The 122289-nt window shown below is 46.2% G+C and overlaps 3 protein-coding genes across 5 annotated transcripts; 1 reads left to right on the top strand and 2 right to left on the bottom strand.

The window, feature by feature from the left end:
• Positions 1–8867: 8867 nt before the first annotated feature.
• Positions 8868–23013, bottom strand: RRP8 (ribosomal RNA processing 8). Of its 2 annotated transcripts, none has more exons than XM_089671625.1 (8): positions 22911–23013; positions 19496–19610; positions 18613–18763; positions 16041–16848; positions 13672–13801; positions 13237–13343; positions 11494–11590; positions 8868–10446 (listed from the first exon to the last, which is right to left on the bottom strand). In XM_089671625.1, exons 2-8 carry the CDS (start codon positions 19598–19600, stop codon positions 10333–10335), a joined length of 1512 nt encoding a protein of 503 aa, XP_089527751.1. In that variant the 5' UTR covers positions 19601–19610; positions 22911–23013; the 3' UTR covers positions 8868–10332. The 2 variants fall into 2 exon arrangements, with proteins under 2 accessions (XP_089527751.1, XP_089527752.1); XM_089671626.1 differs by lacking the exon at positions 22911–23013 and adding an exon at positions 22759–22889.
• An 8332-nt stretch (positions 23014–31345) lies between these two features.
• Positions 31346–53863, top strand: ILK (integrin linked kinase). 2 transcript variants are annotated; one of them, XM_089671628.1, is made up of 14 exons: positions 31367–31431; positions 34704–34769; positions 35749–35873; positions 37429–37594; positions 39914–40009; positions 41563–41659; positions 41736–41819; positions 42677–42762; positions 42842–42951; positions 46292–46419; positions 46666–46787; positions 47055–47154; positions 52380–52510; positions 52594–53863. In XM_089671628.1, the coding sequence occupies exons 3-14, from the start codon at positions 35785–35787 to the stop codon at positions 52741–52743; spliced, it is 1359 nt and encodes a 452-aa protein (XP_089527754.1). In that variant the 5' UTR covers positions 31367–31431; positions 34704–34769; positions 35749–35784; the 3' UTR covers positions 52744–53863. The 2 variants fall into 2 exon arrangements, with proteins under 2 accessions (XP_089527753.1, XP_089527754.1); XM_089671627.1 differs by lacking the exon at positions 34704–34769 and having other exon boundaries at positions 31346–31431.
• Positions 53864–59974: 6111 nt separating this feature from the next.
• Positions 59975–117071, bottom strand: TPP1 (tripeptidyl peptidase 1). Its single transcript, XM_089671624.1, has 13 exons — positions 116919–117071; positions 114108–114188; positions 100259–100398; positions 97058–97208; positions 91945–92066; positions 90816–90994; positions 84670–84868; positions 83467–83655; positions 79687–79759; positions 75996–76116; positions 75749–75907; positions 63136–63270; positions 59975–61640 (listed from the first exon to the last, which is right to left on the bottom strand). Exons 1-13 carry the CDS (start codon positions 116927–116929, stop codon positions 61503–61505), a joined length of 1698 nt encoding a protein of 565 aa, XP_089527750.1. The 5' UTR covers positions 116930–117071; the 3' UTR covers positions 59975–61502.
• Between the last annotated feature and the right edge of the window lie 5218 nt (positions 117072–122289).

Raw genomic sequence — 122289 nt, 5'->3', positions numbered from 1 at the left:
CCTACGTTCCAGGTTCTTCTGGCATCTCGAGTGGCCAGCTTGGGGTGACATAACCGCTTGCATGTGCAGGAGTCAGTCATCCTGCCACACTGGAACGGGGGTGGTCCTGCAAGCTGAGATGCGCATACATAGCTCAGTTTACACGCTGTACATGACTGCAAGCAGACAGGTAGGCAGTTTTTTTTTTTGTCACAGAAGAGACATTGCATATCTCTTGTGTCACAATAGCCTGTCTGCTCACAGTTCATCAAATGAACATTTCAGATCTGTTTTAAATTAGTGGCTCTAGACTCCCAATTTGAACAGGATCCCCAACAGCCATTTTCAACCAAATTAACATTACCATTGAATACTGTATGTTCCCAGAAAGAGATTGTTGGTCCTAATGTGTATTTGTTAAGTCCGGAGTATTCCAGCAATACAACAGTTCACTTTCATCCACACTAGACTCACTTGCTCCCCTAACTACACGAATTATCAGGCCCCGACCATTACAACCGTGGCAGACTGACGACACCAGAAATCTTAAAGGACATAGTTGTGCACTGGAGCGATTGTGTCGTAAAACCAAATCTCAACAAGCATTCACCCTATATAAATGTCCTTTCTTAACATACAATTCCTCCCTCCATGCTGCCAAACAAGCCTACTTTGTCACTCTTATTCAGGAGCGGACTGGCAACACGTGGGGCCCCCGGGCAATAGGGGATCATGGGGCCTATGTGTCCTTGCCCACACTCAAAGCACACCCAAAAAAGCCTATAAAAGGTACCCAGGGGCATTTCATGGGGTCCCCGGACAGTGCCCGACTGCTCAAATGGTCAGTCTGCCCCTGCTCTTATTAATACCTTGTCATCCAGTCCTTGTCTCTTCTCTACTTTTAACTCTCTACTTTCTCCACCTCCACCCAGTACCTCACTCACTGCTTACAAGATTGCAAATAATTTCAAAAACAAGATTGATGCAATTTGTAGTGGCATCTCCACTGCACAGACATCCATCCCACTTAGCATACCTTATACTAATCCTCCCTCAACACTTTCCTCTTTTGACCTTGCTACTACAGAAGAGGTCACTAAAGTTCTCAGAAACCCATCTCACTACCTGCCCCCTGTCCCCTCACAATTACTACGGTCACCCTTTTCTTCCATCCTATGCTCCCTCACTCACATCTTCAATCTCTCCCTCTCTAACGGTGCCTTCTGCACCCCTCTAAAGCATGCGCACATCACTCCCATACATAAAAAGCCCTCCCTGGACCCCACCAACCTGAACAATACAAGACCCATCTCCCTGCTCCCCTATCCCTCTAAACTCTTAGAATGCTTAGTCTACAATCACCTGAGCTCCTACCCCACTGACAACGACCTTCTTGACCATCTACAGTCTGGCTTTTGCTCACTACATTCCACTAAAACTGCCCTATTAAAACTAATGATTTACTAACTGCTAAAACCAATGGCCACTACTCCGTACTCTTACTGCTTTACCTCTCTGTGGCTTTTGATACTGTTGACCATCCCCTCCTCCTCAAAAAACTCCACTCTCTTGGCCTCCGAGACTCTGCTCTCTCCTGGTTCTCTTCCAACCCAGCACAGCGCTCCTTCAGCGTTACCTGTAACTTTGTCTCCTCCTTTCCACTTCCTCTTTCTGTAGGGGTCCCTCAATGTTCTGTCCTTGAACCCCTTCTCTTCTCCATCTACACCTCCTCCCTTGCTCACTTGATAAACTCCCATGGATTCAAGTACTATTTCTATGCTGATGACAGACAAATCTACCTTTCTACCCCTCACCTCACCCCTTCAGTCTTCTCTCGCATTACTAACCTACTAAGTGACATATCGGCATGGATGTCACTCCACTTCCTCAAACTCAATCTTTCCAAAACTGAGCTCATACTATTCCCCCCTCCCCTGACTTTTCTATCAAGATCAATAACACAATCATCAGTCCCTCCCCTCATGCCAGGGTACTCTGTGTAATCCTAGACTCCCATCTGTCCTTTCAGTCCCAAATCCAATCACTGTCCAAATCTTGTAGACTTCACCTCCACAACATCTTCAAGATACGCCCGTTCCTAACCTCGGAAACCACTAAGCAACTTATTCACTCACTTGTTACATCTCGCCTTGACTATTGTAACTCCCTCATCACAGGCTATGGCCAATCACAGCTAACCACATTAGTAAACACTAAATGAATCAATTTCAGTAAAAATTATTGCTTATAACAGTGAAATTCCCTGGTATAAGGAATCATAATGTGTAAAAAAAACCCTGATCACTTCCCCAGAGTAGTACAATGTTCCCATGGTAATATTATATTGTTCTGGTCACAGTGTGCTAAAAGAAAAAAATATTGAAAAAAAAAGGATTAACCGCTTGCCGCCCTGCCACTGTGTATATACGTGTGCAGGGCGGCAGTGGAGCGCAAAACCACGTTTTAAAACGGGTTCCGCGCTCCCGACACTTTCGCCGGCAGGGGGCGCGCGCGCTCCCGCCGACCCGCGGGTGACACGATTTGATCCAGGAGGGATCAATCATTAGATTTCAGCTAGTGAGTTCTGGCTGAAATCACATGATCGGTCCCTGTCCTATCCTGTCCTGTGTTGACATATACACAGGGCAGGATATGATGTCATTCTTCTCTGCCTGGACACATTCCATTCCAGACAGAGAAGAAGACATCCAAAAAGTGAGTACAAAGCACTACACTACAGTTAGAACACTCTAGGACACATTTAACCTCCTGATCCCCCCCGTTAACCCCCTCACTGCCCTGTCACCAGTGTCACTGATCAGTGAAGCGACTTTTACTGATCAGTGTCGCTGGCAACTTCCGATAGAGTTAGCGCCCCTCCCAGATAGCGCCAGATTGCCCGCCAGTACACCAGTAATCCCGTTTAACCCCTTGATCCCCCCCCAGTTAACTCCTTCACTGCCCTGTCACCAGTGTCACTGATCGGTGAACCAATTTTTACTGATCACTGTATCAGTGTCGCTGGCGACTTCCGATAGAGTTAACGCCCCTCCCAGATATCGCCAGTTTGCCCGCCAGTACACCAGTAATCCCGTTTAACCCCTTGATCGCCCCCCCAGTTAACCCCTTCACTGCCCTGTCACCAGTGTCACTGATCAGTGAACCAATTTTTACTGATCACTGTATCAGTGTCGCTGGCGACTTCCGATAGTGTTAGCGCCCCTCCCAGATAGCGCCAGTTTGCCCGCCAGTACACCAGTAATCCCGTTTAACCCCTTGATCGCCCCCCCCCAGTTAACCCCTTCACTGCCCTGTCACTAGTGTCACTGATCAGTGTACCAATTTTTACTGATCACTGTATCAGTGTCCCTGGCGACTTCCGATAGTGTTAGCGCCCCTCCCAGATAGCTCCAGATTGCCCGCTAGTGCACCAGTAATCCCATTTAACCCCTTAATCCCCCCCCCCCAGTTAACCCCTTCACTGCCCTGTCACCAGTGTCACTGATCAGTGAACCGATTTTTACTGATCACTGTATCAGTGTCGCTGGCGACTTTCGATAGTGTTAGCTCCCCTCCCAGATAGCGCCAGATTGCCCGCTAATACACCAGTAATCCTGTCTAACCCCTTGATCGCCCCCCCGAGTTGACCCCTTCACTGCCCTGTCACCAGTGTCATTGATCAGTGAACAGATTTTTACTGATCACTGTATCAGTGTCGCTGGCGACTTCCGATAGTGTTAGCGCCCCTCCCAGATAGCGCCAGTTTGCCCGCTAGTGCACCAGAAATCCCATTTAACCCCTTGATCGCCCCCCCCAGTTAACCCCTTCACTGCCCTGTCACCAGTGATCGTAGTGTTAGCGCCCCTCCTAGATAGCGCCAGTTTGCCCGCTAATGCATGGGATTTTTTTTACCAAAAACATGTAGCAGAATACATTTTGGCTTAAATTTATGACTAACTTTGAGTTTACGATATATTTTTTATAGCTGAAAGTAGAAAATATTGTTTTTTTTCAAAATTTTCGTGGTTTTTTTGTTTATAGCGCAAAAAATAAAAAGCGCACAGGTGATAAAATACCACCAAAAGAAAGCTCTATTTGTGTGAAAAAAAGGACGTAAATTTTGTTTGGGTACAGCATTGCATGACCGCGCAATTATCATTTGAATTAGTGCAGCGCCAAACAGCAAAAAAAGGCCTGGTCATTAAGGGGGGTAAATCCTCTGGGGCTCAAGTGGTTAACTAGTTGCCGACCGCAGATAGCCGAATGACGGCTTCACTGCGGCCGGCCAGTTCTGGGTGGACGTCATATGACGTCCCCCCAGAACGCGCTCTCCTGCGCGCCCCAGGGGGCGCGCACCCGGCGATCTCCGTGATCGCTGTGTCCTACGGAGACAGCTGATCACGAGATGTGGTAAAAGGCCGATCATACCGGCCTTTTACCACGTGATCAGCGGTGTCCAATAATTCTGAAGGGCCCTCTGCACACTGGTATATACCCTTTCAAGCAAACTATGCAATAAATAGGGATATTTGGTTCACACATATTGCAATACATGCTTAAGCTGGCCAACTGCGTCAAAGTAATCCCTCTATGGCCAGTCCTACTCTGCTCTGCCTACGCAAATGCTACTGAGGACACAATGCTAACATAGGGGAAAAGACACAATGGGGAGAGCTACAAGGTTCAGGTCTGGCTACTGACCCAACAATACAACAAACAAGAGATCCCTGTGCTCAAATCCATACAGCTAGTGCATGCATTTATCCATCAGGTGCTAAAGGGGTGTAACCACATTAACTCTAGAAATTCTGAAGCACCTGATGGATAAATGCATGCACTAGCTGTATGGATTTGAGCACAGGGATCTCTTGTTTGTAGCGGTGTCCAATGACACGCTGATCAGAGGGAAATGCAAGTGCCGATTCTCGGCTGCACTTTCCTCACGCTGTCAGATCGTGAGGAAAGTACTGCCGAGAACCGGCAGTTGTCAGAGCGAGGATCGGCACCGATCATCAGGGCCACTGATGATCAGTGCCCTGATGATCGGTGCCCAGCAGTGCCACCCACAAGTTCCGCCCACCTGTGCCCAGCAGTGCGCCCACTAGCTCCGCCCACCTGTGCCCAGCAGTGCACCCACCTGTGCCACTCTGCAGTGTCACACACCTGTGCCCAGAAGTTCCACCCACCTGTGCCCAGAAGTGCCACCCACCTGTGCCCAGAAGTGCCACCCACCTGTGCCCACCCACCAGTGCAGCCCAGCAGTGCCACCAGTCAGTGCCCAGCGGTTGTGCCAGTCAGTGCCGCCAGTCAGTGCCCAGCAGTGATGCCAGTCAGTGCCATCTATCAGTACCCATCATCAGTGTCACCTATCAGTGCTGCATATTAGTGCCGCATATCCGTGACACCTCATTAGTGCTGCCTATCAGTGCCGCATATCCGTGACACCTCATTAGTGCTGCCTATCAGTGCCGCCTATCCGTGCCACCTCGTTAGTACTGCCTATCAGTGCCCTTTAGTGCTCCCTATCAGTGCCCATCAGTGCCGCCTCATCAACGCACATCAGTGAAGGAGAAAAAATACCTGTTTGAAAAATTTTATAATAGAAACAAAGAAACTTTTTTTTTCAAATTTTTTGCAATTTTAATTTATAGCGCAAAAAGTAAAGCGCCCAGTGGCAATTAAATACCACCAAAAGAAAGCTCTATTTGTGAGAAAAAAATGATCAAAATTTCATATGGGTACAATGTTGCATGACCGCGCAATTGTCAATCAAAGTGCGGCAGCGCTGAAAGCTGAAAATTGGCCTGGTAAATAAGGGGGTATAAGTGCCTGGTAGGCAAGTGGTTAAACCTTTTTTGTTTTGTTTACATACTGTCACCAGTCAGTCTCTGATTACTGCCACACCTGTTATATGATAATGGCTGATGCTGCACTGCACTGGTGACTGTACGTAAAAAAAAAAAAAAAAGTAAAACCTTAAAATTTCTTAATTTCTGTAAACATTGTCATTAAAAAAAATGTACAACTACATAAAACTTACCGTACCTCTTACTAATTACCTTGCACTGTCTGCTTTCCAAAACAGCCTCATTTGGGGGGTACTTATACTGTCCTGGCATTTTCAGGCCCCAAGAAATTAGATTGTCAGTAAATCAGGATTTATCGATTTTCATACATACAGTCATGGCCGAAATTGTTGGCACCCTTGATATTTTTCCTGAAAATCAAGTATTTCACACAAAAAAGGTATTGCATTAACACATGTTTTGCTATACACATGTTTATTCCCTTTGTATGTATTGGAACAAATATAAAACAGAGGCAGAAAAGCAAATATGACATAATGTCACACAAAACCCCAAAAATGGGCTGGACAAAAGTATTGGCACCCTTAACTTAATATTTGGTTGCACACCCTTTGGAAAACATAACTGAAATCAGTCGCTTCCTATAACCATCAATAAGCTTCTGACACCTCTCACCCGGAATTTTGGACCACTCTTCCTTTGCAAACAGCTCCAGGTCTCTCTTATTGGAAGGACACCTTTTCCCAACAGCAATTTTAAGATCTCTCCACAGGTGTTCAATGGGATTTAGATCTGGGCTCATTGCTGGCCACTTCAGAACTCTCCAGCGCTTCTTTGCCATCCATTTCTGAGTGCTTTTTGACGTATGTTTGGGGTCATTGTCCTGCTGGAAGACCCAGGATCTTGGACGCAAACCCAGCTTTCTGACACTGGGCCCTACAGTGCGACCCAAAATCCTTTGGTAATCCTCAGATTTCATGATGCCTTGCACACAGTCAAGGCACCCAGTGCCAGAGGCAGCAAAACAACCCCAAAACATCATTGAACCTCCACCATATTTTACCGTAGGTACTGTGTTTTGTTCTTTGTAGGCCTCATTCCGTTTTCGGTAAACAGTAGAATGATGTGCTTTACCGAAAAGCTCTATCTTGGTCTCATCTGTCCACAAGACGTTTTCCCAGAAGGCTTTTGGCTTACTCAAGTACATTTTGGCAAACTGTAGTCTTGCTTTTTTATGTCTCTGTGTCAGCAGTGGGGTCCTCCTGGGTCTCCTGCCATAGCGTTTCATTTCATTTAAATGTCGACGGATAGTTCGCGCTGACACTGATGCTCCCTGAGCCTGCAGGACAGCTTGAATGTCTTTGGAACATGTTTGGGGCTGCTTATCCACCATCCGGACTATTCTGCGTTGCAATCTTTCATCAATTTTCCTCATCCGTCCACGACCAGGGAGATTAGCTACAGTGCCATGGGTTGCAAACTTCTTGATAATGTTGCGCACTGTGGACAAAGGCAAATCTAGTTCTCTGGAGATGGACTTGTAACCTTGAGATTGTTGATATTTTGCCACAATTTTGGTTCTCAGGTCCTCAGACAGTTCTCGTCTCCTCTTTCTGTTGTCCATGCTTAGTGTGGCACAGACAGACACACAATGCAAAGGTTAAGTGAACGTCTCTCCTTTTTATCTGCTTTCAGGTGTGATTTCTATATTGCCCACACCTGTTACTTGCCCCAGGTGAGTTTACAGGAGCATCACATGCTTGTAACATTCTTATTTATCCGCAGTTGTGAAAGGGTGCCAATACTTTTGTCCAGCCCATTTTTGGAGGTTTGTGTGACATTATGTCGAATTTGCTTTCTTTCCTCCCTTTTTTTGTTTTGTCCCAATACACACAAAGGGAATAAACATGTGTATAGCAAAACATGTGTTAATGCAATACGTTTCGTGAGAAATACATGATTTCCTGGAGAAATATCAAGGGTGCCAACAATTTCGGCCATGACTGTATATATATATCCCATAGTTTAGTCTGTTGAGAAGTTATAGACTCTACAAACGCTGATTTGGGTTACTTTCACCAAAGAAATGTAGCAGAATACAGTTTGGCCTAAATTTATGAAGAATGTTTGTTTGAAAAATTTGAAAAAGAACGTGTTTTTATTTGCAAAATTTTATGTCTTTTTTTGTTTATTTAGAAAAAAAAAAAAAATTCCAGCGGTGATTAAACACCACCAAAAGAAAACTCTATTTGTATGAAAAATGTAATATGGGTCCAGGGTTGCAGGACAGTGCAATTGTCAATGTGTGAGATGGCTGAAAATTGCTCGGGCAGGAAGGGGTTGAAAGTGTCCGGTATTTAAGTTGTTAAAAGTGCACTATAAAAGCCTTTTTCTTGTCCCGCATGGTGAGATCAGAGAAGGACTCTGCAGGAAAATGTGCAGGAGTGCACTTGGAGCCTCTGTGGTCAGCACTAATGAGGAAATGGTTGGATTCAGCCACAAAGTCCTGTGTGACTGCAGTAGAGGCCTCGGGCACAGAGGCAAGGGACTGTGCCTCCAACAGGTGAGGCAAAGGAGGTCTCCATTGAGGTAGACCCTATAGCCATAGGGAAACAAGATTCCAGATCACAGAAGGTACAGGAGTAAATGTCTCCCAGAACTATTAGGAGAGTGTGAGCTGGGGCTCTCTGGCTAACTGCCCCCTACATGTCTAGATGCATAATGCGACCGCATGATGTAACTAAGCTCAGGGTATGAGGCAAGGCCTATGGTATCCACAAAACACAGACAGCTGGTAGCCAATGAGGGTCCAAAGCTAGCAAGGTGGCTGTAGGCATGCAGTGAGACTGGACCGGAGATCAGAGCTCCATGTGACTCTTTGCAAAGCAGCAGCAGATGATGCCCCCGCAACACTGAATTATGGCAGACAGCGTGGAGCTCACAACACTCTACCCAATGGAACCTGTCTGCTCGTACTTTGTGACAGCCAAACTTGTAAAAATCAACTATTTTTTGCTTGAAAACTAGTTAAAAAACCCCAAACATTTTTTTTTTTTAAAGTAGAGGCCTTAGAGAATAAAATGGTGGGTTTTGCAATTTTTTTTATGTGTCACACAGTATTTGCGCAATTGTTTTTCAAATGCAATTTTTTTGGGAAAAAAATACACTTTAAGTTTAATACAAAAAAACAACAACCAACTTTTTATAAAATGTAAAAGATGATGCTATGCCAAGTAAATAGATACCAAACATGTTCAGCTTTAAAGCCACTCCAATTTCTGTCCAGTGAAATATGGGTACGTTACTGGTTCGCAAGCGGTTAAAGTCCCCATAGTTTTTGTGGGTGTTATTTGATGGGGTTTTTCTTTTTTTTTTACATAATTTTTGAGATGACACCTGTACAAAAATGAAACAAGTTACCATCTGGTTTCAACCTTTTCTCTGTATAAATATTCCAAAATGTATCATAGATCTGAAAGTTCTAGGAAGAAATGTGTATGCTGAAGTGTTATACCAGGAGTCTCCAAACAAAGGGCCATTATATTGTCCTTCAGACTTCAGGAGGGCTGGATTAGGGCTAGCGAGGATAGAAAATGTCTTGGCCCCAGCATCAGTGAGAATAAACATGGCCTCCGGGTTGATGGTCAGTTGGAGAAGTAGTGCCCCATCATTGGTATTAGTGGGAAGAATAATGCACCATCAATGGTTTCAATGGAAGAAGTGTTGCCCCATGGTTGGTCGCAGTGGGAGGAATAGTGCCCCAAGGGCCGGATAAATGGAAGCAAAGGGCCATGTCCAGCCCTTGGGGCACAGTTTGGAGACTCCTGCGTTAGACAATATCTATGTGAAGGATTCCAGATTTACAGCTGGGGTAAATCAAACACAGGAGGCTTGATTAATCTGCAAATCCCTCCCCTCATCTGACTTCTCCAGTCTGTGTGATTGAAGGAAATCTCGGGCATCTGAAGGATCTACCTTGGAAATGTTAGCGGCCTCTGGCTTCAATACCTTGGACAAGTAGGCACATAAGGACTCAAAGTATTGGAGCCAGATGGTCTGGTCAAGAGATAAGCAACTGGAATTTTCATATGCGGGTCAGCTCTGTCATTGTCCATTCACCATATGGGGAGATGTTAGCAGGCGTACACAGCTTGGGGGGAGGTTGGTGATGGCTGGTAAACAAGCACTTTATGTAGGCAAGTTTAAAATGGAGCTGTGGATTCTATGGTATGGTTGGATCTCCAAAGGAGTGCTGTCTGTCCCTCCGCAACACAATCTCCAGTTACCCCTCAGCTCAATTTACATAATCCATGTGAAACAATAAGATTTGTACAAAATAAAATGTATTTATATAGTTAGTTTCCTGCGGGTCCTAGGCAATTTCTTCCAGTCTCATGATGGTACAGGCAGTTGTCCATGGGGGCCCAACCAATCACCTCCAGTGTTGCAGGAGTCCCAGGTAATCAAGTCAGGTGCCTTGGAAGTCTGTCAGTCACCTCCAGAGTTCCGGCCAATCACTACCATTGTCCGAGGGGTCCCGGCCAAATCACCTCTTCTTGTACAGACACGGTTTGAGCTGCAGTCCCGGATGTCTGGAAGCATCACGTGCCAAACGGACTTTACTGAATTCAAAGAGATAGAAGTGACTGTTGTCTGTATTCTGGGGAAAGAAATACAAGTGTTGCATCATAAGCATACCATAGCTTTGGATTTTTCATTTATAATTAAAGCGGAGCTCCACCCAAAAGGAGAAGTTGCGCTTTAAGCCTTTGTCCCAAGCTCCCCATTAAGGATTGGCACCTTTGGGGAGCGGGTACCCAAATTTGACAGCTACCCGTTCCCACTTTCGCGAAATCAGAAGTTGTCCTCCCCATAGTCTTCTGTGAAACGTGACAAGTACCCGAAGACTATGGGCCCATTCACAAAGCTTCTCGCGCATGCGCAGTGGGCACCTGGCTGTGAAGCCGCAAGCTGTCACAGCCGGGTGCCCACACTGAAGATGCTGGCGCCAGGGAGAGAAGACGGCTGGTGAAACCAGCCATAGTGAGGACACCGCTGGACCGAGGGACAGGTAAGTATCTGTATTTTAAAAGTCAGCAGCTGCAGTTTTTGTAGCTGCTGACTTTTATTTTTTTTTTCAGGTGGAACTCTGCTTTAACCCTTCATATGAATGGTCCAACCTTCCCTCAGGACCTGCAATCATGTGATGAAGTAGTAGAGAAGAGCTGTAAGCACCAAGCTGCCCACTACTGGAACTCAAAGCAAAATCACAAATATTGATTCCATAAGATACGTCTTTGCTGTGTGCATGCTTGGAGCTTTCAGGTATCTCCCCAACCATTCTGATATTTCAGCTTGCTCACCATTGCAGCATGCAGGGAAGGGGTTTGGGGGTAAAATGTCCCAGAGAAAACCAATTTATCACAAGAAACCAATTGGTAAATGCAGTAAATGACCGTGACTCTGTTTATGCTCACCACCCCATAAAGTAGGATTATTTTACACTTCTGACTTTCCAGCATTTTGTCCTGCGGATGAACAAGTCCACAGCGCAAAGAATGTACGTCAACTAAACCCCTTCACTGCAGTGATCTGCCGGCACCGGGTGCAGCGGCCTGCAATACAGACAGGCAGTGAGCTCTCCCAGCCCTCTAGAGTTCCATCTACCAAAATCTCCCATCCGTGAGAATTCAGTGACCCAGCTTACCTTATTTACGGACTTGAATCCCAACTGTGCAATGGCGGTAAGAAACTGCCTGACGTCATCAAACCGACTGCTGACCTCAGCAACCAGCAACACCCCCCTATGAGAGAAAGAAAGAGATACAAGAATGGTTCTGTCTTATAAGAGACTGCTAACCTTTGGGACCAGTAACACCCTTCTAGGAGAGATAAGAGACCCTCACTGATTTTCTCATAAGAGACTGCTAACCTCAGCGATGAGTAACACCCTTCTGAGTGAGATACAAGACCTTCATTTGACTGCCTCATAAGAGAGCCTGCTGACCTCATTGACCAGTAATACCCTCTAGGAGAAAGAGAGAAGAGGTCTTCACTGACTGTCTAATAAGGGACTACTGACCTCATTGACCAGTAATACCCTCTAGGAGAAAGAGAGAAGTGGTCTTCATTGACTGTCTAATAAGAGACTGCTGACTGCAATGTGATCAGTAGCTCCCCCTTGAGATAAAGAGAGAGATAAGAGACTGTTATTGACAATCTTATAGGTGACTGCTGACTTCAATGACAAGTAATACCCTCTGCAAAAGATAAGAAATCTTTACGGTCTCAAAAAGGGACTGCTGACCTTAACAACCCCCCCCCCCCCCCCCCCCAAGAGAAAGAGAGCTAAGAACCTGTAAGAGAAAGAGACCTAAGAACCTGTTACTGACGGTCTCATAAAAGACTGCTGAGCTCAGTGACAGTGACAGTAGGAGAGAGAAATAAGAGACCTTTACTGACTCTCTCATGGGAGACTGCTAACCTCAGCGGCTAGTAAAACCCCCTCGAGGAAATCTATGACTGTCTAAGAGTTGGCTGACCTTAGGGACCAGTAACCAGTTTTCATTTTGCATTGACAATTGCTTGACAAGAGAAATCACATTATATTCCGAGTTCAGTGCGATTTCAGCCCCACAGATTTCTATGTTATCTCACAGATGTCATATCAGCATGGATAAAAAACAAACAATCTTATGCGACTTTGATGGATCAGTGTTTTTTTAACCCTCACCTCTCCTCCCTCATCCTTGCTGCCTAAAACCTAGGTTTACACCTAAGCAGTACTGATCCTTCTCTTCGATCAATCGATCCTTCCTTCCATCAAAGGACGGGCCGGCCGCTGATCAAAGGAAGGGCCAGTCGATCAAAGGAAGGGACAGTCGATCAAAGGAATCCATAGATAAAGGATGAGCAGGAAGGAGAGGAGATGGTAAAAAAAAACCACTGAATCCATCAAAGTCTATAGGAATGCTTCTTATCCATGCTGATGTGACTTCTGTAAGATAACATAGAAGTTTATGGGGCTGAAATTGAGGGAACCTTTTCCACAATCGCTCTGTGCCGAGTTGATTAGAAGAGCACCATTGAACATAATGTGATTTCCCTTGTCATGCGATTCTGTTAACCAGGACTTACTTCCACAGGCGTGTTGCATTTTTGATGCAGTTTCCATTCATTTCAATGAAGGGATGCCTTATTGGTGTGTTTCTTTGTTTGGTTTTTTTACTGGACCAAACATGCACCAAAAATGCAGCAACCTAGATTTTTTTTTTTTGTTAACCACAACTGAAGTGCAATGGACCAGTGTGAAGAGCTACATAGGATTTAAAGGGATGTTGTTTTCTTACGCTTTTTGAAGAGCGCACCAAAAGAGGATCAGTGTGAAAGCAGCCTAATAGTAAGAAGTTGCTAAGCCTAAACAATGAGACGGCGGGAGAGAAGTACTTACTCCATCTTCAAAACCCGATTTGCTTCTTTTAGAAAATCATTGAGATTCTTCCCCATCAGTGACAGGCAGAAGACGGCGATATCGACAATCCCATCCAACAGCGGTACCTAGAGACAGACGAAAGTGCAGAGACACTGAAGGGGATTGGTGGAGGCAGAAGACGATTCCATAGACAGGCGACAGGACTGCAGACAGAGGCTGACAGAGGACTCTCCGCTACCAGCAGTAACAGTCACATATTGGGGGGGGGGGGGGGACTTTGTTATCAGGCCACAGAGGACATTCGGAGAGAAAATGCTAATGGAACCCAACTGAAGCTCTTCTGATCCCCTGCGCCCCCCCCCCCCATTTGGACCACCATCTCTGTTATCTGTGCATCTAGTGATACATTCGACAAGGTCTGCAATCAATGCTGTGGTAATTTCGACTCCTTACCTGCGCCATGTCACACACAGTCACAAGATCATTCAAAGCCACCAGATCAAAGGAGTGAACTTTATTTCGAACGCTACGTGCCAGCTGAGCATCACCACAGCCGAAATCTGCCACCACCAGTGAGGAAGGCCTAGAACATAAAGAGTGACCACCATTAACGATGTGTGTGAATTCAACAAAAGCTGTAGAGTGACCCCCCCAAATATCTCATATCCTCCCTAGTATATTCTCAAAACGTATGAGGACCGCCTTCAAACAATTGGGTTCAGGTGTTTCCAATGAAGGGTCCTGCTGATACTATGGCGTACAAAGACATTTTAGACAACTGTACTCTTCTAACCTTGTGACAACAGCTTGGTGAAGGCCCTTTTCTGTTCCACCATGACTGTGTACAAAGCCAGCTCCATAAAGACATGGCTTAACCACTTTGGTGTGGAGGAACTCGAAGCGTCTGCAGAGAACCCTGACCTCAACCCTTTGGAATGAATTGGAACTCCAACTGTGAACCATGTCTCCTCATTCAACATCAGTACTTGACCTCAACAGTGCTCTTTTGGCTTAATGGGCCCAAATTCCCACAGACACCCTCCAAAATCTTGCGGAACGCCTTCCAAGAAAAGTGGAGACCAAGGTAGCTGCAAAGCATGGGGGGGGGGGGGGGGGCTTGAACGCTATATGATTTTGTGATCCAACAAGCGCATTTTAAACCTTTGAACATACAATATATACTGGGGGTCAGCAGCCAGTAGATTGCGATCTACCAGTAGATGTGGCCAGGTGACAGGTAGATCATGGACTACGCTTGCTGACCCGCCATCCCACAGCACCAAACAGAATGCAATGCTGGCGCTGTAGTACAGAGCAAGAGCCAATGTAGTGCCAGCTCCTGTCCCATGTGGAGTGGTACCACCTGCAATCCACCTCTTATCCTGGCTAGAGTTCTCCTGAGTGGTGACAGCATCAGGAAAGAAGAGATCTTCAGGTCAGCGTGAAACAATACACTGGGGCATAATAGCATAAGCCTGCTTTCACACTGGTGTGCTGCGGTTTACCCACACCGCTGGTGCAGTGTATCTGCAGGTTTGCTGCGCTTAGTCATAGACTTCTATTATATCCTGCTGGTGTGGTGCACTTTCTGAAAGTGAATCAAAACTCTTGAATGCAGGAGTTTTGGTGTGCTTTCAGAAAGTGCACCACACCTGCAGGATATCATAGCAGCCTATGGCAAAGCGCAGCTGACCCAGGAAAGTCGAAGATGCACTGCGCTGCACCCGCGGTGCTGGCGAACCGCAACACATCAGCTTGAAAGCAGCCTTATAGGGGGCTCAGAACAGTAAGGGTTAATTTACATTTACAGTTTGGGGGGGTGGTAAAACCTAATAGTTAAGATGTGTTTTTATCACCTCCACCTGCTTTAGCTACAGTGGCCAGGGCAGTACACATGTCGCAGAAGCTATACGCCCTGTGGTTGGTGGGTGTAGCACCTGCCAAGCATGACCCACTCAAGTGAATGAGGCCGCTCTGCCTCAACCCTGTGCAGTATAGCAAACAAGGGGTTAAAGCAGGCAGCATTGTGTTGCTTTCTCACCACATACTTTAACCCCTTGGACCCCACAGAAGCATGTGGGGCAGTTGCAGAGTTGCCCCATGTACTTGAATAGGTCGCGATTGGCAGATGGTAACACCCACCAAAAGCAACATGACATTTAATTTCTGCTAGGGCCTGTATACACCTCTGGCTGCTGCCTCAGCAGCTAAAGGGAGTAGGGATTGGGGGAGAGGTAAAACCACGATTAAACCACATGGTTTTACCACTCCTCAACTTTACCGGTGTATGAGCCCTAACGGTACAGCTGCCGAATGCAACTAAAGGCTCATTCACAAGTGAAGCGGGCACTGCTGCTCCTCTGAAAAGCGATCCGAGTGTGTTTGGCAGGTGGTGTGGAGGTGATATGCTTCCTTCTCACCACCTGATTTAAACCCATGATTGCCATCGAATGCATGCGACTGCGACACGGTAGTACAGCAACGAAGATTTAAATCAGGTGTGAGGAGGCGACACTGTGCCCGGTGATCTCTGACTTCTCCCATGTTGTTCAGGTAGATCACCATCTCTTTATGGTTGCCTACCCCTGCAATCTACAGTATTCCCCCACTGTTACCGGAACACTTTCCGCTTCCTCCTCTACAATTCTCCTGCTGAACACTCCCCAAAAGACTATCCAAACCATCCAACCCTATCCACTCTTCCCCAGAAACTTCCTGCACCTTTCTCTGTACATTCCCCACACCCTCTGCTATGCATTCCCTGCATCCTCCTCCATATATCCCCTTGCACCCCACCTCCCCTGAATATTCCCAGCACTCACCTGTTTTTGATATATTTGATGATCTCGGTGATGGGGTTGACGGGCCAGCGTTGGACCTGTTGAGAGAATCCCGTGTGATAGATGGTGAAGGCCTCAGGGTCACTCTGGAAGAGGTGCACAGCTTCCCGACTGTCTGATGTGTACAGCTGTTCATTAATGTATCGAAAGCGAGCAGAATGCAGCCTCTGCTCCATACGGGTGCGCAGAGTGACTGAGCGGTCAGGACCCTCTCCTTCTGGTGAAATTGGGTCATCAGCACCAGTGGAGTCTTCAGGATTCTCATCAGCGGTCATGTCTTTATTCCCCTTAGCTTTCTCTTTTTCCAGCAGCTTCTTCAGCTTCTCCAATCTGGCCTTGTCCACTGCCGTCATTCTAGGCGAAGCTAAGTCACATTTACTGTCTCCTGGTATCTTCTTCTCCTTCCTGCAGACCTTCTTCTGCCCTTCATCTTTGTCTGTAGGACTACCCCGATGGAGGTCAGTCTCTTCCTCTGCTTCATTTCTGCTTCTCTTTACACTTCCTGCCTGGACAATTATATGAGATCCAGTTTCTGGTCCTCCTCTGTCTTTCTTCAATCTCTTTCCTTTCCCACCAAGGTCCCTGCTTGGGTCCCTTAGGGGATGACATTCAGACTTCTCCCCACCTCTCCTAGATTCTCCTTTCTCTTCACTGTCACATGGCTTAAACTTGTTTCTATTCTTCTTCTTGTTTTTAATTTTATTCTTCCATTGCTTGCGGCTCAGTCGTGTTCCTGTGTCGGGGGGAGGAGCCTCGGAGTTGTGGGTGGAAGACTTTGTAGGACTGATACCTACAGATGGAAGGAACAGAGTGAACACTGTTAGAACAGGAACTGTACCAAGACGTTTTCTACATTTTTATTCATCTCCCCATTGACTTCTACAGTGCCCTCTCTCCTTTATTGTTTCACCATCTCCCTGGACTGTTCCACTGTGTCTTCTCCTTTACTGTCCCTCCGTCTCCCTGGACTGTTCCACTGTGTCTTCTCCTTTACTGTCCCTCCGTCTCCCTGGACTGTTCCACTGTGTCTTCTCCTTTACTGTCCCTCCGTCTCCCTGGACTGTTCCACTGTGTCTTCTCCTTTATTGTCCCTCCGTCTCCCTGGACTGTTCCACTGTGTCTTCTCCTTTACTGTCCCTCTGTCTCCCTGGACTGTTCCACTGTATCTTCTCCTTTACTGTCCCTCCATCTCCCTGGACTGTTCCACTGTGTCTTCTCCTTTACTGTCCCTCCGTCTCCCTGGACTGTTCCACTGTGTCTTCTCCTTTACTGTCCCTCCGTCTCCCTGGACTGTTCCACTGTCCTCTTCTTTATTGTCCCTCCATGTCCCTGGACTATTCCACTGTGTCTTCTCCTTTACTGTCCCTCCATCTCCCTGGACTGTTCCACTGTGTCTTCTCCTTTATTGTCCCTCCATCTCCCTGGACTGTTTCACTGTGTCTTCTCCTTTATTGTCCCTCCGTCTCCCTGGACTGTTCCACTGTGTATTCTCCTTTACTGTCCCTCCGTCTCCCTGGACTGTTCCACTGTGTCTTCTCCTTTATTGTCCCTCCATGTCCCTAGGCTGTTCCACTGTGTCTTCTCCTTTACTGTCCCTCCGTCTCCCTGGACTGTTCCACTGTGTCTTCTCCTTTACTGTCCCTCCATGTCCTTGGACTGTTCCACTGTGTTCTCTCCATTACTGTCCCTCCATCTCCCTGGACTGTTCTACTGTGTTTTCTCCTTTATTGTCCCTCCGTCTCCCTGGACTGCTCCACTGTGTTCTCTTCTTTATTGTCCCTCCATCTCCCTGGACTGTTCCAATGTCCTCTTCTTTATTGTCCTTCCATCTCCCTGGACTGTTCCACTGTGTCTTCTCCTTTACTGTCCCTCCGTCTCCCTGGACTGTTCCACTGTGTCTTCTCCTTTACTGTCACTCCGTCTCCCTGGACTGTTCCACTGTGTCTTCCCCTTTATTGTCCCTCCATCTCCCTGGACTGTTCCACTGTGTCTTCCCCTTTATTGTCCCTCCATCTCCCTGGATGGTTCCAATGTGTCTTCTCCTTTATTGTCTCTCCATGTCCCTGGACTGTTCCAATGAGTCCTCTCCTTTTGTTCCTCCATCTCCCTGGATGGTTCCAATGTGTCCTCTCCTTCAATCCCCCCCCTCCCGTGACCTCTTATGGAGTGTTCCAATGTGTCCTTTTCATATTATCTACCTTACACTGTGTCCTCTCCTTCATTATCCCCATGGACTGTTCCAATGTGTCCTCTCCTTCATTATCCCTCATGGACTGGCTAATTGTCTCCTCTCCTATCACCCCTCCTACTTGGACTGTTCCACTGTGTCCTCTCCTTGATTATTAACCACCACCCCCGAGAATCTTCCCTGCATTGTATAGCGAGGACAAGGAAATCATGAGTTACAGGTGTAGTCTTGACAGACTGATGAAATCTTTATAGTAAATTAGACTTTTCAAAGAATTTAAGGTGGAACTCTGAGGAAACTGGTGAACAAACTGCCCAGAGCACAACCGAGAGACCAAGGGACATTCTGGAGAGGACATCATCCCACCTGGTGTCACCTTCTTCTTCTTCCCTGGAGGATGGATGCCTTCTAGTGGTGGCAGGAGGTCAGGGTTCTGGGCGCTCGGGGATTTCAGGGTTTGCAGAAGCTCCAGGAGCTGTCGATTTCTCTTCAGTCTCTTCCGCCTGCTGATGGCTCCCTGGGGAGTGACAGGAGGATGATGGGTAACATTGGGCTCATTTATACAAAGAGGCATGGAAAGTACCTGCCTCACCAGTAACAGCCAGCCGCATGCCAGCACAGGAGGCACAATGATTCTGAATGGCTATTCACGATACAGCCGGCTCTCCTCTCCCACATAGAACAAAAATATTCCATAAATTAAAAAGACATTCATAAGAAATACTTAATGATTGCTAAGTTGGTGACACCTGTAATGTATTCAGTGTCTGTCCATAATGTGTATTAGAAGCTGTGGAAAGTCAGATACAGACCGCCTCATTTCCTGGCTGTGTAACTTCCAGCATCATCTAGCACTTTCTACCCCAGCCTGTCCCTGGCCCGCCCCTTTCATTCATTTGATTTCAGTTTTTTCAATCATGGAGGCTCAGCACCCTTCGTGGGCGTTACCCTGGACAGTCTGCATGCAAATACACAACTCCTCCCACCACCGGCCATACATATGGTACAGCAAAGAAGGAAAATGTGAAAGTCACTTCAAAATGTGAATCGTAATAAAAACTCGTCTCTCCTCCATCATTCCCTTCACTGACCTAGACAGGGCTAAACTCCCACCCTGAGGAAAGGTCTGGGTAGGCATCTCAAAGTGCTGTGTGTTAGTCCGTTCAGGCCAGACAGAAATTCTCCAGCATACTGGTCCTTTTCATTCAGCTGTTCTCATTTAGAATTTCCTGCCGCTGAGTGTACCCACCTTCTCCTGCTGGGTGTCGGGAACTCTCCTCTTCTGGGTGCTCACCAGACTCTCCGTCAGAGACTGTGCCTCCAGGTTATCGTTCCACTCCCCCGTATCAAACATGGTGATGTCCCTGCACAGGAGATAAGTGGACATGAATGACGGCATACATGATCAACGTAATACAGGCGTGACCGCACTGCAGTCTACAGAGAGGATATACACAACTGGGAATACTGAACTTTTACAGATCCGGGTATAAACCACCTGCCATATACAGGATATACAGAACCAGGTATATACCCCCTGCCATATACAGGATATAGAGAACCAGGTATATACCACCTGCCATATACAGAACCAGGTATATACCACCTGCCATATACAGAACCGGGTATATACCCCCTGCCATATACAGGATATACAGAACCGAGTATATACTACCTGCCATATACAGGATATACAGAACCGGGTACATACCCCCTGCCATATACAGGATATACAGAACCGGGTATATACCCCCTGCCATATACAGAACCGGGTATATACCCCCTGCCATATACAGGATATACAGAACCGGGTACATACCCCCTGCCATATACAGGATATACAGAACCGGGTATATACCCCCTGCCATATACAGAACCGGGTATATACCCCCTGCCATATACAGGATATACAGAACCGGGTATATACCCCCTGCCATATACAGAACCAGGTATATACCCCCTGCCATATACTGGATATACAGAACCAGGTACAGTTGTGTCCAAAATTATTCAACCCCCAATGCTGTAAAGGGGTTTAGGGACTATAGTGTACATTTGGAATTGTATTCAGAATCAAATCCTACAAGGACGTTGTAACTACCCAAATGCAACTAAAATGACATCAATTGTTTATGTAATACAGTAGTAAATGGTTCTTATGTGGTTTCTTCATTGCCACAATTATTCAACCCCTTAAAGACTACCACTCTGAAGAACAGAGGTTCATACAGGTGCTTTCCATCAGGTATTGAAAACACCTGTGGATGTCACCGAGCAGCAATCAAGCATAATAAGCACCAATTAGGCAGCTTTAAAATGACTGTGATACTCAGCTCCTTCTAGACATTTACTGGTGTGGTTACAAACATGGTGAAGGCAAGAGAATGGTCCAGGAAGACAAGAGAAGAGGTGATTTCTCTTCACAGGAAGGGCAATGGCTATAAGAAGATTGCAAAGATGTTAAACATACCAAGAGACACCTTAGGAAGCATCATTCGCAAATTCAAGGCAAAGGGCACTGTTGAAACGCTACCTGGTCGTGGCAGAAAGAAGATGCTGACTTCGACTGCTGTGCGCTACCTGAAGCGTAGAGTGGAGAGAAGTCCCCGTGTGACTGCTGAGGAACTGAGAAAAGATTTGTCAGATGTGGGTACAGAAGTTTCAGCCCAGACAATAAGACGCACACTGCGTAATGAAGGCCTCCGTGCCAGAACTCCCAGGCGTACCCCCTTGCTGTCTCCAAAGAATAAGAAGAGTCGACTGCAGTATGCCAAAAGCCATGTGGACAAACCACAAAAGTTGTGGGATAGTGTTCTGTGGACTGATGAAACAAAATTAGAACTGTTTGGGCCCATGGATCAACGCTATGTTTGGAGGAGGAAGAACAAGGCCTATGATGAAAAGAACACCTTGCCTACTGTGAAGCATGGTGGAGGGTCAATCATGCTTTGGGGCTGTTTTGCTTCTGCAGGTACAGGGAAGCTTCAGCGTGTGCAAGGTACCATGAATTCTCTTCAGTACCAGGAGATATTGGATGGAAACGTGATGCAGTCCGTCACACACCTGAGGCTTGGGAGACGTTGGACCTTTCAACAGGACAATGATCCCAAGCATACCTCCAAGTCCACTAGAGCATGGTTGCAGAGGAAAGGCTGGAACATTTTGGAGTGGCCATCGCAGTCACCAGACTTAAATCCGATTGAGAACCTCTGGTGGAACTTAAAGAAAGCAGTTGCAGTGCGCAAGCCTAAGAATGTGACTGAACTGGAGGCCTTTGCCCATGAAGAATGGGCGAAGATACCCGTAGATCGCTGCAAGACACTTGTGTCAAGCTATGCTTCACGTTTAAAAGCTGTTATAACTGTAAAAGGATGCTGTACTAAGTACTAAGATTGAATGTCACTTGGGGGTTGAATAAAACTGATAATGCTGTGAGCACAGAAAAGACATTTGTGGTTATTTCATTATAACTGTTATGTTATATTTGTCTGACCTACAAGTGCCTCTTTAATGTAAATGTAAGCAAGATGACTGAATGATCAAAAGCAATGTCAAACTGGCCAAAACACTCAATTTCAGTGGGGGTTGAATAATTTTGGACACAACTGTATATACCCCCTGCCATATACAGAACCAGGTATATACCCCCTGCCATATACAGAATCAGGTATATACCCCCTGCCATATACAGAATCAGGTATATACCCCCTGCCATATACAGAATCAGGTATATACCCCCTGCCATATACAGAACTAGGTATGTACCATCTGCTGTATAAAGGATATATAGAACCAAGTATATTGTGCAGCTACATGGAGGAATGGGGTGGTGTAATTTGTGCTAGGGGAGGCTGGTGCAATGTTAAGAGGGGGAATTTGACCCCCTGTACCCTGTCCTGCTGACCCCCTGGTTCTCCATCCTGCTGACCCCCTGTACCCTGTCCTGCTGACCCCCTATACCCTGTCCTGCTGACCCCCTGGTTCTCCATCCTGCTGACCCCCTGTACCCTGCCCTGCTGACTGTGTCCGCCGTCCTGCTCGCCCTTGTACACTTCTCTACTGACCCCGTCCTCCGTCCAGCAGACCCCCATACACTGCCCCACTGACCTTGAATCCTCTGCCCCCCTGACATTTTTTACTACACCCCCACACCAGACAGGCTAGATCCGGCCCTGAAGCTCAGTAATCCCTGACATGACTCCGTATTACTAGCAGCGTAGGCAGGGAATGACAAAAGTGAGGCGTCCCACCTGTTAGCTAGGTGTCTCATCACACAGCAGAAGCAAAAGAATGTCACATCACTTCCGCTTTCACATGTCGTCTCTTTCACACCTACAAATGATGGAGTTTTTCCATTTTTGTTTAACCCCTGTATATACCATCTGCCATATACAGAACCAGGTACCCCATCCTCCACATCAGAGTTCCCACTTTTACATCAGCAGCCCCCCCCATCATTAAGGGCCTCTTTCTCATCAATAATCCCCTTTCTCATCAGCAGCCCCCCCTCACACCCGGGTGTTCCAGGGACATGAATCGAATAGACATGGACTGGATTGTACTGATGGGCGGTCCTAAGCTTTGGATGCAGATTGCTGGGCCATACAGCTCGGCACCGGAATCCAGGCAGACAACATATACGAAGTGACCAGAGAAATACTCACTGATGAGCTCAGTCTGTACTCCATGTGCTTTTACCATAGAGAGGAATGTGAGACAGCGCTGCTGTGGATATGCTGAGCTCCCTCTGCCGGCGGAGGACTGTAACTGCACCATTACAATCATACCAGAACTGGACAGGCGGCTTTGTGTGTGATGATCGCCCCCTACCGGCAGACCTCTGTCACTGCGCCACTTCTATCTCCAGAAAAGAATTGAGAAGCTGAGACAAGTGGAGCTGCCCATCCCCCAATACATATCTAAAGAAAACTTGTAGCACCATATACACTATATTACCCAAAGTATTGGTCGGTCGGCCGGCCTTTCCCCACACATGAACTGTAATGGCCCCCCAGGCTTAGTCCATAGGGTTCAATATTGAGTTGGCCCCGCCCTTTGCAGCTATAACAGCTTCAACTCTTCTGGGAAGGCCGTCCACAAGGTTTAGGAGGGTGTCTATGGGAAGGTTGGACCGTTCTTCCAGAAGCACATTTGTCAGGTCAGGCACTGATGTCGGGGGAGGAGGCCTGGCTCACAGTCTCCGCTCTAATTCATCCCAAAGGTGTTCTATGGGGTTGAGGTCAGGACTCTGTGCAGGACAGTCAAGTTCCTCCACCCCAAACTGGCTCCTCCATGTCTTTATGGACCTTGCTTTGTGCACTGGTGTGCAGTCATGTTGGAACAGGAAGGGGCCATCCCCAAACTCCTCCCACAAAGTTGGGAGCATGAAATTGTCCAAAATGTCTTGGTATGTTGATGCTTTAAAAGTTCCCTTCACTGGAACTAGGGGGCCAAGTCCAACCCCTGAAAAAAAAACCCACACCATAATCCCCCTTCCACCGAACTTTACACTTGGCACAATGCAGTCAGGCAAGTACCGTTCTCCTGGCAACCACCAAACCCAGACACGTCCATCAGAATGCCAGACAGAGAAGCGTGATTGGTCACTCCAGAGAACACGTCTCCATTGCTCTAGAGTCCAGTGGTGGCGTGCTTTACACCACTGCATCCGACGCTTTGCAATGCACTTGGTGATGGAAGACTTGGATGCAGCTGCTCGGCTATGGAAACCCATTCCATGAAGCTCTCTACACACTGTTGTTGTGCTAATCTGAAAGCCACACCAAGTTTGGAGGTCTTTAGCTATTGACTCTGCAGACAGTTGGTGACTTCTGCGCACTGTGCGCTTCAGCATGCGCTGACCTTGTCCTGTCATGTGACGTGGCCTACCACTTGGTGGCTGAGTTGCTGTTGTTCCCAGTTGCTTCCACTTTGTTATAATCCCACTAACAGTTGAGCGTGGAATATTTAGTAGCCAGGAAATGTCACGGATGGACTTATTGCACAGGTGGCAATCTATCACGGGACCACGCTTGGAGTCACTGAGCTCCTGAGAGTGACCCATTCTTTCACCAATGTTTGTAGAAGCAGTCTGCATGCCTAGGGGCTTGATTTATACACCTGTGTCCATGGAGGGGATTGGAGCACCTGAATCACATGATTGGGAGGGCGGGACTAATACTTTTGGCAACATAGAGTATATATGTTTCTGTGTATTTATGTATAAACAGATCACTATAAAAAATAAATAATTGCTTGGCTGTCATGCTAATCCACTGGCTTCATCACATGTATATGGATCAGAACATCTGATGTTTCTAATCTGCATGTTTGTTCCCAAAAAGGGAATGTGTTGAAGCCGGAGGATCAGAATAACCAGCAATTCACACGCTCAGCTATGTCAGCCTCTTTTTTTTTTTTCTTACAAGAGCAGTAAGTGTGTAAATGGGTCACCAGGGGGCACCATGGAGGGGTGAGGAGCGATCTGAAGTGATTGTCGCATCAATCCCAGCTAATTGGGGAGCTGTAGGCCTTTCCAGCAGGGTCACCTCCACCCTAAACTGGGTGTCATTAGTTCTTGTTTGAAGAGGAGCTTCTCTATTTTTTTTTTAAGATTTTTTGACATGCTGAATTTTTACACAACACACATGTATGGTGTGAACGGGGCACATGTCCTGAGACGTGTATTTATAAAAAAAAAATGTGCATAGCAATTCGCCCAATAAATGCGCATGTAGGCTATTTCCTGTGCTGGCAGAAGGTTTTTCATTGATTTAAAATGGAAATCGCTGTATTTGGCCACTAGATGGCGTATGAAGTATGCGGTGGCCAAATGTGTAAGTATCCTAGGAATTTCCTATGGTATTTAGGGCCATCTAGTGGGCAAATTTGGTATTTGCTGTTTGAACTCAAAACTTTCAAGGGTCACAATGTAGCCTAATAACACCCATATGTGCAGAATGTACATGCACTTCCACTGGGTGTGGGGGAGGGGAGAGGGGCTGCACCGTATTCCCTGTCCCCTATAGAACCCTTTTCAGTTCTGGAAAAGAATTAGCATCTTTCAGGATGATGATTTGCACATGGCTGAACAATTCCCTGGCCAGTCCCTCATATCATCTGTCTGAATCCCCCCCCCTTCCCCAGCTACCTCTTTATTTCTTTCCTGTCCCAACCCCCCAACCACCTTTCCACCCATGCCAGTCAGTCCCTTTTCTCTATCATTTACCTAAATTCCTACCATGGACGGTCCCAGTTGTCTATCATTGGCTCAAATCCAATCTGGCTGGTCCCAGTTCTCTGTAAACTGCCCAATTGTCCCATAGCCAGTCCCCGTTCTTTCTCATTTCTTTTCTACCTGAATCCCCCCCCCCCCAATTCTTTCTTGTCTGCCCTATTCTCAAGCCTCCACCCACCAGTCCTCATACTCTGTCATTTACCCAATCCAGTCCCTGTCATTAGCACATATTTCACCCAGCTGGTCCCTCTTCTCCATCTCCTACCCAATTTTACTATAAATGGTCCCCATTCTCTGTCATGTGCCCCAATCCCCGCTAGTCACTCCCTATTCTTTCTTATTTGCCCCAATAATATCCCTCCCCCCATTCATTGGTCCCTATTCTCTACCCAAATTCCCCAAGGAACGCCCCTGTTCTCTATATGCAAATCCTCCATGGAAGTTCCCCCTCTATCATCTACCTAAATCCCCCAACCGGTCCCTTTCAGGTCATCTGCCCAACCTCCACCACTCACTCTCTATTCTTTCTTATCTGCCCTAATACCCACTGGTCCCCGTTATCTACCTAAGTTCCCCATGGAAGGTCCCCTTTCTCAATCATCTACTTCAATCCCAGATGGAAAGTCACTGTTCTCTACCCAAATCCTTCATGAATTATTATTATACAATATTTATAAAGCGCCAATAGTTCGCTCAGCTCTGTACATTACAAAGGGGGACAGAACATGTGACAGAACAATACCAATACAATGCAAAACATGAGGGGATCGAGGGCCCTGCTCTTTGGAGCTTACAATCTAGGAGGGAGGGGATGATGGCACAGGAGGAGATAGCTGTGGGGGATGGAGTGGTAGGAAGAGTGAAGGAGGTCGGCAGGTTAGCAGGGGGTGGGGTAGGCTTTCCTGAAGAGATGGGTTTTCAGGGTGCACCTAAAGGAGAGGAGAGTAGGTGATAATCTGATGGGTTGGGGCAGGGAGTTCCAGAGGATGGGTGACACCCTGGAGAAGTCCTGGAGGCGGGCATGGGAGGAGGAGACCAGGGAACTAGAGAGAAGGAGGTCTTGTGAGGAGCGGAGTGTGTGTGCTGGGCGGTACTTGGATATTAGGTCAGTGATGTAGTTCGGGGCAGTATGGTGGACAGCTTTGTGCATCAATGTTAGGATTTTGAATTTGATCCGTTGCGCAATCGGAAGCCAGTGGAGGGATTGGCAGAGGGGGGTGGTGGAAACGGAGCGGTTGGAAAGGTGAATGAGTCTGGCAGCCGTATTCAGGATGGACTGAAGCGGGGATAGCCAGCGGCGAGGCAGGCCAGTGAGGAGGGAGTTGCAGTAGTCCAGACGTGATATGATGAGGGAGTGGATGAGCTGTTTAGTGGTTTCTGGGGTTAGGAACGTGCGGATTTTGGCGATGTTGCGGAGGTGGAGTCTGCACGAGTTTGTTAAAGATTGGACTTGGGGCTGGAAGGATAGGTTGGAGTCCAGAATGACACCAAGTACTCTGGCCTGCGGGGTGGGTTTGATGGTGGCATTGTTGGATATGACGGAGAAATCAATGGGGGGTGGTGTCCGGGCTGGGGGGAAGACAAGAAACTCGGTCTTGGAGAGGTTCAGTTTAAGGAAGTGGAGCGACATCCAGTCTGATATGTCGCTCAACAGGTGTGTGATTCGGGCGGAGACCGAGGGGGTGAGGTGGGGGGTTGAGAGATAGATTTGTGTGTCGTCGGCATACAGGTGGTAGTTGAAGCCGTGAGAGTGTATGAGTTGGCCAAGGGAGGAGGTGTAGATGGAGAAGAGAAGGGGCCCAAGGACAGAGCCTTGAGGGACCCCAACAGAATGGGGGAGTGAGGGGGAGGTGGTAGCATTATAGGTAACGCTGAAGGAGCGTTGTGACAGGTAGGATGAGAGCCAGGAGAGAGCAGAATCTCTGAGGCCGAGGGAGTGTAGTTTTTTGAGGAGGAGGGGGTGGTCGACTGTCTCGAAGGCCGCAGAGAGGTCAAGGAGTAGGAGCACTGAATAGTGGCCATTAGCTTTGGCGGTTAGCAGGTCGTTGGAGAGTTTGAGTAAGGCAGTTTTGGTGGAGTGTAGGGGACGGAAGCCGGACTGTAGGGGATCGAGAAGGTTGTTGTCATTGAGGTGAGAGCTTAGGTGGGTATGTCACGAACGCACAATCGCCACCCTCAACATGCGACAATCGCACGACCGCGACCAACAATACGTCACGCCCGTAGCGTCAGACCCCAGACCTTCTCACCAAACATGTGACATGCATAACAATGCCACACTCAGCTGCACCCTGTACAACGATTGTCCAGCTATTGGAACGCAATCGACGCAGCGGCAGCCTGAATGCGCTTGTTACTGGGTCGGGTTAATTGCGCAACTAACCCTTCACTGCCACCACCTCTTGGTCCACATTCCCTTCCCGAATCCCCCATGGAAGGTCCCTGTTTTTGATCAAGTACCTGAATCTCCCAGGGAAGGTCTTCGTTCTTGATTATGTACCTGATTCCCCCAAGGTCCATACTCTTGATTATCTACCTGGATCCCCCATGGAAGGTCCGTACTCTTGATTATCTACCTGGATCCCCCATGGAAGGTCCGTACTCTTTATTATCTACCTGGATCCCCCATGGAAGGTCCGTACTCTTGATTATCTACCTGGATCCCCCATGGAAGGTCCGTACTCTTGATTATCTACCTGGATCCCCCATGGAAGGTCCGTACTCTTGATTATCTACCTGGATCCCCCATGGAAGGTCCGTACTCTTGATTATCTACCTGGATCCCCCATTGAAGGCCCCTGTTTATGATCATGTTCCCATGGAAGGACCCCGTTCTGTTTGCTCAGCGCTGTACAATAGGGGGGGGACAATACATGGCACAGTACAACAAAGACAGACAGCGTCTACCTATATCTCCAATGGAAGGCCCCTGTTCTTGATTATCTACATTAATCCCCCCACCAAAGCTCCTCGCTCTTGATCATGTACCTGTATCCCCCATGGAGGTCCCTGTTCTTGATTATTTACCTGAATCCCCCATGGACAGCCCCTGTTCTTGATTATCTACCTTAATCCCCCATGAAAGGTCCTCTTTCTTGATCATGTACCTGCATCCCCCATGGAAGGTCCCTGTTCTTTATTATCTACCATAGAAGGTCCCTGTTCTCTACCCAAATCCTCCATGAATGGCCCCCATTCCCTTCCTGAATCTCGCATGGAAAGTTCCTGTTCTTGATCATCTATGTTAATCCCCCATGGAAGGTCTCTACTCTTGATTATATACCTGATCTCCCCATGAAAGGTCCCTGTTGTTGATTATTTGCCTGTATCCCCCATGGAAGATCCCTGCTCTTGATTACCTACCTGAATCCCCCAATGGAAGGCCCCTGCTCTTGATTTCCTACCTGAACCCTCCAAGGAAGATTCCGGTTCTTGAATATTTACCTGAATCTCACATAGAAGGTCCTCATTCTCTACCCAAATTCCCCAAAGAAGGTCCCTGTTCTCTACCCAAATCCTCCATGAATGGTCCCCATTCCCTTCTCGAATCTCCCACTGAAGGTTCCTGTTTTTGATTATCTACCGGAATCCCTCATGGGAGGTCCTTGTTCTTGATTATCTGCCTGAATCCCTAATAGAAGGTCCTCATTTTCTACCCAAATTCCACAAGGAAGATCCCTGTTCTGTACCCAAAATCTTCAACAATGGTCCCCATTCCCTTTCCGAATCATCTATGGAAGGTCCCCATTCATGATTATCCACCAGAATTCTCCATGGAAGGTCCCTATTCTTGATCAAGAATGGGGACCTTTCATGTGGAATCCAGGTAGATGATCAAAAACAGGGACCTTTCATGTAGGTAGATTGCCTACCTGAATCCCCCATGAAAGGACCCCATGTTTGATCATGTACCTGAATCCCCCATGGAAGGACCCTGTTCTTGATAATCTACCTGAATCTCCATTCTCTACCTGAATCCCCCCAAGGACGGTCCCTATTCTCTACCCAAATCCTCCATGAATGGTCCCCATTCCCTTCTCGAATCTCCCACTGACGTCTCCTGTTCTTGATTATCTACCTGAATCCCTAATAGAAGGTCCTCATTTTCTACCCAAATTCCACAAGGAAGGTCCCTGTTCTGTACCCAAATCCTTCAAGAATTGTCCCCATTCCCTTCCCGAATCATCTATGGAAGGACCCCACGTTTGATCATGTACCTGAATCCCCGATGGAAGGTCCCTGTTCTTGAAAATGTACCTGAATCTCTCATACAAGGTCCCCATTCTCTACCCGAATCCCCCAAGGACAGTCCCTATTCTCTACCCAAATCCTCCATGAATGGTCCCCATTCCCTTCTCGAATCTCCCACTGAAGTTTCCTGTTTTTGATTATCTATCTGAATCCCTCATGGGAGGTCCTTGTTCTTGATTATCTACCTGAATCTCTATTAGAAGGTCCTCATTTTTTACCCAAGGTACAAGGTCCCTGTTCTGTACCCAAATCTTTCAAGAATGGTCCCCATTCCCTTCCCAAATCATCTATGGAAGGTCCCCATTCTTTATTATCCACCTGAATTCTTCATGGAAGGTCCCTGTTCTTGATCAAGAACGTGGACATTTCATGGGGGATCCAGGTAGATGATCAAGAACAGGGACCTTTCATGTGGGTAGATTGCCTACCTGAATCCTCCATGGTAGGACCCCATGTTTGATCATGTACCTGAATCCCCCATGGAAGGTCCCTGTTCTTGATAATCTTCCTGAATCTCCCATAGAAGGTCTCCATTCTCTACCCAAATCCCCCAAGGACTTTCCCTCTTCTCTACCCAAATCCTCCACGAATGGTCCCCATTCCTTTGCTGAATCTCCCATGGAAAGTCCCCGTTCTTGATCATCTACCTGGATCCCCCATGGAAGGCCCCTACTCCTATGTTTCTGAATCCCCAGGGATGGTCCCTTCTGTCATCTGCCCCAATCCCCTCTAGTTACCCCCTATTTGTACCCCCCCAGTCCCTGTTCTCTTCCTGAATCCCTGCTCCTTGTCATCTACCCCTGAATCCCCCCCCCCTGCCCAATCCCATTTTCTGTTCTTTTCCCCAGTCTCTGATCTCTGTAATCCCCCCCGTCAGTCCCTATTCTCCATTTCAGTCCTTGTTTTTTGTCATCTACCTGAATCCCCCACTGGCCAGTCCCCATTCTCTGTTATCTGTGGCAATCCAGTATTCTGACTGACAGTCCTGAAAGCTATTTCACTGTCAATAACATTCTTATAGCAGGGAATGGCTGTAACTTGGCCTCAGGTTCTGAGCTGAGTAAATCACCCCAGCAGGGGGATGGGATATATGGGACTGGGCCTCTCCAGTCCCTTTCCACCATGGTGATCAGCAGTCAGAGGATGAGGACAGGCTGACATCCACAAAGGCAGCCATAAGCTGGTCCTGCAAGGAGTCTACTCTTCTCTATGTAGTTGAGGCAGCTGTAATTCCATCCAATCACCTACTCTGAAGAAGGGTTGTCACCTTAGTAACCAGCCACGTACCCGCCTCCTCCGTTACCATGATACCAACCCTTTTACCCCACTCGGCACACACTTGGTACTCCCCCCCCTCCCTGGGGTCACGTGATCCCGCCGTGTCTCTCCACCTCCCTATATATGGTCAATGAGCTCAGCTGCCGTGCAGGACAACCCCAGCCAGGATTTCCAGCTGCTATTGGCCGCTCACTCCCACAGGAACCGCCCCCTCATTCATCAGATTCATTTTCCCATTGGTCTCAGTACTCCTAATTCCCGCCACTCGCTCTCGGTCATTGGACGTCTTTAGACTGGTCACGCCCTGCAGCGACACCCAGCCGGGGAATGTGACGTGGGTGTGTGGGAGCGCGCACGTTCTGGTGTAGGCGGGAGAGCGCACGGAGGGTGGAGGCGGAGAGGCGGCAGCCCGGAGAGTGGTAATGGAGAGAGCAGGAGTCTGTGTGCGCTATGTATTAGGGGTGGAGCACAGTGTGTGCATTGCATGTATACAGGGGGGGACAGTGTGTACAGTACATGTGTACAGGGGGTGGGCAGTGTGTACAGTACATGTATACAGGGGGGGGGACAGTGTGTACAGTACATGTATACAGGGGGGGGGACAGTGTGTACAGTACATGTATACAGGGGGACAGTGTGTACAGTACATGTATACAGGGGGGACGTGTGTACAGTACATGTATACAGGGGGAGGGGGACAGTGTGTACAGTACATGTATACAGGGGGAGGGGGACAGTGTGTACAGTACATGTATACAGGGGGGGCGGCGTGTACAGTACGTGTATACTGGGGGGGCGGCGTGTACAGTACGTGTATACTGGGGGGGCGGCGTGTACAGTACGTGTATACAGGGGGGGGGGCAGTGTGTACAGTACATGTATACAGGGGGAGGGGGACAGTGTGTACGGTACATGTATACAGGGTGGGCAGTGTGTACAGTACATGTATACAGGGTGGGCAGTGTGTACAGTACATGTATACAGGGGGGACAGTGTGTACAGTACATGTATACAGGGGGAGGACAGTGTGTACAGTACATGTATACAGGGGGGGGGACAGTGTGTACAGTACATGTATACAGGGGGGGGGGACAGTGTGTACAGTACATGTATACAGGGGGGGGACAGTGTGTACAGTACATGTATACAGTACATGTATACAGGGGGGGGACAGTGTGTACAGTACATGTATACAGTACATGTATACAGGGGGGGGACCGTGTGTACAGTACATGTATACAGGGGGGGGGACAGTGTGTACAGTACATGTATACAGGGGGGGACAGTGTGTACAGTACGTGTATACAGGGGGTGTACAGTACGTGTATACAGGGGGAGGGGGGACAGTGTGTACAGTACGTGTATACAGGGGGAGGACAGTGTGTACAGTACATGTATACAGGGGGGACGTGTGTACAGTACATGTATACAGGGGGGACGTGTGTACAGTACGTGTATACTGGGGGGGGCGGCGTGTACAGTACATGTATACAGGGGGGGACAGTGTGTACAGTACATGTATACGGGGGGGACAGTGTGTACAGTACATGTATACGGGGGGGGGGGGACAGTGTGTACAGTACATGTATACGGGGGGGGGGGACGACAGTGTGTACAGTACATGTATACGGGGGGAGGGGGACAGTGTGTACAGTACATGTATACAGGGGGGACGTGTGTACAGTACGTGTATACTGGGGGGGCGGCGTGTACAGTACGTGTATACGGGGGAGGGGGACAGTGTGTACAGTACATGTATACGGGGGGGACAGTGTGTACAGTACATGTATACGGGGGGGGGGGACAGTGTGTACAGTACATGTATACGGGGGTGGGCAGTGTGTACAGTACATGTATACAGGGGGTGGGCAGTGTGTACAGTACATGTATACAGGGGGAGGGGGACAGTGTGTACAGTACATGTATACGGGGGTGGGCAGTGTGTACAGTACATGTATACAGGGGGAGGGGGACAGTGTGTACAGTACATGTGTACAGTACATGTATACTGGGGGAGGGGGACAGTGTGTACAGTACATGTGTACAGTACATGTATACTGGGGGAGGGGGGCAGTGTGTACAGTACATGTATACAGGGGGAGGGGGACAGTGTGTACAGTACATGTGTACAGTACATGTATACTGGGGGAGGGGGGCAGTGTGTACAGTACATGTATACTGGGGGAGGGGGGACAGTGTGTACAGTATGTGTATACGGGGAGGCGGGACAGTGTACAGTACGTGTATACGGGGGAGGGGGCGCGGCGTGTACATTACGTGTATACGGGGGAGGGGGCGCAGCATGTACATTACGTGTATACGGGGGAGGGGGGCGCGGCGTGTATATTACGTGTATGCGGGGGAGGGGGTTGCTGCGTGTATATTACGTGTATGCGGGGGAGGGGGTTGCTGCGTATACATTACGTGTATACGGGGGAGGGGGCGCGGCGTGTACATTACGTGTATACGGGGGAGGGGGTGCGGCGTGTACATTACGTGTATACGGGGGAGGGGGTGCGGCGTGTACATTACGTGTATATGGGGGAGGGGGTGCGGCGTGTACATTACGTGTGTACAGGGGGAGGGGGGGCGCGGCGTGTACATTACGTGTGTACAGGGGGAGGCGCGGCGTGTACCGTACATGTACTGTATACAGGGGGCACAGTGTATACATGTATACAGGGGGAGGGGGCGCAGTGTGTAAACTGGGCTCCTAGGGGGGGTGAGGATGGTGTATATCACAGACAGAGCCCCCCCCCCATGTAGTATAGATGGGGAGGAGATTTCCTGTGTACACACACGGGGTATATATATAGTCTATGGGGGGGAGAGGAATCTATATGATAGAGATCTGTCGCCTGTCCCATGTGTGCCTGCCTGTCATCTGTCGCCTGAACCACCCCCCAGTGTGCCTGTCTGTTATTTGCCTTTACCCTCCTCCCCTCCTGTGTTTCTGCCTGTCATATGTCGCCCCATGTCTGCCTGTCATCTGGAACCTACTTGATACATTCACCTGTCTCCTACCTGGTCTGTCTTCACATCCTCTGATCACTTACCTATATGATCTCCCCACCTATCATCTGTACCTTATCTAAACTGTCTTTGTATCATCTGTCACCTGCTTGATCTGTCTGCTGGTCATCTATCACCTGTTGGATCTGTCTTATTCGTCACCTTTTTTATCTCTATTATCTGACACCTGTCTGTCTACCTGTCATCTGTCAGATCTGTTACCTGTCTGATTTCTCTATCATGTGCCCTGTCACTCATCTGATATGTTACCTGTCTGAACACTCTGCTCTACTCTCTGATCTGTCTACACATTATCAGTCACCTGCCTTTCCGATCTCTCTACTTATCATCTCTTATCTCTCTACCTATAATCTGCCCAGTCTGTCTAATCAGCTACCTGTCTGAGCTCTCTCCTTATCTCTCCACCTGTCATCTGCCTACACATCATCTGTCCATTCTCTGTACCTAGCATCATTTTATCTGTCTGATTTGTCTTCATATCATCTGTCTCTCTATTATCAGTGGCCTGTCTGCTCTGTCTGTCACCTTTCTGATCTCTTTATCTGTCATCTATTTGATGTGTCTTCCTGTCATGTTGTAGATCTGTTTATCTACCTATTAACCTGCCTAATCTCTACCTGTCATCTGTCTCCTCTCTGATCTGTCTTCATATCATCAGGCATCCACCGGATCTGTCTGCTATCTGTATAATCGATTACCTGTCTGATCTATCTACCAGTCATCAGTAAGTTGTCTGGTCTTCTTATCCACCACCAGCCTGCTCTTTCTACTCATTAGTCACCTGTCTGATCTACCTGTCATCTGTCACTTGCCTGATTTTCCTGCCTGGTTCTTGTCTAATCTGCCTGCCTACCATCTGCCTGCCATATGTGATGTTTGCTTTGTCTGTCTACTGAACATTTGTCACATGTCTGCCCATCATCTGTCACTTGTGTGTCTGGCTTGTCTGTTTCCTGATTTGTGTACCTATCATTTATCCTATATCTATATATAAAGAACACTGAGCCAGTCACTGTGCCAGAGGAGCTTACACTCTAATGTCCCCCCCACAGTCACATCAGTCTCTGTACCAGAGGAGCTTACACTCTAATGTCCCCCCCACAGTCACATCAGTCTCTGTACCAGAGGAGCTTACACTCTAATGTCCCCTCCCCCACAGTCCCATCAGTCTCTGTACCAGAGGAGCTTACACTCTAATGTCCCCTCCCCCACAGTCACATCAGTCTCTGTACCAGAGGAGCTTACACTCTAATGTCCCCCCACAGTCACACACTATTATTATTATACATTTATATAGCTCTGACATATACCGCAGTGCTGTACAGAGATCACTGAGCCAGTCACATCAGTCTCTGTACCAGAGGAGCTTACACTCTAATGTCCCCTCCCCCACAGTCACATCAGTCTCTGTACCAGAGGAGCTTACACTCTAATGTCCCCTCCCCCACAGTCACATCAGTCTCTGTACCAGAGGAGCTTACACTCTAATGTCCCCCCCACAGTCACATCAGTCTCTGTACCAGAGGAGCTTACACTCTAATGTCCCCTCCCCCACAGTCACACACTATTATTATTATACATTTATATAGCTCTGACATATACCGCAGTGCTGTACAGAGGACACTAGCTCAGCCTGTACACAGCACCATACAGCCATTTCTCACACAGATCTCTTCTATATGTCCTTATTTTTGTCCCCTCAGATTCGGTGGACAGCCAACTGTTAGGGACTCGGCATCATGGATGACATTTTCACGCAGTGCCGGGAAGGGAACGCGGTGGCAGTACGTTTATGGTTGGATAATACAGAGAATGACTTGAACCAGGGGTGAGCAACTCATCAGTTTAGATCGCCATTTTCCAGGACAGCTTCACATGAGAGGCTCCTCCCACCTGGAAACATTTGTTCCACTTTTGCTTAATAAATAGCCTCTCCGCCCCCTGGGATCCTCAGTATTTGTGTTTCCTCCAGCCATGGAACTACCCACGTTGCTTTATCTAGGCTGTCTGGTGGGGTACAAAGGCCTCCTGGATGAAGCTACCCCCTTTACCAAGCAAGACAGGGGCCTTGTGGGGTGGCTTCATTCGGGCTTCCCAGACATCTCCTTTCTGGGGCAGAATTAGGGGAGACAGCACCCCTCTTTCCTCGCCCATCTGCGGTCTTGCAGGGCTCACCAGCGAGGAAAGAGCCTGCTTTGCCGACCTGAGGGGCCAAGGGGCTGCTACCCTGTGGGGCAAAGCCTACCTTCCTCTGCTGCATGCCGACATCTCTGGCAGGCAGGGCGTGGGATGATGTCATGCTTGAGCACTGACGGGAATGTCCGTTCCGGGACCTGTGGGCGTTACTTCCGGCGCCCGGGGATCAGGAAGAAGACCTCTGTCATCTTGGATGTGGGCGGTGGTCTACAAGTTTGCCCCACGCCACACCTGTCTCCATTCACTGCGGCCGTGAGGGAGGTTGATGCAATGGGACCCGAGAGGTAGGGTTATGCGAGAGGAGGAGGATCTCCTTTACGCCTTTCCAACGTTCAGACTACTACCATAAGTGGTACAGAAAATACCGACGTCTCAGGCCAAGGTCATCTTAATCGCTCTATTCTGGTTCAAAAGTTCATGGTTCTCCTTCCTGAAGAAGATGAGCCTAACGGACCCGTGGGCTATACCACCCAGGAAGGACCTATTAGTACAGGGGGCAATGGTACGCCCACACCAGGAAAACCTGTCACTGACAGCATGGCTTCTGAGAGGCAAAGGCTAGGTGTCACTATGGTGACACTGTACTGCTAGAATTACAGTATGTAAAAAAAACAAACATAATAATATAAAAAAATAAAATGTTTAAAAATTAAATTTTGGTTATAAACTAATTTGGGTTATTATATATATATATTTTTTTTTTACTAAAAAGATAACAGAATAAATTTTGGCCAAGATTTATGATGAAATATTATTTATTTGCAAAATTTTATAAGAAAACCCCCTTTTTTTTTTTTTTTTTTTAAATTTTTGGACTTTTTCATTTACATAGCAAAAAAAAAAAAAAGAAAATCCCAGTGGTGAATAAATACCACCAAAATAAAGCTTTATCTGACTCAAAAAAAATGCTAAAAATTCATCTGGGTACAGTGTTGCACGACCGCGCAATTGTCATTCAAAGTGTGATAGCGCTGAAAGCTGAAATTTGGCCTGGACAGGAAGGGGGTGACAGTGTCCGGACTGGAAGTGGTTAAGAAAAAGTGGATCAGGTGCTTCCTGGTGGGAGGAGCCTATCTCTCATGTGAAGCTGTCCTGGAAGAGTCCTGGAAATACAGTTAAGAGGTAAATAACTGCATTTTTTTTCCCCCGTCATTTACCTGCTAATGTACTGCATCCTTCTCTTCCAGCGATGACCACGGCTTCAGCCCCCTGCACTGGGCCTGTCGTGAGGGCCGCAGTAACATTGTTGACATGCTGATCATGAGAGGAGCGCGGATCAATGTCATGAACCGCGGGGATGATACACCCCTCCACCTGGCTGCCAGCCACGGCCACCGGGACATCGTGCAGAAGGTGGGTCATGTTCCATGCAGTCATCGGATTGTTGTGTGCTGTCTGTGGAACTGCCGTGGTTGAGGAAGTGAATGTGAAGTTTTGGATGGGGTAGGGGAAGGGTTACTGTCTGTGTTGCACCATTGTCACCAAGGCAGAAAGTGATAAGATTCAAAATTTTGGATTGTCACCAGTATAGGAGATTCAAGGGAGTGCTTCCTTTATTTGGAAGGAGTTCTTCTCACTTCCAGCTGTATCTATAGGACAGACGGTGAAGGGAAATCTCCCCAATGTATTTCTGTCCATCCAGTACATAGCCCCGACACACCGCACAGCCCTAATTTTTCTTTGCTGCAGTTCAGTAACACTGGTTTTGTCCCTTCTACAGCCTGTGATTGCACAGTGAAAGGAGAAGCAGCAGACTGATTAGCTCATCTCTCTGTCACTCCACTCTCTCCTGCTGTTGGCATATTCTTGCATTGTAGCACTCCTGATTGGGTCCTGCTGCTGCCTCTCACTCTGAGCTCTGCTTTTTCCTTTTTAAAGAAATTGCACATATTTTATTTGTTTTTAGAGGAATACCATTTTCTGCAGAGTTTAGCCTGTCCTTCAACCTTTCTTTCTTGCCTAGGCAAGAATGTCACTGCCCCCACCCAAAGCCTCCTGAGATACCCATGTCCCTCATCCCAGGAGGCTTGTCTCACGTCTGCCTGTCATCTTGTTGCCTGCTCCCCCCCCCATCCTGTGGGTCTGCCTGTCCTCTTGTTGCCTGTCCCTCCCTCCCTATGTTTCTGTCTGTCATCTTGTTGCCTGCCCCTCCCCGCCATGTGTCTTCCTGTTATGTCACCTGCCCACCTTGTGTCTGCCTGTCATTTCTATGCCATCCCTGTGTGTCTTCCTGTTATCTGTCGCTTGCCCCCCCACACCCTTTGTCCACCTGTCACCTGCCCCCCCCTATCTGTCTGCCTGTCATCTTGTCGTCTGCCCCCCATCTGTCTGCCTGTCATCTTGTCGCCTGCCCCCCATGCGTCATCTTACATTGTAATGTCTTCCCACAGTCACACACTATTATTATTTTTATGATTATATGGAGAACTACCTACTTAGGAGTCGCTAAACGATTTGGGTTCCTCCATAGTCCTGCACAGCCAGGCATCGTGCATCTTCACACAGGCTTGCATCCAGAGTCAGAGATCAGTCCTTGAACTTTGGCTTTGTTTTGAATTTTTAACTGGGATAGTGTTAGGAGAGTACAGGATGCTCAAGGAAACTGATAAACTGAGGATAACTCCCTGGAACTATTTACAAGCCTTCTCTGCAGCACAGTCTCTGTTGGAGAGCTAGCCAGCATCTCCTTAATGTACCACCCCAGACCCTAGATGAAGTTCTCCTCTTCACCCAGCAATCTGGAGGTATCCCTGAACAGGGGATCGGGTGCCTGTTACTTTAAAGGTGGACAGTCTCAAATAGGCAGCAAATCTGGTTTCCCATCAGAGCGTTCTTTCTCCTATCTGCCGATGGGGTGAAGGGGTACTCTCTCAGATTCTCTCCTGCACCATTGGTGATTTGGTGGCTGCTATCAGGCCTTTCCAGCTGGGATGCTCCTTCCCTGCCAGGCTGCTCCTTCCCTCCCATACATTTGGTCCTCGCTCTGGGGGCCAGTGAAATTCTGAGTGTCTGCCTTTCCAGCTCCAGGCCTACAAGTAGGCCCCATTTTTTTTGGCCCTCCTCACTGCCTTCAGCCTCACATCTTCCTCCCGGTCTTCCACCTGAACTCCCCTGCACCTGAGCAGGTTCCAGCACTTTTAAGGGTGTCCTAGCCCCTTTCCAACCTACTGTTGGAGATTGGCCAGGATCCCTAAAGATTGCAAGCCAGCCACTCCTCATATCCACCCATGACCTCTAGGGCCTTCCCCTAAAGCCCTAGATCAGGGAGAAATTCCAGAGGGGCGGCCAGCAGAGCCTCTCAGCTCCTGACCACAATTTGACCTTCTGGATATTACACCCAGGCTGCTACTCGGCCTTCCTCACTGACAGCCAGGATTCTCACTCCCCCTAGCTAAACTAGAAGGGTGCTACTTATAATTATACAGGATTTATGTAGTGCCAACAGTTACAATTACAATATGGTTCAATACAGAAGGAATAGGAGGGCCCTGCCAACCCAGCAGAAAATTATGCTTCCCAGGGAAGCAATTTGCTGTCAATAAGTGATGTGTGTGGTGATGGCAGAAGGAGATGGAAGATACGATCACTCTGTATGCACTGGCTGCAGAGCAGGAAGTTGCACATTTTGTATTGATGATGGTGCTTTTTTTTTTTTTTTTTTTCCCTTTTCAGCTCATTCAGCACAAGGCGGATGTCAATGCTGTTAACGAGCATGGAAATTCTCCCCTGCACTATGCCTGTTTCTGGGGGCAGGATGACGTCGCCGAGGTGCGTGACTGTTGTATTCCTGCTGTGTCTGCAGAGAGATCCTGGGAGGAGGATGGGGAGTTATAGAACATTACAAGGATCAGTCAATGAGAATAAATCATTTATTTATACAGGCATGCCTTGGTTTAAGAATTTAATTCGTTCTGCGGTACTTTTCGTATAGCGAAAATTTTTTAAACCGAAACGCCGTTTCCCATAGGAATGCATTGAAAACCAATTAATCCGTTTCTGAGGTCAGAAAAAAGTAAATGCTACTAAAATACCACATGAGTTATTTTATCAAGTCATGCAGTACTTTAGTAGTGACAACCATGTGTTAATGTTTCAGCTGTCAGCGGGGTTCCCCACTGACAGCTGAATGTAAAGGAATTGCCGGCAATTAAAAGAATAAATAAATGGTGTGGGGTCCTCCCTCCTATCCAAGCGCCTCGGTTCTGGTATGGATTTTGAGGGAACTCCCACTGCAAAAAAAAAATGGCGTGGGGTCCCCCCCAAAATCCATACCAGACCCTTATCCAAACATGCAGCCCGGCAGGAAAGGGGGGGGGAGAGGGACGAGCGAGCACCCCCCTCCCCTCCTGCACCATACCAGGCCACATGCCCTCATCAGAATCTGCCAGCCCCCCCCCCCCCCCCCCATGCCATGTGAATGAGTATATGGGGCACATGGTTCCAAAACTCATTTACTAGAACCAAAAAGTGTAGTGTGAAAAAAGGCAGGACACGGTCTCTTTGACAAGTCCTTTTATTAACAGCAAAAACTAAAAGAATGGGGACAAGGTGCCTTGGGGGGCGGGGGATGGAGCTCCCCCTGCCCCAAAGCACCCCACCATGTTGAGAGCATGTGGCCTGGTGTGGTTCAGAAGTGGGGGGCAGGGCACTTGCTTGTCTCCCATCCGCCCCTCCATCCCCTTTCCTGACCTGCCAGGCTGCCTGCTCGGATAAGGGTCTGGTATGGATTTTGGGGGGGACCCCCACGCCTTAACTCTGGGGAAAGTGACAGCTAATTCTGTGAGCTATATTGAAGAAAAAAAAAGCGCCGGAAATTGCATTTAAAAATCGGCATACACTTCGTATTGTGAAAAAAATTTGTAAACCAAGACATTCTTTTCAATGGATTTTCATTTGTAAACCGAAAATTATGTTAACGTGTGCGTGCGTGCGTGCATGCGTGCGTGTCAGAGCGCTCAGAATCTGGTGCAGGTGTGCATGGTAGCCAAACGACTTCAGCTTGCACCAGATTGTACATGTATGTTCTCACTCAGTTTTCCTGGGAAAGGATTGTTGTACACTGTGTATACTCAGTGAGCACTCCTGGAAACGGAGGGTCATATATTGTGTTCTATATGTACACCGTATATTCTTGCTGTCAGATGCTCCATCTTTTCACAGCTTTGTTTCCATGCTGCAGTCTGGTGATTGATCCAGCTGAAGAAGTGTGTGTGTATACACACACCCAGAGATGCTATTGTATTCATAGACACGGAGGAAGAGTAAAGTCCAGTCACTGTGCTGTAATCGTATCTGCTAATGGAGTCTTTTTAATCCTGTAGGATCTGGTGAATAATAATGGACTGATCTATATCTGTAATAAATACGGAGAGACCCCTCTGGACAAGGCTAAACCTCACCTAAGAGAGCTTCTGCGGGGTATGTACCACTTATAGCCTCCTTTTGTATGGTGTGACGTTATATGCTGTATTCTTACCTCCAATGTCATCTGCAGACCGGGCTGAGAAGATGGGCCAGAGTATGAGCAGAATTCCCTACAAGGACACTTTCTGGAAAGGAACCACCAGAACCCGGCCACGTGAGAATCACATTACTGCTGTCCATTGCCTCCAAGAACTCTTCACATCCACCTATCTTTGTTTATACACAATTTCTTCTCCACCCACTGCTTCCAATATACAGTTGCAGTTCTCTACCATCCACACCAGATTCCCTACCACTGACTTCACTCCTCTTCCATCCACACCACATCCTCTACCATCCACACCACATCCTCTACCATCCACACCACATCCTCTACCATCCACACCACATCCTCTACCATCCACACCACATCCTCTACCATCCACACCACATCCTCTACCATCCACACCACATCCTCTACCATCCACACCACATCCTCTACCATCCACACCACATCCTCTACCATCCACACCACATCCCCTACCATCCACACCACATCCCCTACCATCCACACCACATCCCCTACCATCCACATCACTCCTCTTCCATCCACAGCACATCCCCTACCATCCACAAGACATCCCCTACCATCCACACCAGATTCCCTACCACTGACTTCACTCCTCTTCCATCCACACCACATCCCCTACCATCCACTCCACATTCCCTACCACTGACTTCATTCCTCTACCATCCACACCACATTCCCTACCACCGACTTCACTTCTCTACCATCCACACCACATCCCCTACCATCCACACCACATCCCCTGCCATCGACTTCACCCACTTTACTGTATCCGTCTTCCAATTTTCCTTTTTTCCCCGCCTGCACCACTAAACCGCTTTGTATGTTCCTCTGAACATAGTTTCTGTTATGTATTTTCAGTGACACTGCCTGTCACCTGTACCATCCTCACTACTCTGGACTGACAACCTCCTTTATATCCCTGACTCTTTCTCTGCTTGCAGGTAATGGTACTCTTAACAAGCAAGCAGGCATTGACTTCAAGCAGTTGACCCTCAGCCACAAACTCAACGACAACCAGTCTGGAGAGGTAAGAGCAGCTTAAGGCATTACTGATCAGTGGCCTGACAGAACTCCCGCTAATAAAAACGAAATTCCTCTGCTTATAGTTATGGAAGGGCCGCTGGCAGGGCAATGACATTGTCATCAAGGTCCTGAAAATACGCGACTGGACTACAAGGAAGAGCCGCGACTTTAATGAAGAGTATCCCAAACTGAGGTGAGACCTCACCATCTGTAGACTTGCAGGGACTTTGATGCCCTGTTTGTGTCCTTTGTGTACCATAGAGCTCATAGTTATCAGTGTGTGTCAGACTGCCATGCACCATGCTCATCCCCCTTCACACCTCATCAATGTGTGCCACAGGGCTCTTCTTTACTGATATCAATCAGACATGTTCTATACTGATCATAGCTCCAACTGTTCGTCTGTGTTGCCGAGTGCCCAGGGGGGGGTCTGATATTTGGCACATCTGATGCCTATTAGTATGTGTTAAGATTTGGTTCCATGACCGACAGAACAGTACATTTATACAGATTCTGCTCTGTATGTATTTAGCATTTTTCCTTTTGTGTGAAGCATCCTGAAATATCTGTCAAGAAAAAAAATCATAATACACACATCTCTCCCCAAATAGGAGGCACTGCCATAGTACACATATCTCTTCTAGTATAGGAGGTGCTGTCATAGTGATTGCTATACAGGGAGATGTGTGCACTGTCATAGTACGCATCCATACCAGTATAGGGGATACTGTATAGTACACATCTCTTCTAGTATAAGAAGTCCTGTCATAGTGCACACATCTCCCGGTATAGCAATCACTGTCATAGTACTCATCCATACCGGTATAGGGGACACCGTATAGTACACATATCTCTTCTCGTATAGGAGGCACTGTCATAGTGCACCTGTCTCTACCAGTATAGGGGGTGCCCACATAAAGCGCACATCTGCCAGTATAGGCGACACTGTCATAATACAGTACACATGTCTCTACCAGTATAGGAGGCACTGTCCATAGTTCACACCTCTACCAGCATAGAAAGGACTGTCAAAGTACACACTCCTATTAGTATAGAAGGCACTGTCCTACTACAAATTCCTCTACTGGTATAGGGGCAAAGTCCTAGTACGCACGTCCCTACCAGTATAGGAGACGCTGTCATTTTGCAGGTCTCTACCAGTATAGGAGACGCTGTCATATTGCAGGTCTCTACCAGTATAGGAGACGCTGTCATGGAGCACATGTCTGTACCAGTATAGGAGACGCTGTCATGGTGCACATGTCTCTACCAGTATAGGAGACGCTGTCATGGAGCACATGTCTATACCAGTATAGGAGACGCTGTCATGGTGCACATGTCTATACCAGTATAGGAGACGCTGTCATGGAGCACATGTCTATACCAGTATAGGAGACGCTGTCATGGAGCACATGTCTATACCAGTATAGGAGACGCTGTCATGGTGCGCATGTCTATACCAGTATAGGAGACGCTGTCATGGAGCGCATGTCTATACCAGTATAGGAGACGCTGTCATGGTGCGCATGTCTATACCAGTATAGGAGACGCTGTCATGGAGCACATGTCTATACCAGTATAGGAGACGCTGTCATGGTGCACATGTCTATACCAGTATAGGAGACGCTGTCATGGTGCACATGTCTATACCAGTATAGGAGACGCTGTCATGGTGCGCATGTCTATACCAGTATAGGAGACGCTGTCATGGTGCGCATGTCTATACCAGTATAGGAGACGCTGTCATGGTGCGCATGTCTATACCAGTATAGGAGACGCTGTCATGGTGCGCATGTCTATACCAGTATAGGAGACGCTGTCATGGTGCGCATGTCTATACCAGTATAGGAGACGCTGTCATGGTGCGCATGTCTATACCAGTATAGGAGACGCTGTCATGGTGCGCATGTCTATACCAGTATAGGAGACGCTGTCATGGTGCGCATGTCTATACCAGTATAGGAGACGCTGTCATGGTGCGCATGTCTATACCAGTATAGGAGACGCTGTCATGGTGCGCATGTCTATACCAGTATAGGAGACGCTGTCATGGTGCGCATGTCTATACCAGTATAGGAGACGCTGTCATGGTGCGCATGTCTATACCAGTATAGGAGACGCTGTCATGGTGCGCATGTCTATACCAGTATAGGAGACGCTGTCATGGTGCGCATGTCTATACCAGTATAGGAGACGCTGTCATGGTGCGCATGTCTATACCAGTATAGGAGACGCTGTCATGGTGCGCATGTCTATACCAGTATAGGAAGCGCTGTCATAGTGCATATGTCTCTACCAGTAAAGGGGGCACTCTCATAGTGCATACGTCTACCTGTATAGGATGCACTGTCATCATAATACACATGTCTCTACCAGTATAGAAGGCACTGTCATAGTTCACACTTCTACCAGTATAGGAGGGGATGCCATAGTACACATTCCTACCAGTATAGATGGCACTGCCATACTACAAGTACTTCTACTGGTATTGGGGCACAGTCTTACTATGCACGCCTCTAGCAGTATGGGAGGTTCTGTTATAGTACACATCCCTACCAGTATAAGAGACGCTGTCATACTTTACACATCTCTTAAGAGTATAGGAGGTACTATCATAGTACACACTCCTACCAGTATAGGTGTCACTGCCATGCTCAAATGCCTTTTCTGGTATAGGGCACAGAGCTAGTATGTACACCTCTACCAGTATTGGAGGCGCCGTCATAGTACACACGCCTCTACCACTATAGGAGGTGCTGTCATAGTACATATCAGTATAGGAGGTGCTGTCATCTCTACTGTTGTAGGGCAAGGATACAGATTCCTAGCCGTATAGGAGCATACATCCCTACCAGTATAAGAGACACTATCCTAACACACAGCCCTACCAGTATAAAAGGTGTTTTCATAGTACACAGCTCTACCAGTATAGGAGGCGATGTCATACAACGCATACCTCTACCAGTATGGGGGGCACTGTCATAGTACACGCACCTCTACCAGTATGTGGGGGGCACTGTCATAGTACACGCACCTCTACCAGTATGTGGGGGGCACTGTCATATGACAGTGCCCCCCACACTGGTAGAGGTGCGTGTACTATGACAGTGCCCCCCACATACTGGTAGAGGTGCGTGTACTATGACAGTGCCCCCCACATACTGGTAGAGGTGCGTGTACTAGTACACGCACCTCTACCAGTATGTGGGGGGCACTGTCATAGTACACGCACCTCTACCAGTGTGGGGGGCACTGTCATAGTACACGCACCTCTACCAGTGTGGGGGGCCCTGTCATAGTACACGCACCTCTACCAGTGTGGGGGGCCCTGTCATAGTACACGCACCTCTACCAGTGTGGGGGGCACTGTCATAGTACACGCACCTCTACCAGTGTGGGGGGCACTGTCATAGTACATGCACCTCTACCAGTATGTGGGGGGCACTGTCCTAATTTCTCTAAAAAGTCATAGTTTGTTGTTCCATTTGTCTTGGTTCCTCACTGTGCACCCCATGTCGTCTTGTCCTCCATAGGATATTCTCTCACCCCAATGTCCTTCCAGTTCTGGGTGCATGTCAGTCTCCACCCGCCCCTCATCCTGTGCTCATCACCCATTGGATGCCCTACGGATCTCTGTACAATGTTCTGCATGAGGGAACCAGTGAGTATTGGTTTGGAAAGTAGTACCTACCTGTTCATAACCAAACTTATTAGGGACATTAGCTAAGGGAAGTTTCTTTACTTATTTGGGCCAGTGCAAACATTCCCCCAACCCAATCTATCGACATTAGCTGGGGCAGATGGTGAATAATCATGTTGTTTGGGAGGGGTGGGGGTGTGCATACCTGTAGGAGGGATCTCTGTGTGTTTAATCATTGTTCCTTATATATCTGTCCTGTACACACAGACTTGGTGGTTGACCAGTGCCAGGCAGTCAAGTTTGCCTTGGACATTGCCTGTGGCATGGCGTTTCTTCACACGTTGGAGCCTCTTATTCCTCGCCATTACTTGAACAGCCGTAGTGTCATGGTGAGTAGTGTGAGGCCTGTGCCAACCTGCGACAATGATCCTTGTCTAGATTCTGCCAAATCTCATCACCTCTATTGTGCCTTCTATCCTGCTTTTTATATTGAACAATCCCATGCTTTCTTCTGTTGTTCAGATCCCTCAATAGACCGATTCTGCAATGTCTCCATTCTTTCACTATGTAGATATCACTATATAGAAGAGTCTACAATTCTACAGATGAGTTGAATTCAGTTGTGGAAACCATAATGACGTTTCATTGTTCTGCAGATTGATGAAGATATGACGGCTCGTGTCAGTATGGCGGATGTAAAGCTTTCTTTCCAGTGCCCAGGCCGTATGTACTCTCCAGCCTGGGTTGCACCAGAAGGTACAGCACAGTCTATTATTATTCCCTTCCACACTCCTGAATTGTAGAAGACATCTGTCAGAATTGTGCAGCCTTCCTTGGTCTACTTTGTAACATCTAGAGCCGATTCTCCTCCCCTTGTCTTGATATCACTTTTGTAACATCTAGAGCCGATTCTCCTCCCCTTGTCTTGATATCACTTTTGTAACATCTAGAGCCGATTCTCCTCCCCTTGTCTTGATATCCCCTTGTCTTGATAGACATTTACCTTGTCTTGATATCACTGACCTCTGTCCTACTCATGTCTTCCCCATCTTGTCCTCCTGGGCCTCTCTCCTCCTGGGTCTCAGGCTTTCTTGCCTTGTCGGGCTTTCTTGCCTTGTCGTCGGCCTTTCTTGCCTTGTCGTCGGCCTTTCTTGCCTTGTCGTCGGCCTTTCTTGCCTTGTCGTCGGCCTTTCTTGCCTTGTCGTCGGCCTTGGCCTTTCTTGCCTTGACGTCCACCCCAACCTCTTCCTCGGTCTTTCTTCAGTCAGTTTTCTTTTGCTCACCGATGAGACCAAGTCAGTATTCCTGTCCAGTATTGTTCATATATCTTACTAAATAAGACCCTAACCAAGAAAAACTGATGGGGCTTTTAGGGTACAAAACCATATAAATCAACATTAATTGTACAAAAATGTAAAGACAGTTAATAATATTGAACACCTTTTTATTAGGTTACAAAAACCACCAACAGGTGGAACATGACCGTCAAACATATACATGGAGAATCCTAAAATCCAGTTAATGAAACCGGCCACAGTAAATGCTACTGATGTCTTAGATGCAAAAGGGGCGTCACAGGCATCAGCTACATATAACCAGCAGCTACATCCTCAGAACACCAGGGCTGAACTGTGAATGATTGGTGACACCTAGAAGAATGGTGTCACATCATAAATAGTAATAGACATAATGGTGCATGGCTACAGCTTGGAATCATTTAGTAATACTAAGTTGATATAAGGACTGTGCAATGAATGTATTATTCAAATATCTATGTGCCCACTCTCTAGTTAATATGCCCTGCCAGTTTCAGCTCGGGGACCACACCCTACATTCCAGCTATTACTGGAACTATTACTTGGTGAATGCAAGTCCCATCTATGTCTGCCAGCCTCAACCTCCGTAACCACACGCTACAGCACATCTGGGTCTGTCTGACCTCAGTGACCACACCCTACAACATCTGTGTCTGTCCAAGTTTGACGTCATTCAGCAGCACAACTGTGTCTGTTCGAGCTCAATAATGCCATATACCCCGTCTGTTCTTCACAGATCACACTAGTTGCACCAATTTTCCATGGTTCTCCTTCAATCCAGTCATGTGATTGATTTGATGACCAATCACAATGAGCTCTAATGTAAACTGTATAGTAATGTATACAATGGAGAAATGGAGGATTTAAAAACTCATTCCACTATTCGGGGAGGGGTGTAAAGGGCCATTGACCACCCATTGTTTTGGGGGGATTTCAAGTACTACTGACCTCTAATGGGGGGGGGGGCTTAAAAGGATACTGACGACCATTGAGTTTTGACTTGTTTGAGGGGGAAGGGATTTAAAGTGCCACTAATAATTGTGGGATTGTTTTGCGCTCATCTGTGACATCTAGCCATTGCACATAATACAACTTCAGTGGAGTGCAATTTTATCCTTCAAGGAACTTTCATCCATGAATAGCAAACAACGTGGCTTCGGTTGGCAGATTTTAGAGGCGAAGCACATTTTTTTTTTTTTCTTTACCCCACAATGCCAGTGTGTTTCGTCATTTCCTAAAATTGTGACAGAACATGAGATCACCTAGAGGTATCCGCTTTCCAAAAAAGGGGTTTTCATCCTGTCCCGGCATTTTTGTGTTTTTGTGCATGATGTTGCATGGCAGAGCAATTGTCAGTCAAACTATCACAACAGCACTGAAAACTGAACAATGTCCTGGACAGGAAGCTGTGTGACACACTTGTCATGATTAACCACCTCCCGTCCGGCCGTTGTATATAAACGGCTGGACAGGAGCAGTGCAGGGTTGGGTGGCCATTTATAAACATCCTCCCTGCTTGTGAGCGCTCCCTGGGAGCACGCAGCACCACGGCCCAGTGCCCGCTGTGTCCTCAAGACACAGTGGAACACCAATCATTGTACTGGACCTCTGTGTGAGGTCCAGATCATGTAATCACTGATTGGCCAATCAGTGATCACATGCAGAGTAGTAAACAAGATGTCATTTCTGACATCATTGCTTACTACGTGTGAAATCTGTGAATGATCACAGAGATCACATGGTACAGGGCTATTCACAACAGCGTTGTACCATGTGGCAAGCTGTGACCAATCACAGCTCACACAGTATTTCTCAGTGGCTGCAAGAATGCAGTCAGAGAGGAGAAATGATTGCTTTTACACCCATAAAGGCTGTAAAAGCAATCCGTGTAAAAAAAAAAAAAAATCTTCATCCCCCCCCCCCACAAGTAGTACAGTGTTACCATACTGACACTGTACTACTAGGGTGACAGTATGTAAAAAAATAAAATTAAATAATATAAAAAAATAACATTTTTGGTTGTAAACTAATTTTGGGTTATTTATTATTATTTTTTTTTTCTAAAAAGATAATAAATTTTGGCCAAGATTTACGAAGAAACATTATTTATTTGCAAAATTTTATAAGAAAAACTTTTTTTTTTTTTTTTCAAAATTTTTGGACTTTCATTTATATAGCAAAAAAAAAAAAAAAATCCCAGTGGTGAATAAATACCACCAAAATAAAGCTTTATCTGTCTCAAAATAAATGCTAAAAAATTCATATGGGTACAGTGTTGTATGACCGCGCAATTGTCATCCAAAGTGTGACACCGCTGAAAGCTGAAAATTGGCCTGGACAGGAAGGGGGTAAAAGTGTCCAGACTGGAAGTGGTTAAAGGGAACTTTTATTATTTATTTTTACCACTTTGTGATGAAGGGTAAAATAAATCTTAATACCTGAACACAATCTTGCTGCTTCGACATGTTCGTAAAATCTTACATGTCATCGCAACTACTTCGTGCATCTCGGCGGAATTATACCTTGTATTTTTCAGGACTAATTGGGCTTTCTTTTGGTGGTAAATGGTAGCAGATATCTCCTGATTAGTATTAAAAAAAAAAAAAATATATATATATATATTATATAAATAATTTTTTTTTTCTTGCCTGAAATGGTAACAAAAACAAAAAAAAATTTAGTTTTTTATTTAGCAGCTCTTGTTACTACCATAACTAACCATTAAAGAACACCCCATTAAACTACTACCATAACTAACCATTAAAGAACAAATTTTCCTGCTCCTGAGGATCGCAACGATAATGAGTGTAGGATGCCAGAGAGTCCAATACTCTCAGGCATCCTACAATCACTCATTATATATGGCTATAGGACAACCGGACTCCTATCTCCATGACATGGGACACTATTGAACGACTATCATCTAACCCTCACATTCAACAAATGGTTTACTGCTCCATATGTTCCCTAGTTGCATCTTTAGCCTTCACGCCCCCTCCCCCAAAGTGTGTATGTTGGAGGTTGTATGAGCAGCTGCTAGGGTGACGAGACAACGTTGTCTTTTTAGTTTGGTGAAGTTATGATGTTGGTGTGCTCAGCTCGTGTGTGTATATTTGTGCAACGCACATTTTGTCTTGTTTTTTTTTTTGTTTTTTTTTCAAAGAAAGCCCTTTTGACAAAACTGCATGGTCCCACATGAAACTACCTTTTTTGGGGAACCCTTTCCCTATGCACATATGTCTTGAGCATGAGTTTCGGTGACCACACACACTTATTTTCATTTATGTTTTCTACGGGTGAGTCAACGATCATATGGTAGCCGATATTAATATAGGAGGGATTCAATTCAAAATCTCTCCGTATCCGCTGTTTAGGCCCTTGGTTAACCCTTTTTTAGTCCTTTTTTTTTTCTTTCTTTTTTTTTCTTTTTTTATTGACCGTGCTAGAGAGAGGCAAGTACTGCAGCAAAAGCTGGTTTTATTTTCATACAGACAGGGCAACGGTTTAATTTCTTTGAAAAGAAAAATTGGGGTCAGAAGTCAAAAAAATCTCTAGATCATGGTATTGTTTTGCAGAGAATTTGACTTTAATTTCCAAAAACATGGAGGCCATGCAATGAGTCTTGTATGCCCTCTGGAATTGAAGGATTGCATAGTCCAAATGAAAAGCAATCCATTGTAATTGGTGCATGGCTGATTTCCCAGTAAAGGTGCTTCCACCAGCCCAGCTCCCAGTCATAGACAAACTGCAGCTCTTAGGTGTGGAGTGGCCTGCCGTGCACACCCACATACTCACCCCAATCTTTTTTTTTTTTTTTTTTTTTCTTTAACTTTGGATCCCCCTTTACCTATTTTCCCCTGCCATGCCCTATGCTAAATATTAGCCCTCCCTACACTTACATATATAAAATTACAATTTCCCTACATTACACTCCACTCTTCACGCTGCCATTTGGTAGACCTATTGCCCATATCTGAGGGATTCCTTACCCCAGCTGCCCTTACTGTATATTCTCCAAGGTGAGGAGAGACTAGTATCTCCCTGACGATTCTCTTAATTGCCATACAAATCAGTTCATTGTGTACTGATGACAAGTTTTGCTTTTTATCTCTTGATGTAGCTAATGGACATGTTTGTATGTGTGTAAAGTCGGCCATAGTTGGAACGATTTTCTATCCTGCAACCACAGGTTGCAGGAAAGAAAATCGCTCGACTTCCACATCAAAACATCAGTGTTGATAAGGATATCCTCCCATCTCCCCACCAGGAGAACACTGATTACTGCTAGCATCTATAATTGCCACTTGCAATAATCGCATGTAAAACCTGACGGGCTGGTTGTACCCAAGTTTATCGCTCAATCAACTTGGGTTCATTCAGCCTGCCCATACATGATTTGAATCTTGGCCAGTCTCTGCTGAACCAGCCGAGGTTCAAATAGTCTATGGCCGACTTAATCCTTCAAACCCTCAAAAATGATAAAAACGTATTGAGCGAAAAGAAGTTGGGCTTTAATCATCATGAAATTTCAATATCTGTAGGGCAGTATGTAAAATAAAGTTTTTTGGCCTGCATGTTTCCTCTATATCCTAACCTTAGTTGCTACAGATGCCATCGCAGATTGGCCACACAAAGCAGCACATATCATTTTGACTCTTCTTCCAGCCCTACAGAAACGTCCTGAGGACATCAACCGCCGTTCTGCCGACATGTGGAGCTTTGCTGTCCTGCTCTGGGAGCTGGTGACCCGAGAGGTGCCTTTTGCAGATCTCTCTAACATGGAGATTGGGATGAAGGTAGGTGATTGGTTGGTGTGGTGCAGCTCTTAGGGAGTTGGTGGGCATTCACACATCTTTCTGACAAACCCATTGTGCTTTAGGTGTCATTGGAAGGCCTGCGCCCCACCATTCCTCCTGGAATCTCTCCACATATCTGTAAACTTATGAAGATCTGTATGAATGAGGATCCTGCCAAGAGGCCAAAGTTTGACATGATCGTTCCCATCTTAGAGAAGATGCAAGATAAATAAAGACATCAACCTTTTATTTTTTTTCCCACATCATCCCACCTTGACTTTGCTACGCGACCACCATTGCTGCCCAACTGTTCAGAGAATCTGCCTCACCGCTAAGCTGGCACCGGGCAACAGACGCCCAGCCCTGACAGCTGCATCAGCTACCAAGTGCCTTCTGGGAAACTGACGTGAGAAATGGGGACACGTGGGAGGAAGCCATATCCTGATTATTCTCTTGTCCACAATTCATAGAGCTGTGTGTACTGTGCAGTGTTACTGTTAATCCACATTTATCCCAGTGTTACATTTCATTTAGGGGGTTCCAGGACTGGGACAACTTGCAGGGCATACGATGCACTGGGGGAGATATTTGTCCATGACATTTCATAAAAATAAAAAAAAATGTTTTTTGGTATACTGATGCCACATTAGTGAGAACAGATTGAACCAAAATAACCCTCCCCTTCCCCAGCAAACAGCTGGAAATTTAAAAAAAAAAATAATAAAACATAAATTATTGTAGATTCTCAGAGGGCCAGGACTGCTTTTCAGTGTAGTAAGATATCGTCCACATTTCAGTGTTTTATTCCTCGTGCGGTTATATTTTATTCCAAAACATGCTTGACGTGAAGCTTGAACAGTCCATTATATTTCAGAGGTTTGCGGTTCCTGGACAGGGAAGGGACACGGATGCTCTTAGTAACAAAGAAAGACCTGTGTACAACATGATAGACATTCTCATTGCTTGACTGTGTCTACTACATGTCACACTGCTCTTTGGGTACTGCCCCTGAGGAGTTGAGCAATGTGCCTTGTTGAATTCCTGGTGCTTGGTCATGTGCCTGGGGCAGTGTATTGTATTATTACCCCTCTCTTCATACTGTGCTGCCACACCTTTATATTGCAAGTGCTCTGCCCATGTATAAATATGTATGTGTATATATATTATATCACAGTGTATCACTATAATAACATGTATTATATGTCAGGGGTGGTGGAGACCCGGTGCTTAGATCTGCTCCCCACCCCTGAGGTCCTTCTGTCATTACAGCAGGCGGAGAGAAATGTATTTTTATATATATATATAAATTAACCTTTGCGCACCTTGTGAAAGCTTAATAAATATTATTCTAGATTCCCTAGTCTGGCTGTGCTTTCTTATAGAGGGATGGAAGATGATTGCAGAGCGTCATATGGGGTGATGGGAGGATCGTGCTACTTCTCATTTTTAAGGGGACTGACTCATCGGCTGATGGCTCTTATCTGTTTCCTGCCAGCCACCACCCTGGGGACAAAAGCCAAACTTTGTCACTTCTGCAGCAGTGGTGACAGCACCAAGGGGAACCACAAGTGTTACCAAAAGCATAGCAAAACCTGTACTGAGAAGAGTGCAAGGGGTCTGGAGTAAGTAATGCAGTGTGCAATCTGCATTACCTGCTACTGACATTTGAGAGGTCAGTAGTATGTAAGGCACAGGAGTGAGCAACTTAGTTCACAAGTCAGTAATATTTAAAGCAGAGTTCACTGGGATGTAACGCAAAGATTAGTAGTATCTCATGCAGGGGTCATTAGTTTGTAACACGCAGGCTCTGTTCTCATTTCCGCACCTCTTCCGCCTTAGGAAACCACAGAGCTCCAGTCTCTTTCTAGGCCGGCATTGCAAGATGGCAGACTCTCTAAGTGAGCGGATACCTGTACAGAGCCCATTCTGGAGTGAGGCCTAAGGTGCTGCAAACTGCCCAGAGGAAGGGGATTCTTATGGGTTTGTGACCAGACCAGGCTGATCCGGTTCTGAAGGCGATCTTCAGCAGACATCTTTGAGATATACATGTACACACATGCGCGTAAAGGTTGCGCATCTGGTGAGTGCGTATTCCTAACCATTTCACGGCACGTCACCAGGATGTTGTAAGGAGCACTTACCTGAGATCCCCTCAGATGGATCATCACTTCTAAGCACTTTACATAAACTGTTTTCAGGACTATGTATGGTTATTAACACTCCGCACATTGTCAGTGCTCACCAATATCACCTTTTAGCTTTACATTTTGCACTTTTGTTACTTTATATCCACATCTGGGTTTAGTGCAATTTATGTGTGAATATACATTTGTACTTTGTTATTTGGTATTCCAGCGCCGCACCCCTTTGTTTTCTTGATGTAACGCAAAGTGCAAAGATCAGTAGTATCTAATGCAGGGGTCATTAGTTTGTAACACGCAGTGCAGAGGTGAAGAGTAACTAAAACAGATTTCCCTTCATAAGCAAGATAAGTTTGCCTCCGTATAAATTCCCCCCTATCTTTCTAAAATGTACTCCCATATCTTCGATGACGTTGGCTGTATTATGACATGTTAGATTAGGGCAGCAATGTGAATACAGAGCTCTGACAGGTGGAATGTGGCACTGAGGGTCACAACATACCTATCACATGACTACAATTGAAGGGTAGATTGCAGTCAACTGACTGTGAAGTTGCTTTAACGTGGGGGAGATAGCAACCAAAGAGCTGACCTCTCTTAGAAAGCGAGCCCGACATTAGAAGCCACCATGTCCTCAATCCAATTTTATTTTAAGCAGTAGAAGCTTACAACATATCCTACAGTGAAGAAAATATGTATTTGACCCCCTGCTGATTTTGAATGTTTGCCCACTCCGAAATAAATGATCAGTGGAAAAATCGAATGGTAGGTATGTTGTAACACTGAGAGACAGAATAGCAACCAACAATTCAGCAGAAATGCATGTCTAACAAATGATGACTGATTTGCATGTTCATGAGAGATATAAGTATTTGATCCCCTTCACAAAACATGACTTAGTACTTTCTGGCAAATCCCTTGTTGGCAATCACAGAGGTCAGACATTTCCTGTAGTTGGCCCCCAGGTTTGTACACCTCTCAGGAGGGATTTTGGCCCACTTCTGTTGGCAGATCCTCTCCAAGTCATTAAGGTTTGGTGGCAACTCGAACTTTCAGCTCCCTCCACAGATTTTTAATCGGGCTAAGGTCTGGAGCCTGGCTAGGCCACTCCAGGACCTTAATGTGCTTCTTCTTGAGCCACTCCTTTGTTGCCTTGGCCGTGTGTTTTGGGTTATTGTCATGCTGGAACACCCATCCACGACCCATTTTCAATGCCTTGGCTGAGGGAAGAAGGTTCTCACCCAAGATTTGACGGTATATTGCCCCGTCCATCGTCTTTGATGCAGTGTAGTTGTCCTGTCCCCTTAGCAGAAAAACACCCCCAAAGCAGGATGTTTACACCACGTTTCACAGTTGGTATGGTGTTCTTGGGGTCATAGGCAGCATTCCTCCTCCTCCTCCAAACACTGTGAGTTGAGTTTATGCCAAAGAGCTTGATTTTGGTCTCATCTGACCACAACACTTTCAACCAGTCATCCTCTGCATCATTCAGATGTTCAGTGGCAAACTTCAGACGGACCTGTGCTTTCTTGAGCAGCGGAACCTTGTGGGTGTAGTGTGTTACCAATTGTTTTCTTGGTGACTGTGGTCCCAGCTGCCTGGAGATCATTGACAAGATCCTCACGTGTAGTTCTGGGATGATTCCTTCATGATCATTGACACTCCACGAGGTGAGATCTTGCATGGTGCACCAGACCTAGGGAGACTGACAGTTGTTTTGTGTTTCTTCCATTTGCGCATGATTGCACCAACTGTTGTCACCTTCTCACCAAGCTGCATGGCGATAGTTTGGTAGCCCAGTCCAGCCTTGTGGAGGTCTACAATCTTGTCCCTGACATCCTTGGACACCTCTTTGGTCTTTGCCATGGCGGAGAGTTTGGAATCTGATTGATTGCTCCTGTGGACAGGTGTCTTTTATACAGGTAACAAAATGAGATTAGCAGCACTCCCTTTAAGAGACTGCTTCTAATCTCAGCTTGTTACCTGTATGAAAGACACCTGGTAGCCAGAAATCCTGCTGAATGATAGGGGATCAAATACTTATTTCCCTCATGAACATGCCAATCAGTGCAACATTTGTTAGAGTAGAAAAAAAAATTAAAAAGAAATGCATGTCTGTCTCTGTGTTACAATACACCTACCATTCGATTTGTAGACCGATCATTTCTTTGTGAGGGGCAAACATTCAAAATCAGCAGTGGGTTAAATACTTATTTCCTTCACTGTATATTTATTAATTTATTTCAGGTATATATTTACACAGCACTTTACATATATATTGTACATTCACATCAGTCCCTAACCCTCAAGGGGTGTACAATCTAAGGTCCCCAACTCACATTCATACATACACATACTAGGGGCAATTTAGATAGGAGACAATTCACCTACCAGCATGTCTTTGGAGTGCGGGAGGAAACTGGCGACCTGCAAGTCCTTAACTGGGTTGGAGCTTCTCAGAATGTGAACTAAAATGAATTTTGCCTTTTCTTTATAAATAAAGAACAGTCTTTCCCAACCAGAGTTCTGTGGCACTCTAAGTGTTTCTCCATTGGTTACTTGGTGTTCCTTGGACAAGTGCTGACTATCGGATATGGAACCATTGTGATCTTTTATCTATAGGAAGCGTAATCTTCTCACAGACCACCACTAAAGAGTATTCTTCTCGATGACCATCAATGTAAGGAGTATTTTTTTTTTCCATTGACCACCAATGGTAAGGATTATTGTTACCACTGACCAATCTTATAATTGGGTCCTTCTCCCACTGACCACCAATGGATGGGGGTCCTTCTAATAACCACCAACCTAAGACACACCCTTCTTCACAGACCCTCAGTGTAAGGAGCATTCTTTTTCGCTGACCAACGTAAGAGGGCTCTTCTCCCAATGACCATAATCTAATAAGACCCTTCTTCACTAACCATCAATGTAAGGGATCTCCAGTGTAAGGGGGGACCATTCCATTGATTGCCAATATGAGGGTCATTTCTCCAATTACAACAAAATGTGAGGGAGCGCTACAATTTTCAATGTCTGAATTTCCTTTCTGACCATTATTATTTGTTTGATTAATATTGCTTAAAGTAATTGTGTTGCATAGAGCAACCGAGGGTGTCAAATAGGCTAAGAACATCAAAATCTTTATTCTACATGTCTTTCTAAAATGATCTTGCCCACAGAGTGGCATTGCTGCTGCTATGTGATTTCAATCCAGGCAGTGTTGTCACTCTGTTACAGGAAATGGAACAATAACAAGCCCTCTGGCAGGATCCGAAGGTAAAAATTACATTACAGCAGGAGCTCTGTGTTAATGCTACTTACAGGCTACAGCATATGCAGTATGTTGGGGCCTGGAAACCCATTGATCTCGATCTACCTGTCAAACATCGGCAGGATGTTGATCCCCCCCCCTCCCACTTATACAGAGTGCCGCAAGAAAGCCAGGAGGGCTGTGAGGGGGGAGCAGAAGGAGAACCTAGACGTGGAGGGAGCAGTGTGTCACCCCCAACCCGCAGAAAGTGAAAGCGAGTTTTTCCTCCTTTCCCTCCCACTAGTTATTAACTGCTACAGGGGATCGGTTCCAGTAAATGCCACCCCCTTCTGGTTCTCCTTCCTTCTGTTGGCCAAACCCCTTTTTGTGTGCTTCCCTGGTCAGATCATTCACTGTGTTCATTCATAACTGAAGCATAGTAAATTGTGTTTACTATGTTTCTGTTTGCTGCAAAGAACGGATGAACAGTTGTTCTGTTCATTCACAGAGAGTGATTCAGGACTGTGTTCTTAATCACTTTCTTGGTCTCAAAAGTGAGACATCAGGGGTTTTGACCTCTGATTTATTACAATCTGGGGGAAAAGGGGCGTGGGCTTTGGTAAAATAACAATGATAAAGAAAAAGGGTGCTGAACTTCAGTGATCTTTGATCTCTTGCATGTTGTTCAGGTAGATCTCCACCACCTAAAGGTTGCCTACCCCCGTAGTATGTCATGGTTTATTTCCTTCCATAGTTACTCTTTAACCAATTCAATACCGGGCAATTTTACACCTTCCTGCCCAGGCCAGTTTTCAGGTTTCAGCGCTCTCACACTTTGAATGACAATTGCACGGTCATACAACATTGAAGAAAATGATAAAATTTTAGTTTGGGTACACACAACTAGAGCTTTCTTTTGGTGGTATTTAATCGCCGCTGGGGTTTTTATTTTTTGCTAAATTAACAAAAAAAGACCGAAAATTTTGAAAATTAAAAATGTTTTTCTTTGTTTCTGTTATAAAAGTTTGCAAATAAATAATTGTTCTTCATAAATTTAGGCCGAGATGTATTCTGCTACATGTCTTTGGTGAAAATAACCCAAATTAGGATGTATTATTTAGTTTGTAGGAAAGTTATAGAGTTCACAAACTATGGTATAGATCTGAATATTGATCAATCCTGAAGTACTGACAGCCAATCTAATTTCTTGAGGTCCAAGAATGTCAGAATAGTACAGATATCCCCCAAATTACCCCTTTTTGCAGAGTAGACAGTCCGACGTACTTCATAAGAGGCATGGCGAGTTTTTTGAAGTTGTATTTTTTTTGTCATAATTTTTCGGAAAATGAAAAAATAATTATTTTCACTTTTTTTTTTTTTTTCTACATACTGTCACCAGTGCAGTACAGCGTCATCATATAACTGGCATAGCGGTGATCAGGGACACTTGACTGGTGAGAGTGTGAAAAAAAAAAAATATATATTTTTTTATTTTAAATTTTTTATAACATTTTTTATTTTTTTTAAGATTTTTTTTTCATATTTCACTATGACCAAAGTAGTACAATGTTACCATAGTAACATTGTACTACTTTGGGGAAGTGATCAGTATTTTTTTTTTTTTCTACACAATTTGGTTATAGCAAAGAATTACTTTGCTATAAGCTAGCATTTACCTGAATGACATCCATTCATTCAGGCTTTTTTTTTTTTCTTTTTTTGTGCTTAGCTGTGATTTGGCCACAGTGCATGTGATCACTGTGACCATTCACAGCTAGGCACTAGTATACATGAATGAAGCCATCCATTGTATACAACTGTCATGTGACCTACTGTGATTGGTCACAGCAGGTCACATGGTACCGGCAACAGGGGCCGGTACTCAGATCTGTCATTGGCCGTGTCCGAGCGACACGGCTGGTGACGGATTGCGCGGCTCTGCAAGCGCGCGAACTGCGCATGTGCGGGAGGACGCCATATGGCGGCCTCCCGGAAAGCGAATACATTTTTACGGACGCCATTTGGCCATAGGCCGGGCGTCAAATGGTTAAAAAGGCAACACTTCAGAACTGTAACAAAGAAAATCTTTATTATAATCAAAATAAACTCACAAAGCAAACAGAAATGGATTCTTGAAACCCCTGCATTCCCAGAGTCCCTTGCTTTTCTTTCTACAGCTGTCTGATGATTTGCCGATCTTCTCCGTTCCTAAGAAGTTTCATAACTTCTTCCTGGGTGTTCGCAGCAGCTGGGTTGGAACTGGTAGTCAGGATCTAAACCTGGGTGGGATACAGATTCTCCCCCCATTCTTTCCCTGCACACATTACATTTGCCACTATGTAGTGCTGCGATGGATAAAACTTGCTTTTCCCATTGTACGTAGACTGAACTTTAATTGCACTTGATCTTGGATCATCTGATTATACTCTAAACTCCCTGAGATGACTGTGGGGCTCCCCCGGCATAGTCACAGTAAAGGCAGCACATTGTGCATCTGTTCCCTGAGATAAATATTGGAAAGGAATAGGTTAATGGGAGGGTTTGTTGGTTTATGAACCCACTTATCAATGCGTTACTTGGGCCTAGCTATCTAAGGAAAGGTAACTAATAGGAACAAGAGGTGTCCATGGGTGAGATAAGTTATTAAAGAATATCTCCTATAGGGGGGAGCAACCATTAGGTGCCAAGTTACAATTAGCAGACAACTGACATGCCACTCAATAATAGCGAAGTGTAGGCCGCGGATCAGTCTCAATTCCTGAACAATTCAAAACACTGATCGGCTCCAATTTCTGCACCTTCACACCTCCAAGCAGCCCCAATTCTTGCACCTTCACACCTAAGATCAGCCCCCATTCCTGCACCAGCAGATCCCAGGTCAGCCCCCATTCCTGCACCATAAGAAACACAGGTGTCTACATTCATACTTGCTGTAGCTTTTCCACTACAGGGGAAGAGGCGAGTGGGCCTCTTCACACCACATCCTCAGCAAAGTCTACACTAGTATTGAAAAGAGGGCTGGCACCCACTATCGGTGACACCAAGTCGTTGATTCACCATGGAGGTAAGTAGGCTTTAAGGTGCCGAGGGGCAGGTCAGGCATTGTAACAGACAGCCCATGGCTGTATTTGTAGCAGGGGCTCACTGAAGGATCCTTTGGTGCATGAGTCCCCGAACCTATGAGAATGACACATTATTTTCTAGATGCCACCAAAAATAGCATCACATACCCACCTTGGCTCCATACCTTAGATCACATACCCACCTTGGCTCCATGCCTTAGATCACATACCCACCTTGGCTCCATGCCTTAGATTACCTTTCCCTGTTCTATAAATACACACACACTACCAGTGCACCACATCCACACACAGTTTGTCACCGGGCCAGAGCAAATAAGATATTCTCAGTGCTGTACAACTGGCAACGGTGAAAGGACATCATTGCAGGACACTTCAAATTGCATTATGAGACAATACAATAAACACATTCATCATAAAATTGTCCAGCGTGATTTTTAGAGACTTGACAAAGTGCAGAGTCTTTAGAAGAAATAGCTTCCCGTGTGTCAGACAGTCGCCACAAAGGAGTGGCGGTACTACAGCAGTAAAGCGTTCAGCAATTTAGGGTAGTTTGGAGTCCCCCATCCTGTTACTGGGTCCCAGCTTGGACCTGCACAAAATCCTTGTCCTAGAACAAGGTCATCGAAACAAGCCACATGACATCCCTCTGTGACCTGCAGGGAAGACAGAAAGAAATTAAATCTTATATAGCATCCTCATTAAATGCTTACAATAGGGTAGGAAAACTTCAGCCTTCCAGCTGTTGCAGAATTGCACGTCCCACGAGGCATTGGAAGACTCAGCCAGTTTCAGACTTGCACGTCCCACGAGGCTTTGGAAGACTCAGCCAGTTTCAGACTTGCATGTCCCACGAGGCTTTGGAAGACTCAGCCAGTTTCAGACTTGCACGTCCCACGAGGCTTTGGAAGACTCAGCCAGCCGCAGAATTGCACGTCCCACGAGGCATTGGAAGAGTCAGCCAGCCGCAGAATTGCACGTCCCACGAGGCATTGGAAGACTCAGCCAGCCTCAGACTTACACGTCCCATGAGGCATTGGAAGACTCAGCCAGTTTCAGACTTGCACGTCCCACGAGGCATTGGAAGACTCAGCCAGCCTCAGACTTGCACGTCCCACGAGGCATTGGAAGACTCAGCCAGCCTCAGACTTGCACGTCTCACGAGGCATTGGAAGACTCAGCCAGCCTCAGAATTGCACGTCCCACGAGGCATTGGAAGACTCAGCCAGCCTCAGAATTGCACGTCCCACGAGGCATTGTAAGACTCAGCCAGCGTCAGACTTGCACGTCCCACGAGGCATTGGAAGACTCAGCCAGCCTCAGACTTGCACGTCCCACGAGGCATTGGAAGACTCAGCCAGCCTCAGAATTGCACGTCCCACAAGGCATTGGAAGACTCAGCCAGCCTCAGAATTGCACGCCCCACGAGGCATTGGAAGACTCAGCCAGCCGCAGAATTGCACGCCCCACGAGGCATTGGAAGACTCAGCCAGCCTCAGAATTGCACGCCCCACGAGGCATTGGAAGACTCAGCCAGCCGCAGAATTGCACGTCCCACGAGGCATTGGAAGACTCAGCCAGCCGCAGAATTGCACGTCCCAGGAGGCATTGGAAGACTCAGCCAGCCGCAGAATTGCACGTCCCATAAAGGCATTGGAAGACTCAGCCAGCCACAGAATTGCACGTCCCACGAGGCATTGGAAGACTCAGCCAGCCTCAGAATTGCACGTCCCAGGAGGCATTGGAAGACTCAGCCAGCCGCAGAATTGCATGTCCCATAAGGCATCGGAAGACTCAGCCAGCCGCAGAACTGCACGTCCCATGAGGCATTGGAAGACTCAGCCAGCAGCAGAATTGCACGTCCCATAAAGGCATTGGAAGACTCAGCCAGCCGCAGAATTGCACGTCCCACAAGGCATTGGAAGACTCAGCCAGCCTCAGAATTGCCAGTCCCAGGAGGCATTGGAAGACTCAGCCAGCCGCAGAATTGCATGTCCCATAAGGCATTGGAAGACTCAGCCAGCCGCAGAACTGCACGTCCCATGAGGCATTGGAAGACTCTGCCTCTGGGAGTTATGTTTGCAGCTGGCTATGGCATGATGGGACTTGTAGTTTGCCTACCCATGGCCTTCAACAATAGGTGCTACTTACGTCGAACAGTGCCAGCGTCCCATTTCCTTGTAGCCGGTATAACGCTGGGTTTAGGAATCCCAGAGGAGGTTGGCTTCTCTTTAAACGCTGGTCATTAATCAGAGAAAGGATACCACCAAACACCGGTGTGGAGGCCTGAAGAAGAGGTAAGATGAAAGAGGGGTTAACACAAATATATCTGACCTCCAGCCTTCCCTTCAGTCTTGCAGAGTTGTAGCGGCTCCTCTCCTGGACTGAAATGGCTTACTCTGATTTCACCGCACACTGTGAGCTTCTCATAATGTGCATTAAAAGCTGCAATAGAGCCCACCTTGTTTCCTGGCAATCATCTAGTCCTTTCCACCCCAGCCTGTCTGTCCCTGGCCCTCCACTTTCTTTCATTGGGTTTTATTTCTTTTAATCATGGAAGCATTACCTAGGACAGTCTGCATACAAATAGTCTGTCTAAGAACACCCACTCCTCCAGACAGCCAAACATCAAAATTTCTTGATGGGTGGATGGCAAACTCTTCCCAAGAGCCAGCCCTCTGTTTGCATCGGGGTTGAGGGCTCTTAAAGGTGCAGGGTGAGGTGATGTTTTCAGGATGCTATGTAGAGAGCCCTTCTGCCCCCTCCCACCAGCCATGATCTGCCTGTAGTACAAAGAGAAGCACAGAGGCTTTACAGATCATATGAAATTATGCATAAAGTTGTTTTATGTACACACAGCTTTGTTACTTCCCTGATCAGATCATTCACCGTGTTCATTCATAACTGAAGCATAGTAAATTGTGTTTAATAAAGATATTAAATCTCTTGATAGAGGCTGAAAAATATTATGCACTATTAAAAAAGAAGTATGGGATATACACACAAAAAAAAACCAAAACACAACAACTCACCTAGGTGGATGCAGCATCGTAGTGAAGTTGCCTCTTTCCCCTGTCGGCTCTACACTGAGAACTGAGTGATAAAAGACTGCCAATCGTTCAGTTCTCCCCTCCGCTTTGAGCAATGAGCCACGAGTGTCAGTCACCGGCTCTCTGCTATGCCCCTCCAGCGCTCACTAGAACGCTGGGCTGTTGAGGGGGTGGGAGGGGATGGCTCACTCTCCCAGTGGCGCAGCTGAGAGGCTGAACCAGCTGCCGATTCAGGAGGACTGGCTCTGTGACTTCAGCACTCGTGACCTGGTTTCAGCCAACAGCAGGTTGAATGAACTGCACTCCCGTGATACATAGAACTTGGCCAAAAATGCTTTGGTTATACTTTTCTTTTGTTTTTTTTGTTTTTTTTAATCCTTGGTTTTATATGAACTTTAAAAAAAAGTATATTGTAGGCTTTTCTGATTCTTTATTTGTCTCCTACAGACAGGATCACCAGCTCCACTCTGTCATAAGGGCGATCAAATGGTTGTTTGTACCAATTTGGACTACAAGCGGACATGCCAGTACCCACCCTATCTGTATACTCAGCCTAAGTCCACAGTCTTGTTGGCCTGCATTGTACAGGTATACAGAGCATGCAGGCAGTGCAGCAAAGACTGTCCAACATCATCACTTGGGGGGTCAATGTCATGTAATAAAGCTGAACACCACTACCTTCAAGGAGGATATAAACCAACTTTATTGATCCAGCACAATAAAGAACACTCCACCAAGAACCTCTCTAATGTGTTTTTGCCCCCTATTAGGGCAAAGGGCTTACAATTAGGCCACACAAGGGAGTGAAACAAATGAAAGAGGTTCCGGATGGAATGCCCTTGATTGTGTTGGATTAATAAAGCTGGTTTAAAGCTTCTCTGACGTAGCAGCATGGCGATTCATTTCGGATCCTGGCGAGGCAGGCGCTTGCAGTTGGGATGTATACAGGTGATGACCTTAGAGGGGGAACAAGGTCTATATGAGTAAGGTTGGTAAAGGACATGCACCCACAGATATGACATGGATGCATGAAGAGGAAAAGCCACCACAGAGAAGAGGAGCTATGCAGGGCACTTGGATTAACATAAAAAAAAAACACGCTATGTAAAATTACTTAGAATTGAAGACTTTTTTTTAAGAATTTATAATAAACAACAAAAATAACCCATGCAGAAATGTCACTAAACAAAATCAATCAATACAAAACAGCAGCACTCACCGTATCTACACGTCAATACAAAATTAATCTACCGAACATGTATTGCACTTATATGTCATTATTATATATATATATATATATATATATTAAAAGTGAGCAGAGTAGGTGATAGTCTGATAAATTGGGGTAGAGAGTTACAGAGAATGGGGAAAGCTCTGGAGAAGTCCTGGAGACGAGCATGGGAGGAGGAGGCAAGGGAGCTAGAGTAGGAGGTCTTTTTTTTTTTTTTTTTATTTATTTAAATATTTATTAATTTTCAGATAAATACATATTTCCATCATATTCTCATAAAACATGCAAAGGCATTATTTATTTCCCTTTCTATCACTATTTCCCACACCCTCCCAACTAACCTCCCTTCCATCCCTCCCTCCACCCAACCCTCCCCATTTTAACCACTCTGCGTTTCTCCACATCCTCCATACAAAAGCAAGAGGAGCATTCATATCATCACACACTATAGCTTCCTATATTTCACCTTCAATCCAAATTCTTCCCATTTTTTCCATTTCACATAGTATGACCCCATCTTGTCTTCATGCATATGGTAAAGTTTCTTCATCCTACAAATCTGGTTCACTCTATCTACTCAATCCTCTTCCTTCGGCACCTCTGTCTTATGCCAAAACTTGGTTATCAGACCTTTTGCTGCATTTAGATAGTACCATATACCCGATTCCTTGTAGTTATTCACTGATAACTCTGTGCTATGTAATAGACAAGTCTCTGGATCCAATCTAATATAAATTTCAGTAATCATCCCAATTAAATGAACTATTATCTTCCAAAATACTTGAATTTTTGGGCACTCCCACCATATGTGATACACCATGCCTATCTTTCCCCACCCACGCCAACACCATCAAGGTTCGAGGTAATGTGCCATCTTATCAAACACTTATAATTCATTTCCACCTCCCGCATACTTATGTTCTTGTTAATCTATATATTTTCTTCTGTTTTTCCTCTTTTATCACAACCCCCAAATCTCTTTCCCATTTTGCTATATACATTGGCTTTGTGTTTGTGTCAAATTCAGTGAGAATTTTATATATTTTAGCAGTGCCGTGTTTCCCATCTCCCCGTGATCCCAACAACCTCTCAAACAGATTCCAATCCTTTCTAGATCTCAAGGGTTTTGGAAGATTCCCAACAAAGTGTTTTAATTGGTGATACCTCCACTCATCTATCTTAGTGAAAATGTCTCCCTTTTTCTTTTCCAAATCCTTAAGTGATCTCAATTCCCCCCCCCACCATTATATCTCTCAATTGGACATCCTCCTTCTTAAACCATTTTCCTGTAACCTCCTCCAAGAGCAGGAGGTGGTGGGAGGAGCAGAGAGTACGGTTTGGGTGATATTTAGAGACAAGATCGTTAATGTAATTTGGGGCAGAGTTACAAAATGGCTTTATACGTTAATGTTAATGTTTTGAATTTTATCCGTTGGGCAATGGGAAGCCAGTGGAGGGATTGGCAGAGAGGGGTGGCAGATACAGAAGTTAGTAAGGTGGATGAGTCTGGCAGCAGTGTTCATGATAGACTGAAGAGGGGATAGCCTGCGATGAGGTCGGCCAATGAGGAGGGAGTTACAATAGTCAAGGCGAGATAACAAGGGAGTGAATAAGTTGCTTAGTGGTTTCCGAGGTTAGGAACGGGCGTATCTTGGAGATGTTGCGGAGGTGAAGTCTACAAGATTTGGACAGTGATTGGATTTGGGGCTGAAAGGACAGATGGGAGTCTAGGATTACACCTAGTACCCTGGCATGAGGGGAGGGACTGATGATTGTGTTATTAATCTTGATGGAAAAGTCAGGGGAGGGGGCACGGGCTGGAGGGAATACTAAGAGCTCAGTTTTGGAAAGATTGAGCTTGAGGCAGTGGAGTGACATCCATGCCGATATGTCACTTAGTAGGTTAGTAATGCGAGAGGAGACTGAAGGGGTGAGGAGTAGAAAGATAGATTTGTCTGTCATCAGCATAGAAATGGTACTTAAAGCCATGGGAGTTTATCAAGTGACCAAGGGAAGAGGTGTAGATGGAGAAGAGAAGGGGTCCAAGGACAGAACCTTGAGGGACCCCTACAGTGAGAGGGAGTGAAGAGGAGGAGGCAGCGTTATAGGTAACACTGAAGGATTGCTGCGATAGGTAGGAGAACCAGGAGAGAGCAGAGTCTCTGAGGCCAAGAGAGAGGAGTTTTTTGAGGAGGAGGGGATGATCAACCGTATCAAAAGCCACAGAGAGGTCGAGTAGTAAGAGTACGGAGTAGTGGCCATTGGTTTTAGCAGTTAGTAGATCATTAGTGAGTTTTAGTAGGGCAGTTCCAGTGGAGTGTAGTGAGCGAAAGCCAGACTGTAAAGGGTCAAGAAGGTTGTTGTCGATGAGGTAGGAGCTCAGGTGATTGTAGACTAAGCGTTCTAGGAGTTTAGAGGTAAATGGCAACAGGGAGATGGGTCTTAAGTTGTTCAGGTTGGTGGGATCCAGGGAGGGCCTTTTAAGTATGGGAGTGATGTGCGCATGCTTTAGAGGGGAGGGGAAGCCACCAGTAGAGAGGGAAAGATTGAAGATGTGAGTGAGGGAGCATAGGATGGAAGAAGAGTGTGACCGTAGTAGTTGTGAGGGGACAGGATCCAGGGAGCAGGTAGTGAGACGGGCTTCTGAGAAAACCTTAGTGACCTCTTCAGTAGTAGCAAGGTCAAAAGAAGAAAGTGTTGAGGGAGGTTTAGTATAAGGTATGCTAAGTGGGATGGATGTCTGACTCAATTCGTAGGGGCGTCGCCACTGCACAATCTTGTTTTTGAAATGATTTGCAATCTCGTGAGCAGTGAGTGAGGTGCTGGGTGGAGGTGGAGATGCTGGGTGGAGGTACTGGGTGGAGGTGGAGACAGTAGAGTGTTAAAAGTAGAGAAGAGACGAGTGGATGACAAGGTATTAAGAAGAGTGACAAAGTAGGCTTGTTTGGCAGCGTGAAGGGAGGAATTGTATGTTAAGAAAGCAGATTTATATCAAGTGAAAGCTTGCTGGGATTTGGTTTTACGCCACAATCGCTCCAGCGCATGACTATGTCGTTTAAGTTTTCTGGTGTCGTCAGTCTGCCACGGTTGTAACGGTTGGGACCTGATGCTTCGTGTTGTTAGAGGAGCAAGCGAGTCTAATGCGGATGAAAGCGAACTGTTGTAGATAGCAGTGGCCAGGTCAGGGCAGGACAGGGGAGAGATTGTCAGTTGGTCAGTTGCAGAGTGGAAAGGAGCAGGGTTCAAGTTGTGAAGGTTTCTGCGGGTAATTGTTTGCTGCTTGGAGGGATAGGTGTTTGAAGACGAGGAGGCTGTAAAGGTGATGAGATTGTGATCAGAGATAGGAAAGGGGGTGTTTGTGAGGTTGTATGGAGTGCAAAGATGGGAGAAAACAAGGTCTAATGTATTCCCATCACAGTGAGTGGAGGACTGTATACATTGCGCTAAGGTAAAAGATGGTTAGGTTGAAGAGTTGGGATGTTCACATTTATGGGGATGTTAAAATCTCAGAGAATGAGAGTGGGTAGTTCAGAGGATAGAAAGTAGGGTAGCCAGGCGGAGAAGTCATCAAGAAAGCGGTCCAGGAGGCTGATAGATCACTGCAATCCTCAGTGCATCCGGCTGTTTTCTCCCATTTCTCTGAGTCTCGAAAGAAGAGAAGGATAGAGAGGGAGGGTTAGGGAGGACTTGAAAGGTGCTCAGTGGGGATAGAAGCAAACTAACCCCACCACCTTTCCAACCAGTGGGTCTGGGTGAGTGGGTCCAGAGAAGGCCTCCATAGGAAAGTGCTGCGTGAAAAGCAGAATCCGATGCTTGAAGTCAGGTTTCTGTAATTGCTAGTAGGTTAAGGGAGCGGGTGACAAAGGTCATGGACAGAGGTGAGCTTATTACAGAGCGGGCATTCCCGAGCGCACATGGAAAAGGGAGTGTGGTTTGTGGGAGCACGGTGATTGATATTAAATTGAGGGGATTGCGGCTATTCCCAGAAGAAAGAGGATGCCTGGTGTGGGGGTGAAATAGTGGAGGAGCAGGGTTTGGGGAGATATCCCCAGAGGTTAGGAGAAGAAGTGTGAGTAAAGTAACATGGGAGTGGGATGAACACGAGCACACGTCTTCCAGTCCTGGTGTTTGGATCAGCAGGAGAGTGAAGTATCAGCAGTAGTAGGGAGATGGTAGCAGTGAGGGGGAAATGTACAAGTTTTGGGGTGGAGCAGAGGGGTAAAGAAGTGAGATTTTGGGAACGCAAAAAAGTAATATGAAAAGGAGGAGTAGAGGGGACATATTAAAAAGGTACATGGAGTGGGACTCAGACTTGTAAGAGATGTTTCCCAGGCTGTTTGCTTGCAGTCTGTCCAGCATGCAGTAGAGTTTCTTGCTGTTGTATCTTCCTGCTTCTTGAGTTCTCCTGCTTTAGTTAAACTGCTGTGTTTAACTGCTTCTTCGCACTCCATCAACGCAGCACTCATGCAAAAGCAGCACCCCATCAGTGACTGTGCCCCCCCCATCAGTGATCTCCCCCCATAAGCTGGTCTAAATTTATAGGGAGATGGTCAAATGAGCACTCATCTCTGCCCCAATTAGAAACTGATAAGGATCACATGAATAGTGGGGGATATTTCTCAAGCAGACCAGACAACAGACTACAGTCATAAACCGGGTGCAGCTAGAGGTGAGAACTGGTCAACATATACAAAAATATAAATACACTATTTGTTTTGAATTTAACAGGAGTCAATGTGTTGTTCTAGTGAAGAGTGGAGATGTCATAGAATAAAACAATTGTGCAGAAATGAATAAATGGATAAATCATGAATACCCAAAATTGACCTCCTTTGCCTCAGTGATGACGTATGGACGAAATGCGTTGGAGATGTCATAACAGCTGCTGGGGGGCTCAGTGCTGGCTGTACGATATGCCTGATTATTTCCCTCAATTGCAAGTTGATGTCTTATTTTATTACATTTGTTTTTACGGCTATATGATGTGCGATTCTGTTCCTTTTGCATAGTCCATTGGAATGAACTGTTGCTGGGAGCTTGAGAACTCATCCTTTGGTGCAAAGTGGCATTTTGAGGAATGCTAGAGTGATACCTGTAGCCATTAGGTCCCCTATTTGAAGCTGAGCAGTGACCCATGTGACGGACGCAAGATTGCTGCCACCAATATGTGATGATCCCACAATCGCTGTCACCAATGTGTGACGAACGCGGCGTCAGACCCCAGCCCTTCTCACCAAACTCGTGACCGAAGGACTAGCCAATCTAAAACCGCAATGTCACGTGCGTAACAATGCCACACCCAGCTGTATCCTGCACAATGATTTTCCAGCTAATTGGATCACAATCTATGTACCGGCAGCCTGAGCGATTGTTACTGGGTCAGGTTAATTACGCAATTAACCCTTCACACTGCCACCACCTCCTTTTTGTACAGAGAAAGAGGAAATTCGGCGATATCCGCAATAACCCTATAATGGTTGAGGTAATCGTCTGTATAACATGGTCACCGCAGGCCGGTTATACAGAGGCTTAAACAAACACAGTAGCTCTCTTTTTAGAGGCAGGAATTCAGAAATTGCAATAAAGAGCTATAGAAACAGTTCAACACTTTCAGACGGAAAGATTTATTACTAAAAGGTCAAAAGGTTGCAATAAAAATATTTACAGAAAAAAGATGTGACACACATATATATATATAAATATACAGAGAGCAACAGCACAGCAAAGAGGTAACAGAAGGAGGTTAAAGGGTTAAAGTACTTGCCAATCAGTCTTGGGTTTGCAGATCAAGTTTCAGAGCGAAAGGGTATGGGTCTCCCCAGGTGGTTCTGATGTTAAAATGGGAGACTTCTTCAACTTAATTCCCTTAGGCCTGACAGCCCAATTTGTAGTTCCCTAGCAGGGGGTGTCTCTAAAGTCAAGGACCAATACCCAGTTTAGGGAGGGGTCATCTGGGCGTAGACCTAAACTAGAGCCAAAATCTCTTATAATTCATATTTTGGCTCATAACCTTCCATCTGCACAAGTGACACTCCACCTGCGGGTAGATTATTATGCAGACACGTCTGAGGATTGATTAGATATGAATTATGAAATGATACACTGAATGGTTCACGAGATCTACTTTTCTGCTTTCCTATGTCTTCCAGTCAGGGAGTGTGACATACCAAAAACTGTTCATCTCCTCTTGGCCAATCCGACGATATGCCTGGTTTTTATGTAAGTCTCTCATATTCCAAGATATGAGACATAGGGGAAAATGGATTTTTAAAAAGTGTTACCTGGTGTGCTTCTCTGGAATTCCTTTGAACTCCTGGGAAGGCTTGCTTTATCTTTTTATGAGGTGCTAGGTTGCACAGGTTCTTTGGACAGCCAGGCACCTCGCTCAGAGAGGTGTTTTATAGCTCTGGGCTTCCTGCTGTGCTCTGTCCTGCTTGTGACACTGCCACACACAACCAGATGGCACTGTGGCTGAACAGATAGGAAGGGGGGGGGAGAGTGAGGGACAACATGGAGATTCTTAACAAAATGGAGGGCCGTGCCTGCCTCTGGTGCGCATGTTTGCGACAACCCATATATATATATATATATCCTTCTGTTCAGACGTCTAAACCTTTGGTAAGAGGCTTTAATATACAGTGGTGAAGAGTGAGTACACAGGATTGCTACAATATGCACAAGCAAAGCACCTGTTTTATGCACTTTATTGTGATTATTCATTTTTTTCATGAACTTTCACTTCTGCTGGGACTTTTTATTTACCATAAGACGCACCTAGATTTTAGAGGAGTAAAACAAAAAAAAATATTCTGAACCAATGGACTGCAGACATACCGGTAGTACAGGAGATGACCAGAGACTGCGGACACGGTACGGGAGATCACCAGAGACTGCGGACACGGTACGGGGGATGTCCAGAGACTGCGGACACGGTACGGGGGATGACCAGAGACTGCGGACACGGTACGGGGGATGACCAGAGACTGCGCACACGCTACGGGGGATGACCAGAGACTGCGGACACGCTACGGGGGATGACCAGAGACTGCGGACACGCTACGGGGGATGACCAGAGACTGCGGACACGCTACGGGGGATGACCAGAGACTGCGGACACGCTACGGGGGATGACCAGAGACTGCGGACACGCTACGGGGGATGACCAGAGACTGCGGACACGCTACGGGGGATGACCAGAGACTGCGGACACGCTACGGGGGATGACCAGAGACTGCGGACACGCTACGGGGGATGACCAGAGACTGCGGACACGCTACGGGGGATGACCAGAGACTGCGGACACGCTACGGGGGATGACCAGAGACTGCGGACACGCTACGGGGGATGACCAGAGACTGCGGACACGGCACGGGGGATGACCAGAGACTGCGGACACGGCACGGGGGATGACCAGAGACTGCGGACACGGCACGGGGGATGACCAGAGACTGCGGACACGGCACGGGGGATGACCAGAGACTGCGGACACGGCACGGGGGATGACCAGAGACTGCGGACACGGCACGGGGGATGACCAGAGACTGCAGACACGGCACGGGGGATGACCAGAGACTGCAGACACGGCACGGGGGATGACCAGAGACTGCAGACACGGTACGGGGGATGATCAGAGACTGTAGACACGGTACAGGGGATGACCAGAGACTGCAGACACGGTACAGGAGATGGCCAGAGACTGCGGACCTTTGGGGAGTGGGTACCCAAATTTGACAGACACCCGCTCACACTTCCGCAGATTTGTCCTCCCGTAGTCTTCTGGGACACGTGACAGGTCCCAGAAGACTACTGGTGGCCATTCACAAAGTGCAGCACGTCTCGCGCATGCAAGCTGTCACAGCCCGGTGCCCACACTGAAGATGCCGGTGCCAGGGAGAGAAGACGGATAGTGAAAGCAGGACACCGCTGGACCGAGGAACAGGTTCTTCTGCACAGTCGAGCCAAGCAGCCGGCCCGGTATTCTAACACGGCAGTGGGAATACCAGGCGGGCTTCTCCATAAGACGCACAGACATTTCCCCCATTTTTTTGGGGAAAAAAAAGTGCATCTTATGGAGCGAAAAATATGGTATATTTATTAATTATCCACTTATTTCCCGTCACATATATATTTTGATATTTATGATTATTCATTCATTTTTATTAATGTGGTTATTCATGATTTAGCCATTTATTCATTTTTGTACATTTGTTTTATTCTATGACATAAGACAGTGCAACACATTTTTGATAAACTATTTATAATAAAGCCTAAACCCCTCAAAACGTAATGTATTGCAGCTGAACAGTCCTCAACAGGATGTGGTGGCTGTATTAGTCTTCATTGTTAGGCTTCTTTTCCTTTACTTTCATCTGGTGATCCTGTGAATAACAGACTTCATGCCCTAAGGCAGGGGTGTCAAACTCCATTTCATCGAGGGCTGCATCAGTGTATCAAAGGGCCGGTTGTATCTGTAAGACTATACGTCCAGAGCACCCCACCCGCCATTACATCAGATGTCAAGAATCCCACACCCTCCCTAACATCACAGTGCACCCCCTTTGGGAGCAGAGCTGGAAAGCAGAAAGTGCAGGGTCTGGAGGAGGACCAGAGGAGTGGAGTCAGATACCAGAGTCTGCTGAATGCCGAGACCAGGGGAGGCAGAGATGAAGGGGGTGCTGTAGCTACACTGAAAAGTGCAGGATTTGGCAGAGGAGTTCTATTCTCCTCTCTGCTGCCGACTGCTGAGACAAGGTGGGGGTGGAGACAAGGGGGTACCTGCAGGTGAGGTGTAAGGGCCCCGTGAAATGGCCTGGAGGGCCAGATTTGGCCCGCAGGCCTTGTGTTTGACACCTGTACCCTAAGGTGTTCCTCAATGGAGGAAGCCATGGTTGTCACTCATACTGTGCCACAAATATGACTGCCTTTGTTCATCATCAATACTCTGAGGGGGGGGGGGGGATTATCAGTTTGCAAAAGGAAGATAATATTGTTTGTGCTTTCAATTCAGATCACAAAAAGTGACAAGGACACTGCATTTCTGGCTGGATCATCAGAACATTTTCAACAAGTACAGAAAATGCCTAAGCTTGAAAAACCAAAAATGAAGCCAATGCCACCATATTTAACCCCTTGCCTACAGGGCATTTATACCCTCTTCCTGTCCAGGCCAATTTCCAGCTCTCAGCACTGTCACACTTTGAATGACAATTGCACGGTCATGCAACACTGTACCCATATGAAATTTTTATCTTTTTTTGTGACAGATAGAGCTTTATTTTGGTGGTATTTAATCACCTCTGGTTTTTGGTTTGTTTAAGAAAAAATAAAAAACCCTGAGGTGATTAAATACCACCAAAATAAAGCTCTGTCACAAAAAAAAATAAAAATTTCATATGGGTACAATGTTGCATGACTGCGCAATTGTCATTCAAAGTGTGACAGCGCTGAGAGCTGGAAATTGGCCTGGACAGGAAGGGGGTATAAATGCCCTGTAGGCGAGGGGTTAAATATGGAGGCATTAGCTTCATTTTTTGTTTTTTTCAAACTTTTCAGTGGTTTTTGGTTTGTTTAAGAAAAAAAAAAACCCACTGAAAAGTTTGAAAAAAAACCAAAACGTTTTTTCTTAGTTTTTGTTATAACATTTTGTAAATAAGTGATTTTTCTCCTTCACTGATGTGCGCTAATGAGGCTGCTGTGATGGGCACTGATAGGCTGCACTGATGGACACTGATAGGTGGCACTGATGAGGAGGCACTGGTAGGTGGCACTGATGGGAATTGACAGGCATCACTGATGGGCACTGAAAGGCAGCACTGATACATGGCACTGATAGGCGGCACCGACTGGCACTGATAGGCAGCACTGATAGGTGACACTGAAAGGCAGCTCAGATGGGCACTGATATGTGGCACTGATGGGCACTGGCAAAAAGGCACTGATGAGCACTGACACAATGAACACTGACAGGTGGCACTTCTGGGGCTACACTGATCATCAGTGCTCTGATGATCAGGGTACATGTCCCCTCCAAGGAATGCCGATTACCGGCTCTCCTCTCCTCACGAGCTGTCAGCATGACAGCTCGAGAGGCGAGAAATGCTGATAACTGGCATTTCCCTGTTTACATGTGATCAGCTGTGATTGGACACAGCTGATCACATGACCGAGCCAACATCTTTGGCTCTTTCCGTGGATCGGTGATCTGCTGTGTCCGAGGGACACAGCGCACAGCCGATCGCCGCGCGCTGCCTGAGCCGCGCATGCGTGGTGAGAATGGGAGGACGTCATAGGACGTCCTCCCAGAACGAGAGAACCGCCTTGCGCCCGTCATATTACTATGTGGCGGGCGGGAGGTGGTTAAGCTCTGGGCAGTTGGAAAATATTACATTTTTATTGGTCTTCTTAGAAGTTTTTTGCCTAGGGTTATATCTACTGTATAATAAAAGTATTCCCACAGCTTCTCATAGAGAGTGCAAATACTCACCGAGGTGCCAGACACCCATGGAATGGGGAAATGGTTTATCACCACCCAATAATTGTCTGACAGCGAAGCCACATCAGGATACGCTCGGCCACTACGGTTATAGTAGTTCTCTGGTGGCAGTTTCTCTTTAGTCTTCAGATACTGGGATACAGCAGAGACCTTCAGGAGGATGGAACAGCAGAGGTCAATGCACAGGAGGAGGATGGGTGAAAGGTTAGGAGGAGCACAAAGACTACCATAGGCTCACCTGGTAATCCGGCATTGGGAAGACATTACTGAATCCACCACCGCTAATGAAGTCGGTCACCTCGTACGTCACCTGGAAGGGGTTCTTAAAGGACGTTCCCCCCACTGTGGTGACATAGGGGCTGTGGATGGACAGAAAACATGATGGGTATTTTGTGATATGCATTGATGAGCAGAATACATTTCAAAACATTCAGTACAGCTAAAATCTTTACAATGAATGTCAGGAAGGTACAGTAACAACATGTATATCTGCACAGGTAGCACAGACACCTTAACCCTGTTACCAGCAAGGCAGATGCTGATTGTCCAAGAGCAGGACTGGAGGTATGAAAATTGTGGAACCACCCCATTCTACATAGTTAATCTGGCTGACAAAAGACAAAAGTCCATCCAGTTCAACCATTAAAAAAAAAAAAAAAGTTATAATCCTACACCCACAGTTGATCCAGAGGAAGGCTAAAAAACCCAGCAAAGCATGATCCAATTTGCTCCTGCAGGGAAAAAAATTCCTTCCTGATCCCCCGAGAGGCAATCGGATATTTCCTGGATCAACTTTCCCTATAAATGTTATATCCAGTTATATTCTGTGTATCTAATTTAGTTACATATTCCCCATCCTTGGTGTCAAGAAGTCTGAGTAGGTGTTAATCACACTATTTAAATGGCTAAAATTGTTAATCCTTGTCAAATTGCCGGGGTAGAGATGTTAAAATAGCTCAATTTGTGGAGGAAAGATGGTGTACAAGGCTACCACCCCCGCTCAGGAATGGTTGGTTAGAAAGAGAAATGAAAGATCCCATTTATGTCAAATTGGAACAGCCTCTCTGCCCAAATTGTGCAGCTTACAGTCATGGAAAGAATGTCCCTGCAAACTATAGGACTTGTGCTATGTCAGGTCATTTGTTATTTATATCAGGTACTTATATAGAACCATCAATTTATCCAGCTCTTTACACATATTGTACATTCACATCAGTCCCTAACCCTCAAGGGGTGTACAATCTAAGGTCCCTAACTGACCTTCATACATACACATACTAGGGTCAGTTTAAACAGGATCCAATTAACCTACCAGCATGAGTGGGAGGAAACTGGAGTACCCGGAGGAAACCCACGCAGGCACAGGGAGAACATGCAAACTCCAGGCAGGTGGTGCCATGGTTGGGATTTGAACCAGAGTCCCTTGTACTGCCAGGCGGAAGTGCTAACCATTTAGCCACTGTGCTGCCCAACTCTGTTGATGAGAGGTTAGAATGTGTTTTTGCATTCCACTGTCCTGCATTCTCCAAGTTACTTTGCTTGTGTTTGGGGTATTGAGTCTTAAGTAGGGGCGCACTGACAACTTATGGGGCCCCCGGGGAATAGGGGATCATGGGGCCTGTGTCCTCACCCACACTCAAACCACACCCAAAAAAGCCTATAAAAAAAAAAAAAAAAAAAAAAAAAAAGGTACCAGGGGCATCTCATGGGGCCCCCTACTGACCCCGGCCCCAAGTTCCCAAATGGTCAGTCCGCCCCTGGTCTTAAGGATGAACAAGCTTCTGTCTCAGTGTTTTGCTGGGCTGAAAGTTTTTCTATGGTAACAGGGTCCCTTTAAAGGGAACTTGTTAGGGCATTGCCAACCCGTTTTTAAAAAGGTGCACATTCCATGGATGTCATCCTCTTCCTTGCTTGACTACATGGTTGGTAACTGACCTAAAGCAAGTGTTAAGCCACTATAGTCAGAATTACAAACATGTGCTTGTTTCAGGTCACCGACCAACTAGGTAATGAAGGAAGGATGAGCAAAAGAGGACGCCAGCATCTGAATGTAGGGGATTTACAAAAAGACATAAAAAGGGTTAAAATGCACTCGCTGCATACAAAAGGTAAGTAGCATTTAATCCATTTCAGGGTGAAGCCATCTAGGGAGCCGAGGGATGTTGCAGAGGACAGCAGTTTCGACAAAGGGGTGATCCTAAGCCTTGAAACGCGTAAACCACGCCCATCACATGTGACGTCATAGCCGAAGTTGAGCCGAGCCCGGTGCGGCCTACTGACACATGTTGGAAGTCTCCTAGCCACACTGCTAACGGCTTTCATTCCAGACTGGTTCAGAGAGTCCCCACACCAGCAGCTTCCTTGCATTCTTCCTAGATGGCTTCACCTCGAGATGGATAAAATGCTGCTTAACCCCAGTGAGTGCATTTTAATCCTTTTTATGCCAGTCTTTCTAGAAATCCTCCACACTCCGATACTGGCGCCCTCTTTTGTTCATCCTCCATATGTACTCAAGACCCTGTAAGGCTACATGTACACTGGAACTGCTAGACATTACTGGCAGAAGAGAAACGCTAAATGCAGGAAAAACATGAGTAACCGCGGGACCACGTTTAGCATCTGAACGTTTATTCATTTCATTGGCCAGAGCGTTTGACATTAAAATGAACAAAACGCCCAAATGTGGCTAACGCTTAGGCATGTTTACACATGTTTTTGGCCAAAATGTTCCTCTCCTGAACGCGATTCTTCTGCCTCTTCAGTAGAAGAAAATTTAGCTGCCCCTAAAAACTCTGGTAAAAGCCAGTTTGCATGGACACATAGGCTTTTATTGAGTTGAGTTCAGGGGCTTTATCAAAAAAAGAAAAAAAACGCAACCAAAAGCCCCTAAACTCACATTTAGGAGACTGCTGCTCCTAAATGTGAGTTTAGGGGCTTTTGGTGCGTTTTTGTTTTTTTTCTTGCTAAAGTGAGGGTCTCTTTATAAACACACTGTAGATTTGATTTGTAGATGTACAGGAAGCCTTAGAAGAGCAGCAAAAATCTACAGTGTGTTTATAAAGAGACCCTCACAAACTTTTCACCCAAAAATCCTATTCATCACAAGACATTTATCATCAAAGCGCCATAGCTTTTTCCTTTTTCTAATGGAAGGATCTTCAAAAAAAGTCATCTTGGCTCTCCCTGTATTTGTACATTGTAGCCATCAATTGAGAAGGAAGAATTCAAAGGGAAATTGTAAGGCAAACTGCTGTAGGACTTGTGTAACTTGACACTGTGGTAGAGATCACATATACTAAATGGCCAAAAGTTTTGGGAAACCTGACCATCACACCTATACGAGCTTGTTGGACATCTCATTTTAGAACCAGGACCATTAATACTGAGTTGCCTCTCCCCCCCTTACTCTTTGTGGCTCCCACTTTTGGCTTTCTACGGGATTTTGGAGTGTGTCTGTGGAAATTTGTGCCCATTAGTGAGGTCAGACCTGGTTCACCATCCAATTCATCCCAAAAGGTGTTCAGTAGGGTTGTGCAGGACACTTGAGTTCTTCCACCTTAGACTGGTCAAACTATGTTTTAAGGGCACAACAATGGTGGAGCAGAAAAAGACGTTCACAAACTCTTATAACAAGGTTGGAAGAGCACAGTTGTTGAAAATATCTTTGCAGGATGTAGTACCCTTCACTGGAAACACCTTATCTCCATCATTTGGAGGGGTGCCCATATACTAATGACCATTTAATGTAGTCCTGAGTTAAAGAGCTGGTGTAACCAACAAGTGAGCAGATGACCGTATCGGTTTTGCTCAGTTTGTCTATGGCCATTAGCCTCTGCAAGCCATCTGCAGCTCAGGAAATGAAGGGAAGGATGTCATGGGTTGGGTGAGCAAATATTCATAGAGAGTGAGGCCCACTTCCACTTTCTCACCTGGAGGCTGGAAAACTTGGGCGGAAAGCATTTTTGCCTTTAATGACTTCCATGCAGCCAGCGCCATCATCACCTGGAAACAATAAATCACAACAGTTAAAGAGACCCTATTTCCAGACCTTTCATTTCAACAACAACTGTCCCATTAGATTATATGTGTATTTAACGTATGCATGTTATTTACCCATAAAGACATCCTTTGTGTATACTTCCAAAGGCTCTGAGACTGCTGATGGGTGCCACCATCTTGAATGTCTGTAGACTCAGAGCTGTCACTCAAATGACACTTCTCTAGTATCCTCCGTCGCTCCTCACTTGGCTGCTACATAAAAGGCTATGTACGGAGGTGAAGGGAGTGGTGGAGGAGCTGGGCCAGCATAGACAGGAATTTGTCTTCGAGAAGAGGCAAGGCCTATGACGTGTAAGGAAGGAAGATGGCTGTGCTAGGGGAAGGACTATCCTTGCAGTAGCCTCATTTTCTACCAAAGTTCACAGGCACATTGCAAGTGATTGAAAATAGAAAAAGGAAAACACTGCAAGTAAGCATTTAAAATATTCCATTTCTCGTACTTATTTTTACTTTTACTTGCAATTTAATACACAGGGTCCCTTTAATGTGTAAATACAGCCTGTGCTTGCTGGACAATACATGTTCAGTATTCCTTCGAACAACCCAGCTGCACAATTCCTTTTCGGAATGTTTAAAAATGTATTTAATTATTTTAATTATTTTTTTAAACACAATTGCCACTTTAGAGTATACTTTGGGAAATGCAATGCAGATGTATTATTATTATTACTGGATATTTACTTTGCCAAAACACTCTATAATAAAACAACTTTTTTTTGTTAAAATACTGTTTACACCTTTTTCCTCTCAGTGTTGCTGATCTGCAACCTCTTTCAGCCACATCCTGTCTAGATGCCATGCACTGGCGCCAGCGTTGGTCGAATGTGAATGCCCTGACCGTCTTCCTGAAGGTGACAACGGAGGACTATGCCTGCGCAATGTGGGCCAGCATAACTGCTTGTAGTCACCATCAGGGGTCCATGTGAGCGCGACAATAGAGAAGCACAATTGGGAGACGGTTGTCACCCATAACAGGAAGTACCTGAACAAGGACCTCCATGGCAGGATCGCCAGGTATTAAAGTTGTTGTAAAGATTAAAGGTTTTTTTTACCTTAATGCAGAGTTCCACGCACACTGTTAAAAAATAAAAGTCAACAGCTACTGCTGACTTTTAAAAAACAGCCACTCACCTGTCCCTCAGTCCAGCGGTGTCCTCCCTGCAGCCCGTTTCACCAGCCTTCTGGTGTTCCAGGCGCCGGCATCTTCAGTGTGGGCACCCGGCTGTGCCAGCTTGCGGCTTCACAGCCGGGTGCCCACTGCACATGCGTAAGTAGCGCTGTGCTTCCCGAGTGGCCCCGTAGACTTCTGTGACCCGTCACGTGTCCCAGGAGACTACGGGGAGGGAGGGTAGGAGGACAACTTCTGCTTTCGTTTGACCAGGGGGAAGGGGGGGGGTGGAGTGGGTGCGGGCACCTGTCAATTTCGGGTACCCCCTCCCCCCCCGCTCCCCAAAGGTGCCAAACCTTAATGGGAAGCGGGGGGCCAGCCTTTAAAGCAGAACTTCCCCTTTTGAGTGGAGCTCCGCTTTAAAGCATTCTTTGCGTTAAAGTAAAAAATCTTTTGGAATGTAGTTTCCCCCCAATCCCCCTAAACACTCACCTGAGCCCGATCTTGATCCTGCGTTGTGCCCGAGAGCAGCAGAGCTGCTGTGTCTCACTCTGCTTATTGACTTCAGCTGCTGTCAATCAAAGCCAGTGATGATGGCTCAGGGGGCGGGGCAGAGTCCTGACGTCTGTGTCCACAGACGCAGACAGCAGGGCTCGGGAGCGAGCATGCAGGTGGGGCCCAATAGAAATTGTGTTCCTATGGGGCATAACCAAGAAGAGGAGCCAGGAGCGCCGGCAGAGGACCCGAGAAGAGGGGGATCGGGGCACTGCTCTGTGCAAAACCATTACACAGAGCAGGTAAGTATAAACTTCTTGTTATTTTTTTATATTTCCAATCATTTTAAGCTACGAAAGCATATTAAACACCTTTTCTAGTTACATAAAATGATAAAAGATTATATAATTACAGGCGTACCTCGGTTTACCAACGCCTCGGTTAACAAATGAAAATAATGCCTCGGTTTACTAACCATGCTGGAGTCTGTGGGTAACACGTGGTGTCGAGTGTGGAGGTGTTGGAGTGGTTTTTGCATCGAGTTTTGGAGCTGTTCTGGAAATTTTTTAATCATGTCCCTGTATAGTATTTATGCCTTTAACCACTTCCAGTCCGGACACTTTCACCCCCTTCCTGTCCAGGCCAATTTTCAGCGCTATCACACTTTGAATGACAATTGAGCGGTCATGCAACACTGTACCCATATGAATTTAGCATTTTTTTTGAGACAGCTAAAGCTTTATTTTGGTAGCATTTATTCACCACTGGGATTTTTATTTTTTTTGCTATGTAAATGAAAAAGTCCAAAAATGTTGAAAAAAAGTGTTTTTCTTATAAAATTTTGCAAATAAATAATATTTCCTCATAAATCTTGGCCAAAATTGATTCTGTTATCTTTTTAGTAAAAAAAAAAAAAAAATAACCCAACTTAGTATAAAACCAAAAATTATAATTTTTAAACTTTTTTTTACATTTTCTTTTTTACATACTGTCACCCTAGCAGTACAGTGTCACCATGGTGATACTGTACTACTTGTGGGGGGTGATGAAGATTTTTTTTTTTTTTTTTTACACGGATTGCTTTTACATTCATAAAGGCTGTAAAAGCAATCATTTCTCCTTCTCTCTGGCTGCATTCTTGCAGCCATTGAAACTACTGTGTGAGCTGTGATTGGTCACAGCTTGTCACATGGTAGAAGGCTGTTGTGAATAGCCCTGTACCATGTGATCTCTGTGATTATTCACAGATTTCACACGTAGTAAGCAATGATGTCACAAGTGACATCTTGCTTAGTACTCTGCATGTGATCACTGATTGGCCAATCAGTGATCACATGATCGGGTCCCGTACGACGATCGGTGTTCCACTGTATCCGGAGGACACAGCGGGCACCGGATCGTGGTGCTGCGCACTCCCAGGGAGTGCGCACAAGCAGGGGGCGGGGAGGCAGTTTATAAACGGCCACCCGCCCCTGCACTGCCACTGTCCAGCCGTTTATATACAATGGCCGGATGGGAGGTGGTTAAAGTACACTTAATGAAGAGTTTTGAACAGATAACGGATTCATTGGTTGTCAATGCATTACTATCCGAAACTGAGTTTCGGTTTACGATTTTCTTTGCAATACGAAACGACCCGGAGAACGCATTAAATTCGTAAATCGAGGTACGCCTGTATTTAGTGATGTCATTTACAGCTATTTTGAGATTGGCTTTTCATTTACATTATTGAACAGTTATAGAATAGCAGCCAAAATATTTTCTTGGCATCAACATGTTGGGATGGCACGCCTATAATTGAAATGTGCCTGCTTGGTCATCCAGCACTCATATATGCTTCACAAGCAGCTCCATGGTGTCACTGGAAGCCATATCTTTGACTCCCAGGCCTTTCCAAATATGTTGTCAGTGTTCTTGTGAATTGGTGGGTGTCAAAGTCACACATTTTCAATAGACTGTCCGATTAAGGTTATGTAGGCAATAGCAATGATGTATTTTGCGGATTTAACCTCAACCCCCCCTCAGTTCTGACGTGTATGGAGTTTACCTGAAGCAAAGAGTAAGGTGAGGCCCCGAGCTCCAGCCTTCATGAATTCTGTGTTGATTCTCTGCATATAGGCGACCGATAGACTGTCTTCATCATCGCCATAGCTAATGGTGTGAACCCACGGGACCGACGACATGTTACTCAGTAACAACATCCATTCTAGGAACGGTTCCTGTGATTCGTGGCGGCCTGTGAGAATCAGAAGCAATGGCATTTATGCAGCTCAGACATCATCTTGTATTTACCATTTAAACACATTTTTATTCGAGGAAGGAAAAATCTGAACTCAGGCAATAGGCTCAATTCACAAAGCTAACACAGCAGGATAAGGATAGTGTGACGGACTGCCTGACACCCCGACTGGGTATCTCCCCCATACTACAGCTTCCTCCACTCTGGAACCAGAATATAGCAAATTTATCTCAAGCATCAGATAGAACCAATGTTGGAGTAAAACAGGACTGATTTTAGTAAACAGAACAGCTGTGCCAGCTAGACATGCATGGCACACATTACAAATCCCAAGGGAAAATGACATTACATAAACAATCAAACACAAGAAAAAACAATGGATTCCTTCCCGGCACCTAGCAGTCTGGACTCTGAAGGCGATTAAACAAAGTGACAGCTTATCACCTAAACCTAATTACAGCAAACAATAGTTGATGCCAGGAACCCTGTAACAGAAAATAAAGGTTTCTTAAACCCACATGTGCTGGAATTCATTCCCTGCACATAGTTCCACCATGCACAGTATGCCAAGGGGTCCCAAAAACAGTCCTTCCAGACCTAATTGCATGGAAAGGGTAGCTGGTATAAGTCATGGCTGGCCAGCTACCTAGGGAAGTAATATAGCCCTCTTGGGTAGAAGGTTCCTTGAAACCCCAAGAGGAGGGTTTCCTTAGTCCTGGGTCCATAGTTGGTGGGAAGGAGGCTGGTGCCCCAGGCCCTTCCAGAAGACCAGGTCATGGTGGTTTCCATGACAGATACTCATTTTGAAAAAGTGACTTCTTTTAAGTTGAGCCAATAAGAAAATTACAGTCACACCGCTACAGCAAAGACTTTTTTCCTTGTGTAAAGCTTTGTGAACTGAGCACATTGTGTCACAATTCTAGATTTCTCACAAGGATAGCCACAACTCTCACCCCCCAAACCCCCATCCCCATCTCCCCCCCAACCTTCGCACATACACCATGTTCTTACCAGGATTGGTAAATACCCAAGTGGAGATGTTGGCTCCCGTGCTCATGATGTACTCCACATCCAGACTGGCCTCAAGACCAGCCCTGCCTGCACCCTGCTGACCCACCACATGGTCCACCTCTGAGCGGTGCTCAAAACCTCCTCCAAATAACTTCATGAACTCTGCCAGGTCACTTTGGCTGAAGTACTGCTCCAAGAACTGAAGAGGTAGAAAAAGAAGAGTTACGGGTCAATCAGAAAGGATTGTGGAACTTATCAGAACTCGATTGTATTTGATAAACATTTGAGGTGTTGTATAAATAATTGACTGAACTTAGAGTAATACATAGCCATTAGTTGCCGACTTTGCCTTCTAAAAAAGCTTACACGTAAAAGTTTCCCAATACTCAAAGTGTTACTTAACCCAGGACCCTGCATTCACTATATCTGGTCTCTCCGGACCCCGCATTCACTATATCCGGTCTCTCCGGACCCCGCATTCACTATATCCGCTCTCCCTGGACCCCGCATTCACTATATCGGTCTTCCCGGACCCCGCATTCACTATATCCGCTCTCCCCGGACCCCGCATTCACTATATCCGCTCTCCCCGGACCCCGCATTCACTATATCCGGTCTCCCCGGACCCCGCATTCACTATATCTGGTCTCCCAGGACCCCGCATTCACTATATCCGCTCTTCCCGGACCCCGCATTCACTATATCCGCTCTTCCCGGACCCCGCATTCACTATATCCGCTCTCCCCGGACCCCGCATTCACTATATCCGCTCTCCCCGGACCCCGCATTCACTATATCCGCTCTCCCCGGACCCCGCATTCACTATATCCGCTCTCCCCGGACCCCGCATTCACTATATCTGGTCTCCCCGGACCCCGCATTCACTATATCCGCTCTCCCCGGACCCTGCATTCACTAGATCTGCTCTCCCCGGACCCTGCATTCACTATATCCGCTCTCCCCGGACCCCGCATTCACTATATCCGCTCTCCCCGGACCCTGCATTCACTATATCTGGTCTCCCCGGACCCTGCATTCACTAGATCTGCTCTCCCCGGACCCCGCATTCTCTATATCTGGTCTCCCTGGACCCCGCATTCACTATATCTGGTCTTCCTGGACCCTGCATTCACTATATCCGGTCACCACGGACCCTGCATTCAATATATCCGCTCTCCCCAGACCCTGTATTCACTATATCCGCTCTCCTCAGACCCTGCATTCACTATATCTGGTCTCCTACAGTACACAGAACATGGAAATGCAATTATTTTCCCAAATATAAACCGCTAAATACCTTTTCTCATCAGCAGTATACAGCAGTCTTGTGACTTCAATCAGTGTCCAGCCAAGTACTGGTTAAAGCTCAATTCCAATGTAAGTGCAGCGCTAAAGCAGAAGTGACAAATGCAATCATACAGTGCTTATGTGAATAGAAGTGTTCATACAATATTCCAGTGAAATAAATAAAACGCCTCCGATCACATAGAATCCTAAAATCATAAAAATTCTGAATATAAATAGTGGACAGTTCGTGGCACTGCAGGTCACAGAAGCACTAAGTGATACATGTGTGCTTATTTAGCAATAATAGTGATTATACATAGTCCATGGAACGACAGGTCACAACAATGCCCGGTGTTCCTGGAACTACAAGGTGCAGCAATACCAGCTGGGATGCTCAAGAGTGCTCATGATCCAACATAGGAATCCACCACCTTCTATGGATGTGCGCTCACCAGAACGCTACTTGTATAATGGCGTTAATGCTGATCCTTATGGGGGGTCTCAGGAAGCCATAAATAGGGACCGGACTTCTCCAGGGTCAGGGCTATGCACAGCCAGCAAAGGATCCTCCTAGGGGGAGAAGCTCACCACAGGAGCTGATGGTATGGCAATACAGTGTATTTATTGTAAATAGTTAAAAGTCATACACGTGGATACAGCAAAGAGTTAAATGCATAAAAGCATACTAAAATGGGCGCCGCTCTGAGCTTGGACTCTAGAGTAGTAAGCGTGCCCCTGAAGATGTGTATGCGCACAAAACGCGTTGGGTGGAGCCTTATGTGCTGACGTCACGCCGCCAGAGTTAACTCTTTGCTGTATCCACGTGGATTACCCTAGGAGGATCCTTTGCTGGCTGTGCATAGCCCTGACCCTGGAGAAGTCCGGTCCCCATTTATGGCTTCCTGAGACCCCCCCATAAGGATCAGCATTAATGCCATTATACAAGTAGTGTTCTGGTGAGCGCACATCCATAGAAGGTGGTGGATTCCTATGTTGGATCATGAGCATCCCAGCTGGTATTGGTGCACCTTGTAGTTCCAGGAACACCGGGCATTGCTGTGACCTGTAGTGCCACAGACTGTGTAATCACTATTATTGCTAAATAAGCACACATGTATCACTTGGCACTTCTGTGACCTGTAGTGCCACAGACTATTTATATCCATTATTTATATTCAGAATTTTAGAGTTTATGATTTTATGATTCTATGTGATCTGAGACGTTTGATTTATTTCACTGGAATATTGTATGAACACTTCTATTCACATAAGCACGTTATGATTGCATTTGTCACTTCTGCTTTAGCGCTGCACTTACATTTGAATTGATTAATATGGGTTTGTTACCTTGCCTTTTGTGCTAGCAGCTACCATATTATCTGCGCTCGCCTCATATTTTGTGTTATATCAGTAGTTAAAAGCTTGTAGGAGGTATTTTCATTCTCCTCTAACTGTCCTATGAGGCTGCACGACCCCTGACCCTCTGGACAGCACCGATTGGCTCTGCGCCGATCACATGCACCCTCCCAAAAAAAACAGAAAAAGAAAAAACCTCTGGCAATACTGAGCACGTGTAGATTTGCCACGACTTATCTGTACTATGGCAAAAGGATTGGGGACAGTAAAAGAAGGGGAGGATCAGAGAAGACAGAATCAAACAGTCTTTTTACACAATGTAGAGGATTAGCCCCTTAGATTCCATAGTGAGTAAACCCACATCAGTAAAATCTGTCTCTATATATGCAGTAAAGCACAGGGGCGGACTGACCATTTGGAAACTCGGGCACTGCCCGAGGGCCCGGGGTCAATAGGGGGCCCCATGAGATGCCCCCGTTACCTTTTTAATAGGCTTTTTTGAGTTTGGGCAAGGACACAGGGGCCCCATGATTCCCTATTGCCCGGGGGCCCCATCAGTTGTCAGTCTGCCCCTGGTAAAGCATGCTTGCTATACTAACACTTTAAGTCGTAAATAGTGGCATTTCCACTAGAAAAGTACAAATGCCATACAGAAGCTTGCCCTCACCCTAAAACTATACACAGACAGCCAGCAGCATACTGTAACATCCAATGCTTGTAAAATGTTATTCCAAGACAAACTTCAAAGAAGCCCCACCTGGAACTATTTCTTCTGATGGGCTTCACCCAACACCGAGCTTAATCATAAAGAACTCTTTCTACATTCTCTACAATCAAGCCCAGTGCGGAGTGGAAGGCCTCAGAGGAGGAGGTCCTAGGCAAGGCTTCTATAAAGGTTGCCCTGTAATAATAGATTTACAAGCATTGGGTGTTCCAGTGTACTTCCAGCTGTTTGGGCGTTTTGAAGAAGCTTCTTGGTGTAATGTAGATATGGCAGGGGTGCTCAACCTTTTGAAGTGTAAAGGCTACTTAGGTGATTTGGTAACAGGTCGCAGGCCACAATGAAACTAAATGGTTCCGAATTTTGAGTTTTTCCATTTTGAATAGCACACTGAACATTTTCCTCTTGCAGCTGCTGAATGCTGGTGGGAGATGAGGAGAATGGAGAGTATTGGTTCCTTGATATGCCACCACCACCGCCCTTCCTGTCCAAGTCTAAAATAGAATGCGACAGCGAGGCCACATGGCCCGCCTGGAGCATGGGCTGGGGTCACCATTGCAACCCTCAGTGGTTAACCCTTTTATAGGTGCCAATATGCCCACTGCAAATGTGCACTTTATGTGTTGTTTAATACAAACACCTACTTTTCCTCTTCCAGCTTCTGCTGGCATCGCTCTCCAGGCAGCTAGGAAGGTCCCAGGCAAAGTGCACTTGGCATCAATCCACCTGCAACAGAGGAAGCATTGACTTATGCAGCTCCTGCTCCCTTGGTGGCCGCCTGCTTCCTCCGCTGCAGGTGCCAGCTCAATGCTCTGGGATGTCAGGTCGGCAAGCCAAGATCACAATCAATGGGTTGCCGACCCCAGGCACATGCTTCCCTGGTTTGAGGTCAAGGGCCACGGGTTGTGAACACCTGGGTTACTAGATAAAGATGGATGAATGGCGATATAGAGATGGGGATAAAGAAATATGGGTGAAGGAATTGTACCTGAGGGGTGTGGATGTACCAACAGTGGTGATATACGGATGGGAGCAAAGGACTGGGGGGGGGGGTAAACCAGGATAAGAGGTGCCCATAGAATGGTGAAAGAATAGTGATATAGACATCAAGGGAGAGGAATGTAACTAGAAGGACTGGAGTGAAATGGTGTGTGTAGGGATGGAAGTTGAGAAGTTGGATGGAAGAATGGGTGGGGGGGCAATGCATTGAAAGAAATGGGTATAGAGGTGAAAAGGACAAATGGTGATATAGAGATTGGAGTAAAGAAATGGGGTAGAGGAGTTGATGAAGGGAAGAGATGTGAATACAAACAGTGATGAAGTAGTGTTGAAGGGGGTAGAGGAAGTGGGGGGTAACGGGGGTAAAGGGGTGCAAGTGGAGGAATAGGGGTGGAAGAATGGTGATATAATGATCAAGGGAGAGGCATGTGACTAGAAGAATGAGGGTGAAAGGGTGTGTATAGTAATGGGAGTGGAGGAGGATGTGAAAGGATAGGGGGTGAGGGCATGCATGTAGGGAGGGTGATGGATGGGGGTACAGAAATGTGGATGGAGGAACTATAGGGAAGAGGTATGAATGTTCAAACTGTGGAGTAGTGGTGGTGTGGGGAAAAAGGTGAAGGATTGGGAGGGGGGGGGGGTCAAAGGAGTAAAGGGATCCATGTGAAGTAACAGAATTAGAAGAATGGCAATAGAGGGTTAGGAGAAGAATGTGGCTGGAAGAATGGAGGAATTAAGGTGAAAAGGTGTGTGTATGGATGAGAGTGGAGGAGGTAGACAGAAGGATGGGGGGTGATGGGATGCATTGAAGGGGGTGGGGGGGATGAAATGGAGGAACGGTAATATACAATGTGGGTGAAGGAACTGTAGGGAAGGGGAATGGGTGTAGAAATGATGACTGAGTGGTATAGAGAAGGGGTGTAGGAATGGGGTAAAGAGATGCACATGGAGGAATGGAGGGTGGAAGATTGATGATACAGGGATAGAGAGAGAGGAATGTGACTGGAAGGACAGAGGGATGGGGATGAAGGGATACCAATAGAAGTATAGGGTGAAATGATCCATAGAAAGTAGTGTGAAGGGTGGGGTGTGGATGGATAAATGAAGGATGGAGCAGAGAAGGTGACTGGAGGCCCGGAGAGAACTTCCAGTAACAATGACATCCCTGCTGAGATCTGGAGAAGGATCTTTGCAGAAAGTTGGGTACCCTTGCTCTCGTGCATGGAAGTAAAGAAATGTAACCTCTACATATGGAAAGGCTGCTTTATAGATCAGCGTTGGATTTAAGGCTCTGGAGATGCAGATGTAGTTAGAATATTTATTCATTTTGACTTTTAGTTGAACTCCATTGACATTAGTCTTTTCCAACCTAATTTTGCACAAGTTAATTTGCACTGTTGGCATGTACAGTAAACCGGGGCGGTCTGACCATTTGGAAACTCGGGCACTGCCCGAGGGCCCGGGGTCAGTAGGGGGCCCCATGAGATGCCCCTGGTACCTTTTTCATAGGCTTTTTGAGTTTAGGCAAGGACACAGGGGCCCCATGATCCCCTATTGCCCGGGGACCTCATGAGTTGTCAGTCCGCCCCTGACAGTAAATGGGAGATTCCTGGGGGTATGCAGTACATTCTGTTTACAGGAGGGGTACAGAGTACATATAGTATACATGGGGAGGAATATAATTTATTGCGGGGGGGGGGGGGGGGGTTCGATGGTATATTGCGCACGGATGGGGGGAAAGAGATATTGTGGAAACACATGGAATACATGACAATCTGGGTACCTGGGCACAAGCCTGGATGTTGTTGGGCTGGCCTCCAACGTCGCTGGATGTCAGGTTATATCTCTCTCTTAGAATGGACGGGGTGACTCCCAGGTGAAAACCTTCCTTTATTCCATCCACTTTACTCTCAGGTCTTCTCAGGACTTTCCGTACGGGTGGAAACCGGTGTAATCCTCCCACTGAGAAGAGAGTCACATATATACATATATACACTGCTGGCCATGCCGTATACAGAAACATTTCTGTGTGCCCTCACGGTGAAAGGTCTGGTAAAGAGAGTATTATGTATTTATTCCCATGTATTGACCTGGGGGGGCTGGACATCTTTTGCTGGTACAGTTCAGCTCCCACTCATTTATTTCCCATTTATGATGGGCTCTCCACACTCCACTCACATCACACCTCCACTGTGCAGTCTTCTCACCCAGGAGTGCGGAAACACCTTTTTTTGGGGGGGGGGGGGGGGGTTATGGATTATATGTAATACATTATATTAGAGTAGCTAATGTCTCAGAGACTGTATGCTGGATTTGGTTATGAGAGAAAAAAAAATGATGTGAAGAGCTTTGATCCTCCATCTGGTGGGAAGGCTTGGAGGTGGAATATGAGTGCAATCAACCCGCCATAGATGAAGGAATTATCAGTGGGTTTGGATTGTAGATAAAATCACGATGAAGATGGGGCAGGCCATGACTTCACAGCAGAAGGTACTCTGCCTACATCCACTACGGAGAGGATGGCCTCCCCAACCGCTGCTCGGAGAGGATGACCTCCCCAGGAGGAGGAGGCCATTGTCTCTGTACAGTGACTGGCATGTCTCTCCTCTTTGTACAGTGATAAGGGTCTAGCCTCTCTGTACAATGATTGGCGTGTCTATACTTCATGTACAGTGACTCTGGGTCTGGGTGACATGGGGGAATGTTGGGGAGGCTTCTGATGTACCCAGAAGTGAGGACATTGCCGCAAGTGAGGAAGTGCTGGTAACTGTAGAAAAGTTTTGTCAGGCTAACCCCGGTCCCTCTCCGCACTGAACATGGCCACCCTCAGGGAATGTGGATTTTTGTGTTTCTGTGGGATTTCTCGCCCACCTACTTTGTCTTTTCTACCAAAAAGCCCATTCATAACTCACCAAAGTCTATGTGCTCAGCCAGTTCTGGGGTCAGCGAGTAGTGGGATGTGGATCTGACCACGCTGCGGTCTCCATTCACGTAGCGGTGGAACTTTGCCCCAGGAAGCAATACCTCTGCGGTGCTACATGATAGAGCGAGACAGGAAGAGGGTGAGAAATTAGATGAAGGTGTATGGAAAGGGGAATGGGGTATGGGTATTAGGACAGGATGAAAGGTGGGGGTGGATTACAGGAAAAGGAAGAGAAATGGGGAAGCAGGGTTACCTGATCTCAAGTAGCTCTTACAGGGCGTTTCCCAATCTGAAGCACCTCTCAGCATGGGACACCTGATTTCTAGTACCCTTAAGCATGGGTCACCTGACCTCAAGTAGCCCTTACCTGGGGTTACCCAACCTCAAGTACCTCTTAGCATTGGTTACCTGGTTTCAAGTAGCCCTTAACAGGGGTTGTCCAACCTCAAACAGCCTTTTTTGAGGTGTTATCCAAACTTAAGTACCTCTTAGTGTGGGTCACCTGACCTCAAGTAGCCCTTACCTGGGGTTACCCAACCTCCAGTACCTCTTAGCATTGGTTACCTGATCTCAAGTAGCCCTTACCTGGGGTTACCCAACCTCAAGTATCTCTTAGCATTGGTTACTTGATCTCAAGTAGCCCTTCCCTGGGGTTACCCAACCTCCAGTACCTCTTAGCATTGGTTACCTGATCTCAAGTAGCCCTTACCTGGGGTTACCAAACCTCCAGTACCTCTTAGCATTGGTTACCTGATCTCAAGTAGCCCTTACCCGGGGTTACCCAACCTCAAGTACCTCTTAGCATTGGTTACCTGATCTCAAGTAGCCCTTAACAGAGGTTGTCCAACCTCAAGCAGCTCTTAGCAAGTGTTATCCAAATCTAAGTACCTCTTAGGCTAAAGTAGCCCTTACAGGGGGTTTCCTGATCTGAAGTACCTCTTAGCATGGGTTTCCTGATCTCAATTAGCTGTTAGCATGGGTCACCTGATATTACCTAATGCTTAGCATGGGTCACTTGATCTTAAATAGCCCTTGGTATGGGTCACTTGATCTGAAGTACCACTTAGCAGGTCACCTTATCTCAAGTAGTCCTTAGTGTGGGCCATCTGATCTCAAGCACTGCTTGACATAGGTCACCTGATTTCAAGTAGCCCTTAACAGGAGTCACCTGGTCTCAAGTACCTCTTAGCATGGGTCATCGGACATCATGTAGCCCTTAGCATGGGGCACCTGATCTCCAATATTGCTTACCCATTTGATTTCAAATACCCTTTAGTATGGGTGACTTGATCTCAAATACTGCTTCAGGCTAGGTTCACACATATGCAGTTTGCGTTTGATTCATTTTTACAACATTTTCGATGCGTTTTGTGGGGTTTTTTCTTCAACTTGTTGCTCGGCAGATTAAAACGCATCAAAAACGCACTACATGGTTTTCTGCAGCATCTCCATTGAAGTCTATAAAAATGCAATGTTTTGCATTTAAAAAAAAAAAAAAGACCCTTTCCAAAAAACACAGGGTAAAAAAATCAGAGATGTGAACTTGCCAAGCGGGAAATCATGTTAAATGGACTGCTGTGAGTTGCTGTAAAACGCAAAATGCAAAAGAAACCGCACAGGAGTGAACCTAGACTCACATGGGTCACCTGATTTCAAGTACTGTTTAGAAAGGGTCACGTGATCTCAAGTAACCCTTAGCATGGGTCATCTGATCTCAAGTAGCCCATCATATGGATCCCCTGGCCACAAGTACCGGTTAGTGGGGGTCATCTGATTTTAATTAGTCCTTAGGGTGTAGAGGGGAATTAAAGGAAAATCTTTGAAAAGTTATGAAGAATTTAATTTTTAATCAGAAGTAACCCTAACGTTTTCTAAAGCATACCAGTGTACATGTGAGACTGGCTGATAACATCTGTCGTAGAGGATCTCCTATGTGTGTCATGAACATAGTTGTTCCATATACAGGGATCCAGCATGCCTCTGAGAGGTGTCATATTATCCTTCAACTGAGACCTCAACAGCAGCACTCTGACACAGGTTGCTACTTGGGAAGGACTGACAGAGTTTCTACTGCTGATTGCTCAGCAACCATGTGTAAGAATAATAAAAATGATTTCTACATAAAGTTTTACAACACCGTGATCTTCAGTTACAGCGCCAGCAGAAAAGCACATATAGATTGAAAACCTATAACTTGCTCTTGTGTCAGCGATGCACGTAATCTGACATTTCTTGCTTATACCACTTGCCGACCGCCAAACTGGAAAAATGTGTCATGTGTTTATAGCGGTATACTGGGGTTATGGCTGCAGTTGGACGCCATAACCCCGGTATTAAAATTTTCTGCAGATGCTGCTCTTTCCGATAAAAGTAATCAGAGTGGCTGATTAGCTGCTGGACCACTTGTAGAACCGGTGGGAGGGGTTCCTTCCCGCTGCTTTCCAGTGGTTACCTGGCACATCGGGAAGCCCGGGAACTGATTCGGCGGCTGGCCATGAAGATTGGCAGAGGAAAGATGGCCTCAACTCACCTCTATGGCCTAGGAGGCTGGGCACGACATCACTTCCAGTTCATCTCCTAGATTGTAAGCTCCCAGGATCAGGGCCCTCCTATCCCTCTTGTATTGAACTGTATTGTCTCCCTTTAAATTGTAAAGTGCTGAGCAAACTGTTGGTGCCATAAATCCTGTATAATAATAATGTGCGATGTACACAAGGCCTTTTTTTTGGATTTTTTTAATCGGATGCTCTCCATTGTAGAGGGGAGATGTGGTGTCTTACGGACACACACACTTTTATTTTTTTTTAATTGCAGTTAAAAAAAAAAAAAAAACACATTGCAGAAACACCATGTGACAAAAATTGTAATGACTGCCTCTGCTAAAAAATAAATCAGAAATATATATATATATACATACCGTATTTTCTGGCGTATAAGACGACCCCCTACTTTTCCTGTTAAAATATAGGGTTTGGGCTATACTCGCCGTATAAGACTACCCCTCTTCCAACGCACACCAAATAAAAATTAAAAACCATCAGATTTGATTTCAATATGGTATGGTATTCCAATGATGGGGCACTATTCCTCCCACTGACACCAATGATGGGGCACTATTCCTCCCACTGATACCAATGATGGGGCACTATTCCTCCCACTGACACCAATGATGGAGCACTATTCCTCCCACTGACACCAATGATGGGGCACTATTCCTCCCACTGACACCAATGATGGGGCACTATTCCTCCCACTGACACCAATGATGGGGCACTATTCCTCCCACTGACACCAATGATGGGGCACTATTCCTCCCACTGACACCAATGATGGGGCACTATTCCTCCCACTGACACCAATGATGGGGCACTATTCCTCCCACTGACACCAATGATGGGGCACTATTCCTCCCACTGACACCAATGATGGGGCACTATTCCTCCCACTGACACCAATGATGGGGCACTATTCCTCCCACTGACACCAATGATGGGGCACTATTCCTCCCACTGACACCAATGATGGGGCACTATTCCTCCCACTGACACCAATGATGGGGCACTATTCCTCCCACTGATACCAATGATGGGGCACTATTCCTCCCACTGACACCAATGATGGGGCACTATTCCTCCCATTGACACCAATGATGGTGCCCCATCATTAGTGTCAGTGTGTGAGGAATAGTGTCCCATCATTGGTGTCAGGGGGAGGAATAGTGCCCCATCATTGGTATCAGTGGGAGGAATAGTGCCCCATCATTGGTGTCAGTGGGAGGAATAGTGTCTCATCATTGGTGTCAGTGGGAGGAATAGTGCCCCATATATATATATATATATATATGACAGAGGGAGGGATGTATATTAGTCCTTCAGTGGATATATTCTGCAGCTAATGCTATGATGTGACCAGAGCTTTTGGTCTCCAGCACTATCAGGTGTACACGGGGACATGCAGGGTGCTGCAGATAATGATTCGATGAATGCAAAAAAAAAAAAAAAACCTGTGGAGGACAGACTTAACCAATGGGCATGTAGAACTAAAGTTTGATAATGAGTGAACGGAAAGCCTTTACAAAATCTCAGCACAGAATATTTGATGTACAATCTGTGCAGTCAGAAAGGCTGCCATGCTATTGGTGAACACTAAAGCTTGATGCCCACTTCACTGTGAAATAAGCCACAGCATAGAGTATTGTTAGTAAATCTCCCCTGCACCCCCATACTCTCAACCTTGTAGAAGCCAATATAATGGCACCCAACATGACTTTGGGGCCCCAAGGAACACGGAGCCATCCCCATCCCGGCACTCTGCACACATTTACTGCACTGGTAGAAGATCTTCCACTGTCTAACAAATGTTCAACTGGACCACAAAAGGCATTTCATACATTTTACTCATGCGGTCACTGTGACATCAGGGCAGACAGACGATCGAGGAACCTCCTACATGTCAAAAACCCAGAGTCAAGTGACGGCACCAGACTGGGAAATAGAGACTCTGACACCACAGATGTGACCACTGGGTCACGGCAGGAGCAAGGGATTGAGTAACAGGAAGCTGCTGACTTTACGGGAAGTGAAAAACAAGAACTTCAGAAAACTACGTGGGAACGTTCCAAACCCAACTCAGCAGAACGAAGTTAATGGAGACAGAAACAAGGTGTAGGGGAAGACTCACCTCACTAGAACACTCTACATCGTGTTGGGGGTCATAAGGCATTGCCCAGCCTACACGGGGAGACTCACCTCACTAGGACATTCTACATCGTGTTGGGGGTCATAGGGCATTGCCCAGCCTACACGGGGAGACTCACCTCACTAGGACATTCTACATCGTGTTGGGGGTCATAAGGCACTGCCCAGCCTACACGGGGAGACTCGCCTCACTAGGACACTTTACATCGTGTTGGAGTCATAGGGCACTGCCCAGCCTATACAGGGAGACTCGCCTCACTAGACACATCTCACCAGGATACCCTGCATTTTCTGAGGGTGGAGGGGAATTGCCTGGCCTGTAGAGATTCACACCCCAAACTAGGACACCCTGTATTTTGTGAGATTGAAGAGGAATTACAGGAGAGAAATCTCATCAGCACTCACCTGACTGGCATCTCACACTGCAGGAAGTCTCCAGTCTGCACGCTGTCACACTGCTGGACTCCATGTTTCCCCAGCCAAGTGCGGACTGTCCGAAGGGTGTCAAGGGAGGGACGAAGCAGAGCACTGAGGTCTTCCAGGGACAAGTAGTGACCTGTAGGGGGAGACATGTACATTTTTCTTCAAACTGTTACTAAACCCAGGACCCTGCATTCACTATATCTGGTCTTCCACAGTACACAGAACATGGAAATGCAATTATTTTAGTAAATATAAACTGCTAAATACCTTTTCTCATCAGCAGTATATAGCAGTCTTGTGACTTCTATCAGTGTCCAGCCCAGCACATGTTAAAGCTAATAGGAGTTTTCATTCTGCTCTAGGAGGATGCAGAACACCTGACCTGTGGACAGTGCTGATTGGCCCTGTGCTGATGACATGCACTCTCCCAAGAAAAAAACCTTCTCTAGCCATGCACACCAAACTGAGCACGTACAGAGATACTGGAAGAAGGGGAGGATCAGAGAAGACAGGATCAAACAGCCTTTATACACAATGCAGAGGATTAACCCCTTAGGTTCCACAGTGAGTATAACAAGCATGCTTTACTGCATATACAGACTGATTGTACTGTTGTGGGTTCAGTAACACTTAAAGCACAGCAATGGATAGACTGGTGAATGGGTATCTTTATGGACAGCCAACTCGGAGGCCCCCAGCTTGTCCATATAAACCAGGCTAGCACAACAGCGCCACCAAATGGGACAGGTTTGCTGCTGCACCCAGAACACACAGGACTGTCCAGGAAATGAATGCTTTGGGTTATTGCTGGCCTAGCAAAACACAGGGTGCAGGAATGCTAGACCAGCAAGCCCAATAATGTGAAAGGTTTAGGAACACTTTAACCTGCATTTTTTAAAGTTGGTCACAGGGTCCCTTTAACAAACTGTAAGTGGCTTTGTCTTATGATATACGGGTGTCACATTGTGTGCTTATGTCATCTGCAGCATGACACAGATTTTTTAAATTTAGGATGCAGAAGATGAAAATATGTATCTGCAGGCAAGTAGGTGCAGGAACTCAACCACGACCCCCCCAAACACACACCTTTCAAACCGTGTCAAATGGTCGGTGTGGTCAATTTCAATAACAAGGTGAAAGTCTTAAAGGGGTATTAAATACCAGGAGTGCATTATGTACAAAGTGTAGAGTTCAGGGGTGCGCTGCACACAGAGTGCAGAGTTCAGGGGAGCAAAGTTCCGGGATACGCTGCACACAAACTGCAGAGTTCAGGGGTGCACTGCACACAGAGTGCAGAATCCAAGGGTGCAGAGTTCCAGGTAGGGGCGGACTGACAACTCATGGGGCCCCCGGGCAATAGGGGATCATGGGGCCCCTGTGTCCTTGCCCAAACTCAAAAAAGCCTATGAAAAAGGTACCAGGGGCATCTCATGGGGCCCCCTACTGACCTCCGGCCCTCAGGCAGTGCCCGAGTTTCCAAATGGTCAGTCCACCCCTGGTTCCAGGGTGGGCTGCACACAGAGTTCAGAGTTCAGGGGTGCAGAGTTCCGGGGTGAGCTGCACACAGAGTGCAAAGCTCAGCCCTCTTTCACAGCTGCTCACCTCTGCACTCACCATCCACATCTCACTTTCAATCCTCTTCAGCTCTGACCTCTGCATGCAAAATCCTCCACTGCCACCATCTTCTCCCCTCTCTTTAACCACCTCCCGTCCGGCTGTTGTATAGAAACAGCCGGACGGTGGCAGTGCAGGGTCGGGTGGCTGTTTATAAACGGTCTCCCCACCCCCTGCTTGTGTCTGCTCCCTGGGAGCGCGCAGCACCGCGATCTGGTGCCCGCTGTGTCCTCCAGACACAGTGGAACACAGAGTGTCGTACAGGACCTCTGTGCGAGGTCCCGATTATGTGATCACTGATTGGCCAATCAGTGATCACATGCAGAGTAGTAAGCAAGATGCCACTTCTGACATCATTGCTTACTACGTCTGAAATCTGTGAATGATCACAGAGGTCACATGGTACAGGGCTATTCAAAACAACCTTGTACCATGTGATAAGCTGTGACCAATCACAGCTCACACAGTATTTCTCAATGGCTGCAAGAATTCAGCCAGAGAGAAGGAGAAATTATTGCTTTTACATCCTTTATGGGTGTAAAAGCAATCAGTGTAAAAAAAAAAAAATCTTCATCACCCCCCCACAAGTAATACAGTGTCACTATGGTAACACTGTACTGTTAGGGTGACAGTATAATAATTTGGGTTATTTTTTTTTTTACTAAGAAGAGAACTGAATACATTTTGGCCAATATTTATGATGAAATATAATTTGCAAAATTTTATAAGAAAAACACTTTTTAAAATTTTTGGACTTTTTCATTTATATAGCAAAAAAAAATCCCAGTGGTGAATAAATACCACCAAAATAAAGCTTTATCTGTCTTTAAAAAAATGCAAAAAAATTCATATGGGTACAATGTTGCATGACAGCACAATTGTCATTCAAAGTGTGACAGCGCTGAAAGCTGAAAATTGGCCTGAGGGGGGGAAGGGGGTGAAAGTGTCCGGACCTGAAGTGGTTAAAAAGCTCCATTGTATTCCATATGTCTTACTTTTGTTGCTGTATTCAGCTGAAACACCCAGCCTACCTACCTACCTACCTGCCTACTGTAGTGGACTCTCACTCGCAGGGAGATCATCCATTGGGGGTGTCAACATCCACATTGCACCCCGGGCACCTGCATCTCCCTGGTCTCCACCCTACACTCAGTGGGAGCTGCTTAGGAGATCAGAAGTGTGGGGGTCATTGGGAGAGAAGCTGTCACTTGTAACAACTGGACGTCTTTGTTTACAAGTGATAGTGGTGAGCAGGGGGTGGAAGGCCTGAGACAGAGGTGGTGGAACTGAGTTCCACCACGTTCCAGCTGAGAAAAAGCCCTGCGTATCTGCATTTGTTTCCATGACCCATCCTCTCACTGTTCTAGTTATGTCCCTAATTTGCCCAGAATGAATATCCAAGATTTTGGTGAATGGTACCTAAAGGTTCTTATAGGTCTCAGAGACTCTGGAGATAAACAGAGATCACAATGTTGTGTTATCCCACCAGATTCCACCTAGAACTGAAAACACCCCTATTCACTGGGTATGCTATTAATATGCTTCCCTCTAACGTTTGGGGCAACTCACCATATTGGGGTGACTCTGGGTCGGATACTTTCCCAACCAGATCCCGCAATTTCTCCACATTCTGCTGCTTCAGGGCGAAGGTCAGGATCACCGATTCATCGCCTGAGAGGCGCTCTGTCTGCGTCCAACCATCCGGGACCCTGCAAATGGCAATTAAAAGGGAAAATTACCGGATTCTGGACTTGACCGAGTTGCTGAAACCCCCCAAAGTGGGAGAGCGACATTTACTGAACAAATGGCGAGCTGCTGTACTCTGCAATCAGACATTGGGCGGTGACATTGGGGATGTCAGGTGTGCACAGGAAAACATTCACTCAGGATACGAATGCCTTCCTCCTCCGGCAAATCATGACAAAATCATGGCTGTTGGGAGTAGTTGGTAGAGTGCTGTACATAGCTTCTTGATAACATTAGAGAAACCTGACTATATACTCCGCTCAAGATTGCTCTGCCAAGATGCAAGCAGTAGGCTCCTTATCACAAACAAACTAAAAAATCCCAGCGCCAATCAAAGAAAGTATACAATTATGCAGCTGTGCACCAGTGAAAACCACCAATAATGAATAACACAAAAAACAGCGCAAAAATTAAATAAATAAAAATAATCACAAATAAATAAATGTCCGTGCAAATATATATATATATATATATATATATATATAATATATTTCAAACGTAAGTCCTTATTTTCCCAAAAGGATTTTCAAGACAATGTTCCAAAATGTGCTTCCACCTAATCACCACGTGAAAAATAATGTTGACCGCACTCACCAGATGGAGGTGAGTAATACGCCTCATAGGATATAAGGGATCCTATAGCCCCTCAAGAGGAACTCAAATCACCTTCTTCACCCTGCTTAGATACAGCAATCGACTCCACTCTACTTCTCCATGGAATCCTCAATCATGTGCAAGGAAAGAAAGGCTACATAGTGTAATACTGCCACTCAATACCATATAAATCCATAGAATAAGGACACTCACATGTTTCAATAAAATAACAGGCCTTGTTTAATAGCCTCAAAGGCTTCAAAGGAACAAATTTCCAAATTGTAAATATAGGGATCTCACGCTTTAAGAATCACTGTAGAAGATGACCAGCTTTCCACCTCTAAAATGGCCGCTTGAACCGCAAAAGTCGGCGTGCGTTCCAAATACCGGAAGTGATGTAGGCCAAGATGACGGCAGACCGGAAGTGCGTCAACACGTTTCGCCCCACCCACAGGGCGTTCTCAAGCAGTAGGCTGGCTTTCCAAAATTTGAATTTCAGTAGACTGATATAATCTATTTTTTTCTAATCTACCCTATTCTACTCCAGTATTTAATTTTCTATTCTATATTATCTATTCTATCATGTTCGGTTTTACTCTATTCTTTTCTATTCTGTTTTATTCTATTCTTTTGAAATTCAATTTTCAGAAGACAGCTATATTTTTCCTATTCTTTTATTTTCTGTTTTATTTTATTCTATACTTTTAGAAAATTTGAATTTCAAAAGATAGCTATGTTCTAATACTAACATGGGGGGGGGGGGTGATTTACTAACGGCAGCTATACAAGTGCAGTTGCTCCACAGCTTAGTAAATGAGGTAAAACTTCACTTTGCAATATCCAATCACATGCAAGGAAAATAAGAAAAAAAAAAAAGTTTTTTGCTTGTACGTGATTGGACGATATTAATCAGCAGAGCTTCCCCTCAGATCTAGAGCAAATGTCCTTGAGGTGCACAGACCATTTGCCTTTAGTAAATCAACCCCATAGTCTTTAAAGGAAATCAGCAATGGTCAGCAAAATGTTTAGATTTCAAATTTGTTTTCAAATTCGATTTGAATTTTGGACAAAATGTTGTTTTGTTATTTGGGATTGTTTAAATTTGTTACTATTGTAATTTGGAAATTCAGATACATTCTAATCTTCGAATCAGGAAAATGTCCAAATTTTGTTTCGAAATGAAATCTCCAAGGAGCAGAGCCCTCCTATCCCTCTTGTATTGAACTGTATTGTTGCTGTATTGTCTCCCGTTATATTGTAAAGTGCTGAGCACACTGTTGGTGCCATAAATCCTGTATAATAATAATAATATTAATAAATGAAAACCGCAAATGTCTATGAGGCACCACCTTTTTTCCATCCAGGAGGTCAAAACCCTGGTAGAATAAGCTTTTGTGCCTTTTGGAGGCGTTGGCTATTGTGCTGTATTTCCAAAATGGCTTTTCTGATCTCTCTGGCTTCTCCTTGTAGCTTTATCTTCATTTTTCGTGCCAGAGAACAGTAAAAACAGGTAGTAGGACTTCCTCTAAGGTTTCGTAACCTGTAGGTATTACATAAGGCATCTCCTGATATCCAGATAATGGAATGTCCCTTCTTTCTGGTTGGCTTTACCTTCATTTTTCGGGCCAGAGAACAGTAAAAACAGGTAGTAGGACTTCCTCTAAGGTTTCGTAACCTGTAGGTATTGCATAAGGCATCTCCTGATATCCAGATAATGGAATGTCCCTTCTTTCTAGTTGGCACCAAAGGAGGGTATAACCACTTCTTCTGGGGAGAGGTTTTGCAATGTTTGCTAAGAAGGCTGGATCAGGCGTCAAGATAAATTTATTTGGCAAAAAAGACAATAAGGCTGAGATATAGAAATGACACGTATTTTGATTGCTCTATATGCAGAAATTAATATCACCAGCAGAATGGTTTAGACCAGCCTTTCTCAGTCAGGGTACCCAGGCACTCTAGGGTGCCTTGAGGTTTCTTCAGGGGTGTCTTGGGAAAATCTCTGAAAATTGCCCAAAACATGTATACTAGCCAGCGGGTGGAACAAGCCTGCCTTTTAGTTACACAAAGCCACAGGTTTCCATTGTGCACCATTACGAACTTCTAGCCGCCGGCATCCTGACAACCAATGACATCATCAGTTGATAAGGAGGTCAGCTGCCTGCACAGCATCCTAGTTTGACCCTCCCCCGCCTGCTCTCCATCAGTGCTGTGGTCACATTAGCTGAGTGATGGAGAAAAACCGAAGAAGAGAAACATTGGCATACTAGTCAGTACCAGTGTGCAAAAGTGTATTTGCTTTGGAAGAATAAATCCCTCTACACCCTGTTCCAAATTATTATGCAAATTCTATTTAAGTGTCACAAAGATTAAATATATTTTGTTTTTCAATTTAACTCATGGATGGCATTGTGTGTCAGGGCTCTTTTGATCACTGAAAACAATCTCGGACACCTGTGATAATTAGATTGGTCGGTGAGCCCAATTTAAAGGAAAAACTACTAAAGGAGGGTGTTCCATATTATTAAACAGAGCACCATTTTCAAGCAATATGGGGAAGAAAAAGGATCTCTCTGCTGCTGAAAAGAGTGAAATAGTTCAATGCCTTGGACGAGGTATGAAAACATTAGATGTTTCACGAAAACGTAACCGTGATCATCGCACTATTAAGAGATTTGTGGCTGATTCAGAGCACAGATGGGTTCATGCAGATAAAGGCACATTGAGGAAGATTTCTGCCAGATCCATGCATCAGATCAAGAGAGTAGCTGCTAAAATACCAATACATAGCAGCAACGAGATATTTGAAGCTGCTGGTGCCTCTGGAGTCCCACGGACATCAAGGTGTAGAGTCCTCCAGAGTCTTGCAACTGTGCATAAACCTTCTACTCGGTCACCACTAACCAATGCTCACAAGCAGAAACGGCTGCATTGGGCAGAAAAATACATGAAGACTAATTTTCAAACAGTCCTGTTCGCTGATGAGTGCTGTGCAACCCTGGATGGTCCAGATGGATGGAGTAGTGGATGGGTGGTGGACGGCCACCCTGTTCCAACAAGGCTGCGACTACAGCAAGGCGGTGGTGGAGTCATGTTTTGGGCTGGAATCACGAGAACAGAGCTGGTCGGCCCCTTTAGGGTCCCCAAAGGTGTAAAGATGACCTCTGCAAAGTATGTGGAGTTTATGACTGACCAATTTCTTCCCTGGTACAGAAGGAAGAACTATGCTTTCTATAATAAAATCATCTTCATGCATGACAATGCACCATCTCATGCTGCAAAGAATACCTCTGCATCAATGGCTGCTATGGGGATAAAAGGAGAGAAAGTCATGGTGTGGCCTCCATCCTCCCCTGACCTCAATCCTATTGAGAACCTTTGGAGCATCCTCAAGCAAAAGATCTATGAGGGTGGGAGGCAGTTTACATCCAAACAGCAGCTATGGGAGGCTATTCTGACATCTTGCAAACAAATTCAAGCAGAAACTGTCCAAAAACTCCCAAGTTCACTGGATGCAAGACTTGTGAAGCTGCTATCAAATAAGGGGTCCTATGTTACAATGTAACCTGACCTGTTAAAATGTTTAAGTTAAAATGTTGTTAAAATTTTGATTAAAATAGCTTTTGATTTCAGTAAATATGCTGCAAACACAACAAATGACAATTTTCAGTTCTTTACAACCTATAAAGTGTTTTGAAACTTACTGTGCGGAATAATTTGGAACAAAAATCCTGTTATCATTAGGAGGTTTGTTCAATAAAATGTGAATTGTACTCTAATAGTTGATAACATGAGAATTATGCCGACTGTTATTTACATCAATTATTTAGGTAAATAAGAAAAATATCATTTGCATAATAATTTGGAACAGGGTGTAATGTTGGGTGTCCTACATGTGTGGATGTTGCTGCGTTCTATAAAACTATTAGAATAGTTTTTCCCATTTTAGAATGGGGTGCCTCAGGACGGTCCATAATTTTAAAGGGTGCCTCGGGACGGTCCATAATTTTAAAGGGTGCCTTGACTCAAAAAGGTTGAGAAACACTGGTTTAGACATCAGAATCTCTTCAGAACAATATTCAGTGGGTTCAAATGTTTTTAGAGAGCCCTGAGAACTGTGGAGAGATCTCAAATTGGAAACTTTTTAAAACGGGTGGTGGATGGCTGCTTTTTAATAAGAAGTTTTTTTTTATTAGGAGGTCTTCTGCTACTTTTGATTCCAAAAAGTTTGAAACTGCTGAGGCTAAGTACTGCAAGGTAAAGGTTTTCCTGTTCCTTCCTGCAGGAAGTCCAAGGTCGATGCTATAATAGGTTGTTCTGGTTTTTATCTATCCAAACAAATCTTCCCATAGACAACAGTGATTTTCCACTTAGATACTATGGTATGATCCTGGATCTGTGGACATCCCACTGATGAATGAAGTAGATTGTTCGACAGGCAAGGTTCAAAGTGGCAGTGAGCGAAAAATATGTAACATAGTGAACCCTATTCTTTTTGGCCAAAAAGGGGGAAAACAAAAAAGGCCACTGGCTTTGCTCACTGTGGTCTTTTGGATTACCCTAGGTATTAAATGGAATGGAGGTAATACATAGGCCAAGCTGAAGGTTCATATTGTGTGCAAAGGCATCCAGCTCTTTGATGCCAATGTTCTCCTCAAAAGGAGAAAAATCCATAACGTTTTTTGTTGTGTTTTAAAGCAAAGATCTTTAGGATCCCCTATTTGGATGAAATGCTGAAATTGGCAGGAGTTATTCTTCTGTCCAGAGCAGAGTCTCTTCTGCTAGTGTCATCAGTGTGACTTTGTACCCCCAATAGTGGTTCATGTATGCCACCAATGTAACATTATCCAAAAGTATCAGTAAGTGGTGATCCTTGATTTGAGGTTGAAAGTGATGGGCAGCATGATGGCTAAGTGGTTAGCACTTCTCCCTGGCAGCACTAGGGTCCTCAGTTCGAATCTCAAGCACGACACTACCTGCCTGGAGTTTGCACGTTCTCACTGTCAGGTTTTCTCCGGGTACTCTGGTTTCCTCCCACACTCCAAAGACATGCTGGTAGGTTAATTGGATCCTGTCTAAATTAGCTCTAGTGTGTGTTTGTATGAATGTGAGTTAGGGACCTTAGATTGCATGCTCCTTGAGGGCAGACACTGATGTGAATGTGTAATACATATTGTATGTAAAGCGCTGAGTAAATTGACGGCACTATATAAGTACCTGTAATAAATACTCCTAGATTGTAAGCTCCCAGGATCAGGGCCCTCCTTTCCCTCTTGTATTGAACTGTATTGTCTCCTGTTATATTGTAAAATGCTGAGCAAACTGTTGGCGCCATGTAAATTCTGGATAATAATAATAATACTACTACTACATGTAAAGCTTCTGCTTTTAGCTCCCTTATGTTCAAGGAAATTTTGGACCATGCACCTTGAGCAAAAAAAAACAAAAAAAAAAACACAACAAACAAAAAGAAGACATTTACAGCTCAACCTCATCAGACTGTCAAAGGGGAAACTCTGCTGCTTGGATAGGTTCCTGTTCACCTTCACTGATGAACGGTTATACAAAAGATGTGCCAGATTTGGACTTGTTTCTCCACTTTTTTTGTGTCATACCAACACAAAGAAAATAAACATGAGAATGCCTAAAAATTTGTGATTGCAACAATTTTCTGGGGAAACGGTGCATTATCTGACAGAAATGCAGGGGGACAAGATTTTTGGCCATGACTGACAAAAAAAAAAAAAAAAAACAAAAACACATCTTGGAGAACTAGCCACAGATCTTCTGTGGATGTTGGCTACTTCCAACCCTTGTCTCCTCATGTAATCCCAGACAGACTATGTTGAGATCAAAGCTCTGTGGGGGCCAAACCATCACCTCCAGAACTACTACTTCTTTAAGCTGAAGATAGTTCTTAATGACATTGGCTGTATGTTTGGGATCGTTGTCCTGCAGCAGAATACATTTGGGGCCAAATCACACGCCTGATGGTATGATGGATAATTATCTGCCTGTATTTCTCAGCATTGAGGACACCATTGATCCTGACCTGATCTCCAACTCCATTTGCAGAAATGCAGCCCCAAACTTGCAAAGAACCTCCACCATGCTTCACTGTTGCCTGCAGACACTCACTGTTGTACCGCTCTCTAGCCCTTCGCCAACAAACTGCCTCCTGCTACAGCCAAAAATTTCAAATTTTGATTCAGTCCAGAGCACCTGCTACCATTATTCTGCATCAAGTCCTGTGTTTTCATGCATAGTGGAATAATTTAGACTTGTTCTCACGTCAGAGGTGTGGCTTTTTGGTCACAATTCTTCCATGAAGACCACTTCTGGCCAGACTTCGAAGAGAAGTAAGCATGATGTGTCTTTCATCTGCTGCATTAAAGAATATGTAGACCCAGCATTTCATATTCCTGATATGTGTCTGCTGTACCATGTAATTGTATGAAAAGTCTCCTGTTTTCTTTGTATTGCTTCCTTTGTGTGAAATCCCTGGTGTTCCTGCCAGACCCTCTGCTTTTCTATTAAAAACTGACCTAACAACGGCTTATAGATTTACCTACTATGAACCCAGATACAATGGAACAGGAGCTTCATATCACTGTACCAATCTCAAGATACAAAAACTAAAAAAAAAAAAAAAAAGTAGAAATTCTGTAGAGATCTCAAGTGTGGCTGTGCCCAAAGCACCACCAGAACTGCTGAGCCTAGCCTAGAACCCTCATGATCTCCCTTAATGTCTTCTCTGATTATAAGTGCAGGATGATGACCTCTCAGTTGAGCTTCAGAATCTTCACATCCAGAAGAAAGAAGCAACAGACTGTGAAATACGCTATATATCTCAAAACATATTACCCTATGGGATGGTTCTAGATGTGACTTTTCTTGGTTGACCAACCAACCTAAATTTTGGCATGAATTATGGTAATTTTTAGATTGGTCTGCAACATTACTTCAAACCTGCTTCTAAGTGCTTCTGCAGCACTTTTTTGTGGATATGCCTGAGCCTAATGAAAGTCCAGAAGGGAGAGCTGTAAATTGCATGTGAATTATCCATTTCGGGCCTTTTTTGATGACAAACCTCAGGAACTTTTGAGGTGTCTGCACCACACGTGAGGTATCATGACGAATGAAAGGGCGAGAGCAATAACTCTAGCTTCAGACCTCATGTGTAAAAGGTAACCTGTAAAAGGCATTTAAAGTGTTGTCTATAGAGATTTTTAGGTACCATAGTTTGGCGCCGTTTCATAGGCATAGGCAACTTTAAAGCATGACACGTTAGGTATCTATTTACTCGGCGTACCATCATCCTTTATATTTTGCCATAAAATGGTTATTATATTGTGTTCGTGTGCACTAAATTTCAATAAAGTGTAATTTTTCCAAAAATTTGCATACACAAAAACGCTGCACAAATACCGTGTGACAAAAAATTGGCACACTCACCATTTTATTCTCTAGGACTTCTGCTTGTTTTAATGTTTTGGGGTTCTAAATAATTTTTGAGCAAAAAAATGATGATTTTTACATGCGAGAGAGAAGTGTCAGAACAGGTTTGGGAAGCAAGCCGTTAAATATATTGGAATAAAACCCTCTGTCCTCCTTTGGGGGAGCACTTGACAAACTATGTTCAGTGTGTGAGGAGTTCTTCCAGGAGAGAGAGAAGTGTTGTTGCCTTCTAGTCTTGAGAAAGACGTGATCTGAAATCCTGAGGGAGGCTAAAAATTGAACCTTATCAGATACCCAAAAAAGATCAAATTGAGAATGAAAGGGTTTTTGGATTTTTTTTTCCCCATTGTGGTAGGAATGCCCCCAGTCTTCTACCAACTTGAGTCATGGAGGTTTAATGATGGCTAAGGAGGGTTGAAACGATAGTGTCCTTTGGCCAGCTGGGGATTGGAAGTCCACTGGTAGGGCCCAGCTGCTAGCCAGGCCCCCCTGTTAAAGTAATGGGCCCTCTACAGGATTTGTGGTAGTACCATCTTATCGGCAGCTCTGGATGGGGGCACAACTAGCACTCGTACAGCCGCCAGGGATGGTTTTTCCTCCAGAGGCAAAGAAAGAAACCTATGGGAAGTAACGTAAAGGGGAAAAGAGGACAAAGAAACCATGCCTGCCAGGTCCACTGTTCCTGCATGGTATGGGGCTGAGTAGACAAGGGGAATCCCTTGCAACTAGGACAAAGGCCTATAACAAAAACGAGTTCGTAAATTCTTCTGTTGCTTTCTGAAAGGCCTGAGAGAACAAAATGAAACTGGGACAACGGATCGGTCTGATTTTTTAACATTGTGGATCATGCTTTTCCTGTTTTTGGTGGGTGGTGTTGGGTTTTTAACAGTCAGGTGGCTCTACACTCTTACATGAAATCTGGCTGTACAAAAACGGTAACGGTTTATAAACATACCTTCTTAGACAAGTGGTTAATGTCTTAATATGAACATGCAATCTGTTTTAGATCTACCATCGGGGCTTTTTTTTTAGTGGGAACGTGGGGGAGAATGCAGTTCCGGCACTGAATGTACTGTATGTAATAGCAAGGGGTGCTGGGCCGTGCTGAAAAATCTATTGATGCTGGCTGATCTATTGTCACTGGAGGGTATCTGTTGTTGCTGGGAAGGTCTAATACTACTGACAAGAGATCTATTGTTGCTGGAGGGGTCAATAATTGCTGCAAAGGGATCTACTGTTGAGGGAGTGATCTTTTGTTTCTGGCTGATCTGCTGTTGCTGCTGGGGGTTTATTGTTGCTGTGGAAACCTATTGTTGCTGGGGGGCATCTATGACTGCTGGGAGATCTGCTGTTGCTGCTGGGGGTCTATTGATGCTGTGGTGGTATTTTGTTGCAGGGGTCCATTATTGCTGGGGGGGCAGAGATAAATCTACAGGTGAAACTCGAAAAATTTGAATATTGTGCAAAAGTTCATTTATTTCAGTAATGCAACTTAAAAGGTGAAACTAATATATGAGATAGACTCATTACATGCAAAGCAAGATAGTTCAAGCCGTGATTTGTCATCATTGTGATGAATATGGCTTACAGCTAATTTTTCGAGTTTCATATTTATTGCTGCTGGCTGTGGGGGATATATTTTACTGCTTTTCTTGTTATCTTACAAATTCCAAAGTTACCTAGCACCACAAAATGATACTTGGCTCTGTATTCTCTATAAGGAGCGGTACTGGGAGGTGGGTAGGGGGTGGAAACAAGGAACTATACTCTGGGGTAGATAGGGGGGCAGAGACAAGAACTGAGATAATAGTGAATAGGTAGGCACTGTACAATAAATTGTCATAGATTCAAAGTGGGACAGACAACCCCACCATTCCATGTGCCAGTACTATATTAACCTATTAACAGTGTTGATCAATAAGATCCGTGCATAAGTAATAAACTATCAAATATGTAATCCTAAATGGAACACAATAATAAGAAACATAAGATTCATAAAAATCATAAAAGTCAGTGTGCCTTCACCACGTGCCAAACACAAATTAGTCGGGATCAGGGGCGGACTGACAACTCATGGGGCCTCCGGGCAATAGGGGATCATGGGGCCCCTGTGTCCTTGCCCAACCTTAAAAAAGCCTATGAAAAAGGTACCAGGGGTATCTCATGGGGCCCCCTACTGACCCCGGGCCCTCAGGCAGTGCCAGAGTTTCCAAATGGTCAGTCCGCCCCTGGTCGGGATAACAAATATGGGTCATAACAGTCCTTTTGGGACACAACGTTGCTGATGGAAATCCATGTGGCCACACCCCGGTGAAAGTCTCACTCACCTGACCTATAAGACCCCAGTTAAGGTGGTCAAATAGCGCGTTTTGATGGTATAAGCTGGAACGTCCACCTCTAGCTAACCCAGGAATCCCAGGATGGTCCTTCCGGTCACCAACTCTCTTCGCATATTTGGCTACCTTTTCTTCACACTTTTTTTCTCCCAGTTTTATCGAATCATGTGCTCAGGATTGAGTTACATGTGAGAAGAACCTGTCATGTTCCCAATGTATGTATATGGAGAAGACATGGTCTATTGTCTTGCATTTGCAGCACATGAAAACACACAAATACACTTTTCAGGCTCTCAAATGGTCTTCTATGGACCCCACAACACACAAATGAAAAAAAGAGAAAAAAAAGAAGAAGAGAGTTCCTGGACTATTTTCCATGACTCACTGCAAGGCAAAAGTCTGTCCCAACCCAATGAGAGCAATGGGATGCCAAGGCACCTGTGAACCAATGCATCTCCTACATCGTAAACTCCAAGGAGCAGGGCCCTCGGATTCCTCTTGTACCTAATTGTATCTTTTAGATTGTAAGCTCCTACGATCAGGCCCTCCTATCCCTCTTGTATTGAACTGTATTGTTTCCCGTTATATTGTAAAGCACTGAGCAAACTGTTGGCACCATAAATCCTGTATAATAATAATGCAAAGTTTCTGCCTATGCTGTTCCTGAGTGTGGTGTATGGCTTTCCAGACTCATCTGCCAAGCAGTAAGGAGGCGATATTATTACCTCCTCACCACCTGTTTTAACACTGTAAATGCTACACCACCGAGTGCATTGAATGCGATTGCGGGCTAATTGCAGTGCAAACGCAACAGAAGGATCATTTTTGCCACAGCATGTGCACAACCCCATCAGGCCCCATGTGCAGCCTAAATTGGTTGTAAACCCTTACATACACCCAGTGAAGTGATTGGCCTCAGGGGATACATGTGTATCTCATTTACACCTGTTCAAATAGCAGAATTTATCCAGCTTGTCTGAGAGTTCCGAAAATAAAGGGGACGGAGAGCTGAAATTACACTATGAAGAGCGCAGTGAGGAGAACTCTGACAGCTGATTGGAGGAAAGAAACACCCCCTCCACACAGCTCACATGAACAGAGTTGATGCTGTCACTCTGCTGGACTCCCTGTCACCATTTTCTCTTGGTGTCAGAAAACTTGTCAGAAGTGATTCATGTTGATAGGAAATGAACAAAGCAGCAGACAGAAATGACACTTAGTGCTCCTAATTGAGAAAAGTACACACTATAGAGGGATAGGCTTTCTTCATATTTCATGTCTGAGGTTTCCAACCACTTTACAGGGAGCAGCTGGAGAACACATAACTAAACAGGGCAGTTGGTTGTCTTTAAAAAGCAGCAACAGGCTGAGTAAAAAAGCCTGTCCTCTGTCAGCATGCTGCAGAAAGCGATCATTGTGCTCTGCGGAGAAACCATAGTCTATCTGCTGAGGTCCATCATATTCTACTAAGTCAAAGCCTGGGCTCTCCAATCAGCAGGGGGCCTTGGTCTTCTGAAGCGAAAAGGTCATTGTTGGTTAACATGAAAATTATAGGAGGGCCTCAAGTGTGGATCCTGACACTTCCAGAGCAGCGCATTTTTGCACCTCAATGTCCCAAAATGATGGTCCTGTTACATTTTTTGTTTTGTATTGCAATGCACACTAAATATGGAGAACACCACCCCCCAGCATTGGTGTCAGTGAGTGCAATAATAACCCTCAATAACAACCCTCAACATCCATGACAGTGACTGCAACCCACTGTATAATCCCCAACATCGGTACCTGAGAGTGCAATAATAACCCCCAATATCAGTGGCAGTAAGTGCAACATCGGTGGCAGTGAGTGCAATAATAACCCCCAACATCGGTGGCAGTGAGTGCAATAATAACCCCCCAACATCGGTGGCAGTGAGTGCAATAATAACCCCCCAACATCGGTGGCAGTGAGTGCAATAATAACCCCCCCAACATCGGTGGCAGTGAGTGCAATAATAACCCCCCAACATCGGTGGCAGTGAGTGCAATAATAACCCCCAACATCGGTGGCAGTGAGTGCAATAATAACCCCCAACCTCGGTGGCAGTGAGTGCAATAATAACCCCAAACATCGGTGGCAGTGAGTGCAATAATAACCCCAAACATTTGTGGCAGTGAGTGCAATAATAACCCCAAACATCGGTGGCAGCGAGTGCAATAATAACCCCCAACATCGGTGGCAGTGAGTGCAATAATAACCCCCAACATCGGTGGCAGTGAGTGCAATAATAACCCCCAACATCGGTGGCAGTGAGTGCAATAATAACCCCAACATTGGTGGCAGTGAGTGCAATAATAACCCCAACATTGGTGGCAGTGAGTGCAATAATAACCCCCAACATTGGTGGCAGTGAGTGCAATAATAACCCCAACATTGGTGGCAGTGAGTGCAATAACAACCCCCAACATCGGTGGCAGTGAGTGCAATAATAACCCCCAACATCGGTGGCAGTAAGTGCAATAACAACCCCCAACATTGGTGGCAGTGAGTGCAATAATAACCCCAACATTGGTGGCAGTGAGTGCAATAATAACCCCAACATTGGTGGCAGTGAGTGCATGAATAAGCCCAAAGACTGGTATCAGTAAAAATGGTATCACACCCTCATTGGTGGCCAGTGGCAGTGCAATTTAACCCCCCTGCATTGGTGGTCAGCGACAGTGATTAACCCTCCCCCCCACAATGGCACTCAGTGACAGTAAGTTAACCCTCTCTGCATTGATGGTTACTGGATGTGCAATTTAACCCCACACCTTGCATTGTGGTCAGTGGCAGTTAACTCCCCAGGCCACTGGTGGTCATGGCAGTGAAAATGAACCCCCATCACCCCCCCCCCCCTTTGGTAATCATTCCCCCATCACATACTCCTGCACTGCTCTCTCCCCAGGCCAGGGTTTTGCTTGTACTGCCAGTGGAGTAAGCTCTGCCCACAGTGCAGCCTCTCTCCATGAGTACCGGTTGCTGGATCACAGAGCATTCTAGCACCCCTCTGCCATTTTGCTTACTGTATGGTGCCCAGCAGCCTGCTCCAGGCAGGACGCATGCAGTCCGTGGGCCACATGTTGGGCACCAGGGCTAGAAGTCTAATTCTTTGATGCGCCTGGAATGTATTTAGGATTTAAACAGAGTTAATTAGGCTTTGATCACAAGTGAGCGCTGGCGGTGGCTGTTACCCGACTTCGCTTGGTTGTAAAATTTTTGGGCGAATGCAGCAGGGGCAGAATAGTTCTGATTTTACAACACCAACCTGAGACTTTGCTCCGGCTCCAGGTACACCCAGCCTTCCCCGACCACCAAATCCACTCCGAGGACCACCAGCAGCAGAATCCTGGAGGAAGAAAACAAATCCTGTTATTGCATTGTGATGTCACCTCAAGCATGAGGTCACCTAGCGTGCACTGTTCCAGGGGGAGAAATACACGTATACAGAATGGAGAGACGTATTATATACAGAATGCTTTACCAAAGAGACAGAAAGAGAAAGACCAGACAGAGGATGAGTTACCAAAGAGGCACACAGAACTTTAGTAGATGGATAGGCGATGAGTCCATGTATATTATGTAGGATGATAGTTATTATATATACACACACAAATCAGCCATAACATTATGACCACTGACAGGCTAAGTCAATTGATTATCTCATGACAATGGCATCTGAAAGTGGTTGGGATATATTAGCAAGAAACAGGCAAGGGTTAGGATTTGAGTAACTCTGACCAGGGTCAAAATTGTAATGTCTAGATGACTGGGCCAGAGCAATTCCCAAGCTGCAGCTCTAGTGGAATGAACCAGGTCTGCAAGGCTCAACAAAGGAAAACCGGCCAACCGGCGACAAAGTCATGGGTGGCCAAGGCTCCTCGGTGCATATAGGAGAGTGACGGCTGGCAGATGTAGTCTGCACCACTAGAAGAGCAACTGGTGATCAAATTGCTGAAAAAACTACTGCTGGTTCTGATAAAAAAAAAGTGCCAGAACACACAGTGCATCGCAGTTTGTTGCGTATGGGGCGCTATAGCCGCAGACCGGTCCAGGTGCCCATGCTGACTACAACCAAAAGAGCTTACAATGGACATGAAATGGACCACGGGACAATGGAAGAAGATGACCTGGTCTAACAAATTCAAGAATGGTTTGAGAAACACAACAAATCCGAGGCGTTACTTGATCTCCACATTCTCCAGATTTCCATCCATATGAGCATCTGAGGGATGTGCTGGAAAAACCAAGTCTGATCCATGGAGGCCCCAGCTCACAAGTTAAAGGATCTGCTACCGATGGCTTGGTTCCAGATGCCACAACATTTTGAGCAAAAAAGAAAAAGTGCAGCGCAACCAAACGCTTCACCCTATTTGCATCACATATTTCCACCCAGTCATACTTCATACATCCCGCAAAACATAATATATAAATAAAAGAAGTGCAATAAAAGTCCCAGCGTTACTATCTTTCACGTGCTTGTGTTTGCAATAAATGGAATATAGCTAATTGAGATATTATAGCTTATGCAATGAACATCCCCACATTATTATCTAACTGTAACCTTATCAGCTTTGGGCCTCTCCATTCTTGGGGGTCCTTGGGCCTCTACATTCTTCCTCCATACTCGGGGGTCCTTGGGCCTCTACATTCTTCCTCCATACTCAGGCCTCTACATTCTTCCTCCATACTCGGGGTCCTTGGGCCTCTACATTCTTCCTCCATACTCTGGGTCCTTGGTTTCCAAATGAGATGCAAAAGTTGCTCTCATCAGAAAAGAGGACTTTGGACCACTGAGCAACAGACCAGGTCTGTTTTTCTTTAGCCCAGGTAAGACGCTTCTGACGTGTTTGTTGTTCAGGAGCGGCTTGACAATAGGAATACGACATTTGAAGCCCATGTCCAGGATCCGTCTGTGTGTGGTGGCTCTTGATGCGCTGACTCCAGCCTCAGTCCACTCCTTGTGAAAGTCCCCAACACTTATGAATGGCCTTTTCCTGACAATCCTCTCCAGGCTGCGGTCATCCCTGCTGCTTGTGCACCTATTTCTTCCACACTTTTCCCTTCCACATAACTTTCTATTAATGTGCTTTGATACAGCACTTTGGGAACATCCAACTTCTTTTGCAATTCCCTTTTGAGGCTTTCCCTCCTTATGGGGGGTGTCAATGATGGTTTTCTGCACAACTGTCAGGTCAGCAGTCTTTCCCATGATTGTGATTCCTACTGAACCAGACTGAGAGACCATTTAAAGGCTCAGGAACCCTTTGCAGGTGTTATGGCTTAATTAGCTGATTAGGGTGAGACACTTTGAGCCGAGAATATTCCACCTTTTCACAATATTCTCATTTTCTGAGATTGTGGATTTGGGGTTTTCATGAGCTGTAAGCCATAATCATCCCAATGATGACAAATCACGGCTTGAACTATCTTGCTTTGCATGTAATGAGTCTATCTCATATATTAGTTTCACCATTTAAGTTGCATTAGTGAAATAAATGAACTTTTGCACGATATTCTAATTTTTTCAGTTACACCTGTATATAGGACAGAGGGAGGGATGTGTGTGTGTATATATATATATATATATATATATATAGCTAGATATAGGAGGACAGAGGGAGGGACGTATATTATATATATATAGGACAGAGGGAGGGATGTATATAATATATATATATAGGAGGACAGAGGGAGGGACGTATATAATATATATATATATAGGAAGCCAGAGGGAGGGAGGTATATAATATATATATAGGAGGACAGAGGGAGGGATGTATATAATATATATATATAGGAGGACAGAGGGAGGGATGTATATAATATATATATAGGAGGACAGAGGGAGGGAGGTATATAATATATATATATAGGAGGACAGAGGGAGGTATATAATATATATATATAGGAGGACAGAGGGAGGTATATAATATATATATAGGAGGACAGAGGGAGGGATGTATATAATATATATATATAGGAGGACAGAGGGAGGGAGGTATATTATATTATATTATATTATATATATATATATGACAGAGGGAGGTATATAATATATATAGGAGGACATAGTTACCTCGGTGTCATGGCTCCAGCAGGCGATCACTGTCTGGGGTTGTTACATTGTATCTCAGTCATGTCCTGTCTGGCTCCTCCCCTCTGGGTGTGAATCATGTGACAGTCAGCTGAAAGTAATCACACTGACCTCTGACCAGCCATCCTGACTTTCCTATTCGGAGGGGGGTGGAGCTGTGGTCACATGACCCCGGATGTGTATATATACTGGCTGCACAGAGGAGGGATGAGGATCAGAGAACCATTCAGGGACCTGGAGTAGGACACACAGTCAGCACGTGGCTCCTCACTGTGTCACATGCAGTACTGACCCCTCGTGTCCTGGTTGGGGAATTCCGCACTGATAATAATGATCACCGTATATCCTTACCGGAGGGCTGCCTTCCCTAGTAATAGAACATTTACATACTGCCCCCCCCCGTACAAACTGCCCCCCCTCCCAGTACACACTGCCCCCCCTCCTACCCTTACACAATGTTCCCCCCCTCCTACACACTGCCCCCCCTCCTCCCTTTACACACTGCCAGACCCTCCCGGTAAATACTGCCCCCCCTCTCATTGTACACACTGCCCCCCTCCCCGTACACACTGCCCCCCTCCTCCCTGTACACACTGCTCCCCCCTCCTCCCTGTACACACTGCCCCCCTCCCCGTACACACTGCCCCCCTCCTCCCTGTACACACTGCTCCCCCCTCCTCCCTGTACACACTGCCCCCCTCCCCGTACACACTCCGCCCCCTCCTCCCTGTACACACTGCCCCCCTCCTCCCTGTACACACTGCCCCCCTCCCCGTACACACTCCGCCCCCTCCTCCCTGTACACACTGCCCCCCTCCTCCCTGTACACACTGCCCCCCCTCCTCCCTGTACACACTGCCCCCCTCCTCCCTGTACACACTGCCCCCCCTCCTCCCTGTACACACTGCCCCCCTCCCCGTACACACTGCTCCCGACTCCTCCCTGTACACACTGCCCCCTCCCTCCTCCCCATATACTGCTCCCCCCCTCCTCCCTGTACACACTGCCCCCTCCCTCCTCCCTGTACACACTGGCCCCCATCCCCGTACACACTGCCCCCCCTCCTCCCCATATACTGCTCCCCCCCTCCTCCCCGTACAGACTGCTCCCCCCTCCTCCTCGTACACACTGCCCCCCCTCCTCCCCATATACTGCTCCCCCCCTCCTCCCCGTACAGACTGCTCCCCCCTCCTCCTCGTACACACTGCCCCCCCTCCTCCCCGTACACACTGCCCCCTCCCTCCTCCCTGTACACACTGGCCCCCATTCCCGGTCACACTGCTCCCCCCTCCTCCCAGTACACACTGCCCCCCCTCCACTCCTCTCTGTACACACTTCCCCCCCTCCTCCCCATACACACCGCCCCCCCCCCCCACCCTCCCTGTACACACTGCCCCCTCCTCCCTGTACACAACGCCCCCCTCCCTGTACTCACTTCCCCCCTCCCTGTACACACTACCCCCCTTCCCTGTACACACTACCCCCGTCCCAGTACACACTGCCCCCCCCAGCACACATTGCCCCCTTTTCTATACACACTACCTAAGTGCTAAGATTACCGTGGCAATGGAACAATTGCATATTGCCCCCCCTACCCTGTACATGTTATCTCCCTCCCTGTGCCCATTGCCGCCCCCCCCCCCCCATACTCACTGCTCCTCTTCCTGTACACACTGCCCCCTCCCACATATTGCCCCCTTCCCTATACATGTTGTTCAACTTCCCTGGACATATTGCCCCTTTCCTTGCACACACTGCTCAGGCGCTCTGATTGGTGTTTGGTTACCATGCCAACTGAATGTTGACACATTGCCCCCTCGCTTTACCCATTGCCCCATTCCCTGTACACATTGCCCCCTCTATTTACCCATTGCCCCATTCCCTGTACACATTGCCCCCTTTATTTACCCATTGCCCCATTCCCTGTACACATTGCCCCCTCTATTTACCCATTGCCCCATTCCCTGTACACATTGCCCCCTTTATTTACCCATTGCCCCATTCCCTGTACACATTGCCCCCTCTATTTACCCATTGCCCCATTCCCTGTACACATTGCCCCCTCTATTTACCCATTGCCCCATTCCCTGTACACAATGCCCCCTCTATTTACCCATTGCCCCATTCCCTGTACACATTGCCCCCTCTATTTACCCATTTCCCTATTGCCTGTACACAATGCCCCCTCTATTTAACCATTGTCCTATTCCCTGTACACATTGCCCCCTCCCACATATTGCCCCCTTCCCTATACATGTTGTTCAACTTCCCCGGACATATTGCCCCTTTCCTTGCACAGACTGCTCAGGCGCTCTGATTGGTGTTTGGTTACCATGCCAACTGAATGTTGACACATTGCCCCCTCGCTTTACCCATTGCCCCATTCCCTGTACACATTGCCCCCTCTATTTACCCATTGCCCCATTCCCTGTACACATTGCCCCCTCTATTTACCCATTGCCCCATTCCCTCTACACATTGCCCCCTCTATTTACCCATTGCCCCATTCCCTGTACACATTGCCCCCTCTATTTACCCATTGCCCCATTCCCTCTACACATTTCCCCCTCTATTTACCCATTGCCCCATTCACTCTACACAATGCCCCCTCTATTTACCCATTGCCCCATTCCCTCTACACATTGCCCCCTCTATTTACCCATTGCCCCATTCCCTGTACACAATGCCCCCTCTATTTACCCATTGTCCCATTCCCTCTACACATTGCCCCCTCTATTTACCCATTATCCCATTCCCTGTACACATTGCTCCCTCTATTTACCCATTGCCCCATTCCCTGTACACAATGCCCCCTCTATTTACCCATTGTCCCATTCCCTCTACACATTGCCCCCTCTATTTACCCATTGCCCCATTCCCTCTACACATTGCCCCCTCTATTTACCCATTGCCCCATTCCCTCTACACATTGCCCCCTCTATTTACCCATTGTCCCATTCCCTGTACACATTGCCCCCTCTATTTACCCATTGCCCCATTCCCTCTACACATTGCCCCCTCTATTTACCCATTGCCCCATTCCCTGTACACATTGCCCCCTCTCTTTACCCTTTGCCCCATTCCCTGTACACATTGCCCTCTCTATTTACCCATTTCCCTATTGCCTGTACACAATGCCCCCTCAATTTAACCATTGCCCCATTCCCTCTACACATTGCCCCCTCTATTTACCCATTGTCCCATTCCCTGTACACATTGCCCCCTCTATTTACCCATTGCCCCATTCCCTCTACACATTGCCCCCTCTATTTACCCATTGCCCCATTCCCTGTACACATTGCCCCCTCTCTTTACCCTTTGCCCCATTCCCTGTACACATTGCCCTCTCTATTTACCCATTTCCCTATTGCCTGTACACAATGCCCCCTCTATTTAACCATTGTCCTATTCCCTGTACACATTGCCCCCTCTATTTACCCATGGCCCCATTCCCTCTACACATTGCCCCCTCTATTTACCCATTGCCTCATTCCCTGTACACATTGCCCCCTCTCTTTACCCTTTGCACCATTCCCTCTACACATTGCCCCCTATATTTACCCATTGCCCCATTCCCTCTACACATTGCCCCCTCTCTTTACCCTTTGCCCCATTCCCTGTACACATTGCCCCCTCTATTTACCCATTGCCCCATTCCCTCTACACATTGCCCCCTCTCTTTACCCTTTGCCCCATTCCCTCTACACATTGCCCCCTCTCTTTACCCTTTGCCCCATTCCCTCTACACATTGCCCCCTCTATTTACCCATTGCCCCATTCCCTCTACACATTGCCTAAGGTGACCAAATTTTCAGAATGAAAGGCAGGAACACCCTACTGATCACCCACACTTTTAATGGGAGTGGGGCAGGGGCAGAGTATGGGTTGGGCTATTGGCAGCAGGGGTCAAAAGTAAGAAAAACACAGAGTGCAGGGGCCAGGATTAGGTAACCTACAGAGTGCAGGGATCAGAATGAAGGAACCCAGAGAACGCAGGGGCCAGGATTAGGTAACCCACAGAGTGCTGGGATCAGGATGAAGGAACCCAAAGAACGCAGGGGCCAGGAGTAAGTAACCCACAGAATGCAGGGGCCAAGATGAAAGAATCCAGAGAATGCAGGGGCCAGAAGTAAGTAAACCACATAGTGCAGGGGCCAGGATGAAGGAACCTAGAGAGTGCAGGGGCCATAATGAAGGAACCTAAAGAGTGCAGGGGCCAGGATGAAGGAACTCAGAGAATGCAGAGGCCAGGAGTAAGTAACCCAAAGAGTGCAGGTATCAGAATGAAGGAACCCAGAGAACGCAGGGGCCAGGAGTAAGTAACCCACAGAGTGCAGGGGCCAGGAGTAAGTAACCCACAGAGTGCAGGGGCCAGGATGAAGGAACCCGGAGAACACAGGGACAAGGAGTAAGTAGCCCACAGAGTGCAGGGGCCAGGATGAAGGAACCTGGAGAATGCAGGGGGCAGGAGTAAGTAACCCACAGCGTGCAGGGGTAAGTAACCCACAGAGTGCAGGGGCCTGGATTAAGGAACCTGGAGAATGCAGGGGGCAGGAGTAAGTAACCCACATAATGCAGGGGTCTGGACTAAGTAACCCACATAATGCAGGGGTCAGGAGTAAGTAACCCACATAGTGCATGGGTCAGGAGTAAGTAACCTACAAAGTGCAGGAGTGAGGGGTAATTACCCCATAGAATGCAGGGGTCTGGGGAGTATAATGCACAGTTCAGGGGTCAGGGTAAGTAATGTACATAGCAGAGAAGCCAAATGTAAGTTAAAGCAGAACTATAGGCAAAGCTTTATTTCCCATTAAACTAGAGTAAAAGAGGGTCATAACCCCGTCAGTGTTTTGTTTGCCAACTGTGTCCTACTGGGGAGATTTCCCTTCACCTCCTGTCCCATAGCTGAAACAGGAAGTGAGAAGAAATCTCTCAAAAGTGAGGTAATCCCAGGGTGTCACCAGGGTCACCAGATTTAGTGTCCCCATTGGAAGATTTCCTCTCTATTCCTGTTCTGGGGACAACCCAAAGGTGGGATTTTCTTTGGGGTCACAGACAGAAATAAAAGCTGACAGGGGGTCTAATCCCTCTCCACTCCATCCAAAACCAAAAAGGGAGGGTTATAACATCTGTCAGATTTTTTTTTTCCAGCCAATTGGGTTCCATTGAGGAGATTTCCGTTCACTTCCTGTCCCATAGGCAAACAGGAAGTGAGAGGAAACCCCTGCAAAGTAAGGGAATTTTATGGGGCCCCCCAGGTCACCAGAACCTGGGTCCCCATTGGAAGATTTCCCCTCTATTTCTTTTCTGAAGACAACCACAAATTTTGGATTTTCTTTTACTTTCACTTTCA

The sequence above is a fragment of the Staurois parvus genome, unplaced genomic scaffold (assembly GCF_062004578.1).
Source record: "Staurois parvus isolate SC_StPar_1 unplaced genomic scaffold, SC_StPar_1.0 ptg000109l, whole genome shotgun sequence".
In the NCBI taxonomy this organism is placed as follows: Eukaryota; Metazoa; Chordata; class Amphibia; order Anura; family Ranidae; genus Staurois; species Staurois parvus.
This window is presented reverse-complemented; position numbering and strand designations above follow the sequence as displayed.

Bases quoted from the DNA above. Each gene is read 5' to 3' on its own strand.
- RRP8 (XM_089671625.1), bottom strand. From the start codon at position 19,600: ATGTTTGATACGGGGGAGTGGAACGATAACCTGGAGGCACAGTCTCTG. The intron at 13,802-16,040 runs GTGAGTGCTGGG...TTTATGTTCTAG, and splicing joins ATCAAATATATCAAAAACAG to GCCTTCCTCACTGGTGGTGG. The intron at 10,447-11,493 runs GTAAGCTGGGTC...TTCTTTCCCCAG, and splicing joins GATTCAAGTCCGTAAATAAG to AATACAGACAACAGTCACTT.
- ILK (XM_089671627.1), top strand. From the start codon at position 35,785: ATGGATGACATTTTCACGCAGTGCCGGGAAGGGAACGCGGTGGCAGTA. The intron at 42,763-42,841 runs GTAAGAGCAGCT...CTCTGCTTATAG, and splicing joins ACGACAACCAGTCTGGAGAG to TTATGGAAGGGCCGCTGGCA. The intron at 46,788-47,054 runs GTGAGTAGTGTG...ATTGTTCTGCAG, and splicing joins TGAACAGCCGTAGTGTCATG to ATTGATGAAGATATGACGGC.
- TPP1 (XM_089671624.1), bottom strand. The intron at 90,995-91,944 runs GTGAGTTATGAA...CTCTCTTCTCAG, and splicing joins GGCTGAGCACATAGACTTTG to TGGGAGGATTACACCGGTTT. The intron at 83,656-84,669 runs GTAAGAACATGG...TGATTCTCACAG, and splicing joins TTGGGTATTTACCAATCCTG to GCCGCCACGAATCACAGGAA.